General features: G+C 44.8%; 1 protein-coding gene and 1 long non-coding RNA gene across 4 annotated transcripts; one reads left to right on the top strand and one right to left on the bottom strand.

The window, feature by feature from the left end:
* Positions 1 to 6,951: 6,951 nt before the first annotated feature.
* LOC130368976 (uncharacterized) lies at positions 6,952 to 12,737 on the bottom strand. Its single transcript, XR_008892625.1, has 3 exons — positions 12,630 to 12,737; positions 7,715 to 7,812; positions 6,952 to 7,047 (listed from the first exon to the last, which is right to left on the bottom strand). It is a non-coding gene; the product is annotated as an uncharacterized LOC130368976 (long non-coding RNA).
* Positions 12,738 to 73,171: 60,434 nt separating this feature from the next.
* On the top strand, positions 73,172 to 128,152 carry LOC130368972 (uncharacterized). 3 transcript variants are annotated; one of them, XM_056573517.1, is made up of 3 exons: positions 73,172 to 78,425; positions 79,389 to 79,461; positions 127,960 to 128,152. In XM_056573517.1, exon 1 carries the CDS (start codon positions 74,755 to 74,757, stop codon positions 77,353 to 77,355), a length of 2,601 nt encoding a protein of 866 aa, XP_056429492.1. In that variant the 5' UTR covers positions 73,172 to 74,754; the 3' UTR covers positions 77,356 to 78,425; positions 79,389 to 79,461; positions 127,960 to 128,152. The 3 variants fall into 3 exon arrangements, with proteins under 3 accessions (XP_056429492.1, XP_056429491.1, XP_056429493.1); XM_056573516.1 differs by having other exon boundaries at positions 73,172 to 78,486; XM_056573518.1 differs by lacking the exon at positions 127,960 to 128,152 and adding an exon at positions 86,631 to 86,690.
* The last annotated feature ends 16,027 nt before the right edge of the window (positions 128,153 to 144,179 follow it).

The following is a 144,179-nucleotide window of genomic DNA, read 5'->3' as shown; positions in this document are numbered from 1 at the left end:
CCTAAAAACACTACACTACACTAACACATAATAAAGGGTAAATCACTACATATACTCCCCTTTACACGGTCCTCCCCAATAAAAATGAAAAAATGTATCATACATCAGTGTTTCCAAAATGGAGCCTCCAGTTGTTGCAAAACAACAACTCCCAGCATTTTCGAACAGCCACTGACTGTCCAGGCATACTGGGAGTTTAGCAACAACTGAAGGCATCCTGTTTGGGAATCACTGGCATAGAATACCCCTATGTCCACCCCTATGCAATCCCTAATTTAATCCTCAAATACACACGCTCTCTCACTTTGGAGCCCTGTCGTATTTCAAGGAAACAGTTTAGGGCTACATATGGGGTATTTCCGTACTCGGACGGAATTGCGTTACAAATTTTGGGGAGTTTTTTCTCCTTTTACCCCATATGAAAAGGAAAAGTTGGGGTCTACAGCAGCCTGTTAGTGTAAAAAAAAATGTTTACACTAAGATGGTGTTGCCCCATACTTTTTATTGTCACAAGAGGTAAAAGGAAAAAAGCCCCCCAAAATTTGTAACACAATTTCTCCTGAGTACGGAAATACCCCATATGTGGGCGTAAAATGCTCTGCGGACGCACAACAAGGCTCAGGAGTGAAAGCGCACTATGCACATTTGAGGCCTAAATTGATGATTTGCATAGGGGTGGCTGATTTTACAGTGGTTCTGACATAAACACAAAAAAATAAATATCCATGTGTTACCCCATTTTGGAAACTACACCCCTCACAGAACACAACAAGGGGTAAAATGAGTCTTAACAGCCCACAGGTGTTTGACGAATTTTTGTTAAAGTTGGTGTAGCCCCCAACTTTTCCTTTTCATAAGGGGTAAAGGGAGAAAAAGCCCCCCAAAATTTGTAGTGCAATTTCTCCCAAGTAAGGAAATACCCCATAAGTGGCCCTAAACAGTTTCCTTGAAATACGACAGGGCTCTGAAGTGAGAGAGCGCCATGGGCATTTGAGGACTAAATTAAGGATTGCATAGGGGTGGACATAGGGGTATTCTACACCAGTGATTCCCAAACAGGGTGCCTCCAGCTGTTGCTAACTTCCCAGCATGCCTGGACAGTCACTAGCTGTCCGGAAATGCTGGGAGTTCTTGTTTTGCAACAGCTGGAGGCTCCGTTTTGGAAACCCTGCCATACAATACATTTTTCATTTTTATTGGGGGGGACAATGTAAGGGGTGTACATGTAGTGTTTTACTCTTTATTATGTGTTAGTATAGTGTACTGTAGTGTTTTTAGGGTACATTCGCACTGGCGTGTTACGGTGAGTTTCCCGCTAGGAGTTTGCGCTACGGTGAAAAATTTGCCGCAGCCCAAACTTGAAGCAGGAAACTTACTGTAAACCTGCCCGTGTGAATGTACCCTGTACATTCACATGGGGGGCAAACCTCCAGCTGTTTCAAAACTACAACTCCCAGCATGTACTGAGAGACCGTGCATGCTGGGAGTTGTACTTTTGCAACAGCCGGAGACACACTGGTTGGAAAACCTTCAGTTAGGTTCTGTTACCCAACTCAGTATTTTCCAACCAGTTTGCCTCAAGCTGTTGCAAAACTACAACTCCCAGCATGTACTGATCGCCGAAGGGCATGCTAGGAGATGTAGTTATGCAATAGCTGGCGGTACGCAACTACAACTCTCAGCATGCCGAGACAGCTTTTTGCTGTTTGGGCATGCTGGGATTTGCAGTTTTGCAACATCTGGAGGGCTACAGTTTTAGAGAACACTGCAAAGTGATCTCCAAACTGTGGTCCTCCAGCTGTTGCAAAACTACAAATCCCAGCATGCCCAGACAGCAAACAGTTGTTTGGGCATGCTAGGAGTTGTAGTTTTGCAAGATCTGGAGGGCTACAGTTTAGGGACCACTATATAGTGGTCTCAAACTGTAGCCCTCCAGCTGTTGCAAAACTACATATTCCAGCATGCCCAAACAGCGGTCTGGGCATGCTGGGAGTTGTAGTTTTGCAACATCTGGAAGGCTACAGTTAGAGACCGCTGTATAATGGTCTCAAACTGTACCCTCCAGATGTCGCTAGACAACTCACCGGCGAATCCAGCCGCACAACATTGCCGCCCACCGATCTCCGTCGCCCGCTGCCTCCGACACCCGCCCGGATCGGTAAGTGGATCCTCGGCGTCGGTCCCCGTCATCTCCCCATCCTACCCCGCCTGTTGTGGGTGGGCAGGACGGGGAAAACAAAAGTAACCCCCCCGCCCTCGATCTGCTATTGGTGGTCGCGTCTAGACCACCAATAGCAGGGATAGGAGGGGTGGCACCCCTACCACCTCGCTCCTATCCCTTCAGGGGGATCGTGGGTGTCTTAGACAACCGCGATCCCCCTTATATTCCGGGTCACCGGGTAACCATAGACCCGTAATGACCCGGAATCGCCCAAATCGCGAGTGTGAATTCACTTGCGATTTGCTGCAATCGCCTACATGGGGGTGTCTAATGACCCCCCTGGGCGTTTGCACAGGATGCCTGCTGAACGATTTCAGCAGGCATCCCGGTCCGATCCCCGCCCGGCCAGGGTGTCATGACGTACGCGTACGTCAAGGGTCCTTAAGGGGTAAGGACCCAGCCAATTTTCACTGTAGGACCCGGCCATTATTTGCACATCTGACCAATTTCACTTTAAACATTAATAACTCTGGGATGCTTTTACCTTTCATTCTGATTCCGAGATTCTTTTTTCGTGACATATTCTACTTTATGTTAGTGGTAAAATGTTGTTGATACTTGCATCATTTATTGGTGAAAAATTCTAAAATTTGATGAAAAAAATTGAAAATTTTGCATTTTTTTTTTTACTTTGAAGCTCTCTGCTTATAAGGAAAATGAATTTTCCAAATAAATTATATATTGATTCACATATACAATATGTCTACTTTATGTTTCCATGATAAAGTTGACATGATTTTACTTTTGGAAGACATCAGAGGGCTTCAAAGTATAGCAGCAATTTTCCACAAAATTTTCTAAATCAAAATTTTTAAGGGACCAGTTCTGTTTTGAAGTGGATTTGAAGGGCCTTTGTATTAGAAATTCCCCACAAATGACCCCATTATAAAAACTGCACCCATCAAAGTATTCAAAATGACATTCAAAAGGTTTGTTAACCCTTTAGGTGTTACACAGGAATAGCAGCAAATTGAAGGAGAAAATTCTAAATCTTCATTTTTTACACTGGCATGTTCTTGTAGGCCCAGTTATTGAATTTTTACAAGGGGTAAAAGGAGAGAAATCTTCCTAAAATGTGTAACCTAAATTCTTTCAAGTAAGAAAATACCTCATATGTGTATGTCAAGTGTTCGGCGGGCGCAGTAGAGGGCTCAAAAGGAAAGGAGCGACAGTGGGATTTTGGAGAGTGAGTTTTTCTGAAATGGTTTTGGGGGGCATGTCACATTTTGGAAGCCCCTATGGTGCCAGAACAGCAAACAAAAGCCCACATGGCATACTATTTTGGAAACTACACCCCTCATGGCACTTAACAAGGGGTCCAGTGAGCCTTAACACCCCACAGGTGTTTGACGACTTTTTGTAAAAGTTGGATGTGTAAATGATTTTTTTTTTCACAAAAATGCTAGTTTTCCCTCAAATTTTACATTTTAACAATGGATAATAGGACAAAATGCCCCCCAAAATTTGTAACCCCATCTCTTCTGAGTATGGAAATACCCCATGTTAGGACGTAAAATGCTTTGCGGGTGAACTACAATGCTCAGAAGAGGAGTCACATTTGGCTTTTGAAAAGCAAATTTTGCTGAAATGGTTTTTGGGGGGCATGTTCCATTTAGGAAGCCACTATGGTGCCAGGACAGCAAAAAAAGCACATGGCATACTATTTTGGAAACTACACCCCTCAAGGCACGTAACAAGGGGTCCAGTGAGCCTTAACACCCCACAGGTGTTTGACGACTTTTCGTTAAAGTTGGATGTGTAAATGATTTTTTTTTTCACTAAAATGCTAGTTTTCCCTCAAATATTTTTTTTTTACAAGGGATAATAAGACAAACCCCCCAAAAAATTTGTAATCCTATCTCTTCTGATTATGGAAATACCCCATGTGTGGACGTCAAGTGCTCTGCCGGAACACTACAATGCTCAGAAGAGAAGGAGCGCCATTGAGCTTTTGGAAAAAAATTGTTTGGAATGGAAGTCAGGGGCCATGTGCATTTACAAAGTCCCCCATGCTGCCAGAACAGTGGTCCCCCCACATGTGACCCTATTTTGGAAACTACACCCCTCACAGAATTTAATAAGGGGTGCAGTGAGTATTTACACCCCACTGGCATTTGACAGATCTTTGGAACAGTGGGCTGTGCAAATGAAAAAATACATTTTTCATTTTCACTGACCACTGTTCCAAAAATCTGTCAGACACCTGTGGGGCATAAATGCTCACTGTACCCCTTATTACATTACGTGAGGGGTGTAGTTTCCAAAATGGGGTCACATGGGGGGGGGGGGTCCATTGTCCTGGCACTATGGGGGCTTTGTAAACACACGTGGCCTTCAATTCCGGACTAATTTTCTCTTCAAAATCCCAATGGCGCTCCTTCTCTTCTGAGCATTGTAGTTCGCCCGCGGAGCACTTTACATCCACACATGGGGTATGTTCTTACTCAGAAGAAATAGGATTAAAAACTTTGGGGGGCTTTTTTCCTATTTTCCCTTGTGAAAATGAAAAATTTAGGGTAACACCAGCATTTAAGTGAAAAATGCTTTTTTTTTCATTTTTCCATCCAACTTTGAAGAATTTTCATTAAACACCTGTGGGATGTTAAGGCTCACTATACCCCTTGTTACGTTCCGTGAGGTGTGTAGTTTCCAAAATTGGGGTCCCATGTGGGTATTTCATTTTTGCGTTTATGTCAGAAACGCTGTAAAATCAGCCACCCCTGTGCAAATCACCAATTTAGGCCTCAAATGTACATAGTGCACTCTCACTCCTGAGCCTTGTTGTGCACCCACAGAGCATTTTATGCCCACGTATGGGGTATTTCGAAATGCGAAAAAAAATTTTTTTTCCTTTTAACGCTAAGTGCGGTGCAACACCAGCATGTTAGTGTAACATTTTTAATTTTTTTTACACTAACAAGCTGGTGTAGCCCCCAACTTTTCCTTTTCATAAGGGGTAAAAGGAGAAAAAGCCCCCCAAAATTTCTCCCGAGTACGGAAATACCCCATATGTGGCCCTAAACTGTTTCTTGAAATATGACAGGGCTCCGAAGTGAGAGAGCTCCATGCGCATTTGAGGATTAAATTAGGGATTGCATAGGGGTGGACATAGGGGTATTCTACACCAGTGATTCCCAAACGGGGTGCCTCCAGCTGTTGCTAAATTCACAGCATGCCCGGACAGTCAATGGCTGTCCGGAAATGCTGGGAGTTGTTGTTTTGCAACAACTGGAGGCTCCGTTTTGGAAACACTGCCATACAATACGTTTTTCATTTTTATTGGGGGGGGGGGCAGTGTAAGGGGGTGAATATGTAGTGTTTTACCCTTTATTTTGTGATAGTGTAGTGTTTTTAGGGTACATTTGCCGCAGCCCAAACTTGAAGCAGGAAACTTACTGTAAACCTGCCCGTGTGAATGTACCCTGTACATTCACATGGGGGGCAAACCTCCAGCTGTTTCAAAACTACAACTCCCAGCATGTACTGACAGACCGTGCATGGTGGGAGTTGTACTTTTGCAACAGCTGGATGCACACTGGTTGGAAAACCTTCAGTTAGGTTCTGTTACCTAACTCAGTATTTTCCAACCAGTGTGCCTCCAGCTGTTGCAAAATTACAACTCCCAGCATGTACTGATTACCGAAGGGCATGCTGGGAGATGTAGTTATGCAACAGCTGGAGGTACACAACTACAACTCCCAGCATGCCGAGACAGCTGTTTGGGCATGCTGGGATTTGCTGTTTTACAACATCTGGAGGGCTACAGTTTTAGGGAACACTGCAAAGTGATCTCCAAACTGTGGCCCTCCAGATGTTGCAAAACTACAAATTCCAGCTTGCCCAGACAGCAAACAGCTGTGTGGGCATGCTAGGAGTTGTAGTTTTGCAAGATCTGGAGGGATACAGTTTAGAGACCACTGTATAGTGGTCTCAAACTGTAGCCCTCCAGCTGTTGCAAAACTACATATTGCATGTGAAAAAGCTAAAAAGTGGAAAGTAATTCACTCCTAAAGGGCCCAAAAAAGGAAAATTAGCTTTTTGTATTCTCTTTTAAGCATTCTGCAATGGACAATGTGGTGCAGTCAGTCATATGAAAACATTGACACATAATAGAAGGTGATCCAGATTAAGGAGAAGCAGCAAGTAGGCAGCCATTATTCACATACCGTAAAAATCGGACATTGGGAAATATGCTGGGTACCATTTTATTTATTTTATTTATTTATATAGCGCCTACAGATTCCGCAGACAGATTCCGCAGACAGGCAAAAATTAACTGGATGGAAAAAGTGGGCCCGAGGAGGAATCATAAATGTAGACAACGTACTATGTAGAAATTTTACATGGAGTCTAAGTACTTACATCTAGGCGACATTCAGTAGTATATAAACAAATTAATCTCATGTAAAACAAAGTATATAGCTTATGCTATAATATGTCCATGTAGGCAGGACTACATTTGAAAGACCATACGCTGCCTATACGTAAGGATTCAAGAGCATTTTAGATCTGTGAAAACAGGAGTAGGATGTACAAGGTAAATTAAACATGTCAGAGAAGCCCATCAAAATAATCCAAATGTATTGAAATTTGCAGGACTAGAACAAGAGGAGGGTAAGAAGGCACTCACGTTTTTCGGTGAATCGGACTTCTTTATATTCGGTGCACTGAGACAATACAACAGCGGGACACCATATCGGTACAATCAGATACGTGTGACAATTGTTTCACGCCCCTTCCCGGCGTTTCTTCAGAATGCCTTCTCTCCCCCAATCACAGACAGGTAAATAATCCTCCGGGTGTGACGTGCGGGGTGAATGGCGTTGCTACAAGATAATTAAAACCACATTAAAAGCAAAACACTGTATGTAAAACAAGAAAACAGGTTATGCATATGGAAAAGATTTCATATGAAAATGCCAAGATCTAAACGATCGTTCAAGCCTAAATTACCTTGGGCATTAGTTTCTAAAATGATCTTGTCTTCTCTTGCCCTATGTCTGTCTATACCCACGCTGGCATTAAACCCTTCCAAACTAAGAAAGGTTAGACAGCTGGTATCTCCATGATGCTCTTCCCTAACATGAGAAATGAGCCTAGGGCAGCCCTTTCCGAACATTACCGAATGAACATGTTCTCTGGACCGCACGTTAAGTGCGCGTTTCTTACACCCAATATAAAATAATTTACAGGCAGCATAGTTCTATTCAACCAACTGGTATCCCTTTTTGAGTGGTGGAACCTGCTCTGAACCAACTCATCTTTCAAGTTTTTACACTTTTTGAAAGTTATGAGAGGTTTAACTTTTTGCATATTCTGCTAGGCTCACATTGCTCTGTATCAGGAACCAATTGTCATAGATAATTTTCTTAATCTTGTCTGCCATCGGACTAAACCAAAAAGAAAAGGATAAGCTAGATTCTTTTCCATGTTCACTAGGTTGAGATTCATCTCTTTGGTAGTTTTTTCTGCCCTTTAATAGTTTAAAGTCACCTTTGGGAGCGACGGAACGCGTGGAGTCATCTGTGGCCCCATCCTTCTGTTGACCCTTTAGACATCTGATCCAGTCCTCTATCTTTGGAACGCTTGTTCTATGCACATAACACATACAAGTATTACAGGTCATGTTAGTGTAAGTTATAGCTACTTGTTGTTGCTTATATACTATTGATTATATTGTTGCATAGCCTGTGTACCTATGACGTACAATAGTTTTATTTGTATGGAGTGTTGACTTATTTAATTCAGTAGGACGAGTGCCTGTTTCTAGGAGAGGGGGTTCATTACCCCACCCTAGGTGAGTGTTTGGGCTTACATCTTCAGCTCATTATTTTAAATGGTTTTATCCTTTCTTCCCCACTTTTGTACACTTGAATACTTGGTGTATATGTAATTAATAAAATTGTTATACTTACTTAATATTTGTGTGTTAGTGTGCTGATATATATTCAGTCTTTTTCCTTTCTTCTATTGCTTTGTACGCTATTTTGTTTTATGGCTCTATTAAGGGCCAGATCCAATATTTTTTCCGGGTAAAGATCCCCAAAAGAGGAAGAAGTAGACAAAAATTCCTATTACTGGGGTCGGCGAAGGTCAGTGTGCCGAAACGCGTGTAGGGTGGTGCCATCCCGGTCTCTACCTGGCGCTTTCCTGTGTGGGTATTGTCCATGTACTACCTCATTGCACTGATGTGGCTCCTTTAGATTTATAGCACTGTATGCATATGGCACTTTCATTGCAATACTATATTTTGTTTAACTACTGTACTATATCTTGTTCCATATTTCTGCTATTCATATTATGTGCACCTTAATGAAGTATATGCCCACCTATTACTATTTTGATTGGCAGATGTGCCAGTGAGGTTGCTGTATTTTTTGTGATGCTGTTTCCCCTCCCCTTTTCCTTATTTCTTGAAACCTGATGGTTCTTTTAATGTATATCAATAAACATTACATTTTATATTAAGTTACTCCAAGTAGTTCTGTGTTAAGGTTTATTCTATATAGAAGGTCACATTGCATTGTCCCCTACATGGTGTAGGAAGGGTAGCACACTGTCAGTATTTACTGCCCCCCTATGTTTAGGCTATCCCTTACAAGGGTGTTTGTTTGTTTTTTGGTAACATGGCTCTATTAACCCCTTAAGGACTCGGCCCATTTTGGCCTTAAGGACTCAGACAATTTAATTTTTACGTTTTCATTTTTTCCTCCTCGCCTTCTAAAAATCATAACTCTTTTATATTTTCATCCACAGACTAGTATGAGGGCTTGTTTTTTGCGCGACCAGTTGTCCTTTGTAATGACATCACTCATTATATCATAAAATGTATGGCGCAACCCAAAAACACTATTTTTGTGGGGAAATTAAAACGAAAAACGCAATTTTGCTAATTTTGGAAGGTTTTGTTTTCACGCCGTACAATTTATGGTAAAAATGACGTGTGTTCTTTATTCTGAGGGTCAATACGATTAAAATGATACCCATTATTATATAGTTTTATATTATTGTTGCGCTTAAAAAAAATCACAAACTTTTTAACCAAATTAGTACGTTTATAATCCCTTTATTTTGATGACCTCTAACTTTTTTATTTTTCCGTATAAGCGGCGGTATTGGGGCTCATTTTTTGCGCCATGATCTGTACTTTTTTTTGATACCACATTTGCATATAAAAAACTTTTAATACATTTTTTATAATTTTTTTTAATAAAATGTATTAAAAAAGTAGGAATTTGGGACTTTTTTTTATTTTTTTTCGTTCACGCCGTTCACCGTACGGGATCATTAACATTTTATTTTAATAGTTCGGACATTTACGCACGCGTCAATACCAAATATGTCTATAAAAAATGTTTTTTACGCTTTTTGGGGGTAAAATAGGAAAAAACGGACGTTTTACTTTTTTATTGGGGGAGGGGATTTTTCACTTTTTTTTTACTTTTACTTTTACATTTTTTTACATTTTTTTTTACACTTGAATAGTCCCCATAGGGGACTATTCATAGCAATACCATGATTGCTAATACTGATCTGTTCTATGTATAGGACATAGAACAGATCAGTGTTTTCGGTCATCTTCTGCTCTGGTCTGCTCGATCACAGACCAGAGCAGGAGACGCCGGGAGCCGCACGGAGGAAGGAGAAGGGACCTCCGTGCGGCGTTATGAATGATCGGATCCCCGCAGCAGCGCTGCGGGCGATCCGATCGTTCATTTAAATCGCGAACTTCCGCAGATGCCGGGATCTGTATTGATCCCGGCACCTGAGGGGTTAATGGCGGACGCCCGCGAGATCGCGGGCGTCGGCCATTGCCGGCGGGTCCCTGGCTGCGATCAGCAGCCGGGATCAGCCGCGCATGACACGGGCATCGCTCCGATGCCCGCGGTTATGCTTAGGACGTAAATGTACGTCCTGGTGCGTTAAGTACCACCTCACCAGGATGTACATTTACGTCCTGCGTCCTTAAGGGGTTAAGGGCCTGATCAAATATTTTTTCCGGGTAGGGATCCCCAAAAGAGGAGGAAATAGACAAACATTCCTATTACTGGGGCCAGCGTGTATACAGGTGAGGGGGAGGAGGTATTTAGAACCATTGGATGCTGTTTGTTTAAATATTTTACCTGGCTGGATGGACACCACCTCTCGGCAAAGGCATTTGCTGAAAAGCCAGCCTTGGGGTGGTGTTGCTCTGGTGTCTGCCTTGCTACTCCTGGTAATGGGTTTGGTATAATGCTATACATTAATTTTATCCTTTTGATGGTGTGAGAGACTATTCTGTATATTTATTGATAACATGTATGGCACTTTATAATGCATATGCAGATTGTAATTAGGTGTGTTTATGGCATTAGAGTTACACCCTGTATTCCTTCCCCCTCCTTGGTGGAATCCCTCCATTTTTATATTTGATATTACTAATAAAGTTAATATATGTTGGAATAATTTTTTGTAAGTGACTACATTTTCCTTGTCTATATGTGTGTATGTATCTGGGAGGTCATATAGCAATACATACTATAGGGGTATTTATTTAGCACACGCTCCTAACTAGTATTACCTGTATATACAATGTGAATTCAAATATAGAAAACAGACATGGTCGCACAACCACAACATGCACAATGATCAGCAAGATATATTAAACTAGCAGGTCGTTAGTGTACTTTATGATCATGAAGTGCAAGCCCACTAGCCACATCACGGCCACCTGTAAGTAGTGGGTCCCTAACGTCCCTAGCATAAAATGGTATAGCACTGGGTGTGACCACCACCGCCGCAACACCAATGCCCACGGAGGGAATGACCCGCTGGCAGAGCAGCCCCAATGCCACTCAAACCAGACCCAGGGCCGCAGCTCCCTATAGACATCCAATATAAGTGATGGGAGATGCACAGTGTTCAAACCCTTACAAGGGTTAGTGGGTGCCCATCCTCAAGCTTGACCAAGGCAAACGTATCAAATAGAAGAAATGGAAGACGGCACTCCGGTATTGGTGTCCAAATTCAAAAAGGGTGGTTTATTGATCCCAATACATACAGAATGATGCAACGTTTCGACCTAACAATAAGGTCTTTATCAAGCACGATATAGACATGGTGCTGTGGCCGCAAAGGATGCACAGCATCATACCAGTGCAAACAAGGTATAAAAGCTGGTGTGCAGACCAAGTAGAAAAAAAAGAGGGGGATAGAAAACACAATGTGAATTCAAATAGAGAAAACAGCATAAAATGGCATAGCACTGGGCGGCGACCACCACCGCCGCAACACCAGTGCCCACAGGGGGAATGACCCACTGGCAGAGCAGCCCCAGTGCCACTCAAACCAGTGCCAGGGCCGTGCCTCCCCATAGACACTGTGCCGTGGCAGCAATGGACGCCGCACAGCACCACACTAATGTGAACAAGGTGTAAAAGCTCACCATGTGTTCCCGGTCAGATTGGGAGGCTGCCAGAAAGGAAGGGACCATTTTATGTTAGGGACCCACTACTTACAGGTGGCCGTGACGTGGCTAGTGGGCTTGCACTTTATGATCATAAAGTAGACTAACGACCTGTTAGTTTAACAAATGTTGGTGAGAAGCATTAGATCATTGTGCATGTAGTGGATGTGCGACCATGTCTATTTTCTCTATTTGATGCAAATAAAGGAGAAAGACAGAAACTGGAGGCACCTGACTAACACACCTGAGACACTATACATGCACAGTAATGGAAGTCCATGGACAGAAAATGGTTCAATATAATAGCTGAATGTGAGGTGGTGCCTGGAGATCCATAGACACAAATAATCAGTGAGGGAAGCTCAGAGGCTACAAACCGGTAGGTTTCGTGCACTTGCACTTCTTCCGGCCTCTCATGAGGCCGGAAGAAGTGCAAGTGCACGAAACCTACCGGTTTGTAGCCTCTGAGCTTCCCGCACTATCCTGGGCATTCATTGCGTGTGTACTTCGCTGAAGCATACTTTTGTGGTGAGTTGCTGGACTTCATGTTCTTTGCTTATCTGCTTTTCCCTATTTGAATTTACCAGTATATACCCCGATATCTGTAATACGTTTTTTGTCTATTACAGAGGGAGGCTAGATGGATCCTGAAAACTGAATCCATGGGCCTGCTTTTATATATTGGTGATAGTCATTGTACAGTTGGGTTTATTTGTACTACTAATGTGTATTACCCCCTGCAATATTATATGCTCCCAGCAAAAACCGCACAACTACCAGCTACATCACCAATTATGACTATTTGTGCTTGCCAAAGTTACGAGGTTCCCTTTTTTATATATATAACATTTATGCCAATAAAACCATTTTTATCACTGCTATCCGACCGGCCGAGGACACCGGAAGTATAGAAAAACCTGAGATATCATTGACTATTTGAGATTTTAGAAGAGAAAAATTTACCAGAACTGTTTTAGAGGGTGATGACGTTAATACAATAACCAGGTATGAGATCTGGTCCTCCGCCCAGGTAAATGGAAAAACCGTAGATATAGAACTCCGAACATCTGTAGGGAGATTAAAGGCAAGGAGCGTTGACTTAGTAAAGTTTATTTTATAATAGCTTGCCCTGGCAAATTCCTCTTTTACAGCCAAAACAGCAGATAAAGATTTCTGGGGGTTCATTAAACATATAATGACATCGTCGGCAAATAATCCTACACAGTGGTTTTTCGTCCCTACTTGGATTCCGGAAATATCCGTCGGCGACCTTATATGTTGTGCACTGGCTCCATCAATAATACAAAAAATAAGGGGGAAAGCGGGCACCCTTGTCGCGTACCATTACTGAGAGTGAATTTCTGTAAGATTGCCCCCGTACTCAGCACTCTAGCAGTGGGATTTGAATAAAGTGCCATAATAGCTTGTTCAAGTTTAGATGGAATTTAAAATTTCTGTAAAACTTGACGCAGATAATCCCAGTGTACCCAATCGAACGCATTCTCTGCATCCAATGAAAGGAGCAGAGAGGGCGTTCGATCTGCGCACACTTTAGCAATAAGGTCCAGGAAACACCTAGTACTATCCACTGTCTGATGGCCTTTAACAAAACCGACTTGGTCTTTAAAGACCAATTCTGATTACATTTTGTTCAAGTAGGCCGCCAGAACCATAGCATACAGTTTTATGTCACTATTTAGTAATGAAATAGGCCTAAAATTTGCTGTATTGTCTATTGGTTTACCTGCCTTAGGTATGGTAACCACCAACGCATAAATAGTGGTACCATGTACATGCACTTTAGGTATATCATGTGACTTGACAATCGGAGGCTCAATCCGTATTCAGACATAGAAAAAAATCACGCGGCATACGATTTGCATTTAAAAAACTTGCTTTTAGTATCATTAACCATGAGGTTACTTCTTAACGATATTACAGCAATATTCACCCAAAGTGCTCACTGAACTGCGCGACTGTCCATGTGGCCTCCGGCTTGTGTTTCACCCTTTTCCGGGCTTACCAGAATACATGAGGTTCACCTTCCTCTCACGAAGGGGAAGCCGCAAACATCATCTTCCTTTATCATGTATTCAATTTGTGCCGCTATATAATACAGTTGCATATTTGGTATACCCAAACCACCACTACTCAAAGGAGGACTCAGAAATGTGTGTTTCATCCGTGTTTGTTTCCCATCCCATAAAAAATCATTAATCTCACTCTGTATTTTATTAAAATGGTGTTCTCCTAACCAAACCGGTGCTGCTCTAATCACATGCAAAACCATAGGGAAAATTATTGTCTTTATCAGAGTAATTATTTCAGCCATTTTCATACGCAACTTTTTCCATATTTGAATTTTATTTCTTACTTTCTGTCTCAATGGGGTAATATTCAACTGGGCAAACTCTTCTATATTTCTCGAAATCTTAATTCCTAGGTATTCCAGGGCCTCGTTTTCCTGCAAAACATGTATCACTCCCTGGCAGCCCTGGCTATCACCTGACAACATTAATAATCCTGATTTATTCCAGTTTATCTGAAAGCCAGAATATTTACCAAAATCCTTTATCAAATCAATAATGCTAACAAGCTTTCTTCCTGGATCTGTGACAAACAATACAACATCGTCTGCATAAAGCAGTATTTTCTCCTCCTCTCCCTCGACACCAAACCCATCAAACAAGCTGGAAGATCTAATCAACTGCGCGAGTGGGTCAATGAAGAGGGAGAAGAGGAGCGGTGATAGGGGGCATCCCTGCCTAGTTCCTCTCTGCAGCGTCACTACCTCCCGGGAAATAATATTATTAATATTAACTTTGGCTTTGGGGGATCTATATAGGGCCCTAAGCCCCTGTAAGAAGCCTTCTCCAAGATTCATATGTTCTATTATTTTAAAGAGGAAGCCCCACTCCACCCTGTCAAACGCTTTTTGAGCGTCAAGAGACAGGATGGAGTGGGAGCCCCCCTCACCCCTTGCCTGCATATTAAGAAAAACTCTTCTAATATTATTATAGATATTTCTTCCCTGCATAAATCCTTTCTGTTCCTTCCCTATTAGCTTATCCATCACTCGTTGCAAGCGCCTGGCCCAAATTTTTGCTAGTATTTTCTGGTCTGTGTTTAGGAGTGAAATTGGCCTAAAATCATCCATTACGCCACTTTCCCTACCTTTCTTAGGAATCAGTACAATGATGGCTTCAGCCATAGTTGGGGATAACTCCCCCCTACTCAAGGATTCATTATAAACCTCTAAAAGATATGGCAGTAGCCCACCCCCAAAACATTTATAAACTTCAAAGACCTGACCATCCGAGCCCGGGGCGGAGTTATGTACAAAGGACTTTAGGGCAGATTCCATTTCTCCTATACTAATCTCTTCCCCCATTTTCACCTTTTCTTCCTCGCTGATACTAGGGAGCCCTATTTTCTTCAAAAAATGTCAATTTCATCATCTGACACAAAGCTTTCCCTCGAGTATAAATCCTGGTAAAATTGGGTTGCCACACTTGTTATTTCCTCCGGTTTAGTACATTCCCTACCCTCTTAATTTTTTATCCCAATAATTGTTTTTTCCACTTTCTGATTAATAATTCCCATAAGTGTTTTGTTTGGTTTACCTGTTTCAACATATTGTCTCTGTTTCCTGAAAAAAATAGCATGTTGAGCCTTCTCTAGGGCAATTTTACTGTACAGGTCTTGCAGCTTTTTAAGATGATCCCAGTTCTCCGAGTTAGGATTAATGCCATATATGCTTTCGGCTGCCACTATTTTCCCCAGTATCTCGTTTTCCTTCTCCTTACATTTCCTTTTAAACCTGGTAATATTCCTAATGAGAAGCCCCCTCAAGAAAGCTTTTAGTGTATCCCATACTATCAGAGTATCAGCTGTGCTTTTGTTTATTTCCCAAAATTCTCTAATTTCGGAGCTTACCCCCTTTGTTACAGCCTCAATTTTTAACCAATGGGGATTTATATACATACTCCTAGAGGCTTCCTGTGTCTTCCTTTCCTTTTTAATATAACAGACTAACATTGCGTGATCTGACACACACCCAGGCTCATACACTATTTTATGAGTAAAAATTAGACCTGCATTATTAACAAGGACGTGATCAATTCTGGAGGCTGTTTTGTGAGTGGCATTATAACGAGAATTTCTTCTTGTACGGGTATAACTTTCGCCAAGCATCCTCCCATCCCACCTCCTGACACCAGCTATACAAAAGGGTATTATTATATCCCAAATTTCTACCCTGCCAGTCAAGATCCTCATTCATAATGCCATTCATATCACCCATTACCCAAAGGTCAGTAAACTCTTTATCCATTTGAAAATCCATTAAGACTTGAAATACTTCTGTTGAAAAGGGAGGGGGGATGTATGTAAATGCTAAGATAGATAACCTACCCTCCCATTTAACATAGAGAAATACAAATCTACCTCTATGATCGATTAGAGAGTTTAACACTTGCATGTTTACAGCCTTATGAATTAAGACTGAGACCCCTGAGGAATATTCTGAAAAAGTAGAATGGAAAGCTTCCTTTATCCAGCCCTTACTTAAGATATTCAGCGAATCCCAAGTCAGGTGGGTCTCTAGGAGACATACAATTGCTGGGAGATGCTTGTTTATTCTATCGAATATTGCTACCCGTTTACTCCTGTTTTTTAACCCTCTCACATTCCATATTAATATTTTATTACTGTTATTCGTAGACATAAACATTTTTCTGTTCTTTTTTCCGGAACCGACAGGCTCCACTTCTCGCTATGGGGTGCATCCCAGCTGGTAGTGCCTCAAGCCTCCCCAACCCTCTTCCCCAACCCTCCCCCCAAACTCCCATCCTCCCCCCAACCCCCCCCCCCCTCTGTTGACTTGTGATACCCACGAATCTCTAAACTGCACTATACCCTCTCCCTCCGGACCCCCCTCCACCACCTTCTACATAATTTCTGCTTCCCCTACCACTCCTACAATCCCCTCTCCTCCAGCCATTTACTGGTCTCATCGTCACTAGTGAAGAAATACACCCTTTCCTCAAATGTTATCCTCAGTCTGGTGGGGAACAAAAGAGAGAATTTAATGCCGGCCACATGCAGTCTCTTTTTAACAGGATTAAAGGCCATTCTTCTGCGCTGGGTATCTCTTGAAAAGTCTGGGTACATGAACACCCTAGAGTTGCCGACTGGGATTGCTCCCTTTTCTCTTGACAATTTCAAAAGGCAGTCTCTATCTTGAGAGCATAATAGTTTGACCAAGAGCGTTCTTGGCGCGAGACCCGGAGCAGGCTTTTTCATGGGGATCCTGTGGGCCCTCTCGACATGAAATAAATTTGTGAGTAGGGATTCCCCAGCAACCTCCTTCAACCATTTTTCAATGTAGGATGTTGGGTTTTCCCCTTCTTCACCCTCCAGGATCCCCACAATTCGTACATTATTACGTCTTGATCTGTCCTCTAAGTCTGCCAGCTTTTCTCTGAAATATTTGTTATCCTCTTTCAGAACTTCTCGCTCCTTTCGCATTTCGCCCAGCTCTTTTTCCATACGTGGAACTGCTTTTTCTATCTGCTTAACTCTGTCTTTGATCTTGTTGGTGTCTTCTCTTATAAAGGAGACCTCCGCAGTTAAAGCGCCCATTTGTGATGTTAGGTCCTCCAGTGACTTATTACATTTTTCAAGCATATATATTAGATAATATATCACAGAAATACCGTAAAATTATAGGTTTCATTGAGCCCATCAGGCCACAATGAGTTCAATGTCTCTATCCAATAAACTTCTCTTTGTAACAGTTTTCTTTTAATAGCGGCTTCAGTTGGCCCTTCTACTCCTTCAATTACCATCCATCTTGATGTCTGTTGATGTCTGTTGATGTCTGTATTCTACAAAGTGTTTGGCTACCCCAGTTACTCCATACTTTTTAACCTATTTATCTCCTATTCCTTCATTCTTCATTTTCCGGGTTAACGACCGATGTTCATTAATCCGGCATTTCACACTTCTAGCTGTGTGACCGACATAAATACGTCCACAAGGACATTTTAGCAAGTATTACCTGTTTAGAGTCGCAACTATAATAACCATTGACAGGATATTTATTCCCTTTCAAAGGATGGCTAATCTGATCACATTTAATAATACTATTAAAGTTTTGACAATTTAGACATTGGTAAGTTCCTTTCTTTTTTGACTGTAAGAAAGTTTGTTTTGGTATCTTTTTGTTTTTAACGTCTGCTTTAACCAGATAATTCGCAATCGCTTTGCCTTTCCTATAAATAAATCGTGGAAGTCTCCTAAATAGTGACCCGAATTTTGGGTCTGCACGGAGTATGCCCCAATATTTGTTTATAGTTTTCTTGATTAAATGAGCATGTCTATCATACGTAGACAAAAATGCAATATTCTCATTTTCTTCTTTCTTATCCTGTTTTTCTTTCTTTTTCCTTAATTTCTCTCTTGGGATCTCTTGTACTTCATCGCCCACCTTTCTTCCTAAACTTTCATTGTATCCACGTTCGACAATTTTTTTTATAAGCATCTCTTTATTTGTTACGTATTCCTCTATTGTACTACAGATACAAAGTGCTCTGACAAACTGTCCCCGTGGTATCCCTTTAAATGTCTGGGAAGCGTGCTGACTTTGACGCAGTAGTAAATTATTTCTATCTGCTTCTTTTTTATACAGGGTAGTATTCAGACGTGTCCCATTTTTAACAACTTTCACATCGTGAGAGGAAGGTGAACCTCATGGACTCTGGTAAGCCCGGAAAAGGGTGAAGCACAAGCCCGAGACCACATGGACAGTCGCGCAGTTCAGTGAGCACTTTGGGTGAATATTGCTGTAATATCGTTAAGAAGTAACCTCATGGTTAATGATACTAAAAGCAAGTTTTTTAAATGCAAATCGTGTGCAGCGTGATTTTTCTCTATGGTAACCACCAACGCCTCCAACATCTCGCCCGGGGGAGCTCCAGCTGAAACAATAGCATTGAAAGATCTAAGTAAATATGGTGCTAATATTGGGGAAAACTTTTTATAAAAGTCATTTGGAATGCCATCTGGCCCAGGAGATGTAGATCATTTAAGAGCATGTATACAAGATATTATTTCCTCCTCCGAAAAATCCATTGCCAATTCTTCCAGTCTATCTGCGGAAAGAGAAGGCAATGAAATAGAAGACAAGAAAGAAGAAATTATATCCGAATTAGGCTGAAATATAGATGGGTCAGATTTGAGGTTTTATAATCGTTGACAGCATTCCCCGAAACAGTAACGATACCTTGCAGATTTGTGACTCTAGAGCCATCATCCTTAGAAATGTAGGGGATTTGAGTTTTGGAATCTCTCTTTTTTAGTTGTTTGGCTAGCCTTGAGCTGGCTTTATTCCCCTGCCAGTAACAGTTTGATTTCAAACGGGATGAGGTTTTCTCGTAGTCTTGTAAGGAGAGGGTGTGTAATTGAGATTGTATTCCAGAAATTTGCTGCAACAGTTCCGGGGAGTATTGAGTTTAATTTTGTCTATGTAAATTTGTGAGTTTCAGCTGGAGCTTTAAAAAAACCGTACTGCAACCGCATATGTTTTTTTTAACATGGACGTCAATGGGAAACGCACATGTATACAGTACCATACGGGAAACCGTATACGGTTTTTACTTTGCACATATGCATTTGCATCCTAAAGTCCCCACCCAACACCCCTCCAATTAAAAATGGACAACATTTTCAAAAAACGTATGTTTTTTTTTAAATAAAAACGGACGGAACTGTATACACTTTTAAAAACAGTATACAGTTTAAAAACGCATACGGTTTACTTTTTCCCATACTGTTCCATCTGTTTTTTTGCCATACGGTTTTCTTTAGAAAAACTGATTGAAAACAGTATGGCAAAACGTGATGTGAACCCAGCTTAAGAGAGAGATTGCAGCTCCTCCCCTTGTTAGATAGGGGGGCTGTGCAAGGAGCCCATAGGTCACTTGGGGGGGTCACCTGGTCACTGGGGTTCTCTGGGTTACAATCATGTGATACAAACTCTTAAGGGTACATTACACCTATAACACATAACTACACAATACAATGGGGTTTGTTGCAGGAGAGCCCTGGGGACATGCAGGGACTCTGCCTGAGAGGGCAGAAGTACAGTACGGGGCCACATCCCGTACTGGGACATTACAATTGGGTAACCCCAACAATTTAGTGTAAAAAAAATCTATTTTTTTTATGGCCCACTGTTAAAAAAGCCTGTGAGGTTTAAATACTCAATGTACCCCTCTTGTTACGTTCTTTGAGGGGTGTAGTTTTAAAATTGTGGTCAACCAATCAACCAATCACAGTGTCTCAGCACAGTGACTCAGCACTCTCATCAGCTGTACGGGACACTGAACACCTCAAGACACAGTTTTCTTCTGTTGCAGGTAGCAGAACTTTCTCCACGGCGTCTCCAGACTCTGTAACATGTCTCAGTGTGAACCTGCTTTCATCTGTGAAGAGCACAGGGCACCAGTGGCGAATTTGCCAATCTTGGTGTTCTCTGGCAAATGCCAAATGTCCTGCATGGTATTGGGCTGTAGGCACAACCCCAACCTGTGGACGTCGGGCCCTCATACCACCCTCATGGAGTCTGTTTCTGACCGTTTGAGTGGACACATGGACATTTGTGGCTTGCTGGAGGTCATTTTGCAGGGCTCTGGCAGTGCTCCTCCTGCTCCTCCTTGCACAAAGGCGGAGATAGCGGTCCTGCTGCTGGGTTGTTGCCTTCCTACGGCCTCCTCCACGTCTCCTGATGTACTGACCTGTCTCCTGGTAGTGCCTCCATGCTGACAGACACAGCAAAATTTCTTGCCACAGCTCCCATTGATGTGCCATCCTGGATGAGCTGCACTACCTGAGCCACTTGTGTGGATTTGTAGACTCCGCCTCATGCTACCACTAGAGTGGAAGCACCGCCAGCATTCAAAAGTGACCAAAACATCAGCCAGGAAGCATAGCAACTGAGAAGTGGTCTGTGGTCAGCACCTGCAGAATCACTCCTTTATTGAGGGTGTCTTACTAATTGCCCATAATGTCCATCTGTTGTCTGTTCCATTTGTACAACAGCATGTAAAATTGATTGTCAATCAGTGTTGCTTCCTGAGTGGACAGTGTGATTTCACAGAGGTGTGATTGACTTGGAGTTACATTGTGTTGTTTAAGTGTTCCTTTTACTTTTTTAGAGCAGTGTGTATATATATATATATATATATATATATATATATATATATATATATACTGTATGTATATGCAATTTTAACATATATATATATATATATATATATATATATATATATATACACCGTATATACTCGAGTATAAGCCGACCCGAGTATAAGCCGAGACCCCTAATTTCAACCCAAAATCCCAGGAAAAGTTATTGACTCGAGTATAAGCCTAGGGTGGGAAATACATCATCCCCCCCTGTCATCATCCAGACCCGTCATTAACATCCTCATCATCATCACCGCCTGTCATCATCCAGACCCTCATAATCATCACCTGTCATCATCCCCTTGTCATCATCCCACACATCCCCCCTTCATCATCCCCTTGTCATCATCCCCACCCCCCTTCATCATCCCCTTGTCATCATCCCCACCCCCCTTCATCATCCCCTTGTCATCATCCCCACCCCCCTTCATTATCCCCTTGTAATCATCCCACACACCCCCCTTCATCATCCCCTTGTAATCATCCCACACACCCCCCTTCATCATCCCCTTGTCATCATCCCCACCCCCCTTCATCATCCCACACCCCCCCTTCATCATCCTCTTGTCATCATCCCACACCCCCCCCCTTCATCATCCTCTTCTCATCATCCGCCCTCAGTGGTCTTCAACCTGCGGACCTCCAGAGGTTTCAAAACAACAACTCCCAGCAAGCCCGGGCAGCCATCGGCTGTCCGGGCTTGCTGGGAGTTGTAGTTTTGAAACCTCTGGAGGTCCGCAGGTTGAAGACCACTGCGGCCTTCGACATCATCCAGCCCCCTCTCACCCCCTTTAGTTCTGTACAGTACTCACCTCCGCTCGGCGCTGGTCCGGTGCTGCAGGGCTGTCCGGAGAGGAGGTGGTCCGGTGGGATAGTGGTTCCGGGCTGCTATCTTCACCGGGGGCGCCTCTTCTCCGTGCTTCCGGCCCGGAATAGAGGCGTTGCCTTGACAATGACGCAGAAGTACGTTGGCAATGAACGTACCTCTGCGTCGTTGTCAAGGCAACGTGACTATTCTGGGGCCGGGCCCGAAGCGCTTAGAAGAGGCCTCCCCGGTGAAGATAGCAGCCCGGAACCACTATCCCACCGGACCACCTCCTCTCCGGACAGTCCTGCAGCACCGGACCAGCGCCGAGCGGAGGTGAGTACTGTACAGAACTAAAGGGGGGTGAGAGGGGGCTGGATGATGTCGAAGGCCGCAGTGGTCTTCAACCTGCGGACCTCCGGAGGTTTCAAAACTACAACTCCCAGCAAGCCCGGACAGCCGATGGCTGCCCGGGCTTGCTGGGAGTTGTAGTTTTGAAACCTCTGGAGGTCCGCAGGTTGAAGACCACTGCGGGTGGAGAGTTCACTCGAGTATAAGCCGAGGGGGGTGTTTTCAGCACACAAATATATACACAAATGTTCTATACATTTGCAAAGATTAAAGGGTAGCTCCCACCATCCTCTTTTTTTTTTTTCTGTCCCTGCCTATTGCCCATCTATCCCTAACCCCCTCCCTGCCTTTATTTTTTTTTTTATTATCTTAAAAATGGCATTTTGTCTGCCTGGTAGTGTGCTCACTACCAGGCAGACTTCCCCAGCAGGCACCACGTCACTGATGCCTGCTGGGGGCCGAGTTCCGCCCATAGTTCTCAGGACAGGGTGCCTCCAGCTGTTTCACCACCACAACTCCCAGCATGCCCTGACATCTATTTGCTGTCAGGGCATGCTGGGAGTTGTAGTGGGGAAACAACTGGAGGCACCCTGTGTTGGAAGACACCCAGCCCCCGACCAATATCGCATCGCACCCCCCCCTCCCCCCTCCCCCCTCCCCCTCACCTGTGCCGGACCATGAGCGGGGGTCCGTAGCAAGCAACAAGTGTATGCCCGGCTTCCTGTCATGCCCGTACACTCTGGAAACTGTCTCTATGTTTCTGGAGGATTGAAAGTCCTCCAGAACCATAGAGAGAGTTACCAGAGTGTAGGAGCATGACAGGAAGCCGGGCATACACTTGTTGCTCCATATAACGCGTTCCCCCCGGCAATGACAGGACACAGCTGCAAGGAGCAGTGAGGAGGCGGCGTATCCCCACTGGAGCCGGGGCTGTAAGCAGAGGTAAGAGCCATGTTCCTCCCTGCTGCAGGGAGAATTTGCAGCAGGGAGGCAGCCAGTGTGAGAGTCCAGGGAGCCAATGCGCAGCCCTGGATTTCACTGTGCTCTCTCTCGCCTGTTTGATTGACAGGCGGGAGCGAGCACCGCAGTGACTGGAATTTCGACTCATTTGCCAGGCTCAAATGAGACGAAATTCTGTAGTGACGTCACTGCCGAATGCATTCGGCCACTAGGAGGGTGACCCCTAGTGGCCGAATTTAAAAGTGATTTTAAACTGGTTTAAAATCACTTTTTTTAATTAAACTATATTAGAGATATGTTGTAGTACTTAAGTACTACAACATATCAATTTTTTTATTTCATGACAGTGCCCATTTAATCCCTTAAGGACCGGAGGTTTTTCCGTTTTTGCATTTTCGTTTTTTGCTCCTTGCCTTTAAAAAATCATAACTCTTTCAAATTTACACCTAAAAATCCATATGATGGCTTATTTTTTGCGCCACCAATTCTACTTTGTAATGACATCAGTCATTTTGCCCAAAAATCTATGGTGAAGCGGGAAAAAAAATCATTGTGCGACAAAATTGAAAAAAAAACGCTGTTTTGTAACTTTTGGGGGCTTCCGTTTCTACGTAGTACATTTTTCGGTAAAAATGACACCTTCTCTTTATTCTGTAGGTCCATACGATTAAAATGATCCCCTACTTATATAGGTTTGATTTTGTCGGACTTCTGGAAAAAATCATAACTACATGCAGGAAAATTAATACGTTTAAAATTGTCATCTTCTGACCCCTATAACTTTTTTATTTTTCCGTGTATGGGGCGGTATGAGGGCTCATTTTTTGCGCCGTGATCTGAAGTTTTTAACGGTACCATTTTTGCATTGATAGGACTTATTGATCACTTTTTATTCATTTTTAAATGATATAAAAAGTGACCAAAAATGCACTATTTTGGACTTGGGAAATTTTTTGTGCGCACGCCATTGACCGAGCGGTTTAATTAATGATATATTTTTATAATTCGGAGATTTCCGCACGCGGTGATACCACATATGTTTATTTTAATTTTTATTTACACTGTGTTTTTTTTTTTATTGGAAAAGGGGGGTGATTCAAACTTTTAATAGGGGAGGAGTTAAATGATCTTTATTCACTTTTTTTTTTCACTTTTTTTGTGCAGTGTTATAGGTCCCATAGGGACCTATAACACTGCACACACTGATCTTCTTTGTTGATCACTGGTTTCTCATAAGAAACCAGTGATCAACGATTCTGCCGGATGACTGCTCATGCCTGGATCTCAGGCACTGAGCAGTCATTCGGCGATCGGACAGCGAGGAGGCAGGAAGGGGCCCTCCCGCTGTCCTGTCAGCTGTTCGGGATGCCGCGATTAGCCGCGGCTATCCCGAACAGCCCGACTGAGCTAGCCGGGAACTTTCACTTTCACTTTTAGCCGCGCGGCTCAGCTTTGAGCGCGCGGCTAAAGGGTTAATAGCGCGCGGCGCCGCGATCGGCGCTGCGCGCTATTAGAGGCGGGTCCCGGCTTCACTATGACGCCGGGCCCGCCATGATATGACGCGGGGTTACTGTGTAACCCCGCGTTATATCAGAAGAGCAGGACCAAGGACGTACCGGTACGTCCTTGGTCCTTAAGGGGTTAAAAAAAATGCAGTTTTCACTATGTGATTATGGGGTACTGAGTGTGTGTAGAAGGATGAGGGAAAACTTGATGATTTGTTTGATGATTTTAGTACAACATAACTAAATTTGAAAAAAGTTAAAGAGTCTAAAAAGTTTTCAAATATACTGTACCCAACGGCGTAGCTAGAAACCACAGGGCCCCGATGCGAAAAATTGTCCTGGGCCTCCCTACATCCCCCACCCCCCTTCCAAACAACCTGCTTCCCCAATCCCTGACAACCCCCTTTTGCAAAGCTACAACTCCCATCATGCTTAGAGACCCTCAAGTATTATGGGAGTTGTAGTTTTGCAGCAGCTGGAAAGACACAGATTGGGGTATAGCATCACCAATCGTAACTACAGAACTTACAAGGGACTACAGCTCTGATGGGACATTCAGGAGAATACACAATGATATCAGTGACCTGAGTGACGTCTTCTCTGCTGTCTTTCCTTTTCTTCCTCATCTGATCTAGACATCAGGACTTCTTCCTGCTACATCATTGGCTCTTTACTTTGTCAGCAGATCCTTATCCTATGTATAATAATATTATAATATAACATTATATTTCTGCCAAATACTGTACCCCCTGAATATAATACTGCCAACCACTGTATCCCTGAATATAACCCAGTCATGCACTGCACCCTTTAAATATATTATCGCCACATATCGTACCCCCTGAATATAATACTACCACACACTGTACCCCCTGAATATAACCTTGCCATGCATTGTACTCTCTAAATATATTAATGCCACACATCGTACCCCTTGAGAATAATACTGCCACACATTGTACCCCCTGAATATAACCCTGCCATGCATTGTACTCTCTAAATATATTATTGCCACACACCGTACCCCCTGAATATAATACTGCCACACACTGTACCCCCCGAGTATAATACTGACACCCACTGTACCCCCTGAATATAATACTGCCATACACTGTATCCCTGAATATAATACTGCCACACACCAGAATCTAATACTGACACTCAATGAACCCTCTAAATATAATACTGCCACACACTGTACCCTCTAAATATATTATTGCCACACACTGTGCCCCCTGAATATAATACTGGTACACACTGTACCCCCTGAGTAAAATACTGCCACACACTGTAGCCGCTAAATATAACCCTGCTACACGCTGTACCCTGAATATAATATAAATCTTCCTCCCAGTTCCTTTGTTCCACCCCATTTCCCCCCTAGACTGAAGTTCTTTTCATACTCCCCTGAACAGCCCCCCTCCTAGACCCCTAAGTCCTCTCCAGGCTCCTCTGCTTACCTCCTCAGGCCCCAAAGTCCCCCCCCCCCCATTCCTCCTCATCATCATTACACCTCCCGCCCCCCTCCTCCTCCTCATCATTACACAACCCCCCCGGCCTCCTCATCATCATTACACCTCCTGCCCCCCTCCTCCTAATAATCATTACACCAACACCCTTCCCCCCCTGTCCCTCCTTCTCCTCATCATTATTACAAAAAGCCCCACCCCCCTTGGTCCTCTGTCTCCTAATCATCAATATAATATCTTTCTGCCGCCACCCGCACCAGATCCTTGCTCTCCTCACCTTCCTCAATCTGCGGTTGGAGGCGGGAGAGTCTGCTGCTCTTGTTACTGCCAGGGATTGATGTTGCGGGGTCAGAGGCTGAGACATGTCAGGGGCTTGGAGCAGAAGTGCGTGCCAGCTCTGGCCACGTCTGCTCCCATCATCCCCTGGCCTGTCTGTCTGACCACGCTGCTTTTAATAAAAAAATAAAAGTGTTGGTAGCAGCAGATTTCGGGACCTGTTGCTGCAGCATATAGTATAGTATAGTGGCAGGGGTGCCCGGTCACTGTTGCGACCCTTTAGACCTCTGTAGCTATGCAACTGACTGTACCTCAAAGTCCATCAGGGCATGGATTCAGAAGTTCTGCAAATACAAAATATTTAGTGAGATTTAAAGAAAGCAGCTGCTGCATGCAAACCTTTGAACATTAGTGAACTGTAGGCCATTGCCCTTGAGGAATTTTGCCAGAAGCTGGTGTCTGGCTACTGAATGCATCATAATTTCAGTAGGTCATAAAAGCAAAAGGTGGTAAATAAGTGGTAATTGTGTATTAAAGGGACCAAATATATTTACATTAAACTGTAAAGAAGATGTAAAAAAAAATATTCATATAATACGTGCCCTTAAGTCTTACACCTTTTTGTAATTTACCTTTATTTTAAAAAAAATTATTTTTTCTAATTATCGTTTTTAATGTTATATTATTTAAATCACTCTGACACGGTTTTTTATGCTGCCCCTGTCATTTGTATCGAAATGAGCAAGAACAGTAGCAAGAGAACAAAGTGCTTGAGCAGCCACATAAGCTCTACTTCTGAGCACCATACTGCGGGCTGCATGCTCACAGCCCGCCACAGCTCCTAAAGTGTTTCTCATGGCTGTAACACAACCGTGGCACTGCAGAGCACGAGGCAGCACTGACATTGGCCCTGTTAGAAAACACACATCGCCTAGTGAAGGAGTCCCACGATGCTGCCTCTTACCACACTTTTTCTTTATTTTTTGTATTGCCATTTTATATTTCCTTGACACTTTACTGAGTTGTATAAATTTCCATGTTTATATTTACATACCTGAATTACTATAGAATTAAATACAGAGGTGCAACTGCACTTAGTAGTGTATAATTTGTGAATTTCTGATAATTTCTCATATGCTCTACTTTAATTCCTCTAGATGGAGCCCTTGTTCCTTTCATTCATGCTTAAAGTACATTTATTGCTAATCTACAGAGTGGGCCATTTATATGGATTTTGAATCCAACTTAAGTTTTTTCAATAGGAAGAGGGTCATGTGAGACATGAAACTTATTGGGAATTTCACAAGAAAAACAATGATGTGCTTGGTTTTAACATAACTTTATTCTTGTAGGAGTTATTTACAAGTTTCTGACCACTTATAAAATGTGTTCAATGTGCAGCCCATTGTGTTGGATTGTCAATGCAACCCTCTTCTCCCACTCTTCACACACTGATAGCAACACCGCAGGAGAAATGCTAGCACAGGCTTCCAGTATCCGTAGTTTCAGGTGATGCACTTCTCGTATCTTCACAGCATAAACAATTGCCTTCAGATGATCCCAAAGATAAAAGTCTAAGGGGGTCAGATCGGGAGACCTTGGGGACCATTCAACTGGCCCACGACGACCAATCCACTGTCCAGGAAACTGTTCATCTAGGAATGCTCGGACCTGACACCCATAATTTGGTGGTGCACCATCTTGTTGGAAAAACTCAGGGAACATTCCAGTTTCAGTGCATAAAAAGGGAAACACATCATCATGTAGCAATTCCGCATATCCAGTGGCCTTGAGGTTTCCATTGATGAAGAATGGCCCCACCATCAATTTTTGTGTTCCAACAGTCTTGGAGGGATCCATCCAATGTGGGTTAGTGTCAGACCAATAGCGGTGGTTTTGTTTGTTAACTTCACCATTCACATAAAAGTTTGCCTCATCACTGAACAAAATCTTCTGTGTAAACTGAGGGTCCTGTTCCAATTTTTTTTTGCCCATTCTGCAAATTCAGTGCGCCGATCTGCATCATCCTCGTTGAGATGCTGCAGTAGCTGGAGTTTGTAAGGATGCCATTTGTGAGTAGCTAATATCCGCCGAAGGGATGTTCGACTAATGCCACTCTCCAGTGACATGCGGCGAGTGCTACGCTGTGGGCTCTTGCTGAATGAAGCTAGGACAGCCACTGATGTTTCTTCATTAGTGACAGATTTCACCGGACATCAACACAATGTTAACCTTGATGACATGTCAATGGCTGTAAACAAAAAGAAACTTGTAAATAACTAATGAAAAAATAAAGTTACATTAAAGCCAAGCACATCATTGTTTTTCTTGTAAAATTCCCAATAAGTTTGATGTGTCACATGACCCTCTTCCTATTGAAAAAACAAAAGTTGGATTCAAAATGGCCAACTTCAAAATGGCCGCCATGTCACCACCCATCTTGAAAAGTTTCCCCCCTCACATATACTAATGTGCCACAAACAGGAAGTTAATATCACCAACCATTCCCATTTTATTAAGGTGTATCCATATAAATGGCCCACCCTGTACAGTGTGTGGTCACTATAACTTCCCTAGCATAATTTATATTGACAGAAAGAGAAACAGGTGCTGGCACTGGTGAAACAATGTTAATAGTGCTGTGGATCTCACGGTTGAAGCAGCGGCAGGACTGCACCTCTGCCAATTTTGTCCCTAACAGGTGCTCCAGCCGTATTGAGAAAAGGCAATCTCAAATATCGAAGAAAAAAGAAACACAGGGGCACTCACATGTCTTGAATCAGTTGCTGACTTCTTTATTTAGGCTGCAAAGGAACACATGTTCTGGCGGGGCACCATGAGAGAGCGTGTGGCCACGATAGCTATTTCGTGCCGATCCCGGCAATTCCTCAGGAGTGCCTCAGTGTTTCTTTTTCTTCCATAATTTATAATGAGATAGCCCCCACCCTTTCTAAAATATGCATGAAGGAATTGTTGTTTTAACCCCTTTCAGACACAGAATTTATGTTAGCTTTTTTATTCCTGCATTTCAAGAGCCATAACTTTAGTATTTTTTCATCAACATAGCTATATGTATTACAACTTACCATTTGGGATATCCATTCTGGGGGTCTCCAGCTTTCAAAGCAGGACAGGACAACAAACTCTATAAACTCTGGGTTGATGGTGGGGGGGGGGGGGGGGGGGGGAGGGGTAACTACATTGGGTGTTCTTCTATTGTTATCAAGGGCCACATTTTTAACCTGGCCAGAAGGTAGACAGTTTCATTTTCCTTCCTTGAAAAGATTGCAATACTATCAGGGCCTTATCTAGATCTAGAGCCAGGCAGTTTGATAATTTGGTCATGAAGGTCAAGTTTTGTGATTTGATGGGCCAAAAGACTAGCCTATCCTTCTTCTCTACCATATACAGGGCACTGCGGGAACAAATAATTTGGCCTCAAGTGTTTTTGACCATTGGGCTAAAGATATCATTGCTGAGAATTTACTGCAGGGCTTGAGATATGAGAGGGATGCGACAGTGGGGGAGGACTGGAGGGAGATGGATTTTAAGATCTTCCATAGAGCGGTCTATGCTTTAAATTTTTCCCACTGGGAGGTTCCGGCCCATTACCTAAAGGCATACCCTAAGTTTTTTACGAAGTGGCGAACATTTATAGTGAAGGTTATGTCCAAGGAGGATAGGCAATACCTGATGATAAAGAACGAATAGACAAAATAGTATGCTCTGGAGGGTTTAAAAGACAGCCTGGGGGCACTAAGGGTGATTGAGGCAAGAACGATTTAGGATGATGGGGAGAGGACTGAGGTGTGATCTATTGGGCTGTCCCGACCTTATGACCTCGCACTATGTTCATGTGCCTTTTTGTTCACGTGTTAGGCCATTGTATTCTTCCTGAAGAAAATGTCTATATACCTGTCTTTAGTTAGGACTTTCTTCCTATCCTACAAAGAGACCTGCATGGATGAAGATATCTTGTGTATAGTAGCAAGTATTGAGCACCTTGTTTTTTATGTTTTGATGGTTCTATCATGGTTTATGTTTGCACAATGGATTCCCGAGGGACTTTTAATGTGCTACGCCAGTTGCATCGACGAAGAGAACTGTGCCACATGAGCCTATGTATGTTTGTTTGTGATCGGGGCTTACACATTCGTACTCGTGATAACAATGATATATACTTACTTGTTATGTACACATTATGACTTAACCTATCGGTCTGAGATGTGCCCAATGACCGCGACAGAGGCCATACCTTAAGAGGGCATGCCCTGTAATGGATGAAATGAAGAATAAAAGAGGAAAAAGAAAGGGAGGGTTGGGAGGGGTCCGCAAACATCAGGAACGGCCCACTGATAGGAGGTAGGGGCGTTATATACCCCTGCCCCCGCCCACAACCCTATGTGCCGCCTGACGTGCGAGGGGGGTGGAGATGTTACCACCCCTCTCACAAATACAGCCTAACTAGGCTTCACACTTGTGATCGGGGCTTACACATTCGTACTCGTGATAACAATGATATATACTTACTTGTTATGTACACATTATGACTTAACCTATCGGTCTGAGATGTGCCCAATGACCGCGACGGAGGCCATACCTTAAGAGGGCAAAAAGTAAATCTAGTAGGGAATTAAATGTAATCAAGGACTAAAGCCCCTACCCTAGCACTGACCAAGATAAAGCTCTGATATTGAGATGGAATTGGTGAAGCGAACTGACTAGCCGAGGAATCGATGCCTGGAAACTGAAGAGCGTTGAAGTCATGCCCACCCCTGACCGAAACCAGAGTTGGCACTTGAGCAAGATCAGGCCAAACCCCCAGCCGATGTCCGCTGTAGCATGCTGCCTAATATCAGTGCAGGAGTGAAACACTGTGACCTATCAGGCCTGATGAATCCTATCATGTTCCTGCTAATAAGTGGCCAAATATATAACTGTTAGCATATAGGCACAACCACCACCCCCCGATTACCCTTGGCGTTGAAGAGCCTAATTTCCTGTAGATCAAACAATATCTGAGCACCTTACCTGAAAACTAAGCTAACCCAATGCCCCATTCCTAACACCACTGCCTCATGAATGGTGTCCCACTGCGAGTGACCCACTAGCTATCCTGTCTGTAATTTGCCTACCCAAATGTACCTGCAGACACTACCGCTCTGTGCCTGAGCAGTCGTGCCCACAAGCTGGACAATTGTGCAAATGATAATGCCGGTGAAGCAGGCGCTAATAGGGCCGTGGACCATGTGAATGCTGGAAACATGTTGGTGACAACCTGTGTGGTGTATCCCCTGGCAGACGTGTTGTCACACATGGTGACCCCATGTGTGTGGCGAGTTGCTTTTGCTCACCCGTGGTCTATTGCCTTGCGACTGTGTCAGTAGTGTAGACCGGCGTGAGCCTTACCCTGCGGACGTGGCAGGCATGAAGGGTAACAAACCTAATTCGGAATGTTGCTCTGAAGACGTGTCAGTAACAATAACCTGCGTGGCAACTCCCCCTGCAGAGGTGGCAGGCATAACAGGTAAGCAGCCACCTATGTGTCGTGATGTTATTGCTCTGAACACGTGTCTGTAACCATAACCTGCATGGAGCCTCCCCCTGCAGACATGGCAGGCATAACGGGAAAACAACCACCTGTGTGGCGTAATGTTATTGCTCTGAAGACGTGTCAGTAACAATAACCTGTGTGGTACCTCCCCCTGCAGACGTGGCAGGCATAATGGGTAAAGAAACCACCTATGTGTCATAACGTTATAGCTCTGAAAACGTGTCAGTAAACAATTGTCGCGTGGTACCTCCCCTGCAGATGTGGCAGGCATACCTGGTAAACAACCACCTATGTGGCATGATGTTATTTCTCTGAAGAGGTGTTAGTAACAAAAACCTGCGTGGTACATCCCCCTGCAGACGTGGCAGGCCTAACAAGTAAACAACCATCTATGCGTCGTGAAGTTATTGCTCTGAAGACGTGTCAGTAACAATAACCTGCATGGTGCCTCCCCCTGCAGACGTGGCAGGCATAACGGGAAAACCACCACCTGTGTGGTGTGATGTTATTGCTCTGAAGACGTGTCAGTAACAATAACCTGCATGGTGCCTCCCCCTGCAGACGTGGCAGACATAACGGGAAAACAACCACCTGTGTGTCGTAATGTTATTGCTTTGAAGACGTGTCAGTAACAATAACCTGCGTGGTACCTCCCCCTGCAGACGTGGCAGGCATAACGGGTAAAGAAACCACCTATGTGTCATAACGTTATTGCTCTGAAGACGTGTCAGTAACAATTACTTGCGCGGCGCATCCCCCTACAGACGTGGTAGGCATAACAGGAAAACAACCACCTATGTGTCATAATGTACTTGCTCTGAAGACGTGTCAGTAACAAATAACCTGCGTGCTGCCTCTCCCTGCAGACGTGGCAGACATAACAGGTAAACCACCTGTGTCGTGATGTTATTGCTCTGAAGAACTTGTCGGTAACAATAACCTGCATGGTGCCTCCTCCTGCAGACGTGGCAGACATGACAGGTTAAACCACCTGTGTGTCGTGATGTTATTGCTCAGAAGAGTGGTAGTCATGGGAACTATAACGTAGTCCCAGCGTGGGCACCGCGAAGTTAAGAGCGTGTGAGTCGTGTGATGGTATGCGCGTATGTGTACTATTACTGCATGCACTGCATGGAAGCACCCATAATGTACAATGAAACTATGAGTATATATACTAAACCAAGCACTACCAGCTCGCCAATGCCATGCACCTTCGCATGGCACTGACACCATGAGCGTCTGAACAGCCCGAAAGCCCGAGGCGCGTGAAACACAGAGAAACAAAGCACCACACATGCACAACCAGTCCCTCGTCAAGAGTGCATGTGTGTCATGAAAAGCAATGGATGTCTGACCAACGAGAGTGCATGATCAGCAAAGAACCGTGAGCGTATGCCACCGTAAGAGCTAAGGACAAATGCAACGGTATGGATGCTGATGAGGGTATGTGCCGTACGAATGGCAAAAAACGTAATGTCAATGCCAAGAGCATGTGGCCGTGTAAATGCCATGAGCGGATGAGCGGTATAGATACCATTGTGTATGATCAAATATAAAATCCATTGCATGTGGACAGTATAACTGCGTGTATGAACCGTGTGCAAGCCATGAGCAAATCACAGTAAAAAATGCTAATAGCGTGTGAAAACAATGTGGTTAACAAACACAGTGATGATGCCATGAACATATGTACATGCAGTGAATGCAACGGTATTGATGCCGACACATGACCAGTATGTGTGTTGTGATCATATGAAAGGTGCAAAACGCCATGTGCATATGACAGCAAACTTGTGGGTGTGTGCACAGTATGAATATTGTGGGCATGCGATCCGTATGAATACCAAGCGTACGGGCAGTATTAATGTCATGAGTGTATGCAGTGTAACTGGTGCGAGTATAGCTGCCCTGGCTTATGACCAGCATGAATGCCACAATCATGTAGATGTCCTGAGCGTACCAACAGAAATGAAATGCCATGAGCATAATGCATGAAATAACCGCCAGAGCGCATGGACCCGTGTAAAAACCACCGCAACTGCCCAGTAAAAAATGCCACGGCACATGAACAGTGTAGAGCTATGAACGTCTGGACAAATGCGTACGGTGTGGACGCTTTGAGCGTGTGGACAATTTCAATGTCAAGAGCGTATGAAATAGTGTGAATGCTATGATGTGTGTACGGAAACCAAGAGCGTATACCCGGTGTGAATGCCGTGAGCGTGTGAACGCTATACAGGGATGCGTGTGTGAACCGAGTAAAATTCGTGAGCGTGTGCAACAGTGTACAAACCCATGGGTAAGAAACCATGCGTGTATGAACAGTATAAATGCTGTTAGCGCATGGACAGTGTAAATGCCGTGAACGTGTGAAGAGTATGGAAAGCCATGAGCTAATGAGCTAATGTGAACAGTATGCATGCCAACCATTGATGTGCCACCATATAGAATGAACATGAGAAATGTAGATGCCAGAATGTGTAGACGCATGAGTGACATGAGTGTGGACAGTATGAACTGCTGTGCGTATGGGAATACAACTAACAGAGATTAAATGGAATGAAAGAGATTGCCAAGTATGAATGCTATGGCGTATGGCCAGATGACTATTGTGTGCCATGCGTGTGAACCGTAGACATACTATGGATGTACGAGCAGTGTACCCTGCGTGATGCGTCAAGTAATGGAGGTACCAGCAGTGAGATGCCTTGCCCGTGTGGTCAGTGTGAAAAGGTGCACATGTAAGACCCATATAACCCGTGCGCCTATGAAATAGTATGGATGCCATGGTTGTATGAGCAAAACGTGTGGTGGACGACAATGATCGCGTAATGACATACCAATCTGTGATTTGTAAGAAAACGCTATGAGCGTGTAACCAAGTAATAATTGAAACTGGTATGCTGCTGTGCGTGACCAATAAAAGTGAAAGCGCAGCACCAATGTCCTAAAATTAGCAACCCATAAGTGCATGAGCCGCACAGAGATGAGGGCACCGGCCCATGCAAACAACTGGAAGTGTGTGTGATGCAAAACTTTTTTTTTTCCTTTTCCGCATGGAACTATGGAAAGCAGACGTGTTCTAAACCTGGCATGATATGACATGGCATGATACAGGAGCGATGTCTGGTTGTCCCGTCTCTCACTCCACCGCGCTGGGGCAGCAGGAGTGGGAGCCCACTACAGAGCCCCGACAACCAGAGATGCACCGCCAGGCATCCCGGCCACGCGGTGTAAAACACGCCCAACCGCAGCGCCCGAGAATACATTGATATGTATAGGAGAGTTGGGCAGGTGAAGTGTAGTTGTAGAGCAGGGGTGAGTTTGTAAGGCAAATGCAGGGATACAGTTCACAGAAAACAATTCAACGGTTGCAACAAATTCATGATAAAGAGACCCCAAAAGTAACATTTGCCCGATATTGACAATGAGACACCTAAATTAGAGAGGAGCTGCCCTGAAATGTACGTTGTTGTTACGCCGAGCGCTCCGGGTCCCCGCTCCTCCCCGGAGCGCTCGCAACATCCTCGCAATTGCAGCGCCTCGGTCAGACCTGCTGACCGGGTGCGCTGCAATATCTCTCTCAGCCGGGATGTGATTCGCGATGCGGGAGGCGCCCGCTCGCGATGCGCATCCCGGCTCCCGTACCTGACCCGTTCCCCGTCGGTCTTGTCCCGGCGCGCGCGGCCCCGCTCCTTAGGGCGCGCGTGCGCCGGGTCTCTGCAATTTAAAGGGCCACTGCGCCACTGATTGGCGCAGCAGGCTTAATTAGTGTGTTCACCTGTGCACTCCCTACTTATACCTCACTTCCCCTGCACTCCCTCGCCGGATCTTGTTGCCATTGTGCCAGTGAAAGCGTTTCCTTGTGTGTTCCTAGCCTGTGTTCCAGACCTCCTGCCGTTGCCCCTGACTACGATCCTTGCTGCCTGCCCTGACCTTCTGCTACGTCCGACCTTGCTCTTGTCTACTCCCTTGTACCGCGCCTATCTTCAGCAGTCAGAGAGGTTGAGCCGTTGCTGGTGGATACGACCTGGTTGCTACCGCCGCTGCAAGACCATCCCGCTTTGCGGCGGGCTCTGGTGAATACCAGTAGCAACTTAGAACCGGTCCACCAGCACGGTCCACGCCAATCCCTCTCTGGCACAGAGGATCCACCTCCAGCCAGCCGAATCGTGACAGTTGTGCACCATACCATCTGATTATACAACAGTTAGCAGCCTGGCTCGAGAGGCTTATACAGCAGACATTACCACGTACAGCCCGGCCGCATTATATACCACCAGACAGCACTGTCTCCACTGCGCACCGAGGTTGGCAACTGCCGACAGCTGAGGAAAGGAAGCTCGTGCTCACAAACACGGAGCGTGGTGGGGGTAACTTAAACTGCCTTGTAGCACGCTGCCTCAGACAGAACCACCGCAGCCTGGCCGTACTCCTTCAGCAGTTCCCCCCAGTGTAACTGCGCTGATGCTGTGGGGTCCCGTCTGACAGAAGCTGCGCGTAGCCTCTGCCTCCCGGAACCCCTGTCGCCCATGCCGCACCTGCTATGCCAGCAATCTCCCTATACATTACCACCACCGGAACAGCGAAGCTTCGGTAGTCGGACTGGCGGAGCTCCAAATATTTGTGGGAGATTTGAAGTCTGTGTTCCCTGCCAGGCACGGCAACGTCCGCAAACGTCAGGAACGGCCCACTGATAGGAGGTAGGGGCGTTGTATACCCCTGCCCCCGCCCACAACCCTATGTGCCGCCTGACGTGCGAAGGGGGTGGAGATGTTACCGCCCCTCTCACAAATACAGCCTAACTAGGCTTCACACATATGCCATCTGTTGTATTCCCACATTTGTTTTTGTATCATTGAAAATTTCTCCAACAAGGACACAATTATATATATAGAAAAGTTTATTCTTCTAAATAAATAAATAAATAAAATACTTTTTGTGCATTGCCATATTCTCAGAGAATTTTTGCTTGATTTTTGTGGGATGAGTTGATGTTTTTAGTTTATTTTTACTTTTTTTTTATAGTTTTTTTTTTCACTTTTTTACAACTTTATTTTATTCTCCCACCAGAGGATTAGATTGTGCCATATCTTAATCACACATATAATAAATTGCAGTGCAGATGTGTATTATGATATGTTTATAAGAAGAAAGGAAAAGCCGGCAACTCACCAATGTCCATCTTCAAGCTTTTATTCCAGCATATATACTCACATTTACAATGGGGGAGAGGGGAAAAGAAGCGGAGGGTACAAAGGCAACAAGCTCAGTTTCGCACTTAGCAAGTGCTTCCTCCGGCCATACAACCTTCTTTGACACTGCGCTACAAATATACAGGTAAGTGAACAGGTAACCATTCATCGGTGATTACACCCACACACGTATTGTCTGACATCTCGGAAGGGTGTTACCTGAAGTCATAAACATACTGCTAGATCTGTTCTGTCATTTAACACTAAAGGGTGTCTCCCTTTTCAAAAGTTTTATGTCTATGTGTTCACCTGCTTTGGGTTTAACTTTTTCAAACCCCACAAATTGCAGGACTTCAGGGTTATTACCATGCTTCTCTTTGACGTGGGACATTAAATGAGGAACATTTTTTCCTGTGCGAGTGGAGTAAAAGTGCTCTCTTATTCGTACAAATAATTGCCTCTTCGTTTTCCCCACGTAAAAGAAACCGCATGGACAGAACAGAGCATATTCTAAATTTTTATATCGACATGTAATTAGATCATTAATTGTATGAAAAATGGGACCTATTCTCAGATTTCTTGTTGCCATATTAAATTTACAGAAGTTACAATTCTTGCAGCTAAAGTTCCCTTTTGGTAAAAGGTCACCCAACCATGTTGTTTTATGATTTTTCTGTTCTTTCCTTTTTAGATTGTCCCCTATCGTTTTATTTCTCTTGTAGGTGATCAGTGGTTTTCTATTAGCGATACTTCTTAAATCTTCATCTGCCTCTATCACATACCAGTTATGTCCGATAGCTGTTTCTATAACTCGATTCATAGGAGAGTTTTCGAATACAAATGTAAATAATTTTTCTTGTTAATGTCTTGGTTTCAACTGTATACAATCCTTTCTCTTTTTTATGTTTGCTCTCTGTCTACTTTTTTTAATCAGTGTATCTGGGTATGATCTTTGTTTTAATCTTGCTTCTAACTCGTCGGCTTACTTATGATAAAATTCCTCAGTAGTGTTGTTCTGTTTTAATCTAATAAATTGCCCATATGGTATTCCTTTTTTGACTGTATGTTGGTGAGAACTATTGAAATGGAGTAGGGTGTTTCTAGCAACAGTTTTCCTGTAACTTTCTGTAATGAGGGTATTGTTGCTGATCAGTAATCTTATATCCAGAAATTCCATTGTGTCTCCCCGGTATTGGTGTGTAAATGTCATATTCACTGTATTAATGTTATTTAGATGAATGACAAAATCAATGAATTGTTGTTCAGACCCTGAAGAGATGACTAAAATGTCATCTACGTACCAAGCGTAGATCTTGATGTACTGTAAATACGAGTTACTAGAAGTATTTATCTTCAAACATAGCTAAAAACATGTTTACATAGGTACATGAGACCGGGGTCCCCGTCTCCTGTCTGTACCATTGTTCGGAAAACTTTAATGTGTTATTAGATAGTACGAACTGAAGTCCCTCGCTTACAAAATCTCTCAGCACTGTTGACACATCAGTACATTGTAGAAATTCTCTAACAGCCTGTACACCCGCGTCATGTAGGATGCGGGTGTACAGGCTGACTACGTCTATTGAGCAGAGTTTGAAATCTTCCTCCCATTGGATATCCTTAACTATGTTCAATAAATGGCTCGTGTCTTTTATGTACGATGGAATTGATGGTAAAAGGGGGTTTAACAGCCAGTCTATGTACTGGGAAGTGCTCTGTCACTGAGCCGATCCCCGCCACTATGGGTCTACCAAGGGTTCGGCTCAGTGACTTATGCACTTTAGGAAGATGATACCATTCTGCTATTTTCCTTGATAGAACTCCCTTCTCTACATAAGTATGGAGGAACGATCTCAGATTGTTCATATTCTTGTGGGTAGGATCAGGGTGGAGTATGGCTTTCTGTCAGCTAATTGCCTTTCGGCTTTATTGTCATACTGCTTTCTTTCTTGAATGACTATACTACCACCCTTGTCTGCTCTAATAACCACAAGATCATCCCTATTTTCTAGAGACTTCATAGCTTGAAGCTCGGCTGGAATGAGATTTGGCTCTTGTTGCGGATACAGGATGGACTTCACGTCCTTTATTACAGCTCTAGTGAAGAGATCAAGGTTGCTACCCTGACGGATTGGAAGTGAAGATTTTGATTATTTCCCATTTGTGAATCTCCCAAGTCCCTGGGTCCCTGCTTCTCCTACAGGCTGACAAACCTCAAAACCTGTGGCTAGCATCCCCACACATTCTCTTTCCAACCTATCACATTCACGTGGAATAAAGACCACTAATATGTTTTGCTCATAGGTGGATTTATTTGAAAAAACTTATACAGATTAATGTCTCTCATATAGAGTTGACCAAGTCAATTTCGAACTGGATTTCATTAAACTTCTCTTCAAGACCTTAATTGAGTCCTTTGGACAATAAGGATAGAGTAGCTTCATCTAGGGGGTCACTGCGTAGATTGATAACATTTGATTCTAGTTCAGCGGTTTCCAGGATGTTGCTTTTTGTTTCTTCTGTTCGTGCAGTGTTCGTGCATCTTTGTTCCTGTTTCTTTCTTCTACTCCGTCTTGTGTTCCTCTTTCATTCTCTAAAGGGACCTGAAGTCAGACTTCCTGGGCTGTCGTAGGTTGTCCTCGTGAGTTGGGGTCTGAATCCTTTTGCAACATCTGAATCGAGCGTGAATGCTTTGTTGTGACGGGAGAACACTTTTTATCCCTAATTAACTTGTCACGTTTAGTAACTTTGATCTCATTCTGAACAGTGACTAATTTATTTACAAGTTTAGCAAAGAAGGTTTGCGATTGTTCTTGAGGTGCTCTGATCATATACTCGTTTTTAGACTTTTGCAGCTCTTCTCAGATTTTGTCATATTCAATTCTATTACGAGTAAGGACAATCTGTAGCAGTTTTTGTGAGTGCTCATGATGTGCCTGTTTCCACGCGTTAACAAAAAACGCGTCATCTTGAAAAACAGCAGGGAATTTATATGATCTTAATCCTTTTGGGACTATCTCACAATGACTGAAGAGAATTCACAGTCCAAAATAAAGCAATTTCTTTTTCTGATAATGAAGTGATGAGGTATTCAAGTGTTTTGATGCTTATGACTTCAAAATCATCCTTAACGTTACAGTCCAAAAAATACCTCCCGGCATCCAACTTCTCCAAAACTATCCTTTCTGATCTGTCTCCCAAGTAGCTAAGCAGCAATAGAGCTTGTTCGGAACTGTGGTAATTCAGGAGATCTAATATACGGCTTGGGTGGTTCTAGCAATTAGATGATGGCGGTGCTCTGGTGGAAAACAGTGTGCAACCGTTGATATGTTCATAAGAAGAAAGGAAAAGCCGGTAACTCACCAATTCCCATCTTCAAGCTTTTCTTCCAGCATATATACTCACATTTACATTGGGGGGGGGGGGGGGGGTGGGGGGGAGAGGAAAAGAAGTGGGAGGTACAAAGGCAACAAGCTCTGTTTCGCACTTAGCAAGTGATTCCTCTGGCCATACAACCTTCTCTGACACTGCGCTACAGATATACAGGTAAGTGAACCAGGTAACCATTCACCGGTGAGTACACCCACACACGTGATATCTGATCTCTCGGATGGGTGTTACCTGAAGTCAGAAACATACTGCTAGATCTGTTTTGTCATTTAAACCTAAAGGGCCAGTTGCATTGGATCGAATGTTCCAATGCGTCTCCCTTTTCAAAAGTTTTATGTCTATGCGTTCACCTGCTTCGGCTTCAACTTTTTTTAGCCCTGCAAATCGCAGGACTTCAGGGTTATTACCATGCTTCTCTTTTACGTGGGACGTTAAACGAGGAACAACATTTTTCCTGTGCGAATGGAGTAAAAGTGCTCTCTTATTCGCACGAATTGTAGCACAGTGTCAGAGAAGTTTGTATGGCCGGAGGAAGCATTTGCTAAGTGTGAAACGGAGCTTGTTGCCTTTGTACCCCCAGCTTTGTTTCCCCTCTCCCCCATTGTAATGTGAGTATATATGCTGGAATAAAAGCTTGAAAATGGACATTGGTGAGTTGCCAGCTTTTCCTTTCTTCTTATGAACATATAAATTGTTGCACACTGTTTTCAGCCAGAGCACCGCCCTCATCTAATTGCAAGAACCACCCAAGCCCGTATATTAGATCTCCTGAATTGCCACAGTGCCGAACGAGCTTTATTGTCACTTTGCTACTTGGACTGCTTTGTTTCTTTGTTTGCTCAGAGCACGCGGGAGCATTGGTCATTTAAGCCACAAAACATGGAGACGGATCAGAAAGGGTTGTTGGATGTGTTATAAACTATTGAATGACAGGTCCACCTACAAAATTCTCCCAAAAGACCCCACACGTGAATACTTTCTGGAATTGAGGGACCTAGTCTCTCAAGCCAGAAACGATAGATTACTGAGTGACAAGGAATGCCAGTTCCTACTACCCTCCAACCCAACCATTGCTACGTTCTACGCCCTTCCTAAAATCCATAAGGGGGTAACCCCCTGAAAGGGCGCCCCATAGTGTCCGGGATCAACAGTATCGGCCAAAAAATTGGCATTTATTTGGACAAGGTTTTGAGAGATTTCGTAACAACTCTTCCATCTTACACGAGAGACTTGATGGATCACTTGAGGTGGACAGAGGACCTCACATTGGATGAGAATATGCTCCTAACCAGCATCGATGTAGAGGCCCTCTATTCATCCATCCCTCATGAGATGGGACTAAGGGCTGTTTCATTTTTTTCTGTCATCAAGAGGTAAACACCTGAGAGCACACAACACTTTGGTATTACGTTTACTTGAATTCCTCCTCACATGGAACTACTTTCTCTTTGATGGCCACATATACCACCAGCTTAGGGGCACGGCCATGGGGAGCCCCTGTGCCCCCACTTACGCCAATATGCTCCTAGGCTGGTGGGAGGCCAGCTATGTTTTTGCGGATGAAAGAGAGAAATTCAGTGATCTTGCCCTATTATGGGCAAGATACATTGATGATATCCTGATATTTTGGCAAGGTTCCAAGGACGAACTCAAGGCATTTCTACAATCACTAAACACTAACTCAATAGGTTTGTTCTTTACTTTTAAGGTCAATAAGACAAAATTGGCATTTTTGGATTTAAACATTGAGAAGGATGAGAGGGGCCTCCTGAGGTGGGAAAGCTGGCACCCGGCCCCCCCAAAAAGGGGGATCCCGAGGGGCCAGTATCTCCGCCTCAGGAGGAACTGCTCTCACATTGAAGATTTTATTGAACAAGCACATTACCTGAGGGTTAGGTTCCGTAACCAAGGTTATCCTGATTACATTCTCAGAGATGCTTTCCAGCACGCTAAACACACCCCAAGGGAAGACTTACTTATTCCCCAAAGGAAGGTAGAAACTGACGGCTCCATTAGAATAATTGGTACCTTTGATCAAGCCACTTACCCAATCAGGACGATAATTGAAAAGCATTGGGGGATCCTTAAAATGGACCAAGATTTAGGGGACATCATAGGTGAGAGGCCGCAGATTACGTACAGAAGAGGCAGGAGCCTGGGAGACTTACCATGAGTCATCTTACTCCAGGCAACCAATCAAGGGTAACGTGGGTAGGTAGTCAAGTAAAACCAAAGGGATGTTACAAATGTGGCAGATGTCAAGCCTGCCCGTTTGTAAATAAAACTACTACTTTTAACGATGCAAAATCTAAGATTAACTTCAGGATAAGGAGTTTCATCAACTGTGACACCTGTGGGATTATTTACGTTCTGGGCCCAGTTCCGGGTTACGCCGCGGATGCTACTGTGCCCGCGTTGTCTCCCTGGCAACGTTTGAGTGCTAGCAGCGCCCACAATAGTGACGGCTTCCGCTGTCATTACGCAAACGGATCATGTGACTCCATGCGATCATGTGATTGGTCCTTGTTCCTGGTTGTGCCGCGGACACCATGGCGCCCGCAGCCTTCATAGGATTCTTTGCATACCAAGTGGGTGGTATTATTCAGGTGTTAGTCATTCTTTTTATTACATTCAACAGGTCATTAGCTGTGAGAGGTATCAGTCTAACATCAGCAAACTTGTGATTGGTTCTCTGAGACTATTTAATAAGCATTCAGAATCAGTTTTAGCCACACACCCTGACAAAGCGCAGTAGCGCGAAATGTACGTTGGGGTAAGTGCAGGTGGTACATGGCTCTACATTGGTAATTTTTTCCTATTTTTGTGTACTTTATGCTTTTACATTTCGAATGATTCTCTGTTAGGGTTCATATATACCCTCTTCAGTGTGCTCCTTGTTATTGTATCTGTGCATACATATGTACCTGTTTCCATTTAGTTTCTCAATGTGTGCATCTGTATCCCCTGCCTTTTACTCAGTTCTGTGTACTGTGTCTATGCATTGCTTTTAATATATGTTTTTCTATGTATTTTCAATAAAGCTTTATATACTTTTCCATACCTTCTCATGTTGCTGAGTATTGAATTTGGGTGTGGATTATTTACGTTGCGACCTGCCTATGCAAGATTAACTATGTTGGCAAGACTACACGGGCCTTCAAACAAAGAATACTTGAACACCCAGGTGATATTAAGAACCATAGGGAAACATCGCTCTCCATTCATATGCATAGGGTCCATTGTGGTCAACTAGACTGAGTTTCACAGCAGTGGAATGGGTCAAACCTTCCCCTAGAGGGGGAGACATAGACTGTATATTACTTCAGAAAGAGTGCAGATGGATACACCAACTGTAGTAACAACAGAATTTTTTGTGCTTTCTTTGAGGTAGTCGGATGACCTTTAGTAGGTGTCCAGAGCCAAGTGTCATTACTCAGATAGGTGAGCTGAGGGGACATCAGGAGGTTCCAGAGCGGGACCGCCCTTTTAGTGCGGCCACCCCGCCTAGGCGTTAGGGATTATAGACAGGGTGTAATAGAGAATTAGGTAGGCTCATTAGGGTCCCGAAAAACCCCACCGCCCCTCCCTCCTGGTTAGATTTGTCCCCCCCTGGTGGAAGGAGCTCTATCGGTTATGGACTTGCGCAATGATTCATGTGCAGGGTACATAATCAAAGCACTGTATGTTTAGACTCAGTTACCCAGCCATATAATGTTCAATATATGCTATTAGCCACTGTATTTTTTGGTAGCCTGCCCTCTCTCATCCTCTCTCTCTGCTTTGTTATGTCCTATCTTTGTACCCGATAGCTAACATGTCTAATATCTGAATATTAACCTTTTCTACCACTGACTAAGAGACAGACATACCAGCCTAAATCACTATCATATATACCAGTGGTCTTCAACCTGCAGACCTCCAGATGTTGCAAAACTATAACTCCCAGCATGCTGTCCGGGCATGCTGGGAGTTGTAGTTTTGCAACATCTGGAGGTCCACAGGTTGAGGACCACTGATATATACCCTCTCTGTGCTCAGCTTTGAATATCAAGTACAGAGATGAGCGACGGGTAGGAGGGGCCCGCGATCCGGAACTCCTGTGGCAAGATGTAAACAATGCCATGTGGGACAACTAGACCGGATGCTGACACCTCGCGGCATTTGCGATCCTGGAAGCGATGACGTGCATGTGGTGGGCGCATTGCAAGCGAGCGTGTCATCTGATGCGCACTACTTGTGGGTGCGCATCATATGATGCACATCACGTGACTGCGCGCGTCGTTTGATGCGCGTCATGTGACAGCGACGTTCCGGAAATGAGGCCGGACCCCGCTGGTGGTGTACAGAGTGCCAGTAGTCAGCAGCGTGGCTCCTTACCAATGTAGGTTGCGCTCCGGCACATATCCAAACGGACTTCTAAATATGAGTAGCCAGACTCTGGCAAGACTCTTTCTTTAGAGGCACAGATGTGAAACAAAAAACAACCCCTAAATGGGGATTTCTTCTAGGTTTCGCTAGGAATAGAGGTAGAAAATGTTTATATTGGACACATGGGCTTGACAACTAAGTTTGTGCCATAAATGACTGTTCTACATATGTCTCCACCTCTTCTTTGCAGATCAATCCTGGGAAACACACCAGTCCGCTGCTAAGTATCTATCTTTACTTATGTATGTGCTCACATTGCACAACTATAGGCTTATATGGAAAAAAACATTTTTAAATGGCCGAATAAGTAGTGTGGAACTGAGTTTGTGTGCGCTTACTATGGTGTATCTGAGCCAGGACTATTGCACCCTGCAGTAGCACCTATTCATGCACTATTACTGTGTGCTTATTTATGCATTATTATTGTGTCTATACTAGGAGTGCTTGTAATTGCACTTACTATCTACTGGCAATTGCGCCTACTACCTACTTGCAATTGCACTTACTATCTATTGGCAATTGCGTCTACCATATAGGAGATAAGTGATTGTACCATCACTTATCCCCTGAGGAAATTGTTGAAAGCAGTGGGAACGCGTGGGTATATATTTATGGTACAATACATTTTTAACCCAATCCGGGTCACTAATATGGGTGGTCTTTAACTAGAAACCAATAAAAGTTATTTTTTATTGCACTTCCTATGGGTATCACTTTATTCCCCCCATTTTTTGTAGAAGTTGGATGTTGCAATACTCACGGGGAGAAAGGATGCTGGGGGGTATTTTTTGGACTGTAATGTTAAGGATGATCTTGAAGTCATAAGCCTCAAGACATTTGAATACCGCATCACTTCATTATCAGAAAAAGAAATTACCTTATTTTGGACCTTGTATTATCTTCAGTCATATTTACATTGTGAGCTGGTCCCAAGAGAACTAAGATCATACAAATTCCCTAAAGCAGAAAAGTTAATAGAAGAAGTTCTTTATCTACCCTTTATTACCAGTAGCATTGCTAGAAAGTGACGGGTGACGGGGAGGGGGGGGGGTGGGGGGGTCTGTACCGCATCGGGTGATACCCTGACTGGCCTGCCTGGCACTAAATAGCTGCACTCCGACTATCCCGCAACAACTCCTCAACCCTCAAAATATTAAAAACATACTATGCTGCACCATGAATATCCATACTCTGGAGGATTTTTTGTTTAATTTTGAGCCTGCATTTTTTTGACGTTTGTGGGCGGAGTCTTGCGTCGCTGCGCTGAGGCCAGAGTTTACATCAGGAAGGAAGACAGCGCAGCACCAGCAGGCACATAAACAATAGTGAAGCCAAAAAAAAAAAACGGCATGGTACGTTACCCACCCCAAAATGTGCATGAAGCTGTATTACTATGGATGTTTCTTTTTTTTAAAGGCACATATGGGTTATTTATGTAGTCTGTAAAAATTCTTACACAGTTATTTTGTGCCTTATTCTACTTTAACACAACATTAGTTTTAAAATTTTGTGGGTAAGCCAGCATGTACGTGTCCAAAAATTAGCAAGGTGTGCAGTGTGTATTTTCAACCTTAAAATTTATAGAGTTATTAGTTATATAATTAATGTTTTCTTTTATAAATAAAATTGTTTCATGATGCAGAACAAAAACAGTTGTTAAAGTGGGTGTTAATGTCCTTTTCTGCAGACGCATGCACTTTCTGTAAGCCAGGTGGGACCTGGAATACATATGCGACTTTTAAATGGAGATGTAACTTTTTTTCTTCATAATTAGTGACTATCGCATTTGATAAATACATGACCACTGCAAAGTAAAAAGAAAAAAATTACTACGTGAGCAGATTTCAGAAATGTGCTTTGGAATAAGCAAAAATCTAAAAGTCGCAGCATGTATAGAAAAGTCGCATGTGTGCAAGTACGTGCAACTTTTTTACGCAAAAAAAATCTACAGAGCTTGATAAATCTCCTTCTATATGATCAGAGCACCTCAAGAACAATCGAAAACCTTCTTTGCTAAACTTGAAAATAAATTAGTCACTGTTCAGAATGAGATCAAAGTTATTAACCACTTAAGGACCCAGGGCGTACAGGTATACCCATACGCCCTGGTACTTAAGGACCCAGGGCCTACCTGTACGCCCGTGGGAATTTCTGTTCCCGACGCTCACCGGACGGGGACCGGACCGGGATGAATGCTGATATCTATCAGCAGGCATCCCATGCAAATGCCAAGGGGGGTCCTGAGACCCCCCCAATGTCAGCGATCGCTGCAAATCGCCAGTCAATTCAGACTAGCAATCTGCGGCAATTCCGGGTCATACGGGTCTCTGGTGACCCAGAAAATAAAGGGGATCGGGAGTGTCCAAGACACCCAGAAACGACTTTCAGAAGCGACGACCAATAGCAGATCGGGGGCGCAGGGGGGGAGGGTTAACGTTCAGTTCCAGTTTCCCCGTTCTGCCCACCAACAGTAGTCCGGACAGAACGGGGGAACCGACGGTGACCGGCGCCGGAGGTCCATCGGCGGCGGCAGAGGCGACAATCGGCGGTGGTGATCGGCGGGCGGTGATGACGTGCGGCTGGCTCCCTGGTGCAGACTATGGAAGCTGGTGAGTTGCCTAGCAACATCTGGAGGGCTACAGTTTGAGACCACTATACAGTGGTCTCTAAACTGTAACTCTCCAGATGTTGCAAAACAGCATGCCCAGACAGTTGTTTGCTGTGTGGGCATGCTGGGATTTGTAGTTTTGCAACAGCTGGAGGGCTACAGTTTGGAGATCACTGTGCAGTGATCTCTAAACTGTGGCCCTCTAGATCTTGCAAAACTACAACTCCCAGCATGCCTTCACAGCAGTTTGCTTTCTGTGCATGCTGGGATTTGTAGTTTTGCAACAGCTGGAAGCACATTGGTTGGATAATACTGAGTTAGGTAACAGAACCTTACTGAAGGTTTTCTAACCAGTGTGCCTCCAGCTGTTGCAAAAGTACAACTTAGCCAAACAACAACACGGCAAACATTAAGCGCCGTATGTAGGTCCCGGGGGTACCAATATATAGCCAAAAACAAAGAGACCCACAACACCCCCTGACGAAGCCCATACACGAAATGTGCGTTGGGGTGTTGGTGCTTGGTGTTCCTGGCTTGTGGGTTTATGACAGGTAGTCTTTTTAGGTATTACTCATCTTGGGTCCCTATTTATGTCTGTTATACTACATTGCTGCTCCCCATGTTATACTGATGTATGTTAGATGTTATATCTATATTATAATATATTATGAGTTTGCAGCCGTGCCAGTTTTACATTGTGTATGCTTTTGACTGAATACCTACATTGCCCATACCAGGTTCACTGGCACTTGTTGTCTCCTGCCTAAGGTTATCCTCTGCCTTTTAATTATTTTTTATTGTTTGTTTTATATTGTCTAATAAAGATTGTCATACTTTTTGAAATAACATTAGTATTGTGAGTCTCTTTGTTTTTGGCTATATAAAAGTACAACTTCCAGCATGCACGGTCTGTCAGTACATGTTGGGAGTTGTAGTTTTGCAACAGCTGGAGGTTTGCCCCCCCATGTGAATGTACAGGGTACATTCACATGGGCTGGTTTGCAGTGAGTTTCATGCTTCAAGTTTGAGCTACAGCAAATTTTCTGTCGCAGTGCAAACTCCTAGCAAACTCATGCTGGGAGTTAAGCAACAGCTGGAGGCACCCTGTTTGGGACTCACTGGCGTAGAATACCCCTATTTCCACCCCTATGCAATCCCTAATATATTCCTCAAATGTGCATGGCGCTCTCTCACTTCGGAGCCCTGTCGTATTTCAAGGAAACAGTTTAGGGCCACATATGGGGTATTTCCGTTGAAAAAATGCTTCTTCCTCCATAGCACAAGCTTGAAACACTGCAGTTTGTTTCGCCGATGAATAAATAAACTGTTGATTTTAATTTATTTGGAGTTTAGACTTCCTATTTTTTGGAGTTTTTGAACTTAATTAGATGAGGAATACACTGCACCATTCCACAATTAAAGGTGCGTGAAGCACCAGAAACTCATCGGTTGCTACCGACCACAGAGCGATATCAAATATTAACGGCCCAGAAATAAAGTTTGAAGATTTTACATTGCACCTGCTGCTTTTGCTTTTCCCTGTTTTTGAGTTGGCCTGTATCTGGAATGCAAGACATGAATCTGTGCACCAGCATTGAGGACTTCAGTTAACAATGGTGAGCTGGACAAAGCACTCTCTGTGTGAATTATATACTGCACCAACATGTAGAGAACTACTCATTACACAGGGAATGTCCATTTGTTACCCCTAGCAACATAAGACCTCTCACAACCTCTGGGGCTGTATGGTTAACACTAAGCTCAGACACTGGTCTATAATCCTCACTAACGTTCAACCCTTCACAGGACAACATGCAAACCAGAGTCACTCTCCAAATAGTTTTGTTCATGTACATTTGTATACTGGAGGCATAATTGCTCTAATATTCCACATCACTGTTTGCTTCAACGTCAAGAACTTGGAGACTCTCTGTAACAGGCAGTGTGTGACCAAACATGTGCTCTTGTGCCAGGCCTTAGCTGGCCATCCTCCTGTCATCTGCTGGGTGAGGCTTAACAGGGTATTTCCATCTCAATTAAAATAGTTACACTTGTAGGGCACGCCAAGTGAAATATCTTTGCAAATACATTAATTTAGCAAATATGCCTCCATTATTATATTCCTGCTCCTTTCCTCCCATAGTTGATAGCTTGATGCCTAGGTTACAGACCACCACTCCACTCTAGAATATGTGGTGGGCAGGTGCCTTTGTGTGCGTATATTCATATATCTAAATCAGGACTTGACAAATTTGTTTGAATCTAGGAGCCAGCAAGAAAAAAAAAAGTTAGGAGCCTGGATATTTAGCGTTACCAGTCTTGCGTAATATTTACTTTATGATCACTTTTTATTCAATTTTATTTCTTAGATGTGATGTGACCAAAAATCTAAGATTTTGACTTCTGCATTTACGCAGTTGACCATGTGGGATTAGAAATGTGATAATTTAATATTGGCTACATCAGATATGTTTTTATTAAAAAAAAATTTTTACAAATGGGAAGTGGGGGAGGTAATTTGAATTTTTATTGGGGAAGGATTTTTTTTTATATATAAAACAATAATAATAATAACTTGTACAGGAGGTGAAATTGCAAACACAGCATTCACCCCTCCGCAGCATTAACCCCATAGATCCTGTGATCAGTCCTGATCACGACATCTATGGGATTGACAGGGGATTCCCCTGTTCATCAGTGGCGACTCCACCATGTGATCGCAGGGTCTCATTGGTTGCCATGGCATAAGGAGGCCAGCTGATGGCCTCCTGTCTGCCCAGTACAGCAGCCTGTGAGGTCCAGCCATAGGCTGGATCGTACAAGCTGTATGTCAGTGTAGTACTGACAGTTACACTGTGCTGCAGTACAGATGTACTACAGCATAGTATAACCTATAAAAATGTAAAGGTTAAAAACATTTTTTTCTTTCAATAAATAATAAAAGTGTAAAAAAAAAATAAAAAAAAATGCCCCTTTCAGAATAAAGCCCTGTATTACCCCCCCCCTAAAAAATAAATAAAAAACAAAATCCTATAGGTATTGCTACGTTTATGAAATATGTCATGAAAAAACTATTTCAGAATTGCTTAGCTCAGTAAGGCTATGTTCACACTACGGAATGTCTGCACAAAAATCATGCGGACATTCCGGAGACTGCGGGCACCGACATAATATGCTGGTGCTAGGATTGCACAGGAATGTGCTGTCTCATAGATGGCTATGCTTTCTGTGCGGGGTCAACAAAAAGAATGAACCTCTGCGGACACAGAAATTGTAATTGTGCACCGTGCATCAGAATCCCCTTCGACGGCACTCTGCTGCAGCAAAATTCTGACGTGTGAACATAGTAAAAAAAAAAATGTCAAAGTTATTACAACTTAAAGAGACAAATGCTAGATTTGTGTGGTAAAAATAGACAGCGTCTTTAAAGGGTTAAATATATATCATATGTATGTGCACTCCAAGTGAGCATGCATACCCATGTACTGTAAATGAGTCTATTTAAGAATGACTATTTTTTCTATAATTCAACAATGGTATAAATAGTGTGCATTAATAATAATAATAATGATCATAACTCATTGCCCAAAATAATAATAATATTACTTCAGTCATATAAGCGAAATGAAGGATAACCTTATGCCTATCCCATGCATGCTTGAATTCCTTTACTGTATTTGCATCTACCACTTTTACTGGAAGGTCACTCCATGCATCTAGTACTCTGTCCGTAAAGTAATACCTCCTGAAGTGATACAAAATTAGCCACAGTATCAGCTTTAACAACTAGAAGAGTGATAGCAGTCCATGCCCCATAGCTTATATGTCAATTAGAGATGAGCGAATCGAAGCAGACAAACCCATATTCTTTACGAATTTCAGGATTTATTAGATTCGCAACAAATGCAAATATCACCATGATTCTATCGCGCAAATCGCTTCATTAAACTCCATTTTACAGCGTTCCAGGCTCCAGGACACCCAAAATGACGGATCCACATGTCAGTACATGGGACAGGGGATGCTGGGAAGGCGGAAAGGCAAGGCAGGAAGGGAGGTAGGCGGGATGACCCTGAATCACATGCAGGATGCAGCCTAGCAGCATTCATTGACCCCTGTGATGTCACAGCCCTATATATTCAGCAGCCATTTCATGCCATGCACTAGTGTTGCTCGCGAATATTCGCAATGTGAATTTTATTCGCGAATATCGCATATTCGCGAATATTTGCGAATATAGCACTATATATTCGTAATTACGAATATTCGTTTTTTTTTTTTTCACAGTACACATCACAGTGATCACCCCTCTCTGCTTCCAGCTTGTGTGGTGTAAGAGGGCTCTAATACTACTGTGAGAGACTGGCGTGCGAATTTTCGCATGTGCGAAAATTTGCATATGCTAATTTTCACATATGCTAATTTTAGCATATGCTAATTTTCGCATACGCAAATTTTCGCATATGCGAAAATAAAACGCGAATATTACGAATATGCAAATTTTGCGAATATATGACGAATATTCGTCCATATATTCGCGAAATATCGCGAATTCGAATATGGCCTATGCCGCTCAACACTACCATGCACTGCAGAGAGAGAGAGAGAGGACGGACTGCGTGTCTCTGTGGGTTACACAGACACGCTGAATTGATCATACCGCAGCGTTCCACTTCCAACTGCTAGTCACATCAGCGTTGTGGACAGGGAGCAGTGCAGTGCTTTGCTTGTTCTCACTGCGAAGGATTTTTACGACAGCCATTAACCTCCCAGTCACTTTATTCAGCATTTTATCAGAGAGTGGCAGATAGCTTTTCGTTGCCTCATGCATATCAACAATCTGCCTTAACTTCATGAATGGTATCACAGGAGGCAGGAATGATGTGTGACAACGGAACGCGTGGGGATTTGGTGACCCCGTCCTCCTTTCTACTCCATCTTTATTTGGCCCTTGATGTCTGGTCTGTGTGGTAATCCAGCATAGTACAAATGTTGCAGTCAGTTAGTGTATGGTTGATTATATTAATATTCTGATATATATTGCCTGTTTATATCATTTCTTTCTGTAATACTGTTTGTATATGATCTTCGGACCCGACACAAGGTCGTTTATTGTATTATTGAGGACGGGTGTCAGGTAGGAGAGGGGGTTCATGGCCCCTCCCCTAGTTGTGTGCTGGCTTTAGTTAGCCAGAGATTTTATTGTTTTTAACCTTTTTTGTGTGCAATTGCATGTCCTAATATATATATTTTTTGTACCAATAAACATTGTTGATTAATTATATTGGGTGTGCTGCCGTTTATCAGTGATAGCTTTTTCTGGTCTAGACATATTGTTGTTTTTTCACTGGGCAGCACTTCGCTTGTATTAGATTGAGCATCTCCTGTCTTTTTGTGTTTCCAGGAATCATTTTTCAGCGCAATTATGTGTATTTTTTCCACAAGAAATCATCTGCTGCTTATACTAGTTTGTAGACGGGATAATAACCAGAAGTTCACACCATTCTTAATACTCTGTGACATAGTGCAAATTTTTTTTTGTGGTGCTGCACTGTTGTGTCCTGCTGCTGTACAAAAAATACATTTTTTCAGCTGACTGTAGTGCATTTTTCTGGCCTCATACATGCATACCATATACCTACATCACAGCAGTCTACTATTTTGTATCTGTAAATCTGTAACAAGTCTAGATACTGGGAAAGTCCAGGAAAAAGTAATCACCGGCTGGTGTTTTATGAAAAAACGTTTTCCAAGTGTAATGTAGCGCATTTTTTTGCCCTCATACATGCATACCACATGTCTACATCTAAGTAGTGCACTTTTTTGTACCTATTAATCTGTAACAAGCCTACATACAGTGAAAGGCCAGGGAAAACTACCCTATATACTTGAGTATAAGCCGACCCCAATATAAGCCGAGGCCCCTAATTTCACCCCAAAAACACAGGAAAAGTTATTGACTCGACTATAAGCCTAGGGTGGGAAATACATCATCCCCCCATGTCATCATCCCCCCCTGTCATCATCCAGACCCCCGTCATTAACACCCCCGTCATCATCACCCTGTCATTTTCACCCCGTCATCATCACCCTGTCATTTTCACCCCCGTAATCATCACCACCTGTCATTTTCACCCCCGTCATCATCACCGCCTGTCATCATCACCCTGTCATCATCCAGGCCCCGTCATCATCACCCTGTCATCATCCCCCCCTGTCATCATCCAGACCCCTGTCATCATCCCCCCCCCTTCATCATCACCGCCTGTTAATCCCTTCATCAGTGGTCTTCAACCTGCGGACCTCCAGATGTTGCAAAACTACAACTCCCAGCATGCCCGGAAGACCACTGCAGCCTTTGTCATCATCCAGACCCCCCTTTAAGTTTTCTACTCACCTCCCCTTGGTGGGAAGGAAGGGTGAGCTGGTCCAGGCCATCTCTGCTGCAGGGACCGTCTGGTGGGGAGGGTAAGTCGTTCCAGGCTGTCCATTTTCACCGGGACTAGTGACTTTGCCTTGACAACAACGCACAGGGACGTTCATGCGCAGGTACGCCTGCTGTGCACGGACGTCACTGTGCGTCGTCAAGGCAACGTCACTAGTCTGGGGCCGGCCTGGAGCGGAGAAGAGGGCCTCCCGGTGAAGATGGACAGCCCAGAACGACTAACCCTCCCCACCGGACGGTCTCTGCAGCAAAGATGGCCCGCACCAGCTCACCCTTCCTTCCCACCGAGGGGAGGTGAGTAGAAAACTTAAAGGGAGGTCTGGATGATGACAAAGGCAGCAGTGGTCTTCAACCTGCGGTCCTCCAGATGTTTCGAAACTACAACTCCCAGCATGCTGGGAGTTGTAGTTTTGCAACATCTGGAGGTCCGCAGGTTGAAGACCACTGAAGAAGGGATTGACAGGCGGAGAGTTCACTTGAGTATTAGCCCAGGGGGGCGTTTTCAGCACGAAAAATCGTGCTGAAAAACTAGGCTTATACTCGAGTATATACGGTAATCACTGGCTGTTGTTTCATGAAAATATGTTTTCCAAGTGTACTGTAGTGCATTTTATTGCCCTCATACGTGCAAACCACATACCTACATCTAAGTAGTGCACTTTTTTGTACCTGTTAATCTGTAACATGCCTACATACAGTTAAAGGCCAGGGAAAACTAATCACTGGCTGTTGTTATATGAAAATACGTTTTCCAAGTGTACTGTAGCGCATTTTTTTTCCCTCATACATGAATACCACAAACCTACATCTAAGTAGTGTACCATATTGTACCTGTTAATCTGTCAAGGGCCTACATACTGTGAAAGTCCAAGCAAAATTACTCAACGGCTGGTGTTTTAAAAAAATACTGAGTTTTTAGGCGTATTGTAGCACATTTTTCTGCCCTCATCAGTGCATACCGCATACGTACATCTAAGTAGTGTACCATTTTGTACCTGCTAATCTGTCAAGGGCCTACATACTGTGAAAGTCCAAGCAATAGCACTCACAGCTGGTGTTTTACAAAAATACAGAGTATTCAGGTGTATTGTAGCGCATTTTTCTGCCCTCATAAGTGCATACTGCATACCTACATCTAATTAGTGTACTATTTTGTACCTGTTAATCTGTTATGGGCCTACATACTGTGAAAGGAGAGCCAAAAGTAATCACCGGCTGGTGTTTAAAAAAAATACTGAGTTTTTAGGCGCATTGTATACATCTAAGTAGTGCACTGTTTTGTACCTGTTATTCTGTCAAGAGCCTACATACTGTGAAAGTCCAAGCTAAAGTACTCACCGGCTGGTGTTTTACAAAAATACAGAGTTTTTAGGCGTATTGTAGTGCATTTTTCTGCCCTAATCAGTGCATACCGCATACCTACATCTAAGTAGTGTACTATTTTGTACTTGTTAATCTGTCAAGGGCCTAGATACTGTGAAAGGACAGCCAATAGTACACGCCTGCTGCTGTTCTCGACAAATACTGTTTTAAGTGTAGTAAAGCGTATTGTACACCCCTCATATACGTGTATGTCAGGAAGAGTATTGCCAGGACGTGCACAGAGGAGTGACAGAGGCCTAAATTAATCAGGCGCAGGCAGAGGTCGCAGCAGAGTAGGGGTGTGTGGCAGCCGGAATCGCAGTTAGAGGTCTGAGCTCCCGATGTCAGCTAGCAGTCGTGTCACGTCCAGCAACCCAGCAGCCGTGATTGATTGGTTCACTTCAACTCAAGTGACATCTGACACCCCCAGTCAACAGTTGGTGGGTTCCTTACACTCAATCCTCAGTTGGCATGGCCCTCATGCTGCTGCTGCCACCTCCAGGCTCTGTCATTGTGCTGCTCTATGGTCTCCTCATACTATTGCTACCACCTCCAGGCTCTGTCATTCTACCGCAATATGGTCTCCTCATGCTGCTGCTGCCACCTCCAGGCTCTCTCATTCTGCTGCTCTATGGTCTCCTCATGCTAATACTACCACCTCCACACTCTGTCATTGTGCCACCATATGGTCTCCTCATGCTCATGCTACCACCTCCAGACTCTGTCGTTGTGTCGCCATATGGTCTCATGCTGATGCTACCACCTCCAGGCACTGTCATTGTGCTGCCATATGGTCTCCTCATGCTGATCCTGCCACCTCCAGGCTCTCTAATTGTGCTGCTCTTTGGACTCCTCATACTGATGCTGCCACCTCCAGGCTCTATAATTATGCTTCTCTATGGTCTCCTCATGCTGATGCTACCACCTCCAGGCTCTCTCATTGTGCTGCCATGGATACTGCAAAACATAATTAAGGTGCTGGTCCCCAGTTTCAGAAATTCATTGCATTAGGGACACTTTCAGGACTCCTGATGCCACCTCCAGGCGGTGCCATTCAGCCACTATATGGTATTCTCAAGCTTCAGCCACCTCCAGGCTGTGCCATCCAGACACTATATGGGCTCCTTATGCTTTCCACACCTCCAGGCTGTGTCATTCAGCCAATATATTGTTTCTGATGCTGCTGGGACTGTCTTGGATATTACCTACAATTTTTTTATGGTACCACTAGCAAACATACATGCTAAATAAAGATTTCAACATTGATTTTTTTAATGTTAAGGGTTGTGAAGCCCTCTTATGTACACATCCTGCTGCCTGATCCAGGCTGTGTGTTTCAGGAACTACTTGGCTTACTGATGGTGCTGGGCCTGTGCCTAAATTTTGGGGATGTTAGCACTAGCTAACATACATGTTCTATACAGATTTCAATATTCACCTTTTAATGTTAGGGGTTATTAAGCCCTCTTGTGTACTTCTGCCGCTGCCTGATCCAGGCTGTGTATTTCAGCAACTATATGGTTTAGTGATGCTGCTGGGCCTGTGCCTAAATTTTTTTTAATGCTAGCACTAGCTAGCATACATCTTCTACACAGATTTCAACATTATCATAATGTTAGGGGTTATGAAGCCCTCTTGTAAACTCATGCTGATGCCTGCTCCAGGCTGTGTGTTTCAGGAACTACTTGTCTAAGTTATGCTGCTGGGCTTGGGCCTTAAATTTTTGATGTTAGCACTAGCTTACATACATGCTTAATTGAGATTTCAACATTGATCTTTCAATCTTAGGTGTTATGAAACTCTCTTGTGCACTCCTGCTGTTGACTGCTTCTGTCTGTGTCATTCAGCAACTACATGGTTTAGTGATGCTGCGGGGCCTAGGACATTACCTATATATGTGTGTGGTAGCACTAGGTACAATACATCTTCAATGGAAATTTCCAAATTCATCTTTTATTCTGAGAGATTGTGAGGCCCTATTGTCTCCTCATCTGCTGCCAACTTCAGGCTGTGCTATTCAGACACTATATGGTCTCCATATATTGACTGTGTATTGTAGGAAACATGTGGCTATCCTTGAGTTACTCTCCCAGCATTATTGCCATGTTGATACCAGACCAGTAATGAAAGGAATATTGCCAAGGACTAGCAGAAACAGGGAACTGTGGATACTGACCACCGGCTGTTGGAATTGACTGACTATGCCAGGTGGTAGATTTACCATTTTGAAGTTCCTCAGTTCCAGTAGGCTTTAAGTCGTTCATTCTTTGTTGTGGTTCTTCAGTTGCAGAATTAAGTTGTATCATGTTTTCCTGTTCCTCCTATGAGCTAATGTCACTGAAACACACAATACTCATATTGTCATCTAATGAAGGATCCTTTTCTTCAGAGAACGTATCTATCATTTTATTATTTTGAATGTCAGGTAGTATTCTGACAATTTTTGTGAAGCCCTGGGATCTCCTCATGCTTCAGCCAACTCCAGGCTGTGCCATTCAGACACTATATGGTCTCCTCCTACTGATGCCACCTCCAGGCTCTGTCATTGTGCTGACATGTGACATAGGACTCCTTATTAGATTAGGTTCTTTGTACCCACACGCCGGGGCCCGGGCCACTAAAACTTGGGAGTTAAAAGTTCCATTTCAAAATCCTCAATTTCAATTTCAAAATCTTAGATTTCTATTAAAAATTCTTGTATTTCAATGGTCTCCTCATGCTTCAGCCACCTTCAGGCTGTACCATTCAGACACTACATGGGCTCCTTATGCTTTCCACACCTCCAGGATGTGTCATTCAGCCAATATATCATTATGAATCGTTATGAAACCCTCTGGTGTACTGCTGATGCCTGCTCCTGACTGCTCCTGTATTTTTCAGGAATTTGGCTTACTGATGCTTTTGGGCTTGGGCCTTACATTTTTGGATGTTTAGCACGAGCTAAATACATGCTTAAAAGAAATTTCAACATTGATCTTTCAATGTAAGGGGTTATGAAACCATATGGTGTACTGCTAATGCCTGCTCCTGACTGTGTATTTCAGGAACTACTTGGCTTATTGATGCTTCTGGGCTTGGGCCATACATTTTGGATGTTTAGCACAAGCTAAATACATGCTTAATAGAAATGTCAACACTGATCTTTCAATGTAAGGGGTTATTAAACCCTTGGGTGTACTGCTGATGCCTGCTCCTGACTGTGTGTTTCAGGAACTACTTGGCTTATTGATGCTTCTGGGCTTGGGTCTTAAATATTTGGATGTTTAGCATGAGCTAAATACATGCTTAATTGAGATTTCAACATTGATCTTTCAATGTAAGGGGTTATGAAACCCTCTGGTGTACTGCTGATGCCTGCTCCTGACTGCTCCTGTGTCTTTCAGGAATTACTTGGCTTACTGATGCTTCTAGGCTTGGGCCTTACATTTTTGGATGTTTGGCACGAGCTAAATACATGCTTAATAGAAATTTGAACATTGATCTTTCAATGTAAGGGGTCATGAAACTCTCGGGTGTACTGCTGATGCCTGCTCCCGACTGTGTGTTTCAGGAACTACTTGGCTAATTGATGCTTCTGGGCTTGGGTCTTTAATTTTTGGATGTTTAGCACGAGCTAAATTCATGCTTAATAGAAATTTCAACATTGATCTTTCAATGTAAGGGGTTATGAAACCCTCAGGTATACTGCTGATGCCTGCTCCTGACTGCTCCTGTGTCTTTCAGGAATTACTTGGCTTACTGATGCTTCTGGGCTTGGGCCTTAAATTTTTGGATGATTGGCACAAGCTAAATACATGCTTAATAGAAATTTGAACATTGATTTTTCAATGTAAGGGATCATAAAACCCTTGGGTGTACTGCTGATGCCTGCTCCTGACTTTTTATTTCAGGAACTACTTGGCTTGTTGATGTTTCTGGGCTTGGGCCTTAAATTTTTGAATGTTTAGCACGAGATAAATACATGCTTAATAGAAATTTCAACATTGATCTTTCAATGTAAGGGATTATAAAACCCTCGGCTGTACTGCTGATGCCTGCTCCTGACTGCTCCTGTGTCTTTCAGGAATTCCTTGGCTTACTGATGTTTCTGGGCTTGGGCCTTACATTTTTGGATGGTAGCACTAGCTGACATGCATCTTCAATAGAGATTTCAACATTCACCTTTTAATGTTAGGGGTTGTGAATCCCTCTTGTATACTCATACTGCTGCCTGCTCGTGTATGTGTCATATAGCAACTACATGGTTTAGTGATGCTGCTGAGCCTAGGACATTACCTATATATGTTTATGGTAGCACTAGTTACCATACAACATCAATTGAAATGTCAAAATTCATCTTTTATTATTAGAGATTGTGAGGCCCTATTGTCTCCTCATCTGCCGCCAACTCCAGGCTGTGCTATTCAGACACTATATGGTCTTCTCATGCTTCAGCCTAATCCAAGCTGTGTCATCCAGCCACTATATGGTCTCCTCATGCTTCAGCCTCATCCAAGCTGTGTCATTCAGCCACTATATGGTCTCCTCATTGTTACGATTCGGCAGGCTGGATGTGGATCCTCTGTGTCAGCGAGGGATTGGCGTGGACCGTGTCGGTGGACCGGTTCTAGGTTGCTACTGGTATTCACCAGAGCCCGCCGCAAAGCGGGATGGTCTTGCTGCGGCGGTAGCAACCAGGTCGTATCCATCGGCAACGGCTCAACCTCGCTGACTGCTGAGAAGGCGTGGGACAGAAGGACTAGACAGAGGCAAGGTCAGACGTAGCAGAAGGTTGGGGCAGGCGGCAAGGTTCGTAGTCAATGGAGATAGCAAGAGGTCAGGAACACAGTACTGGCAAACACAGTAAACGCTTTCTCAAGGCACAATGGCAACAAGATCCGGCAAGGAAGTGAGGTTAAATAGACAGGGAGCAGGTGGAGGCTAATTAGACTGATTGGGCCAGGCACCACTCATTGGTGCACTGGCCCTTTAAATCTTAGAGAGCTGGCGCGCGCCCTAAGGAGCGGAGCCGCGCACGCCAGGACGAGACAGCCAGGGACCGGGACTGGTGAGTGACTTGGGATGCGATTCGCGAGCGGGCGCGTCCCGCTATGCGAATCGCATCCCCGCCGGCAGTGTCAGTACAGCGCTCCCGGTCAGCGGGTCTGACCGGGGCGCTGCAGAAAGAGGAACGCCGCGAGCGCTCCGGGGAGGAGCAGGGACCAGGAGCGCTCGGCGTAACAGTACCCCCCCCTTAGGTCTCCCCCTCTTTTTGTCCGGATGTCGCTCCACATGGGACGAGGACATTGGGAGCGATTGTAGAGTATCCTTCTGGAAAACAGAGAAGTCCTGGGTATACACATCAACGGCAGGCAGTTCAGAAGGAGTGGGAATGGGGAGGGGGGGCAGAAGGTGAAGCTTGGCACGGGGCAGAGTGTTACCAGGACGGGGGCTATGAGGAGGCACGGCATAGTCCTGATAGGCCTTGGGAAGACCAGGTATAGGAGGAGACACTGAGGTTTGACTGACGGGACTGGGAGCAGACGTGAGGCATTTTTTGTGGCAAGAAGCACCCCAGCTCTTGATCTCCCCGGTGGTCCAGTCAAGGGTAGGAGAGTGGCGTTGGAGCCATGGCAGACCGAGGAGGACTTTAGAGGTGCAGTTGGGCAAAACAAAAAGTTCAATTTTTTCGTGATGCAGTCCAATGCTCATGAGCAGGGGTTCTGTGCGGTAACGCACAGTGCAGTCCAATTTTACTCCGTTGACCGAGGAAATGTAGAGCGGCTTGGCGAGACGGGTCACAGGGATGTTGAACTTATTAACAAAAGAGGCCAAAATGAAATTTCCCGCAGAACCAGAGTCCAAGAAGGCCATAGCTGAGAAGGAAGAGTTGGCAGAAGGAGAAATCCGTACGGGCACAGTGAGACGTGGAGAAGCAGACTTCATACCAAGAGACGCCACACCCACGTGATCTGGGTGCGTGCGAGCGTTTCCCAGACGTGGAGGACGAATAGGGCAATCCACAAGGAAATGTTCGGTGCTAGCGCAGTACAGACATAAATTTTTATCCCTGCGGCGAATCCTCTCTTTATGGGTCAGGCGAGACCGATCCACTTGCATAGCCTCCTCGGCGGGAGGCACAGAGGTAGTTTGCAAAGGATATTGGGAGAGAGGTGCCCAGAGATCAAGGTCTTTTTCCTGGCGGAGCTCCTGGTGTCTTTCAGAAAAACGCATGTCAATGCGGGTGGGCAAATGGATAAGTTCATGCAGGTTGGCAGGAATTTCTCGTGCGGACAGCACATCCTTGATGTTACTGGATAGGCCTTTTTTAAAGGTCACGCAGAGGGCCTCGTTGTTCCAAGATATTTCAGAGGCGAGGGTACGAAATTGGATGGCGTATTTGCCTACAGAAGAATTTCCCTGGACCAGGTTCAGCAAGGCAGTTTCGGCAGAAGAAGCTCGGGCTGGTTCCTCGAAGACACTACGAACCTCAGCGAAGAAGGACTGTACAGTGGCAGTGACAGGATCATTGCGGTCCCAGAGCGGTGTGGCCCATTACAGGGCCTTGCCAGACAGGAGACTAATCACGAAAGCCACCTTCGACCGTTCTGTAGGAAATTGGTCCGACAACATCTCCAAATGTAGGGAACATTGAGACAGGAAACCACGGCAGAGTCTAGAGTCCCCATCAAATTTGTCCGGCAGGACAAGCGGAGGTTAGGAGCGGTCACTCGCTGCGGAGGAGGTGCAGGAGCCGGCGGAGGAGATGGTTGCTGCTGTAGCTGTGACTGAAGTTGCTGAGGCATGGCGGTCAACTGCGACAGCTGGTGACCTTGTTGGGCGATCAGTCGGGATTGCTGGGCGACCACCGTGGATATGTCAGCGAGACTTGCCAGCGGCACCTCAGCGGGATCCATGGCCGGATCTACTGTTACGATTCGGCAGGCTGGATGTGGATCCTCTGTGTCAGCGAGGGATTGGCGTGGACCGTGTCGGTGGACCGGTTCTAGGGTTGCTTCTGGTATTCACCAGAGCCCGCCGCAAAGCGGGATGGTCTTGCTGCGGCGATAGCAACCAGGTCGTATCCACCGGCAATGGCTCAACCTCGCTGACTGCTGAGAAGGCGTGGGACAGAAGGACTAGACAGAGGCAAGGCCAGATGTAGCAGAAGGTCGGGGCAGGCGGCAAGGTTCGTAGTCAATGGAGATAGCAAGAGGTCAGGAACACAGTAATGGCAAACACAGTAAATGCTTTCTCAAGGCACAATGGCAACAAGATCTGGCAAGGAAGTGAAGGGGAAGTGAGGTTAAATAGACAGGGAGCAGGTGGAGGCTAATTAGACTGATTGGGCCAGGCACCACTCATTGGTGCACTGGCCCTTTAAATCTTAGAGAGCTGGCGCGCGCGCGCCCTAAGGAGCGAAGCCGCGCGCGCCAGGACGAGACAGCCGGGGACCGGGACAGGTGAGTGACTTGGGATGCGATTCGCAAGCGGGCGCGTCCCGCTATGCGAATCGCATCCCCGCCGGCATTGTCAGTACAGCGCTCCCGGTCAGCGGGTCTGACCGGGGCGCTGCAGAGAGAGGAACGCCGCGAGCACTCCGGGGAGAGGCAGGGACCAGGAGCGCTCGGCGTAACTATCATGCTGCCAAAACCTCCACGCGGTGTCATTTAGCCACAATATGGTCTCCTCATACTGATGCCACCCCCAGCCTCTGTCATTGTGCCGCTCTGCGGCAGTGATTCTAAAAGCGATGCCGGTAATCTGCATGTTATTCTGGATAACAGTATTGTTTCACTAACCAAGCACACTCCATATGCGTGTTAGAACACAGCAAAATGTTCTACACCCCTATTGAGGCTCTCTGTAGGCCAGAAATAGCAATTTTTAATATAGATTTGCCGCAAATAAATTTTGATCGAAACAAATTTTTTCAAAAAATTCGTCAAATCGCCCGAATCAAATTTTTCAAAAGTTCACTAATCTCTAATGTCAATAAATATACACCTCCAATTCCATGTACATACAACGGTGGGTGAGTGGCACTGGTAAATTACATGTCTCTGTTGTTGTTCCGTGAGAAGGAAAAAGAAGAGGCAGCTGTGGATAATCCTTTAAAGTATTTTTTCCTTTCCACAGAAGAATTTTTTACTCTCTATTATTGGGAGAACATCCCGGCAGGTGGAATCTCAGCAAAGCGAATCTGTCAGATGCCACGCCCTGAATCAGATAGGGACACCACCACAGTAACTCATGTAAGTCAGAAAGCCTCCAATGCGTTTCAGAGATATTGATCTACTTCACTCGAGGTGATTACACGATTACAACGAGCTCAGTTCTCTTATGTCAAAAAAAGAGAAAAATACAAGAAGAAAAGTGCACAACTGCAAGTATACACATGTTTAAAGAAAGAGTAACTTTTATTACAAATACAAAAAAATGAAAAACCAGACAAGAGATTAAAATTACCCCCAAAGATGAACATAATGATTTAAATGACCATAATACTCCATAATATCATCCCTTAGAAAACCCTCAAACAATTTACATACAATGGAGGTTAAACTAACAGGCCAATAATTTCCGGGGTCACCTTTTGACCCCTTTTTAAATATTGGCAGCAAATTTGCCATGCGCCAGTCCTGGGGAACAGTCCCTGTTACTATAGAGTCCCTGAATATTAAAAATAGGGGTCTGTCTATTACATTACTTAATTCCTTTAACCCCTTAAGGACCAGGCCATTTTACACCTTAAGGACCAGAGCGTTTTTTGCAATTCTGACCACTGTCACTTTAAACATTAATAACTCTGGAATGCTTTTAGTTATCATTCTGATTCTAAGATTGTTTTTTTCATGACATATTCTACTTTAACTTAGTGGTAAAAATTTTATGGTAACTTGCATCCTTTCTTGGTGAAAAATCCCAAAATTTGATGAAAAAATGAAAATTTTGCATTTTTCTAACTTTGAAGCTCTCTGCTTGTAAGGAAAATGGATATTCAAAATAAAACATTTTTGGGTTCACATATACGATATGTCTACTTTATGTTTGCATCATAAAATTTATGAGTTTTTACTTTTGGAAGTCACCAGAGGGCTTCAAAGTTCAGCAGCAATTTGGAAATTTTTCACAAAATTTTCAAACTCGCTATTTTTCATGGACCAGTTCAGGTTTGAAGTGGATTTGAAGGGTCTTCATATTAGAAATACCCCATAAATGACCCCATTTTAAAAACTACACCCCCCAAAGTATTCAAAATGACATTCAATAAGTGTATTAACCCTTTAGGTGTTTCACAGGAATAGCAGAAAAGTGAAGGAGAAAATTCACAATCTTCATTTTTTACACTCGCATGTTCTTGTAGACCCAATTTTTGAATTTTTGCAAGGGGTAAAAAGGAGAAAATTTTTACTTGTATTTGAAACCCAATTTCTCTCGAGTAAGCACATGCCTCATATGTCTATGTTAATTGTTCGGCGGGTGCAGTAGAGGGCTCAGAAGGGAAGGAGCGACAAATGGTTTTTGGGGGGCATGTCACCTTTAGGAAGCCCCTATGGTGCCAGGACAGCAAAAAAAAACCCACATGGCATACCATTTTGGAAACTAGACCCCTCGGGGTAAAGTGAACCTTAATACCCCACAGGTGATTCACGACTTTTGCATATGTAAAGAAAAAAAAAATGTTTTACCTAAAATGCTTGGTTTCCCAAAAATGTTACATTTTTTAAAAAGGGTAATGGCAGAAAATACCCCACAAAATTTGAAGCCCAATTTCTCCCGATTCAGAAAACACCCCATATGGGGGTGAAAAGTGCTCTGCTGGCGCACTACAGGTCTCAGAAGAGAAGGAGTCACATTTGGCTTTTTGAAAGCAAATTTTGCTCTGGGGGCATGCCGCATTTAGGAAGCCCCTATGGTGCCAGAACCGCAAAAAAAAACCACATGGCATACCATTTTGGAAACCAGACCCCTCGGGGAACGTAAATAGGGGTAAAGTGAACCTTAATACCCTACAGGTGTTTCACGACTTTTGCATATGTAAAAAAAAAAATTTTTTTTTTACCTAAAATGCTTGGTTTCCCAAAATTTTACATTTTTAAAAAGGGTAATAGCAGAAAATACCCCCCAAAATTTGAAGCCCAATTTCTCCCGATTCAGAAAACACCCCATATGGGGGTGAGAAGTGCTCTGCTGGCGCACTACAGGTCTCAGAAGAGAAGGAGTCACATTTGGCTTTTTGAAAGCAAATTTTGCTCTGGGGGCATGCCGCATTTAGGAAGCCCCTATGGTGCCAGAACAGCAAAAAAAAAAAACACATGGCATACCATTTTGGAAACTAGACCCCTCGTGGAACGTAACAAGGGGTAATGTGAACCTTAATACCCTACAGGTGTTTCACGACTTTTGCATATGTAAAAAAAAACATTTTTTTTTACCTAAAATGCTTGGTTTCCCAAAATTTTTACATTTTTTAAAAGGGTAATAGCAGAAAATACCTCCCAAAATTTGAAGCTCAATTTCTCCCGATTCAGAAAACACCCCATATGGGGGTGAGAAGTGCTCTGCTGGCGCACTACAGGTCTCAGAAGAGGAGGAGTCACATTTGGCTTTTTGAAAGCAAATTTTGCTCTGGGGGCATGCCGCATTTAGGAAGCCCCTATGGTGCCAGGACAGCAAAAAAAAACACATGGCATACCATTTTGGAAACTAGACCCCTCGGGGAACGTAACAAGGGGTAATAAGAACCTTAATACCCCACAGGTGATTCACAACTTTTGCATATGTAAAAAAAAAAAAAAATTTTTACCTAAAATGTTGGTTTCCCAAAAATTTTAGATTTTTAAAAAGGGTAATAGCAGAAAATACCCCCCATAATTTGTAACACAATTTCTCCCGAGTACGGCGATACCCCATATGTGGCCCTAAACTGTTGCCTTGAAATACGACAGGGCTCCAAAGTGAGAGCGCCATGCGCATTTGAGGCCTAAATTAGGGACTTGCATAGGGGTGGACATAGGGGTATTCTACGCCAGTGATTCCCAAATAGGGTGCCTCCAGCTGTTGTAAAAGTCCCAGCATGCCTGGACAGTCAGTGGCTGTCTGGTAATACTGGGAGTAGTTGTTTTGCAACAGCTGGAGGCTCCGTTTTGGAAACAGTGGCGTACCAGACGTTTTTCATTTTTATTGGGGAGGGGAGGGGGGCTGTGTAGGGGAATGTGCATATGTAGTGTTTTTTACTTTTTATATTATTTTGTGGTAGTGTAGTGTTTTTAGGGTACAGTCGCACGGGCGGAGGGTTCGCAGTAGTTTCTCGCTGGCAGTTTGAGCAGCGGCAGAAAATTTGCCGCAGCTCAAACTTGCAGCCGGATACTTACTGTAATCCTCCGCCCATGTGAGTGTACCCTGTACATTCACATTGGGGGGGGGGGGGGGGGAACATCCAGCTGTTGCAAAACTACAACTCCCAGCATGTACGGTCTATCAGTGCATGCTGGGAGTTGTAGTTTTGCAACAGCTGGAGGCACACTGATTGTGAAACACCGAGTTTGGCAACAAACTCAGTGTTTTGCAACCAGTGTGCCTTCAGCTGTTGCAAAAGCTACAACCCCCAGCATGTACGGACAGCGGAAGGGCATGCTGGGTGTTGTAGTTATGCAACAGCGGGAGGCATACTACTTTGGCTGGGGATGCTGGGGATTGTAGTTATGCAACAGCTGGAGACACACTGGTTTGCTACTTAACTCAGTGTGCCTTCAGCTGTTGCAAAACTACAACTCTCAGCAGTCACCGACAGCCAACGGGCATGCTGGGAGTTGTAGTTATGCAACCAGCAGATGCACCACTACAACTCCCAGCATGCACTTTAGCTGTTTGTGCAAGCTGGGAGTTGTAGTTACACAACAGCTGAAGGTATACTTTTCCATAGAAAGAATGTGCCTCCAGCTGTTGCAAAACCATAAGTCCCAGCATGCCCATAAGTGCATGCTGGGAGTTGTGGTGGTCTGCCTCCTCCTGTTGCATAACTACAGCTCCCAGCATGCCCTTTTTGCATGCTGGGAGCTGTTGCTAAGCAACAGCAGAAGGCTGTCACTCACCTCCTGCTGCTGCTTGATCGCCGCACAGGTCAGTCCCGCTGCCGCCGCCGTCGTCGCTCCTGGGGCCCCGATCCCAACATTAACACCGGGGATCGGGGTCCCCAGCACCAGGGGTGCACGTCCAGCACCCGCTCACGTCCTCCGGAAGAGGGGCGGAGCGGGTGCGGGAGTGACACCCGCAGCAGGCGCCCTGATTGGTCGGCCGGGAGTCAGGCCGACGAATCAGGGCGATCGTGAGGTGGCACCAGTGCCACCTCACCCCTGCAGGCTCTGGCTGTTCGGGGCCGTCTCTGACGGCCCCGATCAGCCAGTAATTCCGGGTCACCGGGTCACTGGACTGAATTGTCCAGCGATCTGCGGCCATCGCCGACATGGGGGGGCATAATGACCCCCCTGGGCGATATGCTGCGATGCCTACTAAACAATTTCAGCAGGCATCGGGTACCGGCTCCCCTCCGGCTAGCGGCGGGGGGCCAGGAATGGACAGGACACACTCCTACGTCCTCGGTCCTTAAGGACTCGGAAACGGGGGCGTAGGAGTACGTCCATTGTCCTTAAGGGGTTAAAACACGGGGGCGAATGCCATCTGGACCTGCGGATTTGTCTATTTAGATTTTATGTAGGCGGCACTGTACTTCTTCCTGGGTGAGACAGGTGACCTTTTTCCCAGGAAGTTTACCTTATCTCGCTGTATTTCACCTGGCATTTCATTTTCCTCAGTGAATACAGTGGAGAAGAATTTGTTTAATATATTTGCTTTTTCCTGATCCTCGTTTATAATTTCTTCCTCATGATTTTTTTTTTTATGCCACACAGCTACACATATTGAAGGTTTATGTTTGCCTAATGTGGAAGAAGATTTCAACAATTTATACACCACACATAATTCAAGAGTAGTGTTGCTCGCGAATATTCGCAATTCGAATATTATTCGCGAATATCGCATATTCGCGAATTCGCGAATTTCGCGAATATAGCGCTATATATTCGTAATTACGAATATTCTTTTTTTTTTTTTTTTTTTTCTTCACAGTACACATGACAGTGATCACCCCTCTCTGCTTCCAGCTTGTGTGGTGTAAAGAAGGCTGTAATACTACTGTGTGAGACTGGCGTGCGAAAAATCGCATATGCGAAAATTAGCATATGCTAATATTCGCATATGCGAACTTTCACGTATACTGATTTGTATATGCGAATTTTCGCATGTGTTAATTTTCTGCATACGCGAATTTTCACGTATGCGAAAATAAAACGAGGATATAACGGATATGCGAATACTCGCGAATATATGACGAATATTCGTCCATATATTCGCGAATATTCGCGAATTCGAATATGGCCTATGCCGCTCAACACTATTCAAGAGCATGATGTGAATTAAGGCATATTCTCTGAGGGAAGTGAACATTAGGGCAACATTAAGACTAACATAAACCAACAATGCCACATCTATAAGCAAGCTAAATGATAATACTGTCACAACATATTTAAACTGTAAACTATTCCTGATGTGAAGCTGTGTAAACGTGTGATCATTTTTTCAACAGCTGTAAATACAACATATTTACACTAGATGGCAGTATTGGATGTTCAGAGCTTGCTAAACACTTAAAAGTTCTACATTTGCTATAAAGGGTAAAAAAAAATATATTTTTTATTACAAATAATATTCCTTGGGTTTATTGTCGAAAAAAAAACCTTATGTGCAGATTAATGTTATATTATCAGCATTAAATACAGTATATTGGAAAAATATAATAATATGTTTAAAAATGTAATTATGTAAATTCTCTATAAAGGGTGAAAAAATATTATCTGAAGATAAAAATACAGATATAGGCACCATATGGTGATACATGGCATCCATGTAGGTCTGCAGTATGGAACTATGAGGACCATACACATGCTTTTTAAATCACAAGAAGAGTAGGGTAATAAAACTTAGATGAGGAAAAATATGTAAGGACTAGTGTTGCTCGCGAATATTCGCAATTCGAATATTATTTGCGAATATCGCATATTCGCGAATTCGCGAATATAGCGCTATATATTCGTAATTACGAATATTCTTTTTTTTTGTTTTTTTTTTCACAGTACACATCACAGTGATCATCCCTCTCTGCTTCCAGCTTGTGTGATGTAAAGAAGGCTCTAATACTACTGTGTGAGATTGGCATGCGAAAATTCGCATATACGAAAATTAGCATATGCGAATTTTCGCATACGCAAATTTTCGCATATGCTAATTTTGTATATGTTAATTTTCGCATATGTTAATTTTCGCATACGCGCATTTTCGCATATGCGAAAATAAAACGAGAATATTACGAATATGCGAATATTCGCGAATATATGACGAATATTCGTCCATATATTCGCGAATATTCGCGAATTCGAATATGGCCTATGCCGCTCAACACTAGTAAGGACTACTTAAAGCAGATCATTCTTCATCATCCCCAATTATGCCACCCCTTTTGTCTGCTATCTCTCTATAAATGATTTAGTAGGTTACACATTTGGGGCTGTAGTGCTCTCACTGATGTTATTTATGCCCTGAGAATCCCCTCCATTATGCACAGCAATTTTCAATCTCTCCATTTTGGGGGGGGGCGGGGTGGAGACCCCTGGGTTGATTGCTAGCAGCTCTCACACCCAGACTTCCTCTTTACTATACCATGACATATTGCTGAGAAAAGTGAACTGAGGTAAACAGGCTGGCACTCTGGTGAAGGAGGATTTATAGTACTTTATTATAAAAAGCATATGAGAAGGGGAGATTTAAAGGGGTACTCCGGTGGAAAACTTTTTAAATCAACTGGTGCCAGAAAGTTAAATAGATTTGTAAATTACTTCTATTAAAAAAGCTTAATCCTTCCAGTACTTATTAGCTGCTGAATACTACAGAAGAAATTCTTTTATTTTTGGAAAACAGTGCTCTCTGCTGACATCTCTGTCCATTTTAAGAACTGTCCAGAGTAGGAGAAAATCCCCATAGCAAACATATGCTGCTCTGGTCAGTTCCTATAAAGGACAGAGATGTCAGCAGAGAGCACTGTGCTCGTGATTCAGCAGAGAGCAATGTGTTCCAAAAAGAAATTAATTTCCTCTGTAGTATTCAGCAGCTAATAAGAACTGGAAGGATTAAGAATTTTTAATAGAAGTAATTTACAAATCTGTTTAACTTTCTGGCACCAGTTGATTAAAAAAAAAAAGTTTTCCATCAAAGTACCCCTTTAAATCTCCCCTCCTCATATGCTTTTTATAATAAAGTACTATGTAAATCCACCTGCACTGGCTTTGCAAGGTGCTATGTGAGCAGAGAAGGAAACAGCAACAACATCACAGCAAGGCAGAGATTACATATTATAAACAGCTAATCGATTAGCAGTGAATCGATGATGATGATCATGACAAGCTAATGGGAAGGGCAGCAGGGACAGTACGCAAGGTGTTTCATCACAAAAGCAGCCCTGGTGTAGGTAGTGAACCACTGCTGATAATGATGATTAGCTACACAAGGGACAGTTGACCTGCACTTGTTGGGTGGACAGACATAAGAGGCAGCAGTAGGGTATGAGATCACTGATACCAGGGGCCAAGTCCTGGGAAAAAAAGTGTGGGAACTCACCCAAGATTTCCAGCCACACCCCTACCCCTAACCCCACCCTCGGCCACACCCCCAGAATATATATATATATATATATATATATATATATATATATATATATATATATATATCTCCAGCACCACTGAGGTGGACACAGATGGATGGCTGGTATTTGATTTTCCAGGCTTTCATCTGCACTGCAGCAGAGAATTTCAGCAGAATTTCCACTGAAAGAAATATGGCACAGACCAAATTGACTTCAATAGGGTCTGCAGCAGTATTCAGCAGGGGAAATTCTGCTGTTGAAAGGTCTGCTGCGGACAGCCTGCCCTAATTCAAACTTGCAGTGGAAACACACTGCAAGTTTGCTAGCTAATCCGTCCGTGTGAAAGAGCCCTAAGGGTCAGTTCACACATGCATATTTTCTGCTGCAGATTTGCTGTAGCAGATATTGCTAACCATCGAAGTCAATGAGCAGCAACATCTGCTGCAGGAAATCTGCAGCAAAAACAGGAACCCCTAAGGGTCCATTCACACAAGCGGATTTTTTTCATATTTCAGGCAGCGGATTTTCTGCAGAAAATCTGCAGGGGATTTTGCTACCATTGACTTTGATGAGTCTGCAGAAAATCTGCAAATCTGACAGTATTGCATGTTTTCTGCTATTGAAGTCAATGATAGCAGAATCCACTGTGGATTTTCTGTAACAAAAATCTGTGCAAAATCAGCTAGCGTTTACAGAGCCTAAGGGCTCGTTCACATGGGCGGATTTTATTGCAAGTTAGCAAAGTGTGTCCTGCTGCGAGTTTGAATAGGGGCGGACTCTCTATTGCAGATTTTCGGCGGCAGAATTTCCACTGCAGAAAATCAACCGCAGACCCCATTGAAGCCCTGCATCCCACCCCCTACCAATAATTGTAATGATACTTCAAATAGCACCCCCAGCAGACTGCGGTGCACATCTTGCAAGTGTAGGGGAGGATGGGAGCAATACTACCTTCACTATTCTTAGCACTTCAGATCCCTCAAGTTGCTTAGGCTCCCCAGAAACAAGCGAGTACAGTACCAGATCCTGCCTCACAGTCCCATGACTCTGTACTGCCAGGACCTGAAAATTATTTGTAGTGTAAATGTCCTGGCAGTACAGAGCTCCTGTACATAGCACTGCATTCCAGTGCACAGCTATTGCTACTGCTCTACACACCTGCAAGGACCTGCAGCCTCTACACTACATGTTTCTTTTAGCCGTGGACAGTAAGCTGGGATCTGGTGCTGCACATGTTCTTCTCTAGGGGGTTGAAACATGGGGGATCTGAAGAGCAAAGGATTCTGCAAGTACTACTACCTCCATCATCCCCTACACCTGCAGGATGGCATGAGGGATCTCATATCATTCTGCTGCCTCAGATCACACAGCTGGCTCCAGCACGGCCCGTATGCAAATCACAGCAACATCATCAAACAGAATTGTAATGAAGGGTACACCCATTTGAAAGAGTCAGATAGGGTACAAAAACCTTCATATCTCAGGAATGGGGGACTAATTAATACAATTAAAACACCCCTAAACTTAGGGCACCCTATGCTTTCAGAGGGTATTATAAATTCTGGGGAGGCATCAGATCCTGTTTGAGGAATTATTTTAAGGCAATCCAATAGAGACCTCTGTAAATAAAAATGACAAGTTTTGTCTCATAGTAGGTAGTATAGCTGTGAAACCCATTTGGTTTACTCTAAACTTCTTTTGAAACGTTCGTGTTTCTGCACACAGAAAATAAGAACTAAGCAATATTTCTATACAGGATAATCACATTTTGGTAGGAAATAGGGAAACGAGCAGAATAAGAAGTCTAGATGGGAAAAGGAGTTTGGCACTATAGCGATCCCTCAATGTCAATATGTTATTTTCTATTAATAAGTTATTTTATATAAACAAAAATGTTTTACTTATACAATTTAATTGAAATTTTATGTCAGACAGGAGACTTGTATCAGATGCATTATCCTTCTTTATTAAGCCCAATAGCAGAAAGAAATGCAATGTAATATGATAACAAAAGAAAAATGGGAGTGCCGGTCGCTTAGCAACCATATACTCCCTACATTCCAACCAATCCTATCTTGCTTTGCTCCATATTAACCAAATCCAGCTCCACCTCCTCCTCTTTCTTTCTGCTCAAAAGCAGAGGCAACATCAGATAAGTATATGCTCCATGGTTTAGACTTATTGAAGCTCAGAAGTACTCATAGTTTCTTCTGTCGCTCTTTGTATTCTTTTCCCTGGTAACGGTGTAGATACTTCATACACCGATCCTTGTTTTTCCCCCCCTTTCCTTTTTGATATATATATAATTTTCCCTCTGTGACACGCTGCTTAGTGCCACGCTGTCCTTTCCTGGCGTCTGTTTCGCTCTTTCCCCTGTTTCCCCGACGGGCGCTTGCCCCTATATCTGTTCCTACCTTTCTTCTGGGAGCCATTGCAGTGACGTCAGTGCTTCTTCCCCACTGTCCGTCTCCGCCCCTTGTGACCCTACGCGCTTCTCGGACCTGACGTGTCACGTGGGCACGCAGGGTCTCGCGATAGTGCGCAACACAGCCGTTCGCTAGGGACGCTTGTGCCCATAGTTACAGCTCTGTTTGCGCACGGGGCACGTACGGCTCCCCTGTCTGCGCTCTTCCTGCGCTGTCAGGGCTTTCACTGCTGGTGCGACGATTTGCAGCTGTTATTATTAGAGCTGGGTCGGCGCTCCTGCAGTGTCTAAGTGCTGGCTGAACGGTGTCTCCTGTGGCTTAGGAGCCACTGGTACTATGTTGACTGTTTACACTAACCTGCTGTACACATATTACTGCTAGGTAATCCTGATGCTTATAGTGTTTTCTTTCTTCCCTTCACAGCCCTGTCAGTGTCTTATATACAGGTTGCACAAACTGCCATTATGTCAGACAATAAATCTGAAATGACCTCGGGGGATGGCCCCATTGCTGCCCATAATTCTGATCCCATGTCCGCCGCGGAAATACAGCAGCTGGTACATAAATCCATTAGCTCCGCACTGTCGTCCGCCATGGCGATTATGAACGAGAATATCTCGAGATCTGTTTCTCTGGCAGTGTCACAATCCCGCCAGGATGCGGTATTACAATGCACAACCCGCCGATTTCGGCTCCTGTGCTTACACCAGTTTGCGAGTCCCAGAAATCCGGTAAGGCTCTGAAAAAACGCCACCATTGCTCAGGCAACCAGACCTCTCCCGCACCACAACAGACGGCGGGAGATGGACAAAATATCTCGGGCGGCCCTTCCCACTCGGGCGCCAACCCATAATTGGTTATAAGACCCTCCACCCGGGAGGACGACCATGAGATCCGGGCTACCCGTTCAGCTAAGCGGGCTAAACCTGATTCATATGTAGACGAATCGGAGGGAGATTCTGAGGATGACTATGCGTTGTCTATACCCTCTTCTGTCGAGAGCGAAGAAGAGGAGATAGGTGTAGAGGAGGAGTGTGACCCTTTGGGGTCTTCTGCTACAACAGACAATCCACGTGCCATATTGGTCTCCCTGGGGATGCCATTTTTCGACCCGGAAGATATAAAACATCCGAGGTCCCCGCTGCCGCAGATAGCGAAGTATGTGGTTGCGGAAACCCCTGGATCGGGGCAACCGTAGCAAATTGAGATCGGAGTGTCCTAGGCCTTCGGTGGCTAACAAGGTTGCGGCCACTCCTGAACTGGACCCGATTCTCATTAAATATTTGCTTGTCGGGTAAAAACCCGAAGAAGGGCCTGGATAGGTCCCTCATGTCCGTGCAGGACAAATTGTTGGATATCTTGGGTCCCCTTACCAAGATCTTGAATTTAGCTGAGCATGCCGTGGCGACAGGTGGGTCGGTGGATGCAGGCGTCCTCAGGAACTGGGCCCTGCGGGCTACGTGCCTGTTGGGTAACGCCAACTCGGCGATGTCAGCTGAGAGACGCCGCTCCATTGTAATGCGTCGCGACCCGCAGCTGACCCACCTGGCTACCGAGGAGCTGGGCCCATCAGCTGAGGGCCTCTTGTTTGGGGACTCCCTAATTAAGAATATCAACAAATTTGTGGGGTTGTTCTCCAGCCTGGATAAGGCACAATCCTCACTCAAGAAATCCACCAAGGTTTTTGGCAGGGCCGGAAGGGGAAAGGGTCAACCTTCCGGCAGAGGTGCCTTTGTTCGACCCTATGTTAGACCCACCGTGCAGTATGTGCAAGACAGACATCAACCTCAATCGGTTCCTGCATCCGTGGTCTCCAACCCCTTTTACCCTACCCGAGGCAGGCCCTGGAGGGCTCGGGGCAGCTCCAGAGGTTTTTCCAGAGGCAGAGGCACAGGTGGGTTGGATTACTCAGAGAGCGTGTTTAACCCCTGTGGGGGGCAGACTGAAGTATTTTTTCCACCATTAGTCTCGGATTTCATCAGACCCGTGGGTGTTGCAAGTAATCAAAGGATACGTGATAGACTTCATGTCCACACCAGTGCAGTCTCGCTGGCCGATTCCCATTCCCTTCTCAGAGGCAGACAGGGATCTGATTTCCAAAGAAATCATGGATCTGCAACACAAAAATGCCATAACGCTGGTCCCTATGGACAAACTGGGTTTCCTGAGCAACCTCTTCTTGGTGAAGAAAAAAGATGGCGGCCACAGGCCCGTCATAAATCTGAGGGATCTAAACGAATATGTCTTGTATCGACACTTCAAGATGGAGGGCATACACTTACTCTTGGATTCGCTTCTTCCCGACGACTGGCTGGCAAAGATCGATCTGAAGGACGCGTACCTCACGGTACCGATTCACCCTTCTTCCCAGCAGTATCTACAGTTCATCTGGGAAGACGAGAAGTGGGAGTTCACCTCCCTCCCGTTCGGTCTCTCGTCTGCTCCATGGTGCTTCACCAAACTGTTGAGACCGGTTGTGGCCCTTCTCAGGAGCCGGGGGGTGAGAATCTTCATATATCTCGACGATATATTGATCATGGCTCAATCCCCTCAGCAGACTCGGCTGCACGTGGAGTGGACACATTCCCTTCTCACAGGTTTGGGTTTCCTTGTCAACCACGAAAAGTCGGTCTTCGTTCCTACACAGGACATAGAGTTCCTGGGGTTCATGGTGAATACCCCTATGGCAATATTGAGTCTCCCAGTCAAGAAACTCACACTGCTTCGCAGAGAGATAAGATCCCTGCTCGGGAAGGCCCTAGTTTCCCTCCGGGCGGTTGCCCGAATTGTGGGACTGCTGTCTGCCTCTATGCAGGCAATTCTGCCGGCGCCTCTTCATTACAGGGCGTTACAACGTTTGAAAAACGAGAAATTAGCAGTGGGTCTGACTTATGCAGACAAGGTTTACCTGTCCCGGGAGGCACGCGACGATCTGTCGTGGTGGCTTCGCCATGTCCAGGATTGGAATGGCAGGACGATATTCAACTCGATATTCTGCTCGGTTGGGGAGCCCGGTGCGGCTCGTCCTCCATGGGGGGCAAGTGGTCCCCAGAGGAGTCTCAGTGGCACATCAACTGCCTAGAGCTTCTGGCGGGATTTTTTGCGGTCAAATGCTTCGCTTCCCACAAGTCGAATTGTTGTATCCTGCTTCGCATGGACAACATCTCGGCAGTACGGTACATCAACCATCTTGGGGGCACGAGGTCCAAGATGTTGGCGGACATTGCAAAGGACTGCTGGCTCTTCTGTCTTCAGAAGAATATTGTTCTAGTGGCGGAATACCTTCCGGGGGTTTCCAATTCCGTGGCCGATTGGAACTCCAGGTACCTGAGGGACAGCGGCGATTGGACCTTACATCCATCCGTCTTCCAATTGATTTGGGACCTATGGGGTCCCCTGGATCTGGACCTATTTGCATCTCGGCTCAACCGGAAACTTCCGTGTTTTTCCAGTTGGAAACCAGATCCGGAGGCGTTGGCCATGGATGCGTTTCTTCAAACGTGGCCCCAGGGAACGCTGTATGCGTTTCCCCCCTTTGCCATGATCCCCAAGGTGCTGTGGCAAGCGGGATCTCAGGGATCCACTCTGGTGGTGGTCACACCGTGGTGGCCGACGCAATCGTGGTTTCCTCAGGTTCTGGGGATGACCATAGATTGCCCACGGATCTGTCCCGTATTCACATCACTCCTTCAGGATCCGAGGAAGGAGGCACATCCGTTAGTCTTGTCCGGTCAATTACAACTCGTAGCTTGGCTGATCTCCGGATGCCAGGATTTGACGACGGCATTTCACAGTCAGCTAGGGACCTCTTGCGAGATGCTTGGGCTCCAGGTACCAGGTCAGCTTATAGATCTGCCTGGGGATTATGGGTTCATTGGTGCTCACAACGGCAAATGGATCCCATTCAAGCCCCTGTGTCCGGAGTCCTAAATTTTTTATCGGAAGCTTTTGACGCCGGGAAGGCGTATCGGACGATTAATGTGTATAGGTCCGCTATCTCGGCTCGTCACGTCCAAGTGGAGGGGGGGACGTTGGGTCGACACCCGTTGGTTTGTCGTCTTTTGCGAGGCATCCGTTTTCAACGTCCTCCTGCTCCTAGGTATCACTCTACCTGGGATGTATCTTTGATTTTTCGTATGTTCTCCTCTTGGGAGGATAACGATGATTTACCTCTTAAGCTCCTATCGTTCAAGTTAACTATGCTGTTATGTTTGATTTCCATCAAACGTGTGTCGGACGTTCGATCGTTGGATATCTCGAGGAGGCAGTTCACGCCCCTGGGCGTGATCTTCTCTGTCTCGCGACGGACGAAGACTGATCTGAGATCGGTTTTTTATCCAAGTTTTCCGGATCACTCACGTTTATGTGTGGTTCGATGTCTGAGGGCCTATGAACTAAGGACGGCTCAGTTACGTTCGGAATCTTTTTCCCAACTCCTGATTTCTTTCTGTGCCCCACACCTTCCGGTCTCTTCTCCGACGTTGTCACGTTGGGTTCGTCAAACGATGATTTTGGCTGGGATAGATGTTTCGGTTTTTAAGGCTCACTCTTCTAGAGGGGCCATGGCTACCAAGGTAGCTCAGGCAGGAGGTTCTCTGTCGGACATTATGAAGGCAGCGGACTGGTCTTCGGAACATACGTTTCGCATGTTTTATTTTCGGCCGGAGAGTCATGTTTCTATGTCTGTGTTATAAAATGTTAATGTATGATTTGATTGTGCTTGCTTTGAACATGCATCTGATACGAGCCTCCTGTCTGACATAAAATTTAAGATTTTACTAGCTTAGTGACAGAAAATATAGATTTTATAAAGACAGGAGGCGAGTATCAACCCTCCCTGTTTCCCATCCCTATCATGGTTGTGTTTTTCTTTCCTAGGCTACTGAAGGACGTTCCAGTTCGCGAATGGATGAGTTCTTACGTCATCGGTTTCTTGGAGTTCGTTGATGGCCTGCTGTTCCGTTGGTCCTGAGGCTGCATGGTTTCTAGAGTCCATTCCGGTGGGATCCGACGTTGAACTCATCTTTGGCTGTTCTTGGACGGTTACCTCTTCTGTTTGCTGTTGGTTCTGGTTGAGTAGCCGCATTAAGAAAGAGGAGGAGGTGGAGCTGGATTTGGTTAATATGGAGCAAAGCAAGATAGGATTGGTTGGAATGTAGGGAGTATATGGTTGCTAAGCGACCGGCACTCCCATTTTTCTTTTGTTATCATATTACATTGCATTTCTTTCTGCTATTGGGCTTAATAAAGAAGGATAATGCATCTGATACTCGCCTCCTGTCTTTATAAAATCTATATTTTCCGTCACTAAGCTAGGAAAATCTTAAATTAAAATGTATTATTCACCAAAAAGTATGTATGAATTTCAGTACAGAAGCAACTCCAGGTGTCCACGCTGTAAAATAGATGCAGATTATTTGGGCCTGCACCAAAAGGTTTTGGGTCTTTGAAAACAAAAAATGTTGATGGATAAGCCATTTTTTTTATCATCCAGGTTATTGGTGGCAGGGGGGGGGGGAAGAGGTTTTGTCAAAAGGGAATTTTACTACTTTGATTGTTCTTCTGTGCAAAACTTCTTACACTGAGGACTTGGTAGAGTTTAGTACAAAAAGTGAGAACCACCGTCTAGGACCGAATGGGAATGCGTGGACTCATAAACGACTATGCATTCTGTGTAGAGTCCGCAGAAAGAATGGACAGGTTCATTCTTTATGCAGACACGGAAATCAGAATTTCCATGCCAGAAACATCTGGAACAGAAATTCTGCCATGTGCACAGCACAGCAGAATCCCGTTTTAATGTTGCAGTGGTATCTTCATGCTGAATTCCAATGCATAATTCTGCACGGAAATTCCAACTTGTGAACATGGCCTAAAACTCGGGTGATAATCAAATTAAAGACCGTTTAGTTGCATTGCCCTCTTTTCTATGCTGCCTTGACACTGTGCTTGTTTATCTACAGTAAAGGAGAAGGAGAACATTCCCCAAGACAGTGGTACCAGCCCCACTGTGGGACTTTTCGTAGCAGCCCTGAGGTAAACCATAGTCATTGGATATTATATCCACTATAACAACATAGCAGATGCGTTAATTTGATACCTTACCAGCATGTCAAATTTCCCCCCAAAAAATTGAAAATTGAAATTTCATGATTTTGTGTGTTAATATTTTATACTCCTAAGCCAAAATGTAACCCCTTAAGGATAAAGCCCATTTTAGCTTTGCTTTTCCGGCACAGGTAGGCTAGTGTTAGGTCCCGCACCACTTGAGAAACCTTGGTGTGGTGTGCGGGCTCAGGTATGTCCTTCATTTACTGGCTAATGTCTCAATTTTACTTCGGTTTTGAGGGTTAGCTAATGTCATTGTTTACATCTACCACAGGAGTGACCCCATATTGTGGTCCACAAGTGCAGGTACTCCACTCCAACGTAGGTGCACAACTGCACTTGAGGTTGAGCACCTCCTATCACTTTAGACCACGTTAATGTAGTTGTTTAATGTCTAAATTATGTAATACGCATCCACATACACATTTATCTGGTATAGGATGCCATTGTGGTACTCGTGACCATCTGCAGGCATCCTCCATTGTATGCATATTATGCTGGGATCGCCCATAGCAATGGACCACAAGTGCAGGACCTCCTCCCCAGCGTAGGTGCACAACTGCACTTGGGATTGAGTGCCTCCTGCTATGACCACATCAATGTTAATGTAAGCCGTTTTTAATGCTTAAAGCTTATACTAATGCACCCTTTTATCATATTGGGTAGCATTAAGGTTTCACCTGTGAGGCTGGCGATATATGAACCAACCAGTGTGGGGCTTGTAGCCTGTCTTCCCCTCTCCCATTGTATGTGTGTTTAGTCACACTGGAGGTAACTTGGGAGCAGTCTACAAGTCGGACCTAAGGCTGCTGTAATTCGGTTCCTGGCTTTGCTTATCTGGCACAGGTAGGCTAGTGTTAGGTCCTGCACCACTTGAGAAACCTTGGTGTGGTGTGCGGGCTCAGGTATGTACAGTGGTCCCTCAACATACGATGGTAATCCGTTCCAAATGAACCATCGTTTGTTGAAACCATCGTATGTTGAGGGATCCGTGCAATGGAAAGAATAGGAAGTCATACTCTCCTTTCCCCGCTGCTTCGGACCCGTCACCGCTTGTCACCGCTGCCCTAGATGTCACCCTCCATCACTGTCATCGCATCCCCGGGGTGTCCCCGACGCTCCGGACATCTCTGCTTCCCCGGGATCCTCGCTCTCCATTGCCGCCATCACGTCACTACGCACACCGTTCCTATTGGATGACGGGACAGCATGCGCGACGACGTGATGACGACGAAGGAGAGCACCGGCGATTCAGGGGATCCCGAAGTGGACCTCCGGAGCCCCAAGGACAGGTGAGTGATCGTCATCGGAGCACACGGGGAACCGTAAACGACTATCCGGCGGCAGCTGAAGCAGTCTGCGCTGCTGGATAGCTGTTTATGCGATGGCCCCGACATACAAAAGCATCGTATGTTGATGCTGCCTTCAACATGCGATGGCCTCTGAAAGGCCATCGCATGTTGAAATTATCGTATGTCGGGGCCATCGTAGGTCGGGGGGTCACTGTACTTCATATAGGGATATACTGGCTAATGTCTAAATTTTACATCAGTTTTGAGGGTTAGCTAATGTCATTGTTTACATCTACCACAGGAGTGAACCCATATTGTGGTCCACAAGTGCAAGTCCTCCACTCCAACGTAGGTGCACAACTGCACTTTGGGTTGAGCACCTCCTATCACTTTAGACCACATTAATGTAGCCATTTTGGCTTTAACCCCTTAAGGACCCAGGGTTTTTCAGTTTGTGCACTTTTGTTTTTTCCTCCTTACCTTTAAATCATAACTCTTTCAATTTTGCACCTAAAAATCCATACGAGGGCTTATTTTTTGTGCCACCAGTTCTACTTTGTAATGACATCAGTCATTTTACCCAAAAATCTACGGCAAAACAGAAAAAAAAATCATTGTGTGACAAAATTGAAGAAAACGCCATTTTGTAAATATTGGAGGCTTCCGTTTCTACACAGTACATTTTTCAGTAAAAATTACACCTTATTTTTATTCTGTAGGTCCATACAATAAAAATTATACCCTACTTATGTAGGTTTGATTTAGTCGTATTTATGAAAAAAATCATAACTACAAGCAGGAAAATGTATACATTTAAAACTGTCATCTCCTGACCCCTATAACTTTTTTATTTTTCCGCGTTTGGGGGCGAAATGAGGGCTAATTTTTTGTGCTGTGATCTGAAGTTTTTAGCGGTACCATTTTTGTATTGATCGGACTTATTGATCGCTTTTTATTCATTTTTTCATGATATAAAAAGGATGGAATTTTTTTGCACGTACGCCATTGACCTTGCGGTTAAATTAATGATATATTTTCAGGCCGTTTTGTCTACTGTATCCTCTTATGTCTTACCCATGTACTACTTACTGTGTTTAATAAACTCCTTTTGAATTGGAAAAAAAAAAATGAATGATATATTTTCATAATTTAGACATTTCCGCACACATGGCAATACCACATATGTTACATTTTATTTTTATTTGCACTGCTTTCTTTTTTTTTACATGGGAAAGGGGGGGGGGGTTGATTCAAACTTTTATTAGGGAAGGGGTTAAATGATCTTTTATTAACTTTTTTTCACTTTTTTTCTCTCAATGTTATAGCCTATAACACTGCACACACTGATCTTTTACATTGATTAATGTTTTCTCATAGGAAACCATTGATCGATGATTCTGCTGCTTGACTGCTCATGCCTGGATCTCAGGCACTGAGCAATCATTTGGCGATCGGATACCAAGAGGCAGGTAAGGGGACCCTCCTCGTGTCCTACAGCTGTTCAGGATCCCACGATTTCACTGCGGCGATCCCAAACAGCTCCCTGAGCTAACCGGCATTAGTTTAGTTTTACTTTAGAAACAGCGATCAACTTTGAACGCCGCATCTAAAGGGTTAATAGCGCGTGGCACCGCGATCAGTGCCGCGCGCTATAATCCACGGGTTCCGGCCGTTGTTAGAGGCCAGGCCCGACCCGCTATTCGGTGTTATAGAACGGGAGCGGACTCATGACGTACCGGTACATCATGGGTCCTTAAGTGGTTAAGGACGCAGACAATTTCATTTTTGCATTTTCATTTTTCCTCCTTGCCTTCTAAGAGGCATTATATTTTTTCCATCTGCAGACCATATGAGGGCTTATTTTTTGCTTGACCAATTGTACTTCGTAATGGCACCTTTAATTTTTCTATAAAATCTAAGGCACAAAACAAAAAAATATTATTTGTGGGGGGAAATTAGAAAGCAAACCGCGATATTGCAATTTTTCGGGGTTCTGTTTTTTACGCAGTGTATTTTATGATACTACAAAAACCAATGGAGTCATTTATAGAAAATACAAAATATGCTTTATTAATACCACATGTATAATATATAAAAATGGAGGACTTTCAACCAGATGGAGGAAAGAACAGCAAACATAGGTGACCCCTTAGATCCAAATAGAAGCTAATAAGACATGATATGCAAAAGATAGAACCATAACAGAATATATAGATAGACAAATATAAACATATGTCCAAAAGGACTACAAGGCAAAGCAGTACTAATAATAAAACATACTTAGTCTAAAAATTCTCCAAGATAGCCTGAGGTGACACCACCCCAAACATAGGGGGGGGGGGGGGGGAATAAAGGGGAGGAGAAGGAAGGGAAAGGGATGGGAAAAGGGGGGGGGGTAAGGGGAGTAAAGAAAGGGAGATGAAAAAGGAGAGGGAAGGAAAAAAATATATAGGTTAAAATAAACAAATGTGCAAAAAACGCAAACCATATAGCGAAATATAAGTGCAAGAAATCCAAAGGGCCAAGACCAAAGATAAGGTGATAAGGAGTGTGTTTTATGGTAAAACTGACATGTTCTCTTTATATCTGTGGGTCAATCCAATTAAAATTATATTTTTCTATTTCTATTTCTGCTTTTGTACTGCTTTAAAAAACTCAAACCTATTTTGCTAAAAAAGTATGTTCAAAGTTGCCCTATTCTGTCCCCTATAACTTTCTCATTTTTCAGTATACAGTGCTGTATGAGGGCTTTTGCACCACAATCTGTAGTTTTTGTTGGTACCAATTTTGGTCACTATTTATTGCATTTATTTGGGATGTGATGTGATCAAAAATTAACATTATACAGGGTGGGCCATTTATATTTATACACCTTAATAAAATGAGAATGGTTGGTGATATTAACTTCCTGCTTGCTGCACATTAGTATATGTGAGGGGGGAAACTTTTCAAGATGGGTGGTGACCATGGTGGCCATTTTGAAGTCGGCCATTTTGAATCCATCTTCTGCGTAAACTGAGGGTCCCAATTTTTGTTTTGCCCATTCCGCAAATTCAGTGTGCCGATCTGGGTCATCCTCATTGAGATGCTGCAGTAGCTGGAGTTTGTAAGGGTGCCATTTGTGAGTAGCTAATATCCGCCAAAGGGATGTTCGACTAATGCCACTCTCCAGTGACATGCGGCGAGTGCTACGCTGTGGGCTCTTGCTGAATCAATTTAGGACAGCCACTGATGTTTCTTCATTAGTGACGTGCGTCCACATTTTGGCAAATCCAACACTGAACCAGAAACTTAGCAAGCAGTTTGCTAACTGTAGCATGGGAGATGGGTGGTCTCGTAGGGTGTCTTGAATTGAAATCTGCTGCAATGACCCGGTTACTGCGTTCACCAGACATCAACACAATTTCTATCCGCTCCTCACGTGTTAACCTCGACGACATGTCAATGGCTGTAAACAAAGAGAAACTTGTAAATAACTCATGAAAGAATAAAGTTACGTTAAAACCAAGCTCATCATTGTTTTTCTTGTGAAATTCCCAATAAGTTTGATGTGTCACATGACCCTCTTCCTATTGAAAAAACTAAAGTTGGATTCAAAATGGCCAACTTCAAAATGGCCGCCATGGTCACCACCCGTCTTGAAAAGTTTCCACCCTCACATATACTAATGGGCCACAAACAGGAAGTTAATATCACCAACCATTCCCATTTTATTAAGGTGTATCCATATAAATGGCCCACCCTGTATTTGAATAATTTGGACATTTCCGTCTTTGCCATCTTAACTTATTGGACCACCATACTTGCACCGTGGGTAGCACAGCAGATATTTCAAATGCCGTAGTCAGTATTGGCCATGGCATCTGAAGGGTTAATGGCGGATATCAACAAGATTGCTGATGTCTTCCATTATCCTTGAGGTTCCAGCCACTTCTGATCACTGTATCAGGAGACGACGTGGTGATCGCGAAACCCTATGTCGTACATGTGCACTGTGTGCTATGTACCAGGGCACAGTGACGTACATGTATTTTGTGTGTCCTAAAAGGGCTAAAGGTCGTTGTGGCTCACATGTTATAAAAGGAAACATATTCTCATTGTACCTTTGCTAGTAAGCATATTTGCACATAATACAAAAACAGTACTATAAAACTGTACCTATTGCCCTACTTTTTCAGTGCTCCATATTGTGAAATATTTACTTTCAAGTTCAACAAATAAATTAAATTCTTAATGGACTAGATACAAACAGCACGACTGAGCTTTTATTTATTTAAAGTAATTAACTAGGGAAGTTGTAACTGAGGCATCATGAAAGAAAATAAGCAGTGGCATTGTAAGCATGCAGTCTTAATTGTAACCATCACACTGGGTTAAGTAAAGTAAATAATTATACAATTAAATTAAAATTCATATCTACTGTGAACTTTGTAGCAGATGGACCCTCTGCTGCAAAAATAAAATAACTCTTTAAAGCAATAAGTATTGCCAGCATGACACTTACTGTATATCTGCTTACAAACAATAACAAGAGATATATGTATCTACTTAAAGCATACCTATTGTTTAAAACATTTTTTTTAAACCTGCATGACTTTGTTAGATTAATCCTTCAGAGTGCTGCCATTTGATTTTAATGCTCTCATTGCTATTATTGAGCCTTTGGGAGTCCCCTTCATACATAGCTGGCTCTCAGTCTCTCCAGTAATGTCATACCACAGTACAGGACCTATTTCTTACTGCTATGCCATGACACAGTACTGGTGAAAGTACACTGGGCTGAACAGGCTGGTATTGTGCTGAGGGATTAGTTACAATACACTTCAATAAATAGCATGTGGAGGGAGAGGGTTTACTGATGCACTGGCGTGGAAGGTGCTATGTGAACATAACTGAAATAGACAGAAGCAGCACAGCAAGGAAGGAATTAAGCTATGCACTGAACTGCTGTTGACATAAGAGGGAAGCCTTGATTTAACTTACAGAGTACAATTTTCAGGATGGACAAAGACAAAAAAACAAGAACCTCTGATCACAAACACAATTCAGGCCCTCATTCATATGTGCGGCTGTGTACAAAGTAAATTAATAAGGAGATAATTAGGAGGTCATGTTATGTGTAGAAACATGTAGAATGCTGCTAATAAAACTTAACACCACACTGACATTGACTTCATGGATAGGAAAATACACAGCAGCAAATACACAGCAAAACATGTATTTGACCCCACCCTAATAATGTAATATAAGGCCCTTGTCTGTGGTAAAGGCTCTTGGGGACTGTAGTGTGCAACCTACAGATCTACTATGCCTCACATGACAAAAGCATTCTCACATGATGGCACTCTTTGGGTGGCAAAAGGATTTTCACACATCAGTTGTGTTCACATTAGTACTGTCAATTTTGCTTGTTTGGGATTTCATGTTTTGCCTGTGCTTACACTTCTTCACACACATTTAGTTTAAAATCATTACGATTTAACTCTTTATTAACATCTTTAATCAAAGAATAGTATACTTAGAATGTTATATTATGATTTAACTCATTATTAACATTCCTCATTTTCAAAGAGTGATCATTTTGTTCCACAATACCACATAAATTAACTTTATTATTTAGGTTATTATGTATGTAAAAATGCATTACTTTAAGCATAGTCTCTTCGTATCCCAACACTCTTCATCAGCATCTTCACTATTCACATTTCACTCTTGCTGTTTAATTTTGCACATCACACTTTAACTGTTATTTGAACTTATATGTGTGCTTTTCTCAATGTTTTATTTTGTACTCTTTTCCAATAGAGCCATTATCTGTTATCTTTACTGCACGTGTGCCATTCACACCAACAGAGAATGACAATGGTGGGGCTTGTGCTTCTTACTTCAAAGTATTGCCATTCCATTGTAATAACATTACTTCATTGGTTTAAGTTAATTCATTGACATTTTATTTCCGTTTCCCATTTTTTTGTGAATTTTTACTACAGTTGGTAAGGACGCTTTGCATGTGATTATTTGGCCACAGGTGACATAGTGTGTGTGTGAATATATATATATATATATATATATATATATATATATATATATATATATATATTATATATATATATTTATTTATATGTGTGTTGGAGGGCCCCCACATCCATCCCATAAAACAAGATACTTTACTAGGGGTACTCTGCCCCTAGACATCTTATCTAAAGATGGGTGATAAGATGTCTGATCGCCGGGGTCCGACCTCTGGGACCACCCGTCCTGTTCCAATTTTTGTTTTGCCCATTCTGCAAATTCAGTGCGCCGATCTGGGTCATCCTCATTGAGATGCTGCAGGAGCTGGAGTTTGTAAGGGTACCATTTGTGAGTAGCTATTATCCGCCAAAGGGATGTTCGACTAATGCCACTCTCCAGTGACATGCGGCGAGTGCTACACTGTGGGCTCTTGCTGAATGAAGCTAGGACAGCCACTGATGTTTCTTCATTAGTGACGTGCGTCCACATTTTGGCAAATCCAACACTGAACCAGAAACTTAGCAAGCAGTTTGCTAACTGTAGCATTGGAGATGGGTGGTCTCGTAGGGTGTCTTGCATTGAAATCTGCTGCAATGACCCGGTTACTGCGTTCACCAGACATCAACACAATTTCTATCCACTCCTCACGTATTAACCTTGACGACATGTCAATGGCTGTAAACAAAGAGAAACTTGTAAATAACTCATGAAAGAATAAAGTTACGTTAAAACCAAGCACATCATTGTTTTTCTTGTGAAATTCCCAATAAGTTTGATGTGTCACATGACCCTCTTCCTATTGAAAAAACTAAAGTTGGACTCAAAATGGATTCAAAATGTGTGAATATATATATATATATATATATATATATATATATATATATATGTGTGTGTGTGTGTGTTGGAGGGCCCCCACATCCATCCCATAAAACAAGATACTTTACTAGGGGTACTCTGCCCCTAGACATCTTATCTAAAGGATGGGTGATAAGATGTCTGATCGCCGGGGTCCAACCTCTGGGACCACCCACGTGCAGCACTCGGCGTTCTGAACATTATGTGCGGGCGGCTGTGGTCATGAGGTCACGCCAGGCCCCTCGTGACGTCACAACACGCTCCCTCTATTCATGTCTATGGGAGGTGCTGAACAGTTGGATAGGCAGAATCTTTCCCCGAGTTCTCTGTAATGGGCGTTTCCCTGGCCCCACCTTTCACCAATAATTGGCAGCTCAGGCAATTTTCTTACTGGATGCTAGGGCTGTCAATTATTGTTATTTCGCTGATCATAAATGTAGAACTAGTAAGGGACTACAGCACTGATGGGACACAGTTACAGAATACACAATGACATTAATAACTCATGAATGACATCTTCTCTGGAGACTTTTTCCCTTCTACATCTCTTCTAGAAATGAAACACATCTGTCAAAAGATCGAAGATTTTAACCGACCATATGTCTAACCTCGCTGTAAAACACCTATGCACAAATTGGTGGGAGTGTCAGATCAACTGCCTTAAACCATTTAACCCCTTTAAGGGAACATGACATCAGGATTAAGGTTATACAACTATGGCCATTGCGTAGCAGAAAAAGCATGGGGTATACTACTGAACAGCAAGTTGTCCCCAGGGTGGGGAGCAGAGCCAAAGTAGTCCTGGCTCTTTGCCTATAATTGCGTTCAGCAGTTGTGATCGGCAGACAGAGAGGCTTCTAAGTCTCAGCAGCGTATGATGTAGATGCCCTGCTTCCCACCCCAGTAACTACTTGATTTTCAGTAGCTTTCCCTGCACGCCAAATTATAAGTGCTTTTTCTGACACTTACACCGCTTGGTTCATGGTACAGAAAATGGTAGAAAACAGTATAGTGTCAACATTTACACACTGGGCATAGTTCAGGAATATGGGTGCACTACTGTGGTAGATGTATACAATGACATTGGCTATCCCTCAACACTGATGTTAAAATTGAGACATTCGCCAGTGTGTCCTTATATGAAGGACACACCAGAGCCCGCACACCAATGCCAAGGTTTCTCAAGATGGTGCGAGACCTACGCTAATCCTACCTGTGCATAATAAGCAAAACAGGGGCCAGTGGGCAATTACGGCAGCATTCGGTCGACTCACAACTTCCTCCCAGATACCCTCCAGCGTGACTGAGCACACATGCAATGGGAGGAGGGAGGCAAGCTGCAAGCCCCACCTGAGTTGGCTAATATGGGTGCCTGGCCTCACAGGTGCTACCTTAATGCTGCCTTGAAGATATTCAAGGCGCATTAATTTTGGAGTTTACACACCTCCAAGTATAAAATTTAAACAAACAAAAAAACGTGGTCTCAAATGGCTGGAGGTGCTCAACCCCAAATGCGGTTGTGCATTTATACTGGGAGAGCAGATCCTGCCCTTGTAGTCCGTTGCTAAGGGCGATCCCCAGCATAAAAATGCATACAATGGAGGATGCCTGCAGCGGACTACAAGTGCCACAATAGAATCCTACACCAGATAAACGGTGTGGATGTGTAACAATTAGAATACAATACAGGAATATGGGTGCACTACTGTGGTAGATGTATACAATGACATTGGCTATCCCTCAACACTGATGTTAAAATTGAGACATTCGCCAGTGTATCCTTATATGAAGGACACACCAGAGCCCGCACACCAACGCCAAGGTTTCTCAAGATGGTGCGAGACCTACGCTAATCCTACCTGTGCGTAATAAGCAAAACAGGGGCCAGTGGGCAATTACGGCAGCATTCGGTCGACTCACAACTTCCTCCCAGATACCCTCCAGCGTGACTGAGCACACATGCAATGGGAGGAGGGAGGCAAGCTGCAAGCCCAACCTGAGTTGGCTAATATGGGTGACTGGCCTCACAGGTGCTACCTTAATGCTGCCTTGAAGATATTCAAGGCGCATTAATTTTGGAGTTTACACACCTCCAAGTATAAAATTTAAACAAACAAAAAAACGTGGTCTCAAATGGCTGGAGGTGCTCAACCCCAAATGCGGTTGTGCATTTATACTGGGGGAGCAGATCCTGCCCTTGTAGTCCGTTGCTAAGGGCGATCCCCAGCATAAAAATGCATACAATGGAGGTTGCCTGCAGCGGACTACAAGTGCCACAATAGAATCCTACACCAGATAAACGGTGTGGATGTGTAACAATTAGAATACAATACAGGAATATGGGTGCACTACTGTGGTAGATGTATACAATGACATTGACTATCCCTCAACACTGATGTTAAAATTGAGACATTCGCCAGTGTATCCTTATATGAAGGAAACACCAGAGCCCGCACACCAACGCCAAGGTTTCTCAAGATGGTGCGAGACCTACGCTAATCCTACCTGTGCGTAATAAGCAAAACAGGGGCCAGTGGGCAATTACGGCAGCATTCGGTCGACTCACAACTTCCTCCCAGATACCCTCCAGCGTGACTGAGCACACATGCAATGGGAGGAGGGAGGCAAGCTGCAAGCCCCACCTGAGTTGGCTAATATGGGTGCCTGGCCTCACAGGTGCTACCTTAATGCTGCCTTGAAGATATTCAAGGCGCATTAATTTTGGAGTTTACACACCTCCAAGTATAAAATTTAAACAAACAAAAAAACGTGGTCTCAAATGGCTGGAGGTGCTCAACCCCAAATGCGGTTGTGCATTTATACTGGGGGAGCAGATCCTGCCCTTGTAGTCCGTTGCTACTGGCCATAGTTGTATAATCCTAATCCTGATGACAGGTTCCCTTCAATAACCCTTGGCATACATTTATGTCATGGGCGTGTTAGGGTACTTTAAAGCTAGCTCACCAGCTAAGTTCCCTTCATATGTCTGATAAGATGTCTGATCTCTGGGCCAGCAACCCGGCATTCTGAATTTATGTTCACAATGCTGGGTTTAGGCAGCCGGGGTCGTGACTCCACGCCACACCCCCACCATTCATGTCTACCATAGACATGAATGGACGGTGCCTTGACATGATGTCATGACCACGGCCACCCAAACCTGGTGTTCTGAACATAAATGTTCAGAACGCCGGGGTGACAGCCAGGAGTTCACAGAGGTCCCAATGGTCGGACCTCAATGATTAGAAATGTTAAGGGGAGGAGTACCCTTTAAGCCCAGTATCTTGTAGTGCAGGTGACACTGCAGTGAAAGTGACACTGATGACAAAGATACGTATCGGTCTCTGCTCCATGCTGTCATTCCGTATCAATCCTGTTTTTTCAGTACATGCAAATGACCTGTTTGGTGCACAAGAGACATTCCCAAGCTCCCTGTGCATGGTGGTGTCATCTGGTGCCTTCACAATAATGCCTCCTCCCCTGTGCTGATCCACTGCAGAGTGGAGCTGCAGTCTGCAGCAGAAGAGGCTCAGCAGAGGAGAGGAGGCATTTATAGGAAGATGCCAGACAAACATCACTGTGCACAGGGAGGTTCAGAATGCCCCCCTGTCCACCAAGCAGGTAATTTGCATGTACCAAAAACCAGGATTGCTGCAGAAGCACAGAGTGAGGATCATTGTCATTAGTGTCACCCTCACTGAAAGTTTGTACAACAGGTTAGAGTGGGTGATACTGATGACAGATTCCCCTTAAAGGGGTACTCCCACCCTAGACATCTTATCCCCTATCCAAAGGATAGGGGATAAGATGTCTGATCGCGGGGGTCCCGCCGCTGGGGACCCCAGCATTATTGCATGCGGCACTCCCATAGACTTGCATTGAGGAGACGGGCGTGATGTCACACGGGGCGGAGTCCTGACGTCACGGACTTCCGTTCCCGTAGTCGCGATTCAGACCCTCCAGCGGTTCCGGTGAAAAAACAGGTGAGTGCCGTATGCAGGATAGGGGATAAGATTTCTAGGGTGGGAGTACCCCTTTAATGTTATTTCACATTAGAACTGGCAAATTATTAATAAAACTTTCCCAAAGTGGGACATTCCGTTCCTTTTAAAGTCACCACCTAGTCCAAAAATAGTTTAAAGGGGTACTCCGCCACTAGACATCTTATTCCCTATTCAAATGATAGGGTATAACATGTCTAATTGTGGGGGTCCGGCGACTGGGACCCCCCCCCCCCCTCCGTGTGATCTCCGGGCTAGCACACCAACGCTGTAAACCTTTATGTTCAGAATGCCGGCTTGGGGACTTCCGTGTGCGTGGCGTCACCAAAGCCGTCACACCCACTCCATTCATATTTATGGAAGGGGACTTGATGGCTGCAGAGCCGTCACACCCCCTGCCATAGACATGAATGGAGAGGACATGACGGCTGTGGTCGCCTGTTATCCGGCACGGAGAGGTGTTCGCTCCCTGCACCGTATTACTGGGGTGCCATGCCAGGGATAGTGAGGGGGGGGGGGGTCCCAGCAGCCAGATCTCCCCCCCCCTGATCAAACATCTTATCCTACAAATTGTTACAATGCTGGATGTGGATTCTACTAACCTGTGTGGCGATGACTTGGACCGGATCGGGGAGCGGAATCTAAGGTGCCACTGGTCTTCACCAGAGCCCACCGCAAGGCAGGATGGGCTTGCTGTGGCAGATCGCTACCCCCGACACGGCTCGACCACACAGGTAGCTGGGCAAGATGAGGTATCAGAGGATGAGGCAGAAGCGTAGTCAAACTTAGCAGGAGGTTAGGGCAGGCAGCAAAGGTGCGTAGTCAAATAATGTAGCAGGAAGGTCTGGATACACAGGAAGAGGCAAACAGGCAAAAGGAACGCTTAATCTCAGGCTAAGGGCACCAAAGATCTAGCAGGGAAGTGTGGGGAGGAGCTGCTATAAATTACATATGGGATGGACCAGACAACAATTAGTGGTCCGCTGGCCCGTTAAATCTAGAGAAGGTGCCTAGGAGGCGGGAGCGTGTGTGCGGGGAAGCAGAGAGCAGGGCAGCAGGAGATAAGCCACGGGCTGTGATTCGCATGCGGCCACGTGCCACAATGGGAATTGCGGTCCCAGCTGGAGCGGGAGATGGCAGGCGCTCACGGTCGGGGTGCGGGTCAGACAGTACCCACCCCTTTTGGTCTCCCCCTCCTTTTTGAAGACAAAAATTTGTGGATAAGGTCACAGTCTAAAATATTGTCCTGTAGCTCCCAAGACCTTTCCTCCAGGCCAAATCCTTCCCAATCCACTAGGAAAAAGCGTTTACCTCTGATAAACTTAGAGTCCAAAATTTATTTAATGACATAAATATCAGAGGTACCTGAGATGGGAGTAGGTGAGATGTTTTTATTTGAAAAGCGGTTGTGGATGACAAGTTTCAAGAGGGAGACATGGAACGAATTCTGGATCCAGAGTGAGGACGGCAGATGGAGAAACTAGGCCACAGGGTTTAGACGTTTCTTGATCTTATAGGGACCCAAATAGTGAGGACCCAGTTTATAACTGGGTACCTTAAAGCGGATATACTTTGAAGACAGACAGATTCTATCGCCAGGAGTGAACTCGGGAGGAGTTCACCTTTTCTTGTCCGCTTGAGACTTCATACGTGAAGTGGCATATAACAGAGATTGACGAGTCTTCTGCCAGAAACTCCACACTTGCTCATTACCACAGGAACTCCGGAAGAAGAGGACAAGGGAAGGGGAGGACAAAGGTAAAGCCCATAAACCACAAAGAACGGTGATGACCCAGAGGATTCAGAGTCCCTATGATTGTATAAGAACTCTGCCCAAGGGAGCAGATTTACCCAGTCATCTTGACGAGATGAAATTAAATGAAGGAGATAATCTCCTAAAACCTGATTCACCCTCTCAACCTGTCCATTGGATTGGGGATGGTATGAGGAGAAATCCAATTTAACTTGGAGACGAGAGTAGAGAGCTCTCCAGAACTTGGAGACGCATTGAACACCTCGGTCGGAGACAATATGGGATGGTAAACCATGAAGGCGGAAAAATATGGCAAAGGAATAGCTTGGCAAGCTGCGATTCTAATGGTAAACCTGGTAGAGGCACAAAATGAGCCGTTTTAGAGAATCGGTCCACTACAACCGAAATGACCGTATTGCTGCCAGAAGAAGGAAGGTCTGTAATAAAGCCCATAGCAATATTGGTCCAAGGCTGCTGTGGCACATGCAAAGGCTGTAGTAGACCAGTAGGCTTGGAATGGGCGCAGATTGAACAAGCTTGGATAAAATCAACGACATCCTGCTTTAAAGCGGGCCACCAGTACTGTCAGGAGATGAGCTGTAAGGATTTACGTACTGCGGCATGAGCAGCTAGAAGAGAGGACTGACCCAATTTCAGGACTCTGAGTCTTAAACAAGGAGGTATGTAAGTCTTCCCAGGAGGCAAGTTCTGAAGACATGCTGGTGCTGCAGAGATGTGAAGATCAGGGGGAATAATATGTTGAGGATGGGACTCCTGGTCTTGTACATCTGAGGATCTGGACAGAGCGTCAGCACGAAGATTCTTCACAGCCGGGCGAAAATGGATAAATCAAATCTGGAGAAGAACAGAGACCAATGAGCGTGTCGGGGGTTGAGACGATAGTCCGACTGGAGATAGAGCTTCTTGTGGTCTGAATAGATAGTTAGTGGATATACAGTGCCTTCCAAGAGGTGATGCCATTCTTCAAAGGCCAACTTTATGGCCAAGAGCTCACGATCTCCGATAGTATAATTTCTCTCCGCAGGGGAGAAGGTCTTAGAGAAGAATCCGCAGGTTACAGTTCTTCCTTTAGATGATTTTTGCATTAAGACTGCACCTGCTCCAACTGAAGAGGCATCTACTTCTAAGATAAATGGCTTGCTGGGATAGGGTCTAGATGAAACAGGAGCAGAAGTGGAGGTGGACTTTAACTGTTTGAAAGCTTCTTCAGCCTCTGGAGTCCAGACACTAGGATTAGCAGTCTTCTTGGTAAGCGAGATGATGGGGGCAACCAAGGTGGAGTAGTGAGGAATAAACTGTCGATAGTAATTAGAAAAGCCTAGGAAGCGCCGAATAGCTTTCAAACCAGTGGGGCGTGGCAAATCCAGCACTGCGGACAACTTGTTGGGGTCCATTTGAAGACCTTGACTGTTGACAATATACCCCAGGAATGGAAGGCTGGTTTTTTCAAAGGTACACTTCTCAAGGTTAGCATAGAAATGGTTTTCTCAGAAACACTGTAATACTTGGTGGAGATGAAGGCGATGAGACTGGACATTGGGCGAATAGATGAGTATGTTGTTCAAGTAGAGGACAGAGGAGGACAGAAGGTCACAAAAAATGTTATTGACAAACTCCTGGAAGACTTCTGGAGCATTACAAAGCCTGAATGGCATGACAAGATACTCAAAATGTCCATCACGAGTATTAAACGCAGTCTTCCATTCATCCCCTTCACTGATGCAAATCAAATTATAGGCCCCTCGTAGGTCGAGTTTGGAGAAGATCCTAGCACCACGTAGACGATCAAATGACTCAGAGATCAATGGAAATGGATAGCGTTTTTTACAGTAATTTTATTCAGCCCACGGTAGTCGATGCAAGGTCGCAATGATCCGTCTTTTTTTCTCCACGAAGAAGAATCCGGCTCCAGCAGGAGAGGATGACTTTATAAAAAAACCTTTCTTTAGATTTTCTTGTATATAGTTAGTAGTGTTGCTCGCGAATATTCGCAATTCGAATATTATTACGAATATTCGTTTTTGTTTTTTTTTTTCTTCACAATACACATCACAGTGATCATCCCTCTCTGCTTCCAGCTTGTGTGGTGTAAAGAAGGTTCTAATACTACTGTGTGAGACTGGCGCGCAAAAATTCGCATATGCTAATTTTCGCATATGCGAATTTTCGCGTATGCTAATTTCGCATATGCTAATTTTCACATATGTTAATTTCCGCATACGCGAATTTCGCGTATGCGAAAATAAAACTAGAATATAACGAATATGCGAATATTCGCGAATATATGACGAATATTCGTCCATATATTCGCGAATATTCGCGAATTCGAATATGGCCTATGCCGCTCAACACTAATAGTTAGACACAGCCTGAGTTTCTGGAACAGACAAGGGGTAAATTCTGCCCCGAGGAGGTGTGGTTCCAGGCAATAAGTTGATAGGACAATTGTAAAGACGATGTGGAGGGAAAACTTCAGCTTGTTTCTCGCTGAAGATGTCAGCAAAATCCTGAAGAAAAGACGGCAGACCGGGCTGAGGGATGGAAAGAGACACCCAATATATGTATGTATATGTATTGTATGTATATGTATATTTATGTATGGAAATAGTTGTTATAGCAGTAAGTTCCCCAACGAAGTACTTCTCCAGTCTTCCAGTCAAAATGTGGGGCATGTAGTTGTAACCACAGAAGGCCTAGTAGAAGAGTGGAGGTACATTGTGGAAGTACATAGAAGGACAATTTTTCCTTATGCAGAACTCCAACTTGCATAGACAAGGGTACTGTGCAGAATAAGATAGTACAGTCCCCATTTTCTCCGTTGACAGAGGAGATGGTGCGAGAGTTTCCCTGTGACTGTGGACACAGAGGACAATCTCTGAGGAAGTGATCTGCACTGGCGCAGTGTAGGCAGAGGTTCTCAGCTCATCAGCGGGTTCTTTCCTGTAGGGTCAGGCGAGACCGATCCACCTGCATAGCCTCCACACCGGGAGGCATAGTAGACGGTTGCGGTGGTTGCTGGAAGACGGGTGCCAGACGAGGAAAGTGCCGATGTCATGCAGACTCCCTTCCTTGGTGAAGTTCCTCACATCGTTCAGAGAAACCGATATCTATCCGAGACGCCAACTGTATGAGTTTATTTAGGGTAGCGGGCAGTTCTCTCTTGAAAGTGGCACATAAAGCTTTATTGTTCCAAGATAATTCTGAGGCCAGGGTACGAAATTGAATGGCTTACTCTCCCACAGAGGAATTGCCCTGCAAAGGACTGAATAGTGCTGTCTCAGCAGAGGAGGCTTGGGCTGGTTCTTCAAAGACACCCCGAAACTCCATTAGGAAAGCCTGGAGATTGGTTGTGAGAGCATCACTGTGGTCCCAAAGCGGAGTTACCCAGGCCAAAGCCCTTCCAGTAAGGAGATTGATGACGAAGGCCACCTTTGCTTCTTCCGTAGGGAACTGTTCCGCCATGAGTTCGATGTGCATGGAGTACTGAGTCACAAAACCATGACAGGACTTGGGATCCCCCTCATATTTCTCTGGAAGAGACAAGCGGAGTTTCGTTCCAGAAGAGACTGCAGCAGTGGGAGGCAGCACTGGAGCAGGAGGAGGCTGAGGCTGTTGCGGCTGTTGAGCAGTTAGCAACTGCTTTATCATGGTGGATAACTGGCTCAACTGCTGTGCCTTCTTGGCCAACTGTTGTGACTGGAGCGCCACGATAGAAGCGAGATCCAGATTTTCTGGCAGAGGAACCCCAGCGGGATCCATGGTCGGATCTTGCTGTTACAATGAGGGATGTGGATCCTAATAATCTGGGGAGCAGAGTCTAAGGTGCCACTGGTCTTAACCAGAGCCCGGCGCAAGGCAGGATGGGCTTGCTGCGGCAGGTGAAACCCAGGTCGCTACCCCCAACACGGCTCGACCACACAGGTAGCTGGGCAAGACAAGGTACCAGAGGATGAGGCAGAAGCATAGTCAAACTTAGCAGGAGGTCAGGGCAGGCAGCAAAGGTGCGTAGTCAAATAACGTAGCAGGAAGGTCTGGATACGCAGGAAGAGGCAAACAGGCAAAAGGAACGCTTAATCTCAGGCTGAACAGTGTGAGCAATCTAATGATTTCAATAGATGGGGACATCTATAAAAGTTTTTAAAAAAAATGTGAAAAAGACCCTCATCCCAATAAAAATGTAAATCACCCCTTTTTCCCCATTTTACTCAAAAAAGCATAAAAAATTATACTCATTAAACATATTTGGTATTGCAGTGTACATAAATGTCCAATCTATCAAAATATAATGTTAATGATCCCATGCAGTGAACAGCATAAACGTAAAAAAAATATATCTATAAAACAAAATTGCTGCTTTATGATCACGTTCTCAAAAAATTAATGAAGACCGATTAAAAAGTTACATATACACAAATGTGGTACTGAAAAAAACTAAAGGTCGTGGCGCAAAAAATGAGCACTCATACAGCCCCATATATGGAAAAATTAGATTTTTTAAAAACAGTGCAATAATAAGAAAAAGTATGTAAACATGGGTATTATTTTAATTGTATTGACCAACAGAAAAAAGAAAACATGTAATTTTTACTGTAAAGTGTACAGCATTTTGGTAAAATGAGTGCAATTGGTACAAGTACAATTGGTTGTGCAAAAAACAACCCCTCATGTGTTATGGATTTTTGAAGGCCAGGAGGAAATAATGAAAATGCAAAAATAAAATTTGATTGGTCCCTAAAGGGGTACTCCACTGCCCCAGCGTTTGGAAAATTTTTGGAACCGCCACGACCCATCCCATAGACTTGCATTAAAATAAGGAAGATTTTCTTGCAACTGATTCGGCAAATGCTGCCATCTTTTTCTATCATGGAATATATATATATATATATATATATATATATATATTTATTTATACATACATATATATAATTTTTTACCCTCAAGATATTTTGGTACAAGTTTCAAAACATTGAATAACGTCTGATATTGTGACGACCGTATGAACCTGTTCAAAAAATTTGTAGCACCATATATATATTGATTGGTGTAAGTGATAAATGCAAAAACAAAATTTGCTGAAGTAATGCCTCTTTTCTTTACAAAAAATAGAAAATGAATATGAAATGGATATAAATGTAGCAAAAAAATAGCACCTACATAAAGCCCAATTTGTCCCCAAAAAAAGGCACAAACAGCTATAGTGAGTAAAAAAATAAAAAAGTTAAAAAAAATAAAGTTATGACCATTTGAATGTAAAAAGGAAATATTAAAGGTTTTATTAACTTTTCACTATGGTGCCTGTGATGCAAATTTATGTCTTAAGGGCTTTACTTGCCTTACATGTGTGGGGTGGATCAAACCATTTGTTGTGATTTCATGGTCTCCCCAGGTTTAGTATTCCTCAATCTCTGGATGACTATTGTCTCGAGACTTTCCCAGGATCCTGTTTGGCTCGCAACAACAGTTGATCACATGGGGCTTGGCCTCTTTTTGTCTTTCCTGACAAGCCATTCCCCAATGACGTGTGCAGTCCAGCTGTATAAGCCGCCACCCCTGAGATCAGCCGTTGTCTTGAACTGAACAGGATCCTGGGAAGCTCAAGACAACAGTCATCCAGACAGGGGAGGAATGTTAAATCTGAGCGACCATGAAATCACAAAACCACACCACTCATGTAGGGCAAGTAATGCACTTAAAGGGGTACTCCGCCCCTAGACATCTTATCCCCTATCCAAAGGATAGGGGATAAGATGTCAGATCGCCGGGGTCCCGCTGCTGGGGACCCCGGGGATCGCTGCTGCAGCACCCCGCTATCATTACTGCACAGAGCGAGATCGCTCTGCACGTAATGACGGGCAATACAGGGGCCGGAGCATCGCTACGTCACCGCTCCGCCCCTCGTGATGTCACGGCCCGCCCCGTCAATATAAGTCTATGGGAGGGGGCGTGGCGGTCGTCACGTCCCCTGCCATAGACTTGCATTAAGGAGACGGGCCGTGATGTCATGAGGGGCGGAGCCATGACATCACGCTGCTCCGGCCCCTGTATCGCCCGTCATTACGCACAGAGCGAACTCGCACTGTGCAGTAATGATGGCGGAGTGCTGCAGCGGCGATCCTCGGGGTCCCCAGCAGCGGGACCGCGGTGATCTAACATCTTATCCCCTATCCTTTGGATAGGGGATAAGATGCCAGGGGCGGAGTACCCCTTTAAAGGGGTACTCCGGTGGAAAACTTTTCTTTTTTTTAATCAATTGGTGCCAGAAAGTTAAACAGATTTGTAAATTACTTTTATTAAGAAAATCTTAGCCCTTTCAGTACTTATTAGCTGCTGAATACTACAGAGGAGATTATTTTCTTTTTGGAACACAGTGCTCTCTGCTGACATCACAAGCACAGTGCTCTCTGCTGACATCTCTGTTCATTTTAAGAACTGTCCAGAGTAGGAGAAAATCCCCATAGAAAACATATGCTGCTCTGGACAGTTCCTAAAATGGACAGAGATGTCAGCAGAGAGCACTGTGTTCCAAAAAGAAAATAATTTCCTCTGTAGTATTCAGCAACTAATAAGTACTGAAAGGGCTAAGATTTTCTTAATAGAAGTAATTTACAAATCTGTTTAACTTTCTGGCACCAATTGATTAAAAAAAAAAAAAAATTTCCACCGGAGTACCCCTTTAAGAATCACCTAGGCCTCACAGGCACAATAGTGAAAAGGTAATAACATATGGATAATCTAACAAATTGTCTGGGTCCTAAATGCAAAAATTGACCAGATGCTCACACATTACACATTCAATCAATGTGATTTTCAAAGCTTATGCAGCCGATGCCTGTTACATTTGTTGGGTTTTTGAATAGTTTTCATGTAAGGTTTGTCATTATTATTTATCTAGTGAGTACATTTTTTAACATGAATTCCAATTTTCCAGCAAGGATTTTTCACTTTCCATGTGCAATACATTCTGTGCCTTGATGGTACTACAGTTACTTAAAATGATTAATAAGTAAATCATAAAACAACAATACAACAGCAGTGAGCTATGGCATTTTATATTTGATTGTCTTTATGTTCCCTATGTTAACAGCTTGTATCAGGAAGTGCTTAAAATTATTTCTTTTCTTCCATATTATTCAGGAAGCAACTAGAGGCCGTAGAAATAGTAAATATAGCAGGATACCTCATAAAGCGAGATATATCTAAGAATTCATTCTTGTAAAATGCATGATCTCCCTGGCTAGTTACAATTTCAAGTGTATTTCTGGAAGGCTTTATTATCTTTTAATATATATTCCAAGAAAGCACAATCTTTGGGGATGGCATCTCATTATTCCTTGGTGCTGGTGTCCTCTAGCATTGCAATTTGTCAAAGCAATGTTAGGTCAAATGGCAGCAGATATATATCTACATAGAAGCCCTTGGTTCTTCATCTTTACCATTGTTTGTAATAGCAAACCCTTGAACTGCAACTGACAGTGTTCAGATTGGAGAGGTTTAAAGAGAAAATACTAATTTTCTCTTTTTGTGAAATAGCTATCTCAGCCATTTTCCCTGCTTCGTACTGTGAGCTCAGATATGCAAGAGAGATATTTCTCAATTATGCATGTACCTGTGGACCATGAATTAGTAATATGGGCTTTCATTATGTGCATAATTTTCTAAACTGAAATATAATGGCAATCACAGAGCATATGTTCACTGAGGTTATTTTTAAGGATGGTTCCACACAAAGCGATTATTATTATAATTTTTTTTTTTATAAAGGTCACAATTTCATGTGATTTTTAACAGGATAGTTGCTTTTTAGTTTAGAGTAAAATATTAAAATGACTACATACAAATTGTTTTGGATAATGGTGTTTATTTGGATCAGTGGCATTTTTTTCTGATGTTCTCCTCATGGGATTCTCTTGAAAAAATACCAGGAAAAATGTATGTAAACAATAGTGCACGCCACATAAAAAAAAAAAGACAACAACAAACCTCTAGTATTTTAAAACACATTTTTATGCATTTTACACTATACAGGAACATTGTAAAGTAGCCCATATTCTTCCTTGAGTTTAGGACTTTTAAGGGGTACTCCACTGGAAAACATTTTTTTTTAAATCAACTGGTGCCAAAAAGTTAATCAGATTTGTAAATTACTTCTACTTAAAAATCGTAATCCTTCCAGTACTTATCAGCTGCTGTATGTTCCACAAGAAGTTCTTTTCTTTCTGAATTTCTTTTCTGTCTGACCACAAGTGCTCTCTGCTGACACCTCTGTCTATTTTAGGAACTGTACAGAGTAGGAGCAAATCCCCAGAGCAAACCTATCCTGCTCTTGACAGTTCCTAAAATGGTTGAAATGATTTTTATTGGTTTGTGAGAAATTTTTTAGAACAAGAAATGTTGGCCAAAGAAAGCAAAACACGGCCAAAAGAACATTACAAAACAATGTATCATATTCATATAGAATTTGAATCAAACAATTATAGGTTTGTCTATCTAAAAAATGTAATCAAAAAATTATAAGGATATTGTATAGTCATATTCGGTTAAATGATATAAATTAATTTGAGTAAAAGAATTAAAGTTGCATATAATCATAATCACTAAGTATTATATAATCATACTTATGATGCATCAGCAATTGGTTTATTATTATTAATTCTGATCTAGTGGTCCTCCCCTCTCTCATCTTGTCATGTTCCATGGAATCGTTTGTGGAATGTATCACATAATGAATGTACCAATTATAAGTTAATATAAGCAAGTATATGTAACAATAAATATATGTATGAATATAAATAATGGCACACAGTAATCTAATATCTCTCAATGGGATATCATATACAGTACGATATTTTCAGGGACCTTGGTAAAAACATAAAACTCAGGTACATTGCAATGACAATGATGTAGGTAAACAGCTGGAGATATTTATTTCACAGGGTAATGCTTCGTCCAATGAACAGAGGTGTCAGCAGAGAGCACTGTGGTCAGACAGAAAGTGAATTCAAAAAGAAAAGAACTTCCTGTGGAGCATACAACAGCTGATTAATACTGGAAGGATTAAGATTTTTTTTTAATAGAAGTAGTTTACAAATCTAGACAAAAAGAGGGGCACGTAGGTGCACTGACAGCAAAGCAGAGACAATCGGGTCTGGAGGTCCGGTAACGGGGTGCTGGGTCACGGCATAGGCGCTGGTGTGTGGTGCTCGGAGGCTACGCCAGCAGTTTCGCAGGTAAGTACATGCTTCTTCCGGCCTCATTTGCAAATCTATTTAACCTTCTGGCATCAGTTGATTTTAAAAAAAATATATGTTTTCCAGGGGAGTACCCCTTTAATTGTGGACTCATGTCTTTATTGGTATTGGTATTTTGTAGTGCTATTCTAATGTCCTTGCTTTGTGGAAATTATGAAAATGCTCTTCACAGTTTTCATTAACTTTTTAATATAAATATAAGATTAGCATCAATATATAATGGTATTCATTTATTGAGCTATTGGTCAAAGTAATGTTTTATGTTAAAAGTAATATCTGGATTATTATTGCTCTTCATTTTTCAAGTAAAACACAAGTGCGTCTTTATATTAACCCATAATTTCACATTCACATTGTGGTCTAGAGGGTATGAAGTATGGAACAAAATCAAGCCTTTAGATTAAAAAGCTTCTTCACAGAGTTCATGTTCTGCAGACTTGCCAAACAAGCATAATAGGGTTCAAATGGAAATAAGAAAATATTAGCTACTAGTTTCATGTAAAGCTTCTGCTAGTTACTGAACAAGTTGCAATTCTTTGTTTGCATATGATGAAGCTGAACAGCCAATGAGTAAGGCTGGTGTCACATTTAATAATAAGGCGCTGTTCACATCTGGGCAATAAAGTAAGCTGTAAGGCCAGGTCGTAAAGGTGCCCTATTGACCCCATTTAAGGGGACTTTTAGATTGATGGATACATCTACAGAACATGTGTACAGAGCCGATAAAGGTTTATTTTTGCACTATTCTAGAAAAGGGACTAGATAGACCTTAAAGAAGTATCCTGGGTTCACACTGCATTTTTGCAATATGCTAGAGATATCTGTTCAAAAATTAGTGTATACTAGTGTATATTATATTAGTGTATACTAGTGGAAGGCGACCTGGGGGGGTTTTTATGATGTACACCGTGTGGTAAAACTTTTATTTATTTTTAGTTCAGGTCTATACAATTTATACAATGGTTTTATATAACTCAGCATTGAGGGCAAATTTTTTTGCATTGTGATCCTTTTTATTTGTACCATTTTGGCATACATGGGACTTACTGATATTTATTTATTTTTTTATTGGGTGCCGTGTGGTAAAAAAAAATTTGTGTCATTTTTTTTTGCTTACACCACTTACCGTGCAGTTTCAATAATGTTATAATTGAATAGTTTTAACATTGGCAATACAAAATGTTTTCTTTTAGAAAATTGGAAAAAGGGGTAATTTATTATGAGGGGATTATCTATATATATCTATATATATATATCTATATATATATATATATATATATATATATATATAGTAAATTTAAGTAGCTGTATTAGTCCAATGATGCAGATGCAAACCAAAAAATGTTGCAGTATCTTGTAATACCTTTTTTATTGGACTAACAGCATTTTGTAGATACAAGCTTTCGGGATACCTCCCTTTTTCAAGATTTGCTTTGGACTTGAAAAAGCGAGGAATCCCAAAAACTTTTGTCTACAAAATTCTGTTCAAATTCTAGTCCAATAAAAGAGGTATTACAAGATACTGCAACATTTTTTGATTTGTATATATATATATATATATATATATATATATATATATATATATATATATATATATATACATACGCCTGGGTGGCCACTACTCAATTTATTTTTTTTGAGATGGTGGTCCCATAAACAATGATTGGACCAGTACTGGCACAGTCAACACCATTCATTCCAGGGAGAATTATGTACCTGTTCTCTGGATCAGCAGGGATCCCAGAAATCATACTCCCACCGATCTGCTTGATATCCCCTATCCTGTGCAAAGGAGATAACTTAATCAGATGAAAAAACCCTTTTAACTAACTCACACTGCCTATCTGTTATCTGTAAGTGATGTGTGCTTAACCTCTTGTGTATCCTATGAGATACAGGTTTTCACTGTTTTACTCTTCCTCCAGCATATATGAGCTGACAGGGAGCATCCTATTAATCATGAGCAGGAAGCAAGGGAGAGAAATGTGAAGAAGCAGCTTATATAAATACACTGAAAACTCTACAGTGCACAATAGGGGAGTTTGATAACTAAGGGATACATGTCTTCTTTACCATGAGAACTGTGAACTTATGGAACAGTCTACCTCAGGAACTGGTCACAGCAGGAACAATTAACAGCTTTAAAACAAGATTAGATACATTCATGGAACAAAATAACATTAATGCTTATGAAGAAATATAAAATCTCATCCCTTCCCCAATATCACGCCACACCCCTACCCCTTAATTCCCTGGTTGAACTTGATGGACATATGTCTTTTTTCGACCGTACTAACTATGTAACTATGTAACTATGTATGTCACAGAGCTCTATCACTTGCAGCACCTAGGACAGAGTACAATTGCTATGTGGTAAGACTCCACCTACCTCTGCCTCTGAAGAGCCAAAGGCACAATGGGAAATGTTGGTTGCATGTGGGAAATTACATCAGTGGAAAAAGAAGGTTAAGATGGTAAATGACCAGGGTGCCTTAATTAAGTAGGTATACACATGGCGTACACAAGAACATTTACATTGTTTTTAATCATAGGATATTCTGAACATTATAGGTAAAAAAATCTTTTGTCACTATGGTAGCCTGTATTATCAGTATAGCATGAGTGGTACTACATCCTGGATACTCCAGTTCTATCCTGGATACTCCAGTCACAATTTACATGGATACTTCATTTACAAAAAAAATAATGCACCTAATAAAAAATGTTCCCAAACAGGGAGCCTCCAGCTGTTGCTAAACTCCCAGCATGTCCGGACAGTCGGTGGCTGTCCGGAAATGCTGGGAGTTGTTGTTTTGCAACAGCTGGAGGCTCCGTTTTGGAAACACTGCCGTACGATATGTTTTCATTTTTATTGTGTGTGTGTGTGTGTGTGGGGGGGGGGGGGGGGGGAGAGGACGGTGTAAGGGGGTGTATATGTAGTATTTTACCCTTTATTTTGTGTTAGTGTAGTGCAGTATAGTGTTTTTAGGATACATTCGCACTGGCGGAGCTTTATGGTGAGCTTCCCGCTAGGAGTTTGCGCTGCAGCTCAAACTTGAAGCAGGAAACACACTGTAAACCCACCTGTGTGAATGTACCCTGTACATTCACATGGGGGGGGGGGGGACCTCCAGCTGTTGCAAAACTACAAATCCCAGCATGCACTGACAGACCGTGCATGCTGAGAGTTGTACTTTTGCAACAGCTGGAGGCACACTGGTTGGAAAACCTTCAGTTAGGTTCTGTTCCCTACTTCAGTATTTTCCAACCAGTGGGGCTCCAGCTGTTGCAAAACTACAACTCCCAGCATGCACTGATCGCCGAAGGGCAAGCTGGGAGATCTAGTTCTGCAACAGCTGGAGGTATGCAACTACAACTCCCAGCATGCCAAGACAGCTGTTTGCTGTTTGGGCATGCAGGGAGTTGTAGTTTTGCAAGATCTGAAGGGCCACAGTTTAGAGACCACTGCACAGTGATCTCCAAACTGTGGCCCTCCAGATGTTGCAAAACTACAAATGCCAGCATGCCCAGACAGCAAACTGCTGTGTGGGCATTCTGGGAGTTATAGTTTTGCAAGATCTAGAGGGCCACAGTTTAGAGACCAGTGCACAGTGGTCTCCAAACTGTAGCCCTCCAGATGTTGCTAGGCAACTTCTCATCGGCTACCGTAGGATCGCTGCACATCATCGCCGCACCACGGAGCCGCATAGCCGTCCTCTGCTGCCTGCCCCCGATCGCCGATGGGTAAGTGGACCTCCGGCACCAGTCACCAACGGTTCCCCCGTTCTACCCTGCCAACTGTGGGTGGGCAGAATGGGGGAACTGAATTTTAACCCCCCGCCCCCGATCTTCTATTGGTCGGTCGCTTTTGACCGACCAATAGCAGGGATAGGAGGGGTGGCACCCCTGCCATCTGACTCCTATCCCTTCAGGGGGATCGGTGGTGCCTTGGACAACCCCAATCCCCTTTATATTCACTGGGTCACTGGAGACCCGTATGATCCAGAATCGCCGCAAATCGCCGGTGTGAATTCAGGACCCCCCTGGGCATTGGTACGGGATGCCTGCTGATAGATATAGGTACTAGGGTGTCAGGGCTTACCTGTACACCCGTGGTCCTTAAGTGGTTAATCTAATAATGTACACATTGAAAGTCAGTGTTTGTCAGTGCACACACTGTTTAAAAACAATTTCCATGATTCCAACGTTCCAATTTTCATCCCCTTAAGGACAGAGCCCATTTTTGCCTTAAAGTTGTACTCCGGAGGAAAACATTTGTTTGTCATGTCAGCTGGTTGGAGAAAGTTATACAGATTTGTAAATTACTTCTATTAAAAAATCTTAATCCTTCCAGTACTTATCAGCTGCTGTATACTACAGAGGATGTTGAGTTGTTCTTTTCAGTCTGACCACAGTGCTCTCTGCTGACACCTCTGTCCATGTCAGGAACTGTCCAGAGTAGGAGCAAATCCCCATAGCAAACCTCTTCTTCCAGACAGTTCCTTAAAGGGGTACACCGGGGAACTAAACCAATAGCCCATCCTTTCCCTCTCACCAACCTATGTATTTGTCTAAATATCATTCATTAGTTATATACAGCAGTTTCCCTCTTTCAGCTGTCACTTACAGGCAGGAAATGAGATAAAAATGTAATTCTCAAATCCACCTTGTCTTGGTGTAAACCCCTCACTGAGACTAGTCCCCACCCTTCAGGACAACACCACCTGATTTCTGTCTGATTTCTGTTTGGTCTAGAGCTCCGGCTGTACAGCCACACCTCCCCTAACCCTCCCCTCCTTGTTTGAGGAGCCTGTGAGCGAAAAGCAGTGAAGATTCTTAGTCACAACTGAGCACATAGCTGCTGTTTTTCTGCTGAAAATCTAATCACTGACATTTGCTATTCAGAGCATAGCATGATTTATTGCTGGGGGAAGGATAATCTGAAAGAAAAGACATTACAGTGTGTGAGCTGCAGTGTAAGCATGCACACAGATAGTGAAAGCAGTTGGCTGACTTTGATTGCTTTTTATTCATTTTTTCATGATATAAAAAGTGACCAAAAATACGCTATTTTGGACTTTGGAATTTTTTTCGCGTACGCCATTCACCGTGTGGTTAAATTAATGATATAATTTTATAATTCGGACATTTCTGCACGCGGCGATACCACATATGTTTAATTTTAATTTTATTTACACTGTTTACATGGGAAAAGAGGGGTGATTCAAACTTTTATTAGGGGAGGTGTTAAATGATCTTTATTCACTTTTTTTTCAAATTTTTTTGCAGTGTTATAGCTCCCATTGGGGTCTATAACACTGTACACACTGATCTTTTACATTGATCAATGGTTTCTCATAGGAAACCATTGATCGATGATTCTGCCGCTTGACTGCTCATGCCTGGATCTCAGGCACTGAGCAGTCATTCGGCGATCGGACACCAAGAGGCAGGTATGGCAACCCTCCTCGTGGCCTACAGCTGTTCGGGATGCCGCAATTTCACCGTGGCGATCCCGAACAGCCCCCTGAGCTAACCGGCATTAGTTTAGTTTCACTTTAGACGCAACGATCAACTTTGAACACCGCGCTTAAAGGGTTAATAGAGCACGGCACCGCAATCAGTGCCGCGCGCTATTAGCCACAGGTCCCGGCCGTTGTTATAGGCCGACCCGACTCACTATGACGCGGGGCCACGCCGTGGCCCGCGTTATAGAACAGGAGCGGACTCATGACTTACTGGTACGTCATGGGTCCTTAAGAGGTTAAGGACCAAGCCAATTAGATTTTTTCATTCTCGCCTTCTAAGAGCCATAACTCTTTTATTTTTCCATCCACAGACCCATATGAGGGCTTGTTTTTTGCATAACCTATTTTACATATTTACGGGGCTGTATGGGGGCTCATTTTTGAGCCATGATCACTATTTTTTATTAGCTCCATTGTTGTACAGAAATAACTGCAATTTAGGACTTCTTTTTTTACATTGAGGCCGTTCACCATATGGAAATAAAAAAGCACAAATGGATGCGCTCCGTAGTGTAACACCAGAGTATAATCGGTAACGCTATATGTGAACTGCGCTTACCACATGAAGTTGTAATCCAACCAAGTACAACAATGAATCAGAGCGTATCATCAAAGTGTCTCTGCAACTTGGTCATTGTGGGCCAGTTGAACGCTGCATCTAAAGGGTTAATGGCGTGCGGCCCTGCGATCAGTGCCGGATGCTATTAGCCACGGGTCCCGGCCGTTGCTAGGTTCTGGGCCGTTGCTAGGTTCGTGGCCCCGCGTTATAAAATAGGAGCTGACCCATGACGTACATGTATGTCATGGGTCGGGAAAGGGTTAATGTTGTCAATCTATCATTAAATATGAATTCAGAAATTTGGACACAGTGCAGGAAGAACTTGATAAAACTAAGAAAGAAGTTGACAAATATAAAGATTTACCAGATTATGATCAATTCCTGGCAAAAACAAATGAACGAGTTGAAAAATTGGAAAACTACATCATGGAAACCAAGAAAGCACCTGTCCAGACAGTTCAACATCCCAAGAAAGGAGCAACACACCTAATTCACGCAAACCAAAAAATTGGAAGGACAGGAAAGCAAGAAAACGCGGAGGGCCGGATGCAAGCACAGAAAGACCGGTGAACAGAGATCTGTTGCAGATGCGGAGCCGAACAGTGAAGAAAGCAGCATCTTAAACTTATCCTCCAAAATTTTGAATGTGGACAAGATAGAAGTACTGTCACGAGGCTTAAATTTCGCACCAACAAACACATTCAATGTATTTAAAACATTGGTTGAGATCAACAAGTTTGTGCAAAATTTAACTTTCTGGATTTGGACTCGGACAGTAGTGCAAATTCCATTTCACAAAACAAAGTACATAATCAATTCAGGTCACTTACATTTTCTGAGCAACAAATGTTAGTGGCACTGGAGGATCTTACACATGAAAATCAGTGAGAGGTCAGGGATGTAGCAACAAATGAAATTCATGTCATCAAAAATCCATATTTCTATCCATTACAGTGACGCACTGAAGGCATGGATACATTTCAGGAGGTATTAGAACAGGAACTTACTAATTTACACAGGAATTCCAATCACAATAATTTCAATACAACACAGTGTCCAGCACTCAAAGATTTGCAGGAAGATAATTCCATAATCGTACGAATGTCAGACAAAGGAGGAGTGGTGACTGTAATGGGTAGAGATAAATATATTGCTCAGATTCATGAACTACTTGCAGACAGTAAAGTTACTGTAATTTAAAAACAAATCCTACCCAGTCATTTACTAGGGAACTGGAAGTTCTCCAGGATGAGGGGTGGCATTAAAAATACTCAACCAAAGAGAAAAGGAATATTTACTAGGTGAAAATCCGATTATCCCAATTATGTATACTTTGCCGAATACGCATAAGGGGGTTAAACCCCCCCCCCCCTATGCGACCCATTGTTTCCAGTCGAGGGTCCCTTTTGGAAAGATTATCCTCATGGCTCGATCAAATGTTACAACCCCTAGTACAAAGGGTCCCTGGTTATTTGCAGGATTTGAGAGATGTATTAAATTATCTCAGTTCCTTGACATGGCAGTCTAGTTGGTGCTGGTTGGTGCTGGTTGTTTCGCTTTACACTTGCATACCGTGGTCGACTGCATTGGAAGCCCTAGAGAACCACCTGGAACGCCATAGCAAATACACTAGGGATCTGTGTGAATACAACTTCTCCTGTTTTGATAGGGAGTTCTACATTCAATGTAGTGGAGTTTCATTGGGGGCGAGGCACTCCCCCTCATTAGCAAATCTCACCATGTCCTACTGGGAGGAGCTCAACATTTTCTCTGTTAATAATAGTTTTTCTGGTCATGTGCAGTGGAGGGGTGATATGTCTTCCATACCACTGTTCATAGACCATTTAAACAGCAACACTTTTCATTTAAGGTTTACTTTTCATGCAGACCCAGTTACAGTAAATTTTTTGGATCTTAAATTGACAGGGATTCCGGATACATGTATTCAGACTGAAACTTTTAGGAAACCCACATCGGGGAACACAGTGTTGAGGGCAGACAGTAACCATCCCCCACAAACAATTTGTGCAATACCCATAGGTGAACTAACGAGATTGAAGCGGAATTGCACATCACAATTCAAATATCTAGAAGAAGCACAGGGCCTTGAAAATCGTCTACTTAAACGTGGTTACAGTCCGGCAAGGTTGACATAGGCTAGAAGAATTGTGAGTTGCAAAAACCGTCAGAATCTCATGAAACCTTGAGATGATAAGCAGAAAAACACGATTAGTAAAACCCGGTTCAAAAATTCCCCTCCTAAACCCGTTTTGGCTATCACCTACAGTCCGCAGTTTAAAACTATAAAAAAATATTATATATAAACATTTACATCAAAAATGTTTTGTGTGAAACCACCCTAAGGCTTTCCACAAATATATTTTTTTTCTAACTTTTTTTTTTTTTGAAAAATTGCCACTGCAGTTTTTGAGCTGAAGCCAGAAGTATATTCAAAAGGAATGGGAAATATAAAACCAAAAAACCTTATATTTCCCTTTCCTACTGGATCCACTTCTTGCTTTGGCTCCATAACTGCAGTGACAGTTTTCCAAATAAACGCCAAAAAACCTGCTTGGAAACCTAGCCTGTGTTTCCACTTGTCAGTTTTTCTTTTTTAAATGCGACTGAAGTTTTTAAGCCAGTGTATTTAAAAGGAATGGAGTAAATTTGAGTAGCCGTATTAGTCCAGTGATGCCGTATTAGTCCTTTTTCTCATCCTTAGCTATTCAGTTCTGCTCCCCCCTCCCTCCCGCTTTTTCTCATCCTTATCTATTCAGTCTATCTTCTTATAGCAGGACATTTTATGGCCCATCTTAGTGTGAATTCTCCACACGTATTGTCTTAACCCCTGCATATTTGTGAGATGTAACCTATGTATTCTGCTTGTGAGCTTAGATTTGCTTTCGACTTGAGGAATCCCCAAAGCTTGTCTCTACAATATTCTGTTAGTCCAATAAAAAAAGGTATTACAAGATACTGCAACATTTTTTGATTTGCATCTAAAAGGAATGGGAAATATAAAGGAAGGACTTATACTTCTCCTCCCTTATTGGTCCACTTCTGGCTTTGACTGAACAACTGCAATGGCAAACTGCTAAGTAGAAACACAGCCTAAGTCAAATTAAATTTCAAATAACTGTAGCCCCATTACATAGAAAAATAATAGGAGTTAGCTACTGAATGTAGGGCATTCATAAAGTTTACTATTTATAAATTGTAATTTATCTGTTAGTGTATGAAGTGTGTATTGCATCCTGACAGAAGCTGAACTGTATTTTTTCACACATTTTGGTCTTGTTCTTCCAGTGTTTGTTTTGTTGTATTTGGAAATGCAAATAAACAATATATGCAGATTATAGCAAATTTTAAACAGTTTTGATTAACAGTATTACCGTATTTATCGGGGTATACCACGCACCGGCCTATAACTCGCACCCTCATTTTACCAAGGATATTGTTACGCCTAGCGCTCCGGGTCCCCGCTCCTCCCCGGAGCGCTCACGGCGTCTTTCTCCCTGCAGCGCTCCGGTCGGTCCCGCTGACCGGGAGCGCTGCACTGTCTTGGCCGTTGGGGATGCGATTCGCACAGCGGGACGCGCCCGCTCGCGAATCGCATCCCAGGTCACTTACCCGTCCCGGTCCCCTGCTGTCATGTGCTGGCGCGCGCGGCTCCGCTCTCTAGGGCGCGCGCGCGCCAGCTCTCTGAGACTTAAAGGGCCAGTGCACCAATGATTGGTGCCTGGCCCAATTAGCTTAATTGGTTCCCACCTGTTCCCTGGCTATATCTAGTCTCCTCCCTTGCACTCCCTTGCCGGATCTTGTTGCCTTAGTGCCAGTGAAAGCGTTTAGTGTGTCCAAAGCCTGTGTCCTGAACTTCTGCTACCCATCCTGACTACGAACCTTGCCGCCTGCCCCCGACCTTCTGCTACGTCTGACCTTGCCTCTGCCTAGTCCTTCTGTCCCACGCCTTCTCAGCAGTCAGCGAGGTAGAGCCGTTGCTAGTGGATACGACCTGGTTGCTACTGCCGCAGCAAGACCATCCCGCTTTGCGGCGGGCTCTGGTGAAAACCAGTAGCCTCTTAGAACCGGTCCACTAGCACGGTCCCCGCCAATCCCTCGCTGACACAGAGGATCCACTACCTGCCAGCCGGAATCGTGACAGTAGATCCGGCCATGGATCCCGCTGAGGTGCCGCTGCCAAGTCTCGCTGACCTTACCACGGTGGTCGCTCAGCAATCGCAGCAGATTGCCCAACAAGGACAGCAGCTGTCGCAGTTGACCGCCACGTTACAGCAACTTCTGCCTCTGCTACAGCAGCAACCATCTCCTCCGCCAGCTCCTGCACCTCCTCCGCAGCGAGTGGCCGCTCCTAGCCTCCGCTTGTCCCTGCCGGACAAATTTGATGGGGACTCCAGACTCTGCCGTGGATTTTTGTCTCAGTGTTCCCTGCATATGGAGATGATGTCGGACTTGTTTCCTTCAGAACGGTCTAAGGTGGCGTTCGTAGTAAGCCTTCTCTCAGGAAAGGCCTTGTCTTGGGCCACACCGCTCTGGGACCGCAATGATCCTGCCACAGCCACAGTCCAGGCCTTCTTCACTGAACTCCGGAGTGTCTTCGAGGAGCCAGCCCGAGCTTCTTCTGCCGAGACTGCCCTGTTGAACCTGGTCCAGGGTAATTCTTCCGTTGGCGAGTATGCCGTACAATTCCGTACTCTTGCTTCGGAACTATCCTGGAATAACGAGGCTCTCTGCGCGACCTTTAAAAAAGGCCTATCCAGTCGCATCAAGGATGTGCTGGCCGCACGAGAGATTCCTGCCAATCTGCAAGAACTCATCCATCTAGCTACCCGCATTGACATGCGTTTTTCTGAGCGACACCAAGAGCTCCGCCAGGAAAAAGACTTAGATCTCTGGGCACCTCTCCCACAGTATCCGTTGCAATCTACGCCTGGGCCTCCCGCCGAGGAGGCCATGCAAGTGGATAAGTCTCGCCTGACCCAGGAAGAGAGGAATCGCCGCAGGGAAGAAAATCTCTGTCTTTACTGTGCCAGTACCGAGCATTTCTTGGTGGATTGCCCTATCCGTCCTCCACGCCTGGGAAACGCACGCACGCACCCAGCTCACGTGGGTGTGGCGTCTCTTGGTTCCAAGTCTGCTCCTCCACGTCTCACGGTACCCGTGCGGATTTCTTCTTCAGCCAGCTCCTCCCTCTCAGCCGTGGCCTGCTTGGACTCCGGTGCCTCAGGAAATTTTATTTTGGAGTCATTTGTTAATAAATTCAGCATCCCGGTGACCCGTCTCGTCAAGCCGCTCTACATTTCCGCGGTCAACGGAGCCAGATTGGACTGCACCGTGCGTTACCGCACTGAGCCCCTCCTCATGTCTATTGGACCCCACCTTGAGAGGATTGAATTTTTCATTCTCCCCAACTGTACCTCTGAGGTTCTCCTCGGTCTGCCTTGGCTCCGGCTTCATTCCCCCACCATTGATTGGACCACCGGGGAGATCAGGAACTGGGACTCTGCCTGCCACAGGAAGTGCCTCTCCCCCCCTCCCAGTCCCGTCAGGCAAGCCTCTGTGCCACCCCATGGCCCCCGTCCTGGTGTCACACTGCCCCGTGTCAGGTCTCGCCCTCTGCCCTCCCTCCCCATTCCCACTCCTGCTGTACTGCCTGCCGTTGAGGAAACCCTCCATTCTTTCCCGGTGTCCTCATCCCAGGGGAGGCAGTTACTGGACAAAAAGAAGGGGAGACCTAAGGGGGGGGGTACTGTTACGCCTAGCGCTCCGGGTCCCCGCTCCTCCCCGGAGCGCTCACGGCGTCTTTCTCCCTGCAGCGCTCCGGTCGGTCCCGCTGACCGGGAGCGCTGCACTGTCTTGGCCGTTGGGGATGCGATTCGCACAGCGGGACGCGCCCGCTCGCGAATCGCATCCCAGGTCACTTACCCGTCCCGGTCCCCTGCTGTCATGTGCTGGCGCGCGCGGCTCCGCTCTCTAGGGCGCGCGCGCGCCAGCTCTCTGAGACTTAAAGGGCCAGTGCACCAATGATTGGTGCCTGGCCCAATTAGCTTAATTGGTTCCCACCTGTTCCCTGGCTATATCTAGTCTCCTCCCTTGCACTCCCTTGCCGGATCTTGTTGCCTTAGTGCCAGTGAAAGCGTTTAGTGTGTCCAAAGCCTGTGTCCTGAACTTCTGCTACCCATCCTGACTACGAACCTTGCCGCCTGCCCCCGACCTTCTGCTACGTCTGACCTTGCCTCTGCCTAGTCCTTCTGTCCCACGCCTTCTCAGCAGTCAGCGAGGTAGAGCCGTTGCTAGTGGATACGACCTGGTTGCTACTGCCGCAGCAAGACCATCCCGCTTTGCGGCGGGCTCTGGTGAAAACCAGTAGCCTCTTAGAACCGGTCCACTAGCACGGTCCCCGCCAATCCCTCGCTGACACAGAGGATCCACTACCTGCCAGCCGGAATCGTGACAGATATTTGGGTAAAAAAAGTTTTTTACCCAAATATCCTTGGTAAAATGAGGGTGCGTGTGTGTGTATGCGTATACCCCGATACACCCCCAGGAAAGGCAGGGGGAGAGAGGCCGTCGCTGCCCTCTTCTCTCCCCCTGCCTTTCCTGGGGTCCAGAGCCCTGCCGCCGGCCCTTCTCTCCCGCTGGCTATCTGGACCGCTGCCCGTTCTCTCCCCCTGACTATCGGTGCTGGCGCCCCATTGCCGGCGCCGATAGCCAGTGAGAGAAAAGCGGCGCCGGCAATGAGGCAGCGGCGCCGATAGCTAGGGGGAGAGAAGGGGCAGCGGCACCCATTGCCGGCGCCGCTGCCCCGTTGCCTCCCCCATCCCCGGTTGTATAATTACCTGTTGCCGGGGTCAGGTCCGCGCTGCTTCAGGCCTCCGGTGTGTGTCCCATGCGTCGTTGCTATGCACTGCACGGCGCAATGACGAGTGACGTCATTGCGTCTCGCAGCGCATAGCAACGATGCAGGGGACGCCACACCGGAGTTTCTCTCCCCCTGTCTGTCGGCGCCGCTGCCCCATTTCCGGCGCTGCTTCTCTCCCCCTGGCTATCGGCGCGGGCAATGGGGCAGCGGCACCGATAGCCAGGGGGAGAGAACGGGCAGCGGCACCGATAGCCAGGGGAGAGAAGGGCCGGCAGCAGGGCTCTAGACCCCAGGACAGGCAGGGGCAGAGAAGCCGGCAGCGACGGCAGGTCTCTGCACCTGCAAAGCCGCTGCAGTTCAATGATTTAAAGCGCCCGCTTTAAGTCATTGAACTGCAGCGGCTTATCGGCGCATAACACGCAGGTAGACTTTAGGCTAAAAATACGCCTATAAATACGGTAATTATGTATTCGATCTGTTATGTAATAGTGGCATTTGTCTGATGTTTTTAAGCTCTGTTGAGAAGCGTATAGATACAACACCTAAATAAAGAGTATACCCCAAGAACACTACTAAAACACCACCAAAATGCTGTATAGATAGACATTCTCATAGCTTTCTATTGACTTTCTAAAACATCTGGCAGTGGCATGTTAACTATCCCCCACCCAACCCTCCACAAAATGACTTTTTGTTTGCTGCAGTACAAAAGAGTAGGTCATGCTATAAATGTTCCATTCCATTGAAATATTCCCCATTGGGTATGTTTTGAAAATTGTAGCAAACTCATTTTTAAATTTGTATGATTTGGAGAAAGCTGAAGGCCTGTTTAACATAAGCATATAGGTAGACAACCTTAAAGGGGTACTCCGGTCCTAATATATCTTATCCCCTATCCAAAGGATAGGGGATAAGATGTCTGATCGTGGGGGTCCCGGCGCTGGGGACTCTCTCAATCTGTCATTCAGCACCCACCTTTGTGAGCTCTCTGCAGCGCTGGAAGCTCCGAGTGTGCAGCGTGACGACCACAGGGCAGGAGTATCGTGATGTCACGACTCCGCCATATGTGATGTCATGCCCCGCCCCCTCAATGCAAGTCTATGGGAGGGAGTGTAAAAATGATTTTGCTACAGTTTACAAACACATACCCAATGGGGAATAATTCAATGGAATGGAACATTGATAGCATGACCTACTCAACAATCTGTAAATAATCTTTTGTACTGCAGCAAACAAAAAGTCATTTTGTGGAGGGTTGGGTGGGGGATAGTTAACATGCCACTGCCAGATGTTTTATAAAGTCAATAGAAAGCTATGAGAATGTCTATGTATACAACATTTTGGTGGTGGTTTAGTAGTGTTCTTGGGTTATACTGTTTATTTAGGTGTTGTATCTATACGCTTCTCAGCAGAGCTAAAAAACATCAGACAAATGCCTCTATTACATAACAGCTAATAAAAACTGTTTAAAAATTGCTATAATCTGCATATATTGTTTATTTGCATTTCCAAACACAACAAAACAAACACTGGAAGAAGGAGTCCAAAATGGGTGAAAAACTATAGTTCAGCTTCTGTCAGGATGCAATACACACCTCATACACTAATAGATAAATTACAATTTACAAATAGTTAACTTTATGAATGCCCTACATTCAGTAGCTAACTCCTATTATTTTTCTATGTAATGGGGCTACAGTTATTTGAAATTTAACTTGACTTAGGCTGTGTTGCCACTGCAGTTGTTCAGCCAAAGCCAGAGGTGGACCAATAAGGAAGGAGAAGTATAAGTCCTATTCCTTTTAAATACATTGGCTCTGGCTTAAAAACTGCAGTGGCATTAAAATAAAAAAGCACTGCAGAGAGCTTGCAAAGGTGGGTGCTGAATGACAAATTGCAGAAGTTCCCAGTGGCGGGACACCCGCGATCAGACATCTTATTTCCTATCCTTTGGATGGGGATAAGATGTATTAGGGCCAGAGTACCCCTTTAATATGGATCCATGGGGCCTGTGTTTTACAAATAAAATTGCATCAGCATGTCAGGAGTATATAATCAGTATTACTGATCAGTAGTACTGTTGGGCTGTCTTCTAGGCAGGAAATTGAACTACACTCAGAAATTTGTATTGCAATATGCATGAAATATTTATAAAATACTGATGCAATCTGAATCAAATATAGATCAAATATGGATGCATCTGTATTTTAATCAATCTCCGTAGACCTCAATATACATTCTTTTATCCACAAAATAAAAGTTAAAAAGTAGTGCATGCTGCGTTTTTAACCCCTTAAGGACATAGGGCGTACAGGAATGACCTGACGTCCTGGTAGCTAAGGACACAGGGCGTACCTGTACGCCCGTGGGAATTCCGGTCCCTTCCGCGCATCCTGAGACCCCCCCCCAGATCGGTGATTTGTGGCGATTCCGGGCAGATCGGGTCTGTGGTGACTCGATCGCTGGAAAATAGGGATGATCAGAGCTGTCCGAGACAGCCCCGATCATCCTAAAGGATAGGAGTGAGGTGGCAGGGGGGCCACCTCCTCCCATCCCCTACCATTGGCAGTTGGGGGCGAGGGGCTTAAAGTCGAAATCCCTCAGAGTGGGGAGGAGATGGCGGTGGGTGACGGAGCACTTCAGGATGGCGAGGGACCGGTGATCGCGGAGGGATCGGCTGCAGGTAGTGGCGGGATCGGCAGCAGTAAGGAGGCGGCGGAGGCAACGGCAGAGGCAGCAGTGGTAAGTGATCTTCACATCTGCCTTCTTGGAGTTGCCAAACTACAACTCCCAGCATGCCCAGACAGCCAAAGGCTATCTAGGCCTTCTGGGAGTTGTAGTTTTGCAACATCTGTAGGGCCACAGTTTGGAGACCACTGTGCAGTGGTGTTCAAACTGTAGCCCTCCAGATGTTGCAAAACTACAACTCCCAGCATACCCAGATAGTCCAGGCATGCTGGGAGTTATAGTTATGTAACATCTGGCCCTTCAGATGTTGCAGAACTACAACTCCCAGCATGCCTGGACAGTCTGGGCATGCTTTGAGTTGAAGTTTTGCAACATCTGGAGGGCTACAGTTTGGACACCACTACACAGTGGTCTCCAAACTGTTCTCTAGTTGTTGCATAACTACAACTCCCAACATGTCCTTCGGCTGTCTTGGCATGCTGGGAGTTGTAGTTTTACAACAGCTGGAGGCACACTGGTTGGGAAACACTTTTGCAACCAGTGTGCCTCAGGCTGTTGCATAACTACAACCCCCAGGATGCACGGACAGCCAAAGGGCATTTTGGGAGTGTTAGTAGTATGCCTGTTGCATAACTACAAGTCCCAGCTGTCACTTCATGCTGAGAATACGACATGCCCCCGAAAACCATTTCAGAAAAATTTCCTTTCAAAAAGCCTAATGTGGCCCCTTCTCTTCTGAGCATTGTAGTTCGCTCACAAAACACTTTACGTCCACACATGGGGTATTTCCATACTCAGAAGAAATGGGGTTACAACTTTTGGGGGGCATTTTCTCCTATTACCTCTTGTAAAAATTGTTAATTTGGTGAAAAAAAACTGCATTTTAGTGAATTTTTTTTTCCATTTACACATCAGGCTTTACTGAAAAGTCATCAAACACCTGTGAGGTGTTAAGGCTCACTGTACCCCTTGTTACGTGCCATGAGAGGTGTAGTTTCCAAAATAGTATGCCATATATATATTTTTTTTGTTTGTTTTTTGCTGCTATGGCACCATAGGGGCTTCCTAAATGTGACATTCCCCCCAAAAACCATTTCAACAAAATTCACTTTCCAAAATCCCATTGTCGCTCCTTCCCTTCTGAGCCCTCTAGTGCATCCACAGAGCACTTTACGTTCACATATAGTATGAGTAAAAATTCAAAAATTGGGTCTACAAGAACATGTTAGTGTTAAAAATTTAGATTTTTAATTTTCTTTTTTTTTTTATTGTAATTTTTATTCATTTTCAAAACAAGGAACAGGCAGTAACAAAGTTTGGAGAGAACAGGTCCCCATAGCACAAAACAACAGCAGGAAAGACATGCATCAAGGTAGAACAGAGTGTTTACATAAGACATGGATAAAGCTATATAAGCACCAATTCCAGCTAGTCCAATACTGTCAAAAGACAACAAGGAAAAAACAGGGGGGGGGGGAAGGGGACAAGGGAGAGGAGAAAGAACAGAAGGAATGGGAAGTGCAACACCAACAGACCACAAGAAAGGGAGGGGGGACATACCACAAAATACGAAGGAATAATGAACAGTAAAGAGAGAGATAGAGAAAGAGAGTAGCCGAAAAACTCAGTAGAAAGGTTAGAGGTTAAGGAGGTTGCCTGTCAGTGAATCTATCCCATGGGTCCCATACAGAAAGAAACAGCGGAATAGGGAGGCCGTGAGCGATTGAAGAGAGGGAATCTCTCGAATCCTAGCTAACAGATCTTCCTCGGATGGGGGTAAGGTTTGCTTCCAATACTTCACAATCAGCGTCTTGGCAGCCACGACAATATGCAAGAACAGTTTAAATGTTTTTTTTAGCCAAGGTTTTAGTAGATAAATGCAAAAGGAAAATCAAGGCGTCCAGCGGAACCGTCACCCCCAACACCGCCTGAACCAGTCTCTGAACCCTAACCCAAAATGCCTTATGAGCGGACAGGACCAGAATATGTGAAAGATGTCGCCCAAGCCCATCCCACATCTCCAGCACTGGGGAGGAATATCGGGATTTAGTTTATTCAGAAAGACCGGAGTGTGATACCATCCGATCAGCATCTTAAATTGAGTTTCTTTATAGGCTGTACAAATGGAAGCCCTAGAGGCCCTTTCCCAGATCACCCTCCATTGAGGAATAGTAATAGTAGTACGGAGAGCCGACTCCCAACACTCCATGTAACGGTGGACCGGGGCAGCACAATCCGGAGGGGAAATTAAGAGGGAGTAGATACTGGAAAGGAGTAGCCTCGTTTGCGGCTCGCCACTATACGGCCTCTCGAAGCCCATAGGCAAAGATGCAGTCAGGGATCCCTGAGTCAAGGTCAGATAATGACGAAGCTGCGTATAGCAGGCCAGCTCAGAGGAAGGGAGGTTCCAGTGGGAAACTAATTGATCAAAAGGCAGGAGGGATCGGGTTAGAGGATCCACCACATCAGCCCAACAGAAAAGATTACGGGAGCCCCACTCCCTAACCATAGTGGAAGTCACTCCAGGGGGGAAGTCCTTGTGATGAAGAAATGACCGTAAAGGGGAGGAGGAAGATTGAAGTCCAAAGCATCTAGAGCAATAAGTCCACACAAAGTGGGAAAGAGACATAGGGCCGAGAAGAGGGCAAGGGGGGTGAGGAAGAGTATATGTCCATAAGAGGGAGTTAGGGTGGTGCGGCGCTAGCCACAACTTCTCCAGTACCATCCATTTACTGCAGGCGTGATACGTCGACCAGGCCGCCAAGTGTCTCAAGTGGGCTGCCCAATAGTACTTTGTTACGTCCGAGACCCCAAACGCCCCCTGATCCCGACACGCCAGCATGACCGACATAGGCAACCTATGTCGCTTAGCATCCCAAATAATCCAGAAAATAGCCGATTGAAAAGAGCGCAATACTGCCAGGGGGACCCGCACCGGCAGAGTCTCAAAAAGGTATAACAGTTTGGGAAGAATGGTCATTTTGACTGCCGCAATGCGCCCAAAAAAGGGAATATTTTGGGAGCGCCATTTCTCCATTAAGGCACGCAGCTCTCGTAGAAGGGGGGGGGGGGGAATTAGCTGAGTACAAGGAGGAGTAGGAAGGGGAAAGAAAGACACCTAAGTAAGTGACAGCAGAGGGAGACCAGCAAAAAGAGTAGTTAGCTCTCAAGAGGGAGACCACAGAGGGGGGGGGGGAAGGTTGAGGGGCATAGCCTCTGACTTTGAGAGGTTGAACTTATAGCTGGAGACCAGACCATAGGCATGCAGGAGTTCATAGAGGGAGGGTAGAGACAGCAGGGGCTTAGTGAGAGTGAGTAAGACATCATCTGCAAAAAGACAGATCTTGAAGTCCCTACCATGAAAAGACACCCCAGAGATATCCGGGTCCCCCCGTATCAAAGCAGCAAGCGGTTCAATACATAATGCGAACATCAGGAGGGATAAGGGACACCCCTGCCTATTACCATTGTAGAGGGGGAAAGTTGAAGAAGAGCCATAGGGAAGTTTAAGAGAAGCTGTTGGGAGAGAGTAGAGGCCCTGCAGTGCTGTAAGAAAACTACCAGAGATCCCATATTTCTGAAGGGTAGCAAACATAAATGAACATCCCAGCCTATCAAAAGCCAAGCCTTTTCAGCATCAAGGCTTAACAGGAAAGCTTGTCCGGATCCCCGATTGACCACGTCTATCAAGTCAACAACCCTCCTTGTATTATCACCCCCTGGCGGCCCGGGATAAAACCTACTTGATCCTTATGTATAAGGGTAGGCAGAAAAGTACATAGGCGGGACGCCAGCACTTTAGAAAACAGCTTCAGATCAGAGTTTAGGAGGGCTATAGGCCTGTAACTAGAGCAATCATGGGCATCCTTCCCAGGTTTCGGGATCAAAGTAATTAGGGAATGCAAAAAAGACTGCGGGATACTCTCTCCTCCCAGGAAGGAATTGAATAAGAGCACTAGCTTGGCAAGGAGAACAGAAGAGAAAGTTTTATAGTATAGGTAAGTGAAGCCAACGGAACCCGGAGAGCACCCCGCAGGAAGGGTCTTAAGGACAGCCGAGAGTTCCTCCAGAGTAACGGGAACATTCAAGGTCTCCCGGTCAACTGCCGACAGAGCCGGAAGGCTACACCTAGAGAGGAAGGAGTCAAGGGCTGCTGCACGTTCTCCAGGATCAGAGGGGAGTTGAGAAGGAAGGGAGTATAACTTACTATAGTAATCCTGAAAAAGGCGGGAGATAGAGTCTGGGTGGTAGTGAAGGGTCCCCTCAGAGTCCTTTAGAGCCGAGGGGGTGTGGTAGACCGCCCTGTTCCGGAAGCGCCTAGCCAGCATCGTGTGTGCCTTGTTACCCTTCTCATAAAAGCGCTGTTTGGCATAGAGCATCTAGTTAGTTAGTTAGTTAGTTAGTATGGTTGAAAAAAGACATACGTCCATCAAGTCCAACCAGGGGATTGAAGGGAAGGGTGTAAGGGGATAAGGGAAAGGGATGTAGTTTTATAATTCTGCATAAGCATTAATGTTATTTTGTTCCAGGAATGTATCTAACCCTGTTTTAAAGCTGTTAATTGTTCCTGCTGTGACCAGTTCCTGAGGTAGACCGTTCCATAAATTCACAGTCCTCACGGTAAAGAAGGCGTGTCGCCCCTTTAGACTAAACCTTTTCTTCTCCAGACGGAGGGAGTGCATCCTCGTCCTTTGGGGGGGTTTAACCTGGAACAGTTTTTCTCCATATTTTTTGTATGGGCCATTTATATACTTATATACGTTTATCATATCCCCCCTTAAACGTCTCTTCTCAAGACTAAACAATTGTAACTCCTTTAATCGCTCCTCATAGCTAAGATGTTCCATGCCCCATATTAGTTTAGTCGCGCGTCTCTGCACCCTTTCCAACTCCGCAGTGTCCCTTTTATGAACAGGCGACCAAAACTGAACAGCATATTCCAGGTGAGGCCGTACCAATGCTTTATAAAGGGGGAGTATTATGTCCCTGTCCCTTGAGTCCATGCCTCTTTTTATACATGACAATATCCTGCCAGCTTTGGAAGCAGCAGCCTGACATTGCATGCTATTCTGTAGTCTGTGATCTACAAGTACACCCAGATCCTTCTCTACCAGTGACTCTGACACTCCACTTTGTGAAGAGCCAAGTCACTCAACTAAGACCTCGCAGCCACCAGACGCCTCAGAACAGGGAGAGAAGGAGCTAGGAGGAGACAAGCCTCAAGGTTAGAAATAAGGGCCCTAAGTTCCCGGGAGCGACACAAAGTATCACGTTTCAGCTTAGAACCCAGCGCTATGCAATGGCCTCTAACCACGGCCTTATGGGCCTCCCACAATGTGGCCTGAGAGGAGACAGAACCCTCATTGGTGGTAAAATATTCGGTGATGCTCTGAAGGATCGAGTCCCAGGAAGGAGGGGATTTAAGCAAAGAGTCATTAAGACGCCAGTGACATCGGCGGAGGAAAGAGGAGAATGGGGAGAAAGTGACAAGAACAGGAGTATGATCAGACCAGGAGATAAGTTCTAAAGAAGCAGAGGAGAGCATGCGTACCATAGGGAGGTTTCTGAAAAAATAGTCGATGCAGGTGTGAAGCTTGTGGGGGTGAGAATAAAAATAAAAGGAGTGGTCCGTGGGATGGTCGATGCGCCATAAGTCAAAAAGTGCAACCGAACAGATCAGCCGACGAAAATGCGTTGATAAGCGCAGTTGCGAAATGGGAGGCAAGGACCCGGAAAGCGATTAACAGTCCATCCGAGGGGAAAAAACTAATTAAAATCCCCACCAAAAAGCCATGCCGAGGAGGCATATTTATTGAAACGGCGAAGGAAGGGGATCTGGGAAGTATTAGGAGCGTACACATTACAGAGGAGCAACTGTTTGTCCCCCATGGAGCCCTGCAATATGAGAAACCTGCCTGAAGGGTCAGCATAAGAGGAGGAGACCTGCAGGGGACATGATCTGGAAACCAGAATCGCCACTCCCACTACCTTCCTATCAGTCGATGTTAGATAGGCCTGTGGGTAGAGATGCTGCAAAAAGTGGAAAGAACCCATCCTGTCAAAGTGCGTCTCCTGAAGGTACACTATGTCAGCTTCAAGGGCCACTAGCTCCCGCTGCAGTAAACGCTGCTTAGTCTGGGTATTAAGGTCCTTCACATTCAAGGAGACACACTTAGCCATGAGGGTATAGTAAAGAGGAAATAGTGTGCTGTGTAAGTTACTCACTCAGTAGCGTGGGGGTGTCCCGGGGAGACCAAACAGAGAGGAGTGTCCACGAAGTCACACTGGCCAACCTAAGAGAAGAAAAAGCAGAAAGGAAAACCACATCTTGAGGGAAAAGAAGAAAGAAAAGGAACAAAAGAAGACAAAAAGAGAAGACTGAAGGGAACAAACGGGAAGGGGAACATAACAAGGGGAAACAGAAATGAACCACTGGTACATCAGCCAGTGAAAAGACCAAAGTGAATACACAACACAGTATAACCGCAGGCAGCAACAGTAGCTCACCATTTACCATGGCCTCAGAGGGGAAAGTGGAAGAACGCACCAAAAGGAGACTGCCCATGAGGGTCAGAGTCCCACCAAGAGGCCATAGAAATAAAAAATGTGAATCAGCCCTCAACATGCATCTCAAGAAAACAAACATACTGGAATGAAAAAAACATGTGAGTAAAAACAATGTAGAGGAGTAGTAACGCCACAGTCCCGAAAGCCAGCATCAGGTCCCAGGTAGGGGTCTGCAGAGGTGGACGCAAGGCGATTCAGGACCAGCTCTCAGGGAACCAGTTGGAGAGGCAGTACGACCAGCTCTATGGCGTTTTCCCAGCACAGGTTGCCACACCAGAGGAAGAGCCGGAGGAGGAAGAATCAGGCCCCAATCAGTGAGATGAGGGGTAGGGAGTCAAGGGAAGCACAGAATTCCGGCAAGTCAGCAAAGGACCGTAAGACAGCAGAGCATCCATCCCGTCTGGCCTGCAGGGCAAATGGAAAAGACCATCGATAGGGAATTTGGGCGGATCTCCGGGATGACAGGAAGGGCTGCTGCATCCTTCTCTTGTGAAGAATAATCCAGGAGAGGTCTTGGTATAGCTGTATGGGGGCTCCATCAAAGTCAAAGTTCCTGAGGGAGCACGACATTGCCATAATGGGCTCCTTTAAGTGAAAGTCCGCAACACAGCAAATGACATCCCGGGGAGGGCCATTGGAGGGGCGAGGGCGGAGGGCATGGTGAGCCCAATCCAGCTTGATTTTGTGGGATGGGGGCTCACCCAATATCATGTTGAAAATTGCCTCCAATGTAATATGCAAATCCTCAGCCTTAGTCGCCTCCGGGAGGCCACGCACACGGATGTTGTTTCGTCTGCCCCTATTGTCCAAGTCCTCAACATGAGAGTGTAGGTCATTGAGGAATTCGGAATGGGCAGTAAGAGTCCCCTGTAACTCGGCAATGTAAGACATGGTAGAATTGTGGGCTCCAAGTCATCAGCCCTGTTGGAGACATGCTGGAGGTCCTGACACATCACGGAGATCTCAGCTCTACAAGCCTCCTTAACCTCCATAATGAGGGTTCTAAAATCTTCTCTAGAGGGGAAATGAGAGAGCAATTGACTGAAGTCCATGGAGAGTGGAACAGAGGCGGATTCCCCGGAACAGGGTAGGTCAGCATCAGGGCTGCCTGCCCACGCAGCGAGAATAGTGGGCAAACCAAGGCTTCCAGGGGGACCAACAGCAGGAGAGGTGCCCGGTTGGGTTAGGACCCCAGGGGAACCCTCATAGCTCCCCCATGCAGACATGACCCGCTGCGGCTTCAGAGAGTCCCTAGACAGAGCCCAAGTAGCATCAGGGAAACCTTCTCCCCTTCCAGAGGAGGTAATATCAGGAGCTACTGGCCCTTTAAGACCGGCCTCAGGAGAGCATCTGTGAGTTGGGGGGCTCAGTGGACTAGCAGGAGGGACCCCAGGGACGTGGACACCCCCAGTAGCTGGAGCGGGGTTATGGGCAGGAACTGACCTGGAGTCTATACTTGTTACCGCCAGGGACCATGCAGACAACTCACTCTCTGCAGAGGTAGCCACGGCAGCAGAGGGACAGGAAGCTGGGGCCTGCAGCGGTTGCTCCGGCAAACCTTCTGAGTTCTGTGCGGCTGAGGAGGAGGCAGGTGGCAAGAGCTTCTCCATTCCGGACTTCACCCCTGATCTTGGGCACAAGGTAGGCAGCTAACTGGAGCAAAGTAGAGACCCCGTATACCAGGAGAGCCGGGGGCAGCAGCCAGTGCGTAGCAGTTGTAGGCCCCACAGAGCGTGACCGCAGGCTGCGAGTAGAGGCCGGGGATGCAGGAAGGTAAGCCGAAGCCAATGAGGGAGATAACACACAATCCCATTAGGGGCAAGTTGCTTGGCGAGACTGGGTAAGAGTACCTTCCTGCGGCGCCTGGCTCCCCTCGTCATGGGACAGAGGGCTGAGAGGTGCTTTTTAAGCTAATGTACTGGCCACGAGGTGCAGAGGTCCTAAGTTAGGCAGCCATCTTTGGCAGCGGCAAGCAACGCCCCCTCCAGATTTTGAATTTTCTCCTTCACTTTGCTGCTATTCCTGTGAAGACTAGAAATCGTTAACCCTATGGGTTCTGGCAGAACCAGTCATCACAACACCTAAAGGGTTAACACTGTTTCTGAATGTCATTTTGAATACTTTGAGTGGTGCAGTTTTTATAATGGGGTCATATATGGGGTATTTCTAATATGGAGGCCCCTCAAATCAACTTTAAAACTGAACTGGTCACTGACAAATTCCAATTTTGAAAATTTGGTGAAAAATTGGGAAATTGCTGCTGAACTTTGAAGCCCTCTGATGTCTTCCAAAAGTAAAAACATGTCAAATGTATGATGCAAACATTAAGTAGACATATTGTATATGTGAATCAATATATAATTTATTTGGTATGTCAATTTTCCTCACAAGCAGAGAGCTTCAAAGTAAAAAAAAATGCAACATTTTCAAATTTTCTATGACATTTTGGAATTTTTCACCAAGAAATGAGGCAAGTATCGACGAAAATGTACCACTATGTTAAAGTAGAATATGTCACACAAAAACCGTCTTGGAATCAAATTCATAAGCAAAAGCATCCCAGAGTTATTAATGCTTAAAGTGACAGTGGTCAGATGTGCAAAAAATGCTCTGGTCCTTAAGGTGAACATGGGCTTGGTCCTTAAGGGGTTAAACTAGGCATATATTTACACTCTCATATGAATATCATGATGGAATAATGATTACAAATACACTTGTGTAAAATAAGCTTTAGGGTATGTTCTCTTACAGTAAATTTTACTGGTGTGTTTTTTTGCATGCATTTTAATCCATAATTGACAAAAATGGGGGTGCAGCACCCCAAATCTGAGTTATGAAGTATCTAGAAAAAGCATTGTGGATAAAAGGAATTATTTAGTGTAGCAAATTTATTGTTAGTGTGCACTATATTTGTGGGTGTACAGTATTGGTGTAAGGTGTCCCATTTTTTTGAAAACCTAAATAAGATAGTTTTCAAAATTTCATGTGTATCTAATAAGAACATTTTTTTTTTTTTTTACAGTGTGCTTAAATCATCAGTATGTTTTAGACCCTCCATTGTTTAACATCTATTAAATACTATTATAGAAAAAAAAAACAAGAACAATTCAGGGGCAGATATCAAACTGTTTTAAAAGATATTAAACATTTCTCTATGAGCAAGTGTTTAAAAGAAAGAAGATCTTTAATTTTTTACAGAGACCGATTCATGCTACTTTTACAGCAGGACACCAAGATGCAAGCGGTGGGAAATAGGCTGTCAGACTTACTAACACTAGGTGGTACAAGAATACCTATTGTTTTACTAGCAAGAAATCTGCTAATCTAAGAGATTATACAATGCATCTGCTTTATCTGTAAGATAAGAAAAATTAATTAGAAACATTCTGGACATATCCTAGCTGGATATATAACATTTGCTATCTTCCAGCAGTTCTCGGCTAATTATGAATTGCAGCTGATTATTGTACATGACTTTGTGTTGCCTCAGTGCATTTTTAAATAAAGTGTTATATTTCAGATATGCAGCTTTGTTATTCTTATAATAGGTAAGAACAGAAGACATATAAATATGCATTGGAGCTTTGTGAAACCTTAAATTTTTCTGCAAACCTTTAACCTAAAGTGTAATTAGACCTATTAAGCAAACAAATAGCATGCAATTAAATAACATTCAAAAATATATACTATAAATGTATTTTCAAATACTGCAAATACTGCAAATATAAACATGTACTGTTGCATTGTGTAACGCCACTCGTCCACTTTTGACACACACCTTACATTATGTAACTGTAACGGCTGTGGTTAGGTGGATCCACTGACCTGTGAGGAAGATGGCTTGGGCCGTACCAGGGAGCAGATTCTGTGGTGCGGCCGGTTTTCACCAGAGCACTCCGCAAAGCGGGATGGACTTGCTGAGGCAGGCGGCACCAAGGTTGCTACCCCTGATACGACTCGTCCCCACAGGCAGCTGAGGTATAACGTGGCACAGGAAGGATGAGGCACAGACTTAGTCATGACAGGTAGGAGGTCAGGACAGGCGACAATGAAGCAAGGTCAGGTCACGTAGCAGGAGGTCAGAAGGCAGGCGGCACAGGAGCAAGGTCAGTATACGTAGCAAGGGATCAGATACACGGCAAGGCAAGACACAAATATATGCTTTCTCTTGGCAACTAGGGTGCAAAGATCCGACAGGGAACAGGAGGAAGTGCCTGAACTAAATAGGGTTGGTTTGGGACAAGCACCAATTATTGGTGCACTGGATCTTTAAATTTAGAAAAGCCATAGCGCGCGCCCTAGGAGGCGTGGACGCGCACGGCGACAGAGACGGGCAGGAGGAGAGGAACAGAGCAGGGCTCACAAATGAGCGTGCCCCACAACATGAGGAGAAGGTCCAGCGGGGACAGAAGAAGATGGGGAGGAAGGTAAGCGGCAGTCCAAGGTTCACATGCGGGCACATCCCACAATGCGAACCACGGCACTGCTGGGAGCAGAGGGCAGAGCCCTAACAGTACCCCCCCCTTGGGTCTCCCCCTCTCTTTGGGTCTTAAAAAGTTCCGAAGTAAGTCACGGCCCAGTATATCCTCCACCGGCTCCCAAGATCTCTCCTCCGGGCCTATATCTTTCCAGTCCACCAAAAAATAACGTCTCCCTCTTACAGTTTTCGTAGCTAAGATTTCTTTGACCTCATAGATGTCAGAAGAACCAGAAACAGGAATGGAAACAACAGACTTTAGCGAAAACCAATTGATCAAAACTGACTTGAGAAGGGAGGCATGGAAAGAATTCGGAATGCATAGGGGAGAACGTAGACGAAGTTTATAGGAGATTGGATTAATCTTTTGTAAAACCTCAAACGGTCGCAGGAAGCGAGGGCTCAACTTGTAGCTGGGAATCTTGAAACGGATATATTTGGAGGATAACCAGACCTTATCACCGGGAGAAAAAGATGGAGGAGATCTTTTCTTATCCGCCTGAGATTTCATACGGGTGGAGGGTTGAAGCAGAGAATGGAGAATGCTGAGTCTGTTGCCAGATGGACATGAAATCCTGAACCAGTTAATCAATGGCTGGCACGCCCGAGGAGACTGGAAAAGGAAGAGGAGGAAGAGGATGAAGACCGTCGACAACAAAAAATTTAGAAGACTTCGTGGCCTCAGAGTCTCTATGATTGTAGGAGAATTCCACCCAGGGTAAAAGATCAACCCAGTCATCCTGTCGGGCCGGAACAAAGTGACAAAGAAATTCTCCTAGAACTTGATTTTCTCTCTCGACTTGCCCATTGGATTGCGGGAGATGAGAAGATGAGAAATCCAACTTGATTCTTAGACAAGAGCATAAAGCTCGCCAGAACCAAATTGCACCTCCCGATCCAAGACCATGTGAGACGGGAGGCCATGTAAGCGGAAGATATGCTGAAGGAAGTGTTTGGCCAGTTGCGGAGCAGATGGTAAATCGGGCAATGGAATAAAATGAGCCATCTTGGAAAACTGATTGACCACCATCCAGATGACCATATTGTTATAGGATGGGGGCAAATCGGTGATAAAATAGCGATTTGTGACCAAGGAGTGTCCGGAATTGGAAGAGGCTGTAGAAGGCCAGCAGGTCTTTGCCGGGGAGTCTTGTCTCGAGCACAGGTAGCACAGGAACTGACAAAGTCTGTGACATCTCGTTTGAGGTGGGGCCACCAATAATGCCGAGAGATTAATTGAAAAGACTTCCGCACACCAGAAGGGCCAGTTACCAAGGAAGAATGACCCCAGCTCAGCACCCAGCATCTCAATAGAGGTGGTACGAAGGATCTTCCTGATGGAGCATGCTGGAGGACTGCAGGTGCTACAAGAACCAAACACTCAGGTGGAATAATATTACGAGGAGTGGAATCTTGTCCAACCATATCTGAGGACCTGGAGAGTGCATCGGCTCTAATGTTCTTGTTGGCAGGACGGAAATGAATTAAAAATTTAAACCTGGAGAAGAAGAGGGTTGATCTTGCCTGGAGAGGATTCAGACGTTGAGCTGACTGAAGATACAAAAGGTTCTTGTGACCGTAAAGATGCTGACTGACACCATTCTTCTAAGGCAAGTTTTATAGCGAGGAGTTCCCGATTGCCAAAAGAGTTATTATTCTCCTCTGGTGAAAAGGTCTTGAAGAAAAAAACCAAAGGTCATATTCTTGCCCTTGGGGGTTTTCTGAGTTAAAACTGCGCCAGTTCCTAGGGAAGATGCATCTACCTGCAAAAAGAACGACTTTTCAGGGTCAGGTCTTGAGACAACAGGTGCTGAAGCGAAGGCTGATTTTAACCGAGAGAAGGCCTCCTCAGCCTCAGGAGACCAGTTCTTGGGGTTGCAGTTCTTTTTGGTGAGGGCTACAATTGGGGAAACCAAGGAAGAAAAGTGTGGAATGAATTGACGGTAGTAATTGGCAAACCCCAAAAATCGTTGAATAGCCTGTAGACCAGAAGGACATGGCCAGTCCAATACCGCAGAAAACTTGGCAGGATCCATCTGTAGACCTTGGTGGGAGACTATGGGGGAGATTTATCGAAACCTGTCCAAAGGAAAAGTTGCCCAGTTTCCTATAGCAACCAATCAGCTTGCTTCTTTCATTTTGTAGAGGCCTTGTTAAAATGAAATAAGCAAGCTAATTGGTTGCTATGGGCAACTGGGCAACTTTTCCTCTGGACAGGTTTTGATAAATCTCCCCCTATGTATGCAAGAAATGGAAGACTTGTTCTCTCAAAGAGGCATTTCTCAAGCTTAACATACAAATGATTCTCCTGCAGACGCTGAAGGACCAGATGGACATGGAAAAAATGAGACTCCAAATTGGGAGGAAAAATCTGACTATCATTCAGATAGATGACTACACAGGTGTACAACAGATCTCGGAAAGTGTCATTAAGGAATTCTTGGAGGACAGTGGGAGCATTGCAGAGACCAAATGACATGACAAGGTACTCAAAATAGCCTTCTCGAGTGTTAAAGGCAGTCCTCCATTTGTTGCCTTCATAAATTTGAAGAAGATTGTATGCTCCCCTCAGATCCAACTTATAGAAGATTCTGGCTCCCTGTAAATTATCAAAAAGTTCAGAAATCAAAGGCAAAGGGTAGGAATTTTTTATCTTAATCTTGTTTAAACCCCAATAGTCAATACAGGGACGCAGAGATCCATCCTTTTTTCCTACAAAGAAGAATCCAGCCCCGACAGGAGAGGTGGACTTCCGGATGAAACCCTTTTTTAGGTTTTCTTGGACATATTTAGCCATAGCTTGCGTCTCAGGTACTGACAGTGGGTTAAATTCTTCCCCAGGGAGGAGAAGTGCCGGGTAGAAGATCAATGGGGCAATCATAGGGACGATGTGGTGGAAGAGTCTCTGTCTGCTTCTCGCAGAACACATCAGAATAATTTCGATAAGGGAGAGGTAGGCCCGTCATAATAGAAGAAGATGGGAAACTCTTAGGCTGGTGGATTCCATACAGTGTCCATGACTGAAAGTTCCCCAACGAGAAACCTCTCCAGTGTTCCAGTCAAGATGCGGAGAGTGACACTGAAGCCAAGGAAGTCCTAGAGGAAGTTCAGAGGTACAATGAGGAAGCACAAAGAACTCTATCTTCTCTTTATGAAACACTCCCACCTGCAAGATTAGAGGTTCAGTGCGAAACAGGACAGTACCATTCAGGTTCTCTCCATTGATTGAAGAAATATATAGAGGCTTGACAAGCCAAGAGACAGGGAGATGATGCTTTTGGAGCAAGGAAGCATCAATAAAATTTTCTGTGGAACCAGAATTCAAGAAGGCACAAGTGGAGAAAGAAGTCTTCGTGGAGGTATAGACTTGAACAGGCATGTTCAAACGTGGAGAGGTACTATTCACACCCAGGGATGCCTCTCCTACGTGCCCTAGGTGCAAGCATTTCCCGAACACTGCGTACGTATTGGACAGTGCTCTGAATTGGCACAGTAGATACAAAAATTCTCCTCACAACGACGAGATCTCTTCTGTGAAGACAATCTAGTCCAATCCAACTGCATAGGTTCCTCCACTGGTGGCATTAGAGAAGAATGAAGCGGACGCTGGAACACTGGTGCCAGGCGAGGGAACCAACGTGTTCAGATAGGTTCTCTTTCGCAACAAAGCTCTTCCTGTCTTTCAGAAAATCAGACATCAATTCAAGTGGCCAAGTTGATTAGGTCCCTCAGGAAAGTCGGAATAGTAAGTCCTTTTTTGAAGGTAGCGCACAAGGCCTCATCATTCCAAGCCAGTTCGGGTGCCAGGATGCGGAATTGTACCGCGTAATCCCCTACAGAAGAGTTTCCTTGACAAAGATACAACAGGGCTGGCTTAGCCGAGGAAGCCCATTGCGGAATTCTGCGAGGAAAGACTAAAGGTTAGCAGACACCGGATCATTACGATCCCAAAGAGGAGTAGCCCAGGCCAGTGCTTTGCCAGACAGAAGACTGATGACAAATGCCACTTCAGCACGTTCTGCAGGGAACTGGTCAGTTAAGAGTTCCAGATGCATAGAGCACTGAGTGACAAAACTGTTACGCCGAGCGCTCCGGGTCCCTGCTCCTCCCCGGAGCGCTCGCGGTGTCTCTCTCTCTGCAGCGTCCCGGTCAGACCCGCTGACCGGGAGCGCTGCACTGACATTGCCGGCGGGGATGCGATTCGCATAGCAGGACGCGCCCGCTCGCGAATCGCATCCCAAGTCACTTACCCGTCCCGGTCCCCGGCTGTCATGTTCTGGCGCGCGCGGCTCCGCTCTCTAGGGCGCGCGCGCGCCAGCTCTCTGAGATTTAAAGGGCCAGTGCACAAATGATTGGTGCCTGGCCCAATCAGCCTAATTAGCTTCCACCTGCTCCCTGGCTATATTACCTCACTTCCCCTTCACTTCCTTGCCGGATCTTGTTGCCTTGTGCCAGTGAAAGCGTTTAGTGTTGTCCAAAGCCTGTGTTCCAGATCTCCTGCTATCCTCTTTGACTACGAACCTTGCCGCCTGCCCTGACCTTCTGGTACGTCTGACCTTGCCTCTGCCTAGTCCTTCCGTCCCACGCCTTCTCAGCAGTCAGCGAGGTTGAGCCGTTGCCGGTGGATACGACCTGGTTGCTACCGCCGCAGCAAGGCCATCCCGCTTTGCGGCGGGCTCTGGTGAAAATCAGTAGCAACTTAGAACCGGTCCGCCGACACGGTCCACGCCAATCCCTCGCTGACACAGAGGATCCACATCCAGCTAGCCGAATCATAACAGTAGATCCGGCCATGGATCCCGCTGAGGTGCCGCCGCCAAGTCTCGCTGACCTACCCACGGTGGTCGCCCAGCAATCGCAGCAAATTGCCCAACAAGGACAGCAGCTGTCGCAGTTGACCGCCACGTTACAGCAACTTCTGCCACTGCTACAGCAGCAACCATCTCTTCCGCCAGCTCCTGCACCTCCTCCGCAGCGAGTGGCCGCTCCTAGCCTCCTCTTGTCCCTGCCGGACAAATTTGATGGGGACTCCCGACTCTGCTGTGGCTTTTTGTCTCAATGTTCCCTGCATATGGAGATGTTGTCGGACCAATTTCCCACAGAACGGTCTAAGGTGGCGTTCGTAGTGAGTCTTCTTTCTAGAAAGGCCTTGTCTTGGGCCACACCTCTCTGGGACCGCAATGATTCTGCCACAGCCACAGTCCAGTCCTTCTTCGCTGAAGTCCGTAGTGTCTTCGAGGAACCAGCCCGAGCTTCTTCTGCCGAGACTGCCCTGCTGAACCTGGTCCAGGGTAATTCTTCAGTAGGCGAGTACGCCATCCAATTTTGTACTCTCGCTTCCGAATTATCTTGGAATAACGAGGCTCTCTGTGCGACCTTTAAAAAAGGCCTATCCAGTAACATCAAGGATGTGCTGGCCGCACGAGAGATTCCTGCCAACCTGCAAGAACTTATCCATTTGGCCACCCGCATTGACATGCGTTTTTCTGAGAGACACCAGGAGCTCCACCAGGAAAAAGACCTTGATCTCTGGGCACCTCTCCCACAGTATCCTTTGCAATCTACCCCTGTGCCTCCCGCCGACGAGGCTATGCAAGTGGATCGGTCTCGCCTGACCCAGGAAGAGAGGACTCGCCATAGGGAAAAAAATCTTTGTCTGTACTGCGCTAGTACCGAACATTTCTTGGTGGATTGCCCTATTCGTCCTCCACGTCTGGGAAACGCACGCACGCACCCAGCTCACGTGGGTGTGGCGTCTCTTGGTACGAAGTCTGCTTCTCCACGTCTCACTGTGCCCGTGCGGATTTCTCCTTCAGCCAACTCCTCCCTCTCAGCTGTGGCCTGCTTGGACTCTGGTGCTTCTGGAAATTTTATTCTGGACTCTTTGGTGAATAAGTTCTGCATCCCGGTGACCCGTCTCGTCAAGCCGCTCTACATTTCTTCGGTCAACGGAGTGAAGTTGGACTGTACTGTGCGTTACCGCACAGAACCCCTCTTAATGTGCATTGGACCCCATCACGAAAAATTTTATTTTTCGTCGTTCCCAACTGCACCTCTGAAGTCCTCCTCGGTCTGCCATGGCTCCAGCATCATTCTCCCACCCTTGACTGGACCAACGGGGAGATCAAGAATTGGGGTTCTGCTTGCTGTAAGAAATGCCTCACCTCTGCTCCCAGTCCCGTCTGTTGGGCCTCAGTGTCTCCTCCTGTGCCTGGTCTCCCCAAGGCGTATCAGGACTGTGCCGTGCCTCCTCATAGCCCCCATCCTGGTGACACTCTGCCCCGTGACAAGCTTCACCCTCTGCCCCCCCCTCCCCATTCCCACTTCTTCTGAACTACCTGCCGCTGGTATAGCTACACAGGACTTCTTTTTTCAGAAGGAGACTCCCTCTTTTGAAGGGACAAGGAGACAAAAAAGAGGGGGAGACCTAAGGGGGGGGGGGGTACTGTTACGCCGAGCGCTCCGGGTCCCTGCTCCTCCCCGGAGCGCTCGCGGCGTCTCTCTCTCTGCAGCGCCCCGGTCAGACCCGCTGACCGGGAGCACTGCACTGACATTGCCGGCGGGGATGCGATTCGCATAGCGGGACGCGCCCGCTCGCGAATCGCATCCCAAGTCACTTAACCGTCCCGGTCCCCGGCTGTCATGTCATGCTCTCTAGGGCGCGCGCGGCTCCGCTCTCTAGGGCGCGCGCGGCTCCGCTCTCTAGGGCGCGCGCGCCAGCTCTAAGGGCCAGTGCACCAATGATTGGTGCCTGGCCCAATCAGCCTAATTAGCTTCCACCTGCTACCTGGCTATATTACCTCACTTCCCCTTCACTTCCTTGCCGGATCTTGTTGCCTTGTGCCAGTGAAAGCGTTTAGTGTTGTCCAAAGCCTGTGTTCCAGATCTCCTGCTATCCTCTTTGACTACGAACCTTGCCGCCTGCCCCGACCTTCTGCTACGTCTGACCTTGCCTCTGCCTAGTCCTTCTGTCCCACGCCTTCTCAGCAGTCAGCGAGGTTGAGCCGTTGCCGGTGGATACGACCTGGTTGCTACCGCCGCAGCAAGACCATCCCGCTTTGCGGCGGGCTCTGGTGAAAACCAGTAGCAACTTAGAACCGGTCCACCGACACGGTCCACGCCAATCCCTCGCTGACACAGAGGATCCACATCCAGCTAGCTAATCATAACAAAAACCTCTACATAACTTGGGATCTCCGTCATACTTGGAAGGCAAAGATAAATGAATCTTGGAGCCACCGGAAGCCACTTGAGCTGATGACACTGAAGGTTACCGCTGAAGCTGGTTGTGGCTGTTGTGAGATGAGAAACTGCTGCATCAGTGCAGTAAGCTGAGACAACTGCTGTTCTTGCTTCTCAATCTGCACGGACTGCTGTGCACAATTGCCAAGAGATCAGAGACACTGGGCAGAGGAACCTTGGCGGGATCCATGGCCGGATCTTACTCTAAGGGCTGTGGTTAGGTGTATCCACTGACCAGTGAGGAAGATGGCTTGGGCCGTACCAGGGAGCAGAGTTTACGGTGCCGCTGGTTTTCACCAGAGCCCGCCGCAAAGCGGGATGGACTTGCTGCAGCAGGCGGTACCAAGGTCGCTACCCCTGATACCACTCGTCCCCACAGGCAGCCGAGGTATAACATGGCACAGGAAGGATGAGGCACAGATGTAGTCAGGACAGGCAGGAGGTCAGGACAATTGGCAATGAAGCAAGGTCCGGTCACGTACCAGGAGGTCAGAAGGCAGGTGGCACAGGAGCACGGTCAGCATACGTAGCAAGGGATCAGATCCACGGCATAGCAAGACACAAATACACGCTTTCTCTTGGAAACGCGAAACGCGGAACCCTAACAGAGCCCTAACAGTAGCATTGTGTAAATTCGAATTTAGAATGAAATGACTGCTGCTGTATGATATTCAGTAGCTTTTTATTTTATCTGGAACAAAGAAAAAAAGAGGTGCTTGCGCTCAGGATCCAGGGCAATGATGATATATGGGGGGGAAATTAAGTTTGAATCAACTCACTCCTCCGTGGGGGGACCAGTAGGTTGTATAATGGTACCCCCCTCCGCGTCCGCTCTAAACAGGCGTTTAGGCATCAGAGTTCTGATGATGGTATACTTCATAGGAAACCACTGGAGACTTCCATAGCAGAGAGTAATTTATTCCAATATTAAGCTAAAATAATGTAACTATGGCAACGCGTTTCTGGGAGATATAGTTACGGTACGGCCTGAGGAAGGGGAGTTTTAATAACTATATCTCCAAGAAACGCGTTGATCATTACCCTGGATCCTGAGCGCAAGTACCTCTTTTTTTCTTTGTTTGTTCCATATATTGAGCCTGGTTGGAGACTTACTTCCGGGGATTTGGAGCTGCGACCTCCCTGTAACTAGGGATCTTGAAAAGGAGGAACCAGTCGATAATATATGGCCTACTTGGCCTTGGGTGTTGTGGAGAGTCTACCAATTTCTATTGGTGTCCCTCCACTACGCGAGGTGAGTCAATTGGAAGTGTATTGGGTCTAATTCTACATATCTATTGTTTGGATGAGCGCTGTTGGTTTCTTGTAATCTCTTTTCTTTGTTTTTATTTTATCTGGTACACAGCAAACTCCAATAATAATAATAATAAAAAAAAAGGACAGAATAGGAGTTTAAGGCTGTGTTCACACGGCTTAAAATGTGCAGAATATCTGCCTGAAAAAAATGGGTTTTGCTGGTTTTGGCAGAACTTGGACCACTTGGAAATCATATTCATTAACCCCTTAAGGACGGAGGGTTTTTCAGTTTTTGCATTTTTGTTTTGCCTCAACACCTTCTAAAAATAATTTCACCTAAAAATCCATATGATGGCTTATTTTTAGTGCCATAAATTCTACTTTGTAATGACATCAGTCATTTTACCCAAAAATCTACAGCGAAATGTATGGACTCAAGGGACAGGGACATAATACTCCCCCTTTATAAAGCATTGGTACGGCCTCACCTGGAATATGCTGTTCAGTTTTGGTCACCTGTCCATAAAAGGGACACTGCGGAGTTGGAAAGGGTGCAGAGACGCGCGACTAAACTAATATGGGGCATGGAACATCTTAGCTATGAGGAGCGATTAAAGGAGTTACAATTGTTTAGTCTTGAGAAGAGACGTTTAAGGGGGGATATGATAAACGTATATAAGTATATTAATGGCCCATACAAAAAATATGGAGAAAAACTGTTCCAGGTTAAACCCCCCCAAAGGACGAGGGGGCACTCCCTCCGTCTGGAGAAAAAAAGTTTAGTCTCAAGGGGCGACACGCCTTCTTTACCGTGAGGACTGTGAATTTATGGAACGGTCTACCTCAGGAACTGGTCACAGCAGGAACAATTAACAGCTTTAAAACAGGATTAGATACATTCCTGGAACAAAATAAGATTAATGCTTATGAAGAAATATAAAATCTCATCCCTTCCCCAATATCGCGCCACACCCCTACCCCTTAATTCCCTGGTTGAACTTGATGGACATATGTCTTTTTTCGACCGTACTAACTATGTAACTATGTAACTATGTAACTATGTAAAAAAAAATCATTGTGCAACAAAATGGAAGAAAAGACGCCATTTTGTAACTTTTGGGGGGCTTACCGTTTATCTGTAAAACTGACACCTTATCTTTATTCTGTAGGTCCATACGGCTAAAATGACACCCTACTTATATAGGTTTGATTTTGTATTACTTCTGAAGAAAATCATAACTACATGCAGGAAAATGTATACGTTTAAAATTGTCCTCTTCTCTCATCCTGCCCTCGGCATTCCGTTTACCACCTGTATGCACTTTTACTCTTGCCTAGATCGCAGACCCTCCTGTCCTATTGTGGGCCGTCAATATTCCCCAGGACAATGGTCTCGCTGTTTTTATCTGACTCATAAGTCGATGATGGCCACCAAGGCCCCGGAGACCAGTTTAAAAATTCTCTCCCGTTGGTGCCGAGTACCTTCGGTGCTTCACCACTGGTATCCATCAGTGTCTGTATCCTCTTGGAGGTGCAGAACTGCTGAGGGCACGATGACTCACATCTGGTGGAGCTGCCCACCCTGTCCTCTTTCTGGCAATCGGTGTTGTCCATCATGCATACGGTGACTGGTGTCTCTGTCCCTCAAGAACCTGACGCGGTCCTGTTGTTCATGTTACCCATGTCTGCCCCCAAATATAAACGTTCACTCCTACGACATCTTCTACAGGCAGCCAAAACAGTAATTGCGAGACATTGGCGCTACCCAGAAGCCCCTACTGTGGAAGAATGGGTGGCTGAAGTAGCCTCTACTCAACGCATGGAGGAACTGCTGTCCGTGTCCCCCCCTGACGTGTCTCGTTACACATCCACATGGCTGCCCTGGTCTAGTTTCTGTTCTTCAGATGCCTTTCGCTCTGGGTCCTTCTCTCCTGGGGATACCACTGGGTAGCCTTCAAGCTCTTCTTTCCCCTCCTTTCCCTTTTCTCCTGATTGTCTCTGCTATATTCTCTGCCCTCTCACCCTTCCACTCCCGTTTTTCTTTCCTTCTATTTTTGGTTTAGCTTGTAGCAGAGCTCTTCACTGCTCTTTTATGCCTTTTGGTTTGCCTTTATCCCTCGATTCTTACTTTTCTTTTCTTGCCTGCCCTGATGGGCTGCTCTTTCTGTACCCGTACTTCTCCTCTCCTGCTCTCTTTATCCTGTTCTCATTCTTGCCCCTTCTATGCTTTCTTCACTTGGTTCCAGATCTTCCCCCTTACCTAAAAAATGGCTTCTCACATTATTTTATATGTTCTTTATGGTTTGAGCATTGTCTACGATACCTAGACCTACAAGGTCACCTCTGTATCTTCATTACCTTTTATTATACGCTCTCTGTATTTTTATGTTGCATACTTAATAAAAACCTTTTGAATTAAAATTGTCCTCTTCTGACCCCTATAACTTTTTTATTTTTCCACATACAGGGTGGTATGAGGGCTCATTTTTTGCGCCGTGATCTGAAGTTTTTAGTGGTACCATTTTGTTTTAATCAGACTTTTTGATTGCTTTTTATTCATTTTTTAATGGTATAAAAAGTGACCAAAAATATGCTATTTTGTACTTTGAAATTTTTGGGCGCGTACGCCATTGACCGTGCGGTTTAATTAACAATATATTTTGATAGCTCGGACATTTACGCACGCGGCGATACCAAATATGTTTATTTTTATTTAAACAGTTTTTTTATGGGAAAAGGGTGGTGAATCAAACTTTTATTAGGGAAAGGGTTAAATGATCTTTATTAACTTTATGTTTTTTTTTTACTTTTTTTTGCAGTGTTATAGCTCCCATAGGGGGCTATAACACTGCACACACTGATCTTTTACACAGATCACTGCAAAGCCATAGCTTTGCATTGATCCGTGTTATTGGCTGTTACACTCTGCGCTCCGGCTGCAAGCACTGTGTCCCGTCTGCCGGCAGGGGCGGGATTCGCATCGCGGGATGCGCCCACATGCGAATCCCGGCCCGTCACTTACCACGTCCTGCTGCCGTATCCTCTCCTGTCTCTCAGCTCCGGTGCGCACGTCCCCGTCTCCTAGGGCGCGCGCGCATCGGAGCTCTGAAATTTAAAGGGCAGTACGCCCATAATTAATGTTGCACCTGATACCACATTATAAAGTCCCTGCACTTCCCACACTTCCTTGACGGATCTTCAGTGCCTATTGCCTGAGAGAAAGGGTTCCCTATTGCCTGTTTTGCCATACCCGTGTATCCAGACCTTCCCGCTCCGTTTCTTGACTACGAACCTTTGCCGACTGCCTTGACCTTCTGCTACGTTGACTACGCTACAGCCTCCTCCTTCGGTACCTCGCCTAGCCCAGTTACCTGTCTGGTCGCGCCGTGTCGGGGGTAACGACCTGGGTGTCGCTTGCCGCAGCAAGCCCATCCTGCCTTGCAGCAGGCTCTGGTGAAGACCAGCGGCACCTTAGACTCCACTCCCTGATGCGGTCCGAGTCATCTGCCACAAAGGTGGAGGATCCACGTCCAAGCTTTGTGACAGCCTACATCCCGGTACGTGACAGCAAGATCCGGCCATGGGTCCAACTGGGGTTCCTCTGCCTGACAACACGGATCTTGCATCTATCGTGGCGCTCCAGTCCCAACAGTTGGCCCAGCAGGCACAGCAGCTTAACCAGCTATCCGCCATGATGCAGCAGTTGCTATCTGCCCGCCTCCCCCGACACAACCACATCCTCCTCCTTCAGCTCAAGTACAGCCTCCCATTGCTGCAGTTTCCTCCGGAACCAAATTCCATTTGTTGCTTCCTGAGAAGTTTGAGGGGGATCCAAAGTCCTGTCGGGGTTTCGTGACGCAGTGCTCCATGCACATAGAACTCATGGCAGACCAGTTCTCCACAGAACAAGCAAAGGTAGTCTTTGTCATCAGTCTCCTGTCTGGTAGGGCCTTGGCATGGGCTACTCCACTGTGGGATCGCAGTGATGCTATCACTACCAATCTCAAGGCATTCCTGATGGAATTTTGCACAATCTTTGAAGAACCTGCCCGAGCTTCCTCCGCTGAGACGGCTTTGCTGAGTCTTTCCCAGGGCAACTCCACTGTGGGGGAATATGCCATCCGGTTCCAGACCCTGGCGTCGGAGTTGTCTTGGAATAATGAAGCTCTCTGCGCTACTTTCATGAGAGGATTATCAAGCCAAATTAAGGATGTTCTCGCTGCCCTGGAATTGCCATCTAACCTGAATGAACTTATACAATTGGCATCCCGGATAGATATTTGTTTCTCAGAGAGACGTGAGGAATTACGCCAAGAAAGGGAGTCTGCACGACCATGTCTTCCAGCATCCACTGCAACCTTCTACGTTGCCTCCTGTAGTGGAGGCTATGCAGGGGGATCGGTCTCACCTGACCCCGCAGGAAAGGACTCGCCGATCTCTGCCTATACTCCACCAGTGCGGATCACTTTCTAAAAGACTGTCCTCTACGTCCCCAGTCACAGGGAAATGCCCGCACCTAGGGTTTGTGGGAGAGGCCTCCTTAAGTGTGAATACCACCTCTCCACGTTTAAATATGATGGTCCAGGTTTTCCTACCTTCCAAAGAGATCATCTCAGTTTTTGCCTTTTTGGACTCTGGCTCTGCAGGAAATGTTATTGTTGATTCCCTGGTACATAGGTATCGTCTGCCGGTCTCCCGCCTGTTAAAGACCTCGTACATTTCTACGGTGAATGGTGAAAGACTGGACAGAACCGTGCTATATCGCACAGAACCTTTGGCTATGCAGGTCGGAGTCTCACATAGGGAGAACTTGACCTTCTATGTTCTTCCACATTGTACTTCTCCTCTCTTGCTTGGCCTACCGTGGTTGCAACTCCATGCCTCTCAGCTGGATTGGAAAACTGGAGACGTTCTTAGCGGGGGTCCGCTTTGCAACAACCATTGTATCCACGTACGGGTCTCAAAATTGGAACCATCATCTTGTCCTATGCCCGATTTGCCATCCTTTCTTCAGGACTATGCAGATTTCTTCTGTGAAAAGCAAGCCGAAGTGTTACCACCGCATCGTCCCTATGATTGTCCAATTGACTTGGCACCACACCCCCCCAGGGGCAAAATTTAACCTTTGTTCGTTCCTGAACCTTTCGCCATGTCTAATTACATCATGGAGAACCTCTAGAAGGGGTTTATCTCGTGACGGACATTTTGAATATCTTGTGATGCCTTTCGGACTCTGTTATGCTCCAGCAGTCTTTCAGGAATTTGTCAATGATATTTTCCGTGACCTTCTGTACTCCTGTGTCGTTGTTTATCTGGATGACATACTCATTTACTCGCCAAGTGTCCAGTGTCATCGCTCTCAACTCTGCCAAGTGCTACAGCGTCTCCGTGAAAACCATCTCTACGCTTAACTAGAGAAGTGTACCTTTGAAAAGAAATAGAAGAGATGAGATGGCACTGATGATCTTGCAGCAATGTGTAGAATATATTGCAGTTAGGTCAGCTTACAGGTTGGCCGATGGGCCGGTTTCTCGAGAAACCGGCCCGTCGGCCAACCTGTAAGCTGACCTGACTGCAATAAATTCTACACATTGCTGCAAGATCGTGAGTGCCATCTCATCTCTTCTATTTCATTATATATTGGACTTCTTAAACAAGATTGAGCACCACTAGTGACAGCGGATCCGGGCATGAGTCAACGACTGCACAGGACATATGCATTTTCACTCAGTAGAGCAGTGCCGACTTACCTGTTAACCGAGATTTGATTACTTTTGAAAAGACCTGCCTCCCTTTTCTGGGCTACATTGTTACCAGTCAAGGTCTTCAAATGGATCCCAACAAGTTATCCTTAGTTCTGGACTGGCCACAACCCACTGGTCTGAAAGCGATTCAGCGCTTCCTCGCTTTGCCAATTACTATCGGCAATTCATTCCTCACTACTCTACTCTGGTAGCCCCCATTGTTGCACTCACCAAGAAGACTGCTAATTCTAAAGTCTAGACCCCTGAAGTCGAAGAAGAATTTAAACAGTTAAAGTCTGCTTTAGCATCTGCTCCTGTTCTTTCTAGACCCGATCCTAACAGGCCATTCTTCCTGGAAGTGGATGCTCTTTCAGTTGGAGCAGGTGCAGTGTTAACGCAAAAGTCTACTAAGGGTAAGACTTTAACCTGCAGATTTCTCCAAAACCTTCTCCCCTGCGGAAGAAATCTATACCATTGGGGATCGTGAGCTCTTGGCCGTTAAGTTGGCGTTGGAGGAATGGTGTC

This window comes from Hyla sarda, chromosome 4 (assembly GCF_029499605.1).
Source record: "Hyla sarda isolate aHylSar1 chromosome 4, aHylSar1.hap1, whole genome shotgun sequence".
NCBI classification, from domain to species: Eukaryota; Metazoa; Chordata; class Amphibia; order Anura; family Hylidae; genus Hyla; species Hyla sarda.
This window is presented reverse-complemented; position numbering and strand designations above follow the sequence as displayed.

Excerpts from the sequence above, each read along its gene's own strand:
- LOC130368972 (XM_056573517.1), top strand. The coding sequence starts at position 74,755 with ATGTCCGTGCAGGACAAATTGTTGGATATCTTGGGTCCCCTTACCAAG.